Genomic DNA, 144,179 nt, shown 5'->3' with positions numbered 1-144,179 from the left:
GTTGCTTTAGTGTCTCAAAAGCATTTTGCTGCTGTTCATTCCCAGTCTTTGTGTGTGAGTTGTCACAGTGGAGCCGTCAGCTGACTGTATTATGGAATGAATTTTCCAAGGTAATTAACTATCCCCAGAAATCTTTGCAGAGCTGGGACATCTGCTGGCACTGGCATTTCATTGATTGCTTTTGTTTTGGAAGGGTCGGCTTTGAGTCCTTCACTTGTGAATACGTGTCCAACATAGCTGACCTGGTTCAGCTGGAACCTGCACTTGAGAGTACCTCTCTGGCATGGTTGAGCACTTTTCTCATGTTGGCGTTGCGTTCTTCCACGTTTTTACCTCCAAGGGTTATGTCTTCGACTATGAACGCATAGGGATATCCAGCGAAAATCTGTTCCATGGAGCGCTGGAACACTTCACTGGCAGAGGTGAGTCCGAGTGGCATCCTTAAAAACCTGTAGTGATCAAAAGAAGTGTTAAAGGTGGTTAGCATTGAAGATGTGTGGTCAAGTGCAATCTGCCAAAAGGAGTTCTTAGCATGTAAGGCAGAAAACACAGTTGCATTTGACATTTGTGCAGCCACTTCTTCCACAGTACGCATAGGGTGATGTAGCCTTTTTAAAGCAGTGTTCAGGTCTTTTGGATTAATGCATATTCTGATTTCCTGTTTGTCCTTTTTTGTTGGTGGCAACCACAGATGACACCCAATCAGTTGGCTCAGACACAAGAGAGATGACACCCAATTCCTGCATCCTGTCTAGCTCAGCTTTGGCCCTATCCTCCATAGCCACAGGAATGCGATGTGCAGGACGAACAACGGGTCTCACATCTGGGTCAAGTGTCATGCGATAGGTTACAGGCAGCTTTCCAAGCTAATCAGTGAAGAGATCGCTGTATTCTGTTTGAATTTGATGTAACAGATCATCTTCAGTGGGGCTCAGCTGGTGAACACCTTTACGGAATGAGACCAGCCCCATTTTTCTGCATGCACGTAGCCCTAGCAGTAGCAGAACATCCTCTTGGACAATGTAAAATGGCAATGTGTATGGCGGTCCCTCTAGGTGGCACTGCAACTTAACCATGCCAACAGTTTTGATCTTACTGCCCCCATATGCAACAAGGTGTATAGCTTTAATGCATGCTCTTATTTGATCTTCATCCTTTTTTTCTATCTGTGCAACAGTTGAATCAACAGTCATTTGCAGTGTTATTCCACCAATATAGAATGTTTCATCAGCACTGTTGTCGGTGTGGTCAGGTTTTAGCTGGTGAACAGTCATCCTAGGTCTTTGCCTGTAGTAGGTTTGTTGTGTGGACTTGCAGCACCTTTTAAAATGATTCAATTTTTTACCGGCATGGCATTGTTGACCAAAACCTGGACATTTGTCTCTTTTAGCTACATGACCACCTCCATAGTTGTTGCAGTTGGCTATACACTGTGTCCCAGATTTTTCAGACTGGTTTTTCATTTTTATCTCAGGCTTTTGTTTTCTCATGAACCTAGCCTGGACTGCATCAACATTTGTGACAAAGTGCTGTGGGGAAGCCAGCGTTTTGTTGTGCTCTTCAGTCATCTCATGAATTTGACAGATGGAGACAGCCTTAACTAATGCCAAATTACTATCACACAGTAGCACCTTTCTCAAATTGTCATTATTGATAACACAGACCAGTCTGTCTCCAATAAGCTCCTCATAGAGATCTCCAAATTTGCAGCTTTTTGCTTTCATCCTTAAATCACTGACATATGATTCAATTGTCTCACCAGCCTTTTGATTCCGTGTGTTGAACGTGCCTTTCCATAGTAACATTGGTTTGAGTGATGTATATCTCCCGAAATTTCCTCTTCAGGCATTCAGGATCCTCTTTGGATTCCGTGGGAACAAGGATGTCTCCTCCGTCGCCGGGCTCCCTCACTTCCCCAGCGTACACAAAGGACTGTTCACGTTCAATGGCCTCTGGTCCCGCTAGATTGAGGAGAACGTATGCTTGAGTGCGGGCTGGCTTATTAGAGTGTGCCGCCGCAGTGAAAATGTCATATTCTTGTTCAAAAATCCGCCAGTTTTCGCCGATGTTACCGTCAAAGACGAGTGGGTCCAGCCTGCAGAACCCATCCGCCATGTTGACCGTTAAGCTGCTAGCTGTGTCGTCTAGCAGGCCTCGCTTGCAAAACACAAATCCTGGTCGAAAAAACACAGTCCTTGAAAGTTCCAGAATAAAACTTCTGGCACCATGTTTGTGGTTTCATAAATAATGTCAAGTTATTTAGTTTCAAACCTGGTTTAATAACTATCGAGGATGCAACATTACAGATAAAGCCGCCGTCACCAAAAACACCTGTTAACGCTCCCACACCATGGGTAACCCCCGCATGCGCAGGTTAACCTCCTCCAGGTACGGCGTCTGCAATAACTCAACACAGACTGTGAACACGGTGACTGATTTACATCTGCACTTCTGGATCTCCTGCTCTACAAACACACCCTAGAGCCCTGTCATTCACTATGTAGGTCCTGCCCTGATTAAACTTCCCAAAATGCAATACCGAACACTTCTCTGCATCGAACTCCATCAACCATTCCTCAGCCCACCAGCCCAACTGATCAAGATCCAGCAATTTTGACAACCATCTTTTCTATCTACTATACCGCCCACTGAAAGGGCCAGTTAAAGGGTTGTCCCTGTGTAAAAGTGCTGAGATACAACTAACAAAGGATGCAAGCATACAAAGATATTAGAATCTTGAGCAAAACAAAGTCATGTAATAACTCAGCGGGTCAAGTAGCATCTATGGCTAGGCCTGAGTTCAGACCCGAAACGTCGCTTATCCATTCCCTCCAGATATGTTGCTTGGCCCGCTGAGCAAAATACAGATGAATTTTCATACCAGTTTTTATGGGCAATTAGGACGTGCTCCATTAGCTTGAAACTCTTAACTTTATTTTAATCCCGATCTATATCTCACTATAATACTGGAACAAGCTCCTAGAGAAAGCGCATGTTCTGCACTTTCAAGTGGATCAATTCAGACTTTGGCATTTGATGAACAGGAAACATCGGCTCCCAACAATTCACCAGAAAATTAAAACTATGGAGTAAAGGTTACTCCATCAGACAATTCGAGTCCCCAAACCAACTGCTTCGGCAGCAGCTAAACTGTATCGTACGACAATTAAAGTATTTAAGCCTTGGAAACTTTCATCAAAATTACTGTTTAAAAGTACGATTATAGGACCAGAATACAAGTGAAGCATGCAACGTAATAAATACAATCGATGCAGTGGGATGTAATATCAGAGTTCATTTTGGACATTAACTGTCTATTTCCTGACAAATCGCCACCACTTTGCCACCTCCCATTAGATTTCTACCTTGGGTTTGGAGAACAGTGTTAGTTTTTCCAGACATCCTCAGAGCATGAAAGTTATGGGCAAGCAGACAATTCTGCTGACACCTAGCAGTTCCTAACACGCCTCTTCCTTCACAAATGTTCAAAATATCACTGTTTTTTCCAAGGGCCAATAAGCCTAACATGTAACACAGTCACTTTTTAAATAATTGGTCACTCTCCCAGTCGCCGATATTGTGCCCTTAAAACGACAGCTTCTAGCTGCCGGTAATTGGGGTTTTTTTGCTGCCAAATAAATAAAACACAAGTAAAAGATACCATCGTTGGACGTGTTATCATACTGCACAGGCAATTTTTCTAAACCTTTTATAAATGTTTGATATATTGTAGGAATCATCGGCTCCCCGACCTCTGTTTGGTATGCGAACGCATTTAGGAGCCACCTTCTTATGCCACAGTAGCCCTTATAATGAAGGCGATCATACAATGCTGGTGGGTCAGGTGTTAGCATATCACAAGCGTCGAATTTCCAAGAGAGGAATGGTGTTTGAATCGGGGGATTAACTGCGTGTCACGGATAGCAGGTCATACACCTACTATCCAGATCCATGCCATTGCAACTGTTTCACATTAAGTAGTCAATCTGAAAGAGCAACTGCGGTGCTTTTTGTAGAGTACACACTACAGCCACTGTGCATTAAATCTCATGAAATAGACAATGGCAGAGCATGCAAAGGAAATACTTTTCAAGGGGTTAAGTGGAATGAGGAGAAAGGTTAAAGGATAGAAGAGTCATAAAATCATAGTGATACAATGCCCTTTATAATGTTTGGGACAAAGACCCATCATTTATTTATTTGCCTCTGTACTCCACAATTTGAGATTTGTAATAGAAAATAAATCACATATGCTTAAAGTGCATATTGTCAGATTTTAATAAAGGCAATTTTTATACATTTTGGTTTCACCATGTAGAAATTACAGCAGTGTTTATACATAGTCCCCCCATTTCAGGGCACCATAATGTTTGGGACACAGCAATGTAATGTAAATGAAAGTAGTCATGTTTAGCATATCCTTTGCATGCAATGACTGCTTGAAGTCTGCGATTCATGGGCATCACCAGTTGCTGGGTTTCTTCTCTGGTGATGCTCTGCCAGGCCTGTATTGTAGCCAACTTTAGTTTATGCTTGTTTTGGGGGCAAGTCCCCTTCAGATTTCTCTTCAGTATATCAATGCGAGGCTGGCCGACTTCGGGGCTGTGGTTGCGGTGCGACCCAACTTCCGACCCGAATTTGGAGCCTCGGAGGCTCTGCCGCAGGCCAGTGGATGACATCGTTGGGAGCTCGCAGGTCACAGGTGGTGACCTGTTTTTCCGGAGCTCCCGCAACTACAGCTTCGACCGCCCCGGGCCGCGGAGTTTGAACCGGCCCGTTTGCGGAGCACGGATTCAGCCGCGGGACTTACTTACCATCACCCGGCGGGGTCACAACATCGGAGGCTTGGATTGCCTCAGCGCAGAGGGAGAGCAAAGAGGGAAGACTTTGGGACTTTAAACTGTGTTGAGTGTTTGTTATTTATTCTATGTTATGACTGCAGGCTAAACCATTTCGTTGCACTGAAAAGTGCAATGACAATAAATTGAATCCAATCCAATCCAATCCAATCCAAAGGCATGCTCAATTGTGTTCAGATTGGGTGATTGACTTGGCCACTCAATTTTTTGGCTTTGAAAAACTCCTTTGTTGCTTTAGCAGTATGTCTGGGATCATTGTCTTGCTGTAGAATGAACCGCCGGCAAATGAGTTGAGGCATTCGTTTGAACTTGAGCAGATTGGATGTGTCTATACACTTCAGAATTCATTATGCTACAGGTGCACAACCTTTTATCCGAAGATCCAAATAACGAAAACCTCCGAATAGCGGACATTTTTTCGGTCCTTGAAGAAAGGTCCTTGAAAACGTTCACCGAGGGCGGCCCGCAGAGGTGACAGCAGAACCTCCGGTCGGTCCTCGAAGAAAGGGGAACTAAATCCCCATCCATAAAAGAGAAGGTGAGGGTATATTGCGCGGGAGGGTTAATAATTGACAATATGCTGCTGCCTGCCCGCTGAGTTAAAAGGTTCCCACGGTAGACTCACGATACACAGTGTATCATGAGTCTTGCGTGGGAACTTTTTAACTCAGCGGGCAGGCAGCATCAGATTGTCGCTCCCTTCAGTTTCACCCCACCTACACCCCTCTGCTTCCCGGCCATGTGTGTGACCCCTTCCCTCCCCTCTCCAGCTCCCCGCTCATTGCACTGGCGCGGGGGATTTGCACTGTCTTCACGTCGGCGATACCAGCAGGTCAGTGCCAGTCACCAGAGACGTCAGGACCAACGGGTCACCGACCCCCAGGCCCACTGCAAGCACGGAGATCCCAGAGACCCACAGCCAGCAGCAGCCCAGCCCCGTTCCAACTCCAGAGGAAAACTGCAAACTGGCCGGAGACGTCAGGACCACCAGAAGCCGTTTCCCGAGCTGCGCCCCCTCATCGGGACACCGGCCCCCAGGCCCACTGCAAGCACGGAGATCCCAGAGACCCACAGCCAACAGCAGCCCAGCCCAGCCCCGCTCCAACTACAGAGGAACCTGGGTTGCGGATGACGGGGCGCAGCTCGGGGCGTCGTAGGGGCCCATCGGCGAGCGGGTTCCTGTTGGTCCTGACGTCTCCGGCCACCTGCCATCCTCCGGGAACTGTACCGCCCTTGCAGGAGAGTGGGGTTGTTTGCAGTTGCAGAGGGAGGGGGCAAGGGCGGTACAGTTCCCAGTCTCAGCTCCAGTCCAGGGGGGTGGCCTGGAGACGTCAGGACCAACGGGACACCGACCCCCAGGCCCACTGCAAGCACGGAGATCCCAGAGACACACAGCCAGCAGCAACTCCAGCCCAGCCCCGCTCCAACTCCAGAGGAACACGTAGGGGCAGAAGCTGATGGTGTGCAAGGTACGTATTGTTCTTGGGGTGGCGGATGAGGGGGCGCAGCTCGGGCTGTGGGCAAACTGCCACTTGTCGCCGTAGCGGCCCATCGGGGAGCGGATTCCTCTGGAGTTGGAGGGGGAGGGGGATATTGTGCTGTTTGATCGCCCCCTGCTATCCCAGGGATAGGGAGACACAGCGGCTTTTTAGACTGGTGGGCAATCACTTCCAAATTTCTGCCCACACAGTCAGTACACCTCTCCTACACTGCATTTCATACAAACATTTATTCTGCAAGAAAAAACTACATTGAAGACTCAAACTCGCGACCGAGTAACTGCCGGGATCAAGGCGCAAACTCGCGACCTTGCGGATATGAGCCGAGCACTCTACCACTGAGCCAGCCATTAAAATCTACGCTAAAAATTTTCCATTCCGAAGGCCGACAAATTCTGAATTACGAAAAGTGTCTGGTCCCAAGGCTTTCGGATAAAAGGTTGTGCACCTGTACTACCAACAGCAGTTGTACCATCAATGAAGTTAGTGAGCCTGTTCCTTCAGCAGCCATACATGCCCAGGCCATAACACCCCACCACCATGTTTCAGAGATGAGGTGGTATGCTTTGGATCTTGGGCAGTTCCTTCTCTCATCCATACTTTGATCTTGCCATCACTCTGTTATAAGTTAATCTTTGTCTCATCTGTCCACAAGACCTTTTTCCAGAACTATGATTTTTGATTTGATTTGATTTAATTTATTGTCATTGTCTTCAATGAAGAGACAACAAAATTATTTTTCCCTTACAGTCATACAAAAAAAATCAAATCAAAAAAACACAAAACACAGAACACAGTAGTCCACAAAACAAACATTCCCACAGCAGCACCAAAGTTCCCCCCTTGTGAGGGAAGGAACCAAAATCCAGTCAACCACCTCGCCGATGTTCTCCAATGTTCACCCATGGTCGGTGCCTCCCGAGCACCCCGTAGTCGCCGCTACGGGCGGCGCGATGTTCAGGCCCTCTCGCTGGGAACATCTCGTCAGCCACCTTCCACCGAAGTCCGCGACTCCTGATGTCCACAAGCCGCGCTGGGCGGTGATTCGCGCTGGCGACCCCCGACAAAGGGTCCCAGGACTCTGCGATATTAAAGTCATCGCCGCCCGCGTTGGAAGCTCCGCACCCACAGCTGCGCGATGTTGGAGCAGCGGCCCAGCACTCCGGAGCTCCAAGCGGCGATCCCAGAAAGGCCTCGCCTGCTCCGCTATGTTGCCAGCGCCTCGTGGCCGCTGCTGAACCGCTGGTCCGGTCCCGGCAAGAAAGGCCGTGACAATCCAGTTCATAGGCAAGCGAGGGGGGTGAGGACGCGACTCGGATAATAATAATAATATATTTTATTGTCATTGCACATAGGTGCAATGGGATTTGGTATGCAGCTTCCATCCGATGTCATAACTTAAACAACTAATAAAATTTAGATGGTACACAAAAAAGCTGGAGAAACTCAGCGGGTGCAGCAGCATCTATGGAGCGAAGGAAATAGGCAACGTTTTGGGCTGAAACCCTTCTTCAGACCTTCGTATACCTTTGTATACTATATAGTGTACCTTCGATTTTCCAGCATCTGCAGTTCCTTCTTAAACAATCAAATTTAGATACCCAGAGAAACATGACATAAAAAAGAACAGTAAAACAGAAAAATAGTCTAAAGTGCAAATATGTCTGTGCCGGGTCGAGGTGCGACGTGACCATCCGAGGGAGACAGTTCTTGGGGGTGGGGGCACTCAGCAGGGTCGGTTCAGAGCAGCTATAGCTCTGGGGATGAAGCTGTTCTTGAGTCTGGTGGTGCAGGCGTAGAAGGCCTTGAAACGTCTGCCGGAAGGTAGGAGTTTGAACAGACTATTACAAGGGTGTGAGGAGTCTTTGTGGATGCTGACGGCCTTCCTGCAGCACCGTGTATAGTAGATACTCTCCAAGGCTGGCAGCTGTGTCCCAATTATCTTCTGCGCTATGTGGACGACGCGCTGAAGAGCTCTTCTCTCCGCCTCCTTGTAGCTGAGATACCACACAGAGATGCTATATGTTAGTATGATCTCTGTGGTGCAGTGGTAGAAGGTTGTCAGCAGCTGTTGGGGCAGACCAGTCTTTTTCAATGTTCTCAGGAAGAACAGTCGTTGCTGTGTCTTCTTGACCAGCACAGCGGTGAGGTCCTCTGAAATGTGTGTGCCCAGAAACCTAAAGCTGGCCACTCTCTCCACACTGTCCCTGTTGATAGAGATTGGAGCGTATTCCCCATTATGTGTCCTCCTGAAGTTAATAATCAGCTCCTCGGTCTTGGAGGTGTTTAGGGACAAGTTGTTACATGAGCACCATTCCGCCAGGTTCTGCACCTCCGCCAAGAAGCGAGTGAAGGACGGTTTCCCCCTTACCCTACCCGCTTCCCCCCATATAAAATACCGAAGAAAACCGAAAAAAACTATAAAAACACATTCTAAACATAACAAAATAAAAAAAAGACAGCCAGACCGTAGGCGGAGGCAGCTAGCAACAGTGCCACCGGATGTCCAAGTGGTTGCTCCTTTAAGTACTTCTTGGAAAATTGTAACCCAGCCATCCTATTTTTGCGACTAATCAGTGGTTTACATCTTGCAGTGTATTTCTGTTCATGAAGTCTTCTGCGGACAGTGGTCATTGACAAATCCACACGTGACTCCTGAAGAGTGTTTCTGATCTGTCTGACAGGTGTTTGGGGATTTTTCTTTATTATACAGAGAATTCTTCTTTCATCAACTGTGGAGGTCTTCCTTGGCCTTCAAATCCCTTTGCAATTAGTAAACTCACCAGTGCTCTCTTTCTTATTAATGATGTTCCAAGCAGTTGATTTTGGTAAGCCTAAGGTTTGGCAGATGTCTCTAACATTTTTATTCTTGTTTCTCAGTCCCCTAATGGCTTCTTTGACTTTCATTGGCACAACTTTGGTCCTCATGTTGATAAACAGCAATAACAGTTTCCAAAGGCGATGGAAAGACTGGGGGAAAGACTAGGTGCTGCGAGCTCTCTTATACCTACATTAAGGAGGCATTTAAACACATCTGAACAATTACAAACACCTGTTAAGCCATGTGTCCCAAACATTATGGTGCCCTGAAATGTGGGGACTACGTACAAACACAGCTGTAATTTCTACATGGTGAAAGCAAAATGTATAAAAATACCCTTTAATAAAATCTGACATTGTGCACTTTAACCACATGTGATTTTTTTAATTACAAATCTCAAATTGTGGTACAGAGGCAAATAAATAAATAATGGGTCTTTATCCCAAACATTATGGAGGGCACTGTACATCATAGAAGCGGGCCCTTTCACCAAACTCGTCTATGTTGACCAAGATGCCCATTTAAGATAGTCCCATTTGCTCTAAACCTTTCCTATTAATGTACCTGTCCAAAAGTGTTTTAAGTCATTATTGTACCTGCCTCAACCACTTTCCCTGGCAGTTCGTTCAATATACGTATTATGTTCTGAGTGAAAAGGTTACCCCTCAGGTAAATCTTTCCCCTCTTACCATTCTTGATTTCCCAGCCATGGGAAAAAGACTGTGTCCCTATCTATTCTCCTCATGATTTTATGTCTCAGAGGGTTTGCATTTTAGTGGGGCAGGAGTTCTGTATCTTGAGGTCAGGTTAGGCAGTTGAAGAGGATCTCTTGTAGGTTCATGATTAGATAACCAAACTGCCCTCCTATAGCTGTGGGGTGGGAAAATCACAGCTATAGGAGGACAGTTGGGTTATCTAGAGGATCAAGCATGGGTCCTGGGAGACACACATGCATGATTAAGAAATATACTGTTCAAATGTTCATTCTGCACTGCTGCACACAACTATACATGAATGGGGAACCTATGTGCATGAGTGCTTCCACCTTACCCCCACCCCACCTCCCAGGAACAGCACCTGACATTCCACCCAAAGAAACTGGTAAATGTCTCTGACAAGGTTAGGGTCCAGGATGTCTCAAGCAAGGACCCATGATCGCTCATCAGGACCGTACTCTTCCCAGTCCACCGGTACTGGAGGCGACTCCACAAATGGAGCCGATCAGTATATGGCTTGACCACTGTAATGCTTCAGTGAAGGTAGCTGAGGCACAGTGCAGGAATGGGGAACAGAAACACTGGAGTCGAGTGTTGTTATGGAAGTGGCAACTGATGTTGAATTCACCCGTGACTCATTCTGCTTGAAAGCTTCAATCAAAGAATGCAGAATGTCATGAAGAACCTGTTTATGCCTCCCAATCATGGATTCTAGATAGGTCAGAGCACAATAGAAGTAGTTCATCTTTACTGAGTCCATGTTATGCTCAGCCTTGCTGTAACAATATCAAGGGAGGAGTAGACCCATGTGCAGAGAAGACACAGGAGCAAGGAGTGGGTTAAACTCAAAAAAGGCTTTTACTTAGGATCCCGATAAACTGGAGGCTCAACATGGGAAAATCCGGAACAACATGTTTACAAGGCTCAGCATGGGGGGGGGGGGGGGGGGGGACCAAGACTGAGCAAAGACAGAAACAGCACTTAAATAAGGAACTCAATAGGTGACACAAATCATAATGGCACACAGGAAAGCTAAGACTGAACCATAATTAGGATGGAGTGCAGATCAAATTGGCATCTAACTTGGGCACATAGCCATGGGGATACAGGGAGTAGAACAAGGGACTGTTGATGTGAAAGGTTGAAGATGTCAACGAAGACAGTGGCCAGTTGATTCGCACACAATTTCAGAATTCATCCAGGCATTCCATCCAACTGGCTACTTTCGGAGAGTTTACCCTTGTAAAAGTGGTTCTGATTTGTGCCACTGTGATGTTTTGAAAAGAGCCAGTGGGGACCTGGGTTGGTGTGGGGTGCACCTTGATGGAGCTTTGTTTGCTTATTGACGGATGATGAAAGGGTAAAAGGCAATGACAAAAGATGTTATTAGAGTACACATAGAAAATAGCAAGACTAAACGAGAACTTACCAGTTTGAAGTTTGATCTTTATTTTATGAGTTACGATGAGGGATTACGTGAAGACGCATGTGCGTCAATCTTCAAAGCAGCGGTGTGAAATCACAGATAATAATAGTGACTGAAGTATGATAGTAAGATGAAAGAAGACAAGAACTACCAGATGACCTTAATGAGGGCTGGGAGCAGAGGGCACGTAATCCCTCATTGTAACTCCTCATAAAATAAAGATCAAACTTCAAACTGGTAAGTTCTCGTTTAATCTTACTATTTTACTTCGGAGTCACGTGAGTGACTACGTGAAGATTTCAAAGCTCTGTGATTTCATGCCGTGAGAAAACAAGTCTACACAACCACAACTGCCTCATTGACAAATGAGGGAAAACATTCATAATGCATACAGTCATGACATAGATTTAAACATGCTGATGCTGTTAAATAAGCAATAACAATAATCACATCGCTCATACGGATGAAACACATAACAGAACATAAAATAAATTGAGAAATACCCCTGATCTGGCAACGGGTTATTATAACATGTTTGAAAAAAAATTGTTCATTTGACTACGCTACAGCCGTTAGGATGTGGTCCAGCGGAACGTAATTAACCCTTGCTGCTGCTGTTATAGCAGCCCTGGTGGAGTGAGATCCGGTTCAGTATCTACTCCTGCATAACTCAACTCAGTTTTAACACCTGGCAATATCTGAGCAGATAGGTCCTTATAACGTCTTTTGTAACTAACAATCGTAGTTAGCTCAGTCTCAAATGCTCTTGGTGACCTTGACGTATTGTTGTAAATGTGTGTCCCCACATAACGAAAGGTCCCTGTGTATGTCTTGAACTATCTTGAGACCTGACACCCCTACTGCTCTGCTTAAATTAATTATAGCATAAAATCTTATGCATATATTCTCAGATATACCATCCTCTCCTGTCACAATAATGTAACGAGTGACCTGTTGCGCTAACCAGCGCCAGGAGGATAACCACCTAATGAGGTCCGATCAAAGCTAAGAATGTAGCTAAGAACCCCCTAGTGAAATAGTGTTAACACAATGTCAAGCTCCCATACTGCATTGTACTTGTCCTGGGAACCTTGTGTAACAGATATCCTTTACTAACTCGATATCCGAGGTGAACCCAACAACTTGGACCTTGTTAGCTGCAGTAAGTCTGATGGAAAGCACCTTGGCACTGTTAATGATTCTATAACTCAATATTGTCAAAGACCATTTAAATGATCTGCAATAGCTCAGGATCTGTACCATTCTAAATGTAACATGAGCATTAAACAAACGCTTCCCATCTGAAACAGCAAAGTACCGCTTTTTTGGCACCATTCCAGCACTGTGAATACATACAAAAATAGGCGTGACAACCCAAGCCGTAAGCAGTCTATTGAGAAGCTGTAGAACATATATTAATTTTATCATGCAACAGCTGATCTCTCAAGCCACAGGCTGAACCAGCAAGTTACGTTTAAAATAACCATATAATGTTGCATTATTATTATTCCCGACAAATCAGGGATCAAACTGCATAGGCCAATTCCACAGTTGGAACCTAAAGCGACTCTTGATGACTATTTCAAGACCCGACTCATAAAGCAAATTGGAGGAAGACATAAAAGACCATTCCTCATGCATGTAGGGAGACTGTATCTTTCGCCACTATTATGCCACACATTTTGCAACCTTTAATTAGCATGAAAACAATATATCTATATTCGGTGTTGCATTAAATCAGAATTTCATAAATACTGCGTGGTCCAACACCCATTCTGTGTTGTCATTGATCTGTACTTAATGATACTCCAGTGGCAAATTAGATTATGTACCTTTTACAGGATCTTTTCCCTGATTGTAGGTATGTTGCAAAGCCTACCTGAAGCGTCTTTGAAAATCTGCCGCTGCGGGTGTGCGCGATTTTGGCGCCGTTTAGAGGGGGCGGGTTTAAAACGCGATTTTCTCTAGGCTGTTCAAATCGAAGACGTTCAGCCTAGTTAATTATTAACGAAAAATCGCTGGAAGACCCCGTCGCAAAAGCTATTATTAGGTTTAAAGGCCTTGAATAATAGTTATAGTAGTTTAAAAATCAATCTCTAAACCCGCGACCGCCAGCAACCGCAGGGTCTCATAAAGCAGACAGCTGAAGGTAGGTTGTATATTTTTACATTAAAAAGGGCTTCTAAAGAACCCTTTATACAAAGTTTAATATTGCGAGTAGCTCAATTTGGGCCCATTATATCGCGCAGTATTTTTCTGGGCATTTGGGGCACAAATCTACCGCAATGTGAACGTTCTAAACCAGCGCGTTCCACAGGGACCCACTGGAAAGCAGATTTAAATGGGCATTTATTTACAGCAATTGAACACTGAATTCCTTCCATTTGGCCTATAAATTAATGTAAATGAGATTTAAAAATCATGTTTTATTGTGAATTATTTGTGAATATTATTTGGACATTTAGGCTATTTAAAAATGTTAATCATTTATTAAGAAATGGATAGATGTTTAGATCTAGTAATTGAAGTCTGAAATTAGCTACAATTAGGTAACTAACTAATTATATGCTTTAATTTCAGGTCATACAAGTAAGATTATTTTATATTTGTTTCAGAATGCTTCAATCTATGATAACTGAAAATTTCATTCAGTTCTCTTAATTTTTAAGAAAGTTATGGGCTTTTCACTGTTCACGATCACAACTTTTTTGTTATGTCCATAGAAAATCAATAGGGAACAAGATGCTCATTTCCGAGTATGAAAATGGCCATAACTTTTTAAATACTTGAGATATGAAAGTGAATTAGGTGTCAAATTAAACTTATTTTTATGCTTTATCTGATGGGATAAATTACAGACTTGATTTTTAAAATCTCAAAATTTTGTAACATTGCTACTGATTGCACCCTCATGCTTATCATATGCCAAATCTTAGTGTATCAACATGAAGTTGAGCATGCACCTATGCATATTCACTCAATCACTCTTTAACCCATAAATGCACTTAGGGTCTATAGATAGTTGATACCAATACTGAAGAGTTAATAACTCATTGCAAATCTCCTGCACCTCCAACTAGAGATGACATTCGCATGTTCCCACCTTAAGCCATAGCATCCTTTTTGCAATATAATGACATATTTATTGATCAACTACTGGAGCAATGCTGAATACTGTTTGTCCATCATAGTGGCTTTATTAGCTTCAGCTGTCAATAGCAAGTTGTATTATCAATGACCTTCATAACCCTTAATGTTTGTCATTAAGCATGCTGTCAGTTCTCCCACTTGCACAGCTGCATCACATCTATTACATTGCCAGTTAGTCTAATGAATAGAAACTCCTTTATAACCACAAGGCTGTTCCAGGTTTCTATTGATTCCAATCTGTTGCCCAGGCGGAGTCACAGACCAACTATCCATTTGATAACAACCTAATTTACTGGATAGGAGAGAACAATTCCTCAATTAGCTTGAGACTGAGTGGATTTTAGCCAAATACAGCACCAAAATATAATCTCAGCTCCTCCATGAGGGATACATCATGCAGCCTACAGGTGCTGTTGCCGTACATTTAAGCAGCCCTATACAAGGCACTGCTGACACGGCCTTGAATGCATTCCTAGAAACATTTTGTTTCATGATTTTCCATAAGATAATGCTGTGACATCTATGTATGCAACAAGAGCAATAGGCCGGCACTGCCATAGATTCGGCATCCCCATTATGCAGCCCTGTTACAAGGCGCTACTGGCAAGGGCTCTCCCATCTGCCCAACACTGCCATATCTCTTGATGTTAGGGTGTATCTATCTTGAGCCTCCTCTCACTAAGGCTCCATCCTGGCAATCCACATTATTAATTTTTTACCCCCGGAAGGAACCCTCCCGGCACCAGGACTGACCACTTGGGTGGATTTACCCCATATCTTGGGGACCTCTGCGGTCTGAGCACCGCATAGCTGGTGGATTTCCCCTCCCCCGGGAATCCCAGCACCCTTATATATTACCGGAGGGAAAACCCCTACCGGCACCAGGGCTGACCGTTTCGGTCCGTTTAACCCGTTTCCTGGGGACCCCTGCGGTCTGAAAACCGCATAATTACTGGATTCCCCTACCCGGGAACCCCAGCCTCTATATCTATATATCGGGGAAAAACCTCCCGACACCCGGCATATATATTTATATCCCGACTCCCGGTCTACTGGAGGTCCCGTCCACGGGAACCCCAGGATTAACATTCATATCGGAGGGAAAAGCCCTCCATATTGTCGGAGGGAAAACCCCTCCCGACTCCTGGTCTACTGGAGGTCCCCTCCCCGGGAAACCACAGTATTCATATTTATCTCGGGGGGAAGCCCTCCCGGCCTACTGGAAGTCCCCTTCCTCGGGACACCCATGCATAAATTTTATTGTCGGAGGGAAAACCCCCTCCCGGCACCCGGCCTACTCGAGGTCCCCTCCCTGGGAACCCCAGCGTCTCTGTGCCTATGGCACCCGGAGCACCTAGAAGCCACTGACCACCCGTCAGCGACCGTCTTCTACGACACCCGACAACCCAGCCACCCGCTCGTGGCGGCAAGAACCGGGGTTTCCCCACAGCCCATAGCTGGTTCCCTCGTCGGGCCTCGCGAATCCTCCGGCAGAAAGCCTCTGGAACAAGAGGTTCCTGCAGGGAATAAAACAGGTAAGAAACAAGCTTACCTTGAGTTTAAACTTACCGCGTTGGAGGAGCTCCTGCTCCCCAACGGTCACCTGCACCAATGCGTCTGACGTAATGACGCACGTGCGGCTGAACGGCCTTCTTCACGTCGTCACTCACGTGACTCCGAAGTAAAATTACTGCATCTTGCAGGTGAATTTACAAAGGTGATGCAACCAGGAGAGGTGAAGCGGCGGACTGGGGTTAGAACCTTTGCAAATTCCTGTGATGATGCAGAGACAGGACAGAAACCTGTGACAGTGGCATGAAGTGATAGAGAGACTATGAAGGAGGTTGGACTGTATAGAATACTCTCACGGAAGGTAAAGATAAATAATACACCTTCACCATTATGTCATTCAAAACCTGTTAGTACCATTTCAAAGGTGTAAGGGGGCTTGAAGATGGATAAGAGATTAAACACAATGAGCGAGGCTAGAAAGCAGAGCTGGGTGGCAGTGTGAACTGTGAGGAGAATTCTATGAGAATGCAGGGTGACTTGGACAGGTTGGGGGAGTGGGCAGATGCATGGCAGATGAAGTTTAATGTGGATAAATGTGAGGTTATCCACTTTGGTAGCAAAAGCAGGAAGGCAGATTACTTGTTTGCTAAATGGCGTCAAGTTGGGAAAAGGGGAAGTACAACGGGATCTGGGGGTCCTTGTACATCAGTCAATGAAAGTAAGCATGCAGGTACAGCAGGCAGTGAAGAAAGCGAATGGCATGTTGGACTTTATAACAAGAGGAATCGAATATAGGAGCAAAGAGGTACTTCTGCAGTTGTACAGAGCACTAGTGAGACCACACCTGGAGTATTGTGTGCAGTTTTGGTCCCCTAAACAGTTTGGGGTACAGAATATAATTCTCAGCATTAAAGGAAGATATTCTGCCATAAGTACAACTTTATTGCAATTTGTCTCCCTGAAAATCCATGAACATATTGTAATGCAGCCTCTGACAATAGACAATAGGTGCAGGAGTAGGCCATTTGGCCCTCCTGCACCTATTGTCTATTGTCAGAGGCTGCATTACAATATGTTCATGGATTTTCAGGGAGACAAATTGCAATAAAGTTGTACTTATGGCAGAATATCTTCCTTTAATGCTGAGAATTATATTCTGCACTCTTTATCTTTCCCTTTGCTCTATCTATTATACTTGAGTTTGGCTTCATTGTATGTATATTATGTAATTTGATTGGATAGCATGCAAACCAGTGCTTCAGATTCAGATTCAGATTCAATTTTAATTGTCATTGTCAGTGTACAGTACAGAGACAACGAAACTGTACCCTATTACACGTGACAATAAAACTAAACCTAAACCTTTTATTTTCAACAGGGAAGCAATACGTCTTCATGTCTTCATATCCAATTTAATGAAATCAAATAATTGGGTTCAATGTAAATGGACTTCATGAAAGATGTTGACAAAGATTAATTATATTGGAAATATGTTTTCTGCTACAATTCGTGGAGCAGAATGTTATTAATTATGATTATTTCTGTAACTTATGGAGATATGGGGTGAGGAAGAACATGCAATCTTATTGCAACCAAAGTTAAGAATGTTCATTTACCTTTGTACAGGTAAACTTGTCAGCTGTCCAAACTGTCCACCAAAGGTAAATCCAGGCCAGGGAAATGCTGTGGGCTCATGAAGAGTATAAAAAATTATGTAGAAACAAGGAACTGCAAAGAAAGACTCAAGGAAAGACCAAAATACTGGAGTAACTAAGCGGGTCACGTAGCATCGCTGGAAATATGGATAAGTTGCATTGGACTCTTGCAATCGGTCTGTAGAAGGGTCTCGAACCAAAACGTCATCTATTCGTGTTTTCCAGGGATGCTGCCTTACCTGCTGAATTACTCCAGCATTATGTGTCTTCACAAGAAATGATAAGTTGGTCTGTGAGTTGAGGGGTGAGGAGGAAATGAATCCCTGATGCTGATTCTGTTGCTATCCACACAGGCTACACAACCTACTTCGATTCCAGCAAAATTAGTAATCTCAGAAGATTAGAACATGTGATTCAATACATTTAGCAGATCTGACCAAAGATTAATTTCTGGGTGGTGGTGTAATTGTGGATGTGATTTTTTCAACTACCATTAGATGGCAGATAAGCACCACCATTTCTGGCTGTATGCGGCTAGTTGATAGCGTGTAAGTGAAATACTGCCGCCCTGGCAGTACCTACAAGCAACCCGAAGTTACAGCCGCTTGAGTAATGGAAATTCACCCTGATAGAATTCATAAATCACTATTCACAAGTTTGATATATGGAATAAAATACTCTCATGAAATTTATGTAGAAAAAGTATACACTTTTATTTCAGTTTGCAGTTCTTGTTGCATACATAGATGTCACAGCATTATCTTATGGAAAATCATGAAACAAAATGTTTTCTAGGAATGCATTCAAGGAATGCAACCCCCCCACCCCCACCAATATGCAGAGGATGCCTGCATATCCATTTCATGTATTATCATGTCATTCAATTTGTATGAAAGATAAAACACAATTGAACATCGGGCAGTTCATGGAACATTAAGACTGTGACGTGTTCCAGATTTCTTCTCGATGTAACATAGAACAGGACAGCAGAGGAATAGGCTCTTTGGGCAATAATGTCTATTCCAAACATGATTCAAGTAAAACTCAACTCCTTGGTCAGCATTTGATCCATATGTCTCCATACCCTGCATATCACCCGCCTTCCTAAAACCCTCTTTTATACCACTATTGTATCTGCCTCCATCACTATCTCTGGCAGTGCGATCCAGGCACCCACCATTCTCTATTTAAAAAACATGCCCCGCACATCTCCTTTAAACTTTGCCTCTATCACCTTCAAGCTATGGCCTCCAGTCTTTGACATTTCCGCTCGGGGAAGAAGATTCTAACTGTCTACCCTATCTATGCCTCTCATAATTTTGTATACTTCTATCAGATCTCCCATTAACCTCTGATGTTGCTGAGAAACCAATCCAAGTTTATTCAAACTCTCCTTATGGATAATACCCTCTAATCCAGGCAGCATGCTGGTAAACACAAAACGAGATCCAGACAGGCATTGTGGCCAGTTTCACAATTTATTTTGCATTAGAGATTCACCCCAGCCAAAGGCTATTCCCAAAGTGTTTGTGAAACTGTTTTTGGAATAGTAGAATTGAGACTCGACTAAGTAGCGTTTATTTACCTATTCGGTAGCAATGTTACAAAATTTTGAGATTTTAAAAATCAAGTCTTTAATTTATCCCATCAGATAAAGCATAAAAATAAGTTTAATTTGACACCTAATTCACTTTCATATCTTCAGTATTAAAAAAAGTTGTGGCCATTTTCATACTCGGAAATTGGCATCTTGTTCCCTATTGCTTTTTCATTGACTTAACGCAAAAGCTGTGATCGAGAACATTTAAAGGCCGATAACTTTCTCAAAAATTTAAGAGAACTGAAAGAAATTTTCAGTTATTATTGATTGAAGCATTCTGAAACAAATATGAAACAATCTTACTTAGATGACTTGAAATTAAAGCATATAATTAGTTAGTTACCTAATTGTAGCTAATTACAAAATTCAATTACTAGATCTAAATATCTATCCATTTCTTAAGAATAGATTAATATTTTTATATAGCCTAAGTGTCCAAATAACATTCACACAAGAATTCAGAATATAACATAATTTTTAAATCTCATTGTCATGGGTTTATAGGCCAAATGGAAGGAATTTAATGTTTAATACCTGTAGATTAATGGCCATTTAAATCAGCTTGCGAGTGGGGTTTTCTGGAACGGGACCATTTGGAACATTCAGGATGCGGTGTTTTTAGTCCCCCATATCTGCAGCAAATACACTGCCGGTTCGTTCGGGGACTAAATCACCGTTTCGCAACTTAAAATGTGAATTAAATACATCTTAAGCAACACTTTTATATATTAAAATAAACTACTTTCTTTTACCTGGTCCTCAGTAAAATCCGTCCCCATTGTCGGCATTGACGGCTTCAGAAGCTGATTTCAAAATCATTCCAGCGATTAACTTGTCGGGTGAATTTTTTTTAAAAACACACAGAACGGCCGTAGGAACAATTCTTTAGCAATATCTTGCACTCCAACAAATATAATCCAGGACCAGGTCGGAAAATAACTCCGTTTTAACCCCGCCCCCTCAAACGCGCCAAAATCACGCACACGGCCAGTGGCAGAATTGCAGCGCTGCTGAAGGTAAGTTTTGTAGCATACCTATATTCGGTTTTCCTTCTTCCCAACCCCGCAGACCAGCTGCTCTCAACCTCACTACCTTTGCCTAACCAATCTCCATATCTCGTGATCTCTCCTCACATTTCAGTAGTACATCTGCTGAACATTTGTTAGGAATTGTAGGTAGGTAAGACCAGACCTATACACAAAAGTCTAGATGCCATCTCATCAGAGCCTTCGATGATTGCAGTGAAACATCTTTATTCTTGTACTCACTCAAATCCTCATATAATAAAAACCAGTATACCCTTTGCTTTCCTAATTGTTTGCCATATCTGCACATTAGTTTTCAGTGATTTTGTGCAGACATCCTGGTCCCACTCAAACCAAAACCTTTTAGTAATCCTCCATTTTTCTAAAGAGAATTAGAGCATATTATATTCCATCAGCCATGTCTTTGCCCATTCACTTATACCAACTGAAACAACTCTATAAACTCCTAATAATCACAATGACTAGTTAGCTTTGTAGAACCAACAAACTTGGATATATTACACAATTCCCTCAATGAATCATTTAGCTTGTGAGCAGCTGGGATCCCAACCCTGCTAGTCTCTACCTCCAAAAGTGAAAGAGGCCCATTTATTCTCTCCTTTAATTAATCCTCAACCCACTTCAGAATATAACATGTGCTCCAAATTTGTTTCATAACCTTTTATGTGCAAAGTCTTTTGAAGGTTCAAAGTTAAGAAATCCACTGGTCCTCGTAATTTATCATGCTTTTACAATCTCAAAAAAAACAATCAGATTTATCCAACATGATTTCTCTTTGATAAATCCATATTGATTCTATCCTAATCTGTTTTGTTTTGCAGGTGACCTATTTCCATTTCTGTTTTTTCCTTTCTCCTGATGTCAGGCTAACTGGTCTACTGTTCCCTGTTTTTCTCTGCCTCCTTGCTGATGTAGTGAAGTTAAATTTCATATCTTTCAACCTCCTGGAATCATTCAAAAACCAATGGAATTTTGGATTGATTGATTAATTGGAGCTGTACATAAATCTTTGAATTAAATAGTAGAGGTTGGCAGGAGGGGTTTGGTGAAGGGGATGTTAGAAATAAAAAGAGAATGGACAAGGTCCCAGCCTAATTCAAGTCAAGGTAGTCCCAAAGGAAAAGCTTGCTCTTTCCCTGGTATTGTCTCCAGTCCACATGAAGACATCTATTTTTTTCAAACTTATCACTGAATTATGTTTTCAATGTTCTAATCTTCTTACCCAATGACATTTTGATGTTCTTTAGATATTAACAAACATCTTTTTAAATTAGACATTATATGCTCATGCACCTTCCTTGGACTGTTAGTAACGTTGATCTCTAACTGGATAACAAAAACTGAACCTTCCTCTCCCAATCTAAAGTCCTACCCCCTGACACCCCCTGACACCCCCCACCCAGTAAACAGTTGAAGAATCTCAACCCAAAATGTCAACTGTCCATTTTCCTTCACAAATGCTACCTGACCTGTTGAGTTCCTCATGTTGACAGCTGGTACATTGAAATCCTGAACTAGATCCACCTAAATGTTTAGACTTCCATTTGGGGGGGGGGGGGGAAGCAGCATTTCCTCTATTTGCTTGAGATCTCAGCATCTGCAGCCTCTTGTGTCTCTGGTGAATGACCATTGCTCTCAATGGATACTGTCTGACTTGCTGAGAATTTCATGCACCTTTGTTTTTATTTCAGATTTCCAGTATTTGATTTTCAATCGAATGGGAGGGGGCTGCACTAATGTGACCTTTTTGATCTATTGGTTTTACCTCATGGAACTGGGCCCTTCGGCTCACCGAGTCTACACAGACGTTGATCAACCGTTCAGACTAGTTCTATGTTATCCCACTTTCACATCCACTCTACACATAAGGGGCATTTACAAAGGACAATTAGTTGGGAGACCTGGAGGAAAACTACTAGATTACAAAGAAACCATGCAAGCCCCACACAGCACCCAAAGTCAGGATTGAACCAAGGACCAGAGCCATTTCATGATAGACACAAAAACCTGGAATAACTCAGCAGGTCAGACTCCATCTTTGGAGAAAAGGAATAGGTGATGGTTCAGGTTGAGACCCTTCTTCAGACTGAGATTCGGGGGAGAGGGAAACAAGAGATATAGACTGTGATATAGAGAGAAATATAACAATTGAATGAAAGATATGCATAGAAGTAACAATGATAAAGGAAACGGTCCATTTTAGCTATGGGCTAGGTTTAGCTATGGGCTAGGTGATAATGAGTTAAAATGAAACTCACCAGGACGACAATGAAACTAGTACAATGACTAAGGTGGTGGAGGAACTAAGAGAGAGGGGTTGCAAGGGTTACTTGAAGTTAGAGAAGTCAATGTTCATACCGCTGGGGTGTAAGCTGTCCAGGCGAAATATGAGGTGCTGTTCCTCCAATTTGCGCTGGGACTCACTCTGTCAATGTTGGAGGCCCAGGCCAGAAAGGTCAGTGTGGGAATGGGAAGGGTGGTAAAGTGTTTAGTAGATAGGACACAAAATGTAGGTATGTTACAAAATTTACCTTCATCGGCGATGTAATTCTGCCTCTGGCCATGTGTGCGATTTTGGCGGGGGGGCGGGGTTAAAACGGTATTTTTTCCCGACCTGGTCCTGAATTATATTTGTTGGAGTGCAAGATTTTGCTAAAGAATCGTTCCAACGGCCATTCTGTGTGTTTTTTTTTTTTAATTCACCCGACAAGTTAATTGCTGGAATGATTTTAAAAGCAGCTTCTGAAGCCCTCAATGCCGACAACTGGGACGAATTTTATACAGGACCAGGTAAAAGAAAGTTTATTTTTAATGTATAAAAGTGTTTCTTAAGATGTATTTAATTTATATTTTAAGTTGCGAAAAGGTGCTTTTTTCCCCCGAACAACCGGCAGTGTTTTTGCTGCAGATATGGGGGACTAAAATCACCGCATCTGAACGTTCCTAAATGGTCCCGTTCCAGTAAATCCCACTCGCAAGCTGATTTAAATGGCCATTAATCTACAGGTATTAAACATTAAATTCCTTCCATTTGGCCTATAAACCCATGACAATGAGATTTAAAAATTATGTTATGTTCTGAATTCTTGTGTGAATGTTATTTGGACACTTAGGCTATATAAAAATATTAATCTATTCTTAAGAAATGGATAGATGTTTAGATCTAGTAATTGAATTTTGTAATTAGCTACAATTAGGTAACTAACTAATTATATGCTTTAATTTCAAGTCATCTAAGTAAGATTATTTCATATTTGTTTCAGAATGCTTCAATCTATAATAACTGAACATTTCTTTCAGCTCTTAAATTTTTGAGAAAGTTATCGGCCTTTAAATGTTCTCGATCACAGCTTTTGCGTTAAGTCAATGAAAAAGCAATAGGGAACAAGATGCCAATTTCCGAGTATGAAAATGGCCATAACATTTTTTAATACTGAAAGTATGAAAGTGAATTGGGTGTCAAATTAAACTTATTTTTATGCTTTATCTGATGGGATAAATTAAAGACTTGATTTTTAAAATCTCTAAATTTTGTAACATTGCTACAAAATGCTGGAGTAACTCAGTGGGGCAGGCAGCAGCATCTCTGGAGAGAAGGAATGGGCGACGTTTCGGGTCGAGACCCTTCTTCAGACTGGCTGGGGATAAGGGAAACGAGGGATAATAGACGATGATGAAGAGAGATAAAGAACAAGTGTTTAGCAAGCGGGAGATCACACAGGCCTGGGCGGAGGTGTTCAGCGACGATGTCCAAATGTTTTTGGAGATGACCGTTTAAATTTAAATGATAAAAGGTCCAGTGGTGCGTAGACCCGAGTGGGCGGATTCGGGACGTCGGCCAATGGCGCGGCTCGGTGTTGCCGGGTGCGGACGCACTTTGTGTTGCTATTGACGCGAAGATGGAGGGTGATGGTGGCGAGGGAGGTGAGTGAATAACGACATTGAGTAGAGGATGGGCAGCTCAGCTCAGGACTAGACTAGACTGGGCTGGACTTGACTGGGCCGGGTGCGGACGCACTTCGTGTTGCCGTTGACGTGAAGATGGAGGGTGTTCTTGGTGAGGATGGTGAATGAGTGAGCAACATGGAGAGGGCTGGGCTGGGCTCACACTTTTTACCGGGTGGCGTCCAGTCAGTCAGGAGCCAAGAGGTTTCGCACTGTTTGTGCCTGGGCTCCTGGCCGATACTCCCTCTCTCTCCCCTGCTGCTTGTCCATGGCTCTCTGGAAGAGCTTTCAATCACTGTTCCAGGTTATTTTCCACCCACTTAAAAAAAGAAAGACACCTTATTGAAAAGCGTGAGTTCCGTGTTTGAAAGTATTTACACTTAACCGATAGCCGGGCTGATGTCGCATCCTCTCTGTCCATTCTTGCTGTATCGATCCATTTGGCGAGATTCACATAAAGCCTCTTTTGATCTGGTGCCAGACCCACAGATACAAAATAAACATTGTTATATATGAAAGAGCAAACTTGAACCATCTGCAATTTACCAAATTACCCTGAGAAACAAATACCATTAGTTTAGCTTAGTTACCCGAGCACTACAGTTATAAAACCTCCATATGCATTTATCACGTCGGCGATCAATTAAGTAGTGTAAATGAAAAGTAATATTTGAAAAATATTGTCATTGTACATAGCGTTTACGTTGATGGGCGAGATGCATGAAAGTTTTTTAAAAAAAACAAAAATTCGCAAATCTCGTTTTGCGAACGTTGATAAAAATGGAAGCCCTTTGTTGACGAAATTCTCCTGTCTGACTGGCGGTTGCCCTGATGAATACAGTCTATTGCATCCTATATTTATAGAAAGCTAACCTGAGAAGCCCATGGTGACCTTTCAATTTATCTATTGATGTATGTTGACAGATATTGTCTTGCATATCTACAATACTTGCTGCATTTTAGCTCTGTTAACTGTGACATTATCTGTCACTGAGAGTTTTAAATAATCCATTGCTACAAACCTTGATGCCAATTAATATCCATTTGCTGCAACTTATATTGTTCTCCAGTCCAGCTTTTCGACTGTCGTCATTCAGTTACTTGTAGTTAACCCCAACTTGTTACCTAATTGTGAGTCTCATAAAGGATTGTTCTTTCAAGAAATCAAATAAATTGATCTGAGGATATGATATTTAAAAAAGAACGGCAGATGCTTGAAAAATCGAAGGTAGACAAAATGCTGGAGTAACTCAGCGGATAAGGAACGAAGGAATAGGTGACGTTTCGGATAGAGATCCTTCTTCAGACTGATGTGGGGGTGGGTGGGGCGGGAAGAAGAAAGTCTCACCTGCTGAGTTTCTCCAGTGTTTACTTCAGGCTGTGATATGTAAGTAGAGCTCTAGGTGCACCCTACATTAGATTTATAAACGATTCTCTAATTAGTGGCAAACTATGATTATTACTCCATTACAATTAACATTGTCACATGAATACTAGTTTTATTCGTATTATCTTCTATTTGACACGGATCAATCAGCATTCAGTTCTAACAGATAAGCCCTACTATGCCAGCCCTGGTGAAATGCATGTTGCATTATTTAAAATTAGATTGCAGTAGTAAATACATCACAGAACTATAATAAACATAAATCATGGTCCTTGTGCTATACTATTCACTTTATTGACTCACAAGATAGAGGGAGTTAAAATCAAGGTCATTGTGTCTCCAAGCACATTGTTTTTCTTTTACCCAATTCATCTCCACCATTTCAGATTATACCATAGATTGCTTTACTCTGCCCGATTAAGCACTTTCTTAATGAATCCTATTCTAATTTTTAGTCAAATAACAAACGCTACAACCACATTGTTACAGTTGATTTAGAAACAAAAACAAACTAAATATGTCCATGTTGTATTTAATGGACTGGATTATCCTGGACCTGTTCATGTTCATAATTAGCAGCATGTCACCACCACAATCACATTAACTTTATGCAGACCTGGAGGTCTAATTAAATTCAAACCAATGTGGCTGTCCCACAAGCAGTGACTGGACCTGAGATTTTGCATTTGGTAGCCTGATAGTTCTCAATAATCATGAAACTCTAAAGACAGTTCAAGTATTATAAAATGAAAAGAAAAATATTTAAAAGATTTTATATTAGTTAAACCAATGGCCCAAATCAAATCACTTACTTCATTTACTTTTTTCATCTTGGGCCAAGACCTTGTTCAACTCTGAGAGATCCGTAATAAATGGACCAACTCCCTGCAAGCCCTTAAATCAGTACTATCTGGTGCCTCGTTGGATTAGTTGTTGTGCCCAATGCATGAGCATCCAGAATGTTTTGTCCTTGCTCATTACAGAGTGCAACAGCAGTAGCTGAACACACACTGAATAGTGGAGAGTAGATTAACAATAATTCCAAGCACAATGAAGTATGAACTGGTCTAGTTTCACTTAGATGGTCACTGTGCTCTGTCCAAGATAAAACTACTTTTTATTTAAGACAATATTATACATATGTTATTTCACCTAGATAATCTGCTGATTGTAAAGCTACTGTTAATTTTGGATTTATTACAAAAGCTATATGAGCTGATAGTATCTAATTATGCTGCCTCCTTTGTGCAGCTCTCATGCAATGCAACACTCTTGCACATGCATGTTCAATTTATTCTGCCAAATATATTTCATATTTATTCTGATGCTCTTCGCAAATTAAAAGAGAGAGAGTAATGTTAAAACCCCTGTCTCACGGTGTGAGTCCACCCACGAATCATCCCGAGTTTAAAACAAATCAAACTCATGGTAATCACGTAGAATGAACGTTGCGGAAACGTCGGAACTCGTAACGCTAACGGCAGGTACTCGGGGAAACTTGTTAACTCGTGAAAATCTTTCAACATGATGAAAGATTTCCACGAGTAAAATTTACTTTTGAAGTAAAAATTTTAAACTTTTAAACTCGTAAGAACGTAGTAGCCCGTGTGTTTACCGTAGTGACTCGTGAGTCTACCGTGGGAAATTAGTGGAACAGGCAGCTTCTCTGGAGAGAAGGAATGGGTGACGGGATGATGTTTCCAAAATTCTGCTGTGTCTTTGTGTTACTCCAGCACTGTGTGTTCACTTTTTGTCAACCAGCATCTGCCCTTTCTTGTGTATGACATTATTTGTATCCGTGGCAGTTGATTGTCGCTCCCTTCAGTTTCCCAGAGGGTCGGGACTGGGGGGGGGGGAGATGCTGCCTAGTGACAATCTCATTTATCCAACGAGTTACGCTCTCTTTAAGGATTAATTTCTAAATAACTCGCCAATTTCTCTTCATTCGCTGTTATATCCGAGAACTGCTCCAGATGAATTGGATTTTACTTTTTTTCCTCCCGGAGGTAAAAGAAAAAACAAATGCACTTAAAGCACCAGAGGTGGGGTAGAGGTGTACGACCAACGAACGCGGCGATATTATCCAGAATTAGTAAAATAAAACTAAAATTGGAGTACTGAATAATGGCACAGATTTGAGAGGTGCAGGAAGGAACTGCATTTGCTGGTTTAAACCGAAGATAGGCTCAAAAAGCTGGGGTAGCTCAGCGGGACAGGCAGCATCTCTGGAGAAAAGGAATGGGCGAGATTTCGGGTTGAGACCCTTCTTCAGACTGCAGTCTGCAGTTGCCTAGTCCATTTCTCCAGAGATGCTGTCTGACCCGCTGAGTTACTCCAGCTTTTCGTGTCTCTACGGATTTGAGAGAGTGAGATTCACTGCCAGACATTGTCGGTATATTAAATGTACAAGAGTCGTTTCACATGACCGTAGTCAAGGAAACAGCAGCGCACCAATAGTCCGATTATTGTAGCGGTATAGCAAATACATCACTGCTGTCCGTTTTTGGTGTTTCAGATATTTGTTCATCCCCCCCCCCCCCCCCACCTTTCGCTCCCAACTCCAGTCCCGTCCCGACCCCCTGGGAAACTGAAATGAGCGACAATCAACTGCCACGGATACAAATAATGTCATACACAAGAAAGGGCAGATGCTGGTTGACAAAAAGTGAACACGCAGTGCTGGAGTAACACAAAAACGCAGCAGAATTTTGGAAACGTCATCCCGTCACCCATTCCTTCTCTCCAGAGATGCTGCCTGTCCCGCTGAGTTAAAGAGTGCCCACGGTAGACTCACGAGTCACTATGGTAAACTACTACGGGCTACTACGTTCTTACAACAAGTTTAACAGGTTAAAAAATATTAATTCAAGAGTAAATTTGACTTGTGGAAATCTTTCATCATGTTGAAAGATTTTCACGAGTTAACAAGTTTCCCGAGTACCTGCCGTTAGCGTTACGAGTTCCGACTTTCTCGCTATGTTAATCTAAACTCGGGATCACTCGTGGGTGGACTCGCACCGTGAGGCAGGGCCATAAGATGGGGCTAATCTTTAGTTGCTATTTTCAAATTCCATCCAGTAGACTTCCTGGTTCTTTTATTTCAGTAGCAACTATGTATCCCTCTCCCTGGCAACCACCTGAAAGTGAGTCTGTCTCTTTACAATCTATAAGGTTTTTGTGATCTCAAATTTATGTTTTGCATTCATATAATTATTCAGCACCTAGCTCCCTGCCAACACTCTGCTTTAGCTTGTGTTGATGAAAGCTCCATCTATATCTTTGTAACCATTTTCATTGGTTTATTCACGAAGGCATGAGAGGATGGGCCTGATACTAAACATTTGCAAGATCAAGATTCTATACTACAATGCAGAAATTAAAGTTTTTAATGGGACTCTGGAAAATCTAGACCATTTCTCATATCTCGAACCTCCTTTGATGAAGGCAGACACCGGTGATGAAACTCACTGCCTTTCATGAGGGAGTTTTGATCGATTGAGAGAAACATGGTATTTAAAGATCAAGACACATGACAGTAAACTCATAATGTGGCAGAAGCTGCGATTCCTCACTTCCTATATACTTCCAAGGTCCTGGGCTACCTACAGCAAGCACCCGTGACACTGCAAAAATGTAATCATTGCTGCCTCCACAAAATCATCAAACTTTACTGAAAGGATGTGAACTAATATTCCCATCACTGAAGCCTCAGTAACTCTGTCAGCTCCATTGGGCAGGCCATGTGGTTCACATGCCTGAATCAGACTCGAGAAGTAGATACTCTATTCCGCACTCTGCCTTGGAAGGTGTATCAGATGATCAGAGAGAAAGGTTCAAAATTGTGCCAAAAGGTTCTTGAAATGTGGATGAGTGGCATTAATGGCATTTATTTGAGAGCTGGCATTGACTCAATGGGCTTAAAGACCTCTAATATTGAAACATTGCAAGGAAATAAGAAAAGCAGTACCTCAACATGAGAGTGGTAACAATCACCTTGATTCTGAGAGACTGCCTTAAAAAATAGTTTGGCTAGTATCCCAATTTTAACAGCCCTGTCTTTTCACATGGTGCACTGACATTTTGGGGATACCCATTTCAGTTTAGCATCAGGCCCATAAAAAAAACAGCATAGCCAATTGTTAGTTAGTTGGTAGTCGGCACGGACTTGTAGGGCCGAGATGGCCTGTTTCCGTGCTGTAATTGTTATATTATATTCTTATATTCTATTTCCTTTGGTGCTCTGGTGGAAGCCCAGACTTGCATGCTGAAATCTTTGGAGCAGGAGTTGAACCTGGAACTAGCAAACTCGGTACTACTAAATAACACACAGCTGGCAAGAGCTACAAACATCTTCCTTTGTGCTCTAACTCATTTCAGGCTGTGGTGAGTTTTCCTTCTCATTTTTATTAACATCATATTAGGGGTTTTTAATGACGAGGGCAATCACGTGTGTCAGCTGGTGTGAGACTGAAAGCCCAGCATTATTAGTGGTATTTGATTGCAGCGCAAATAACATCAGCCATCACATTGCTGGTAGATTTAGTTAATTGGATTTGTTTTGTTCTCTAGTAATTGAGAAAAGTGTCGTAATCTGTTACTAAGGAAGGACACTTGGAAAATTAGAGTGGGTGGAGTCAACGTTGATTTATTGAAAGGAAATTATGTTTAACGAGCCTTCGTTTTGATTTGAGGTAGTAACCAACAGAACAAATGAGAGAAAAAGCAGAGAATGCAGTGTATTTGAACTTTCAGCATGTTTTTGATAAGGTCCAACACACAAGAATATGAAACAAGTTCTGTTGAAATCTGTGGCCGTAGATTGACATTTGGCTAAAGGACAGTAAACAGAGGATAGGAATAAATGGGTCATATTTGGACAGCCTAAGTGCTTGTGGTAGAGCTGTAACTGTTTGCAAACGCTACCAGTAATTTGGTAATTTGGATGACCTCTGTAGTCATGAAGACACTCGAAAGGCTTGTGCTGGCCAAGCTGAAAAATATCACAAACTCCCTGCTGGATCCTCTGCAGTTTGCAAATCGGGCCAATAGATCTGTGGATGATGCAGTCAACCTGGGCCTGCACTTCATCCTACAGTACCTAGACTGCCAGGGGACCTATGCGAATATCCTGTTTGTTGATTTTAGCTCTGCATTCAACACCATTGTGCCAGAGCTACTACACTCCAAACTTTCCGAGTTGACTGTGCCTGAACCCCTCTCAGTGGATCACCAACTTCCTGACAGTAGCAGCATGTGAGGCTGGGAAAGCACATCTTGGACCCGCAAGCGCTCAGCATAGGAGCACCGCAAAGCTGCGTACTCTCTCCTCTACTCCAACGACTGCACCTCCACAGACACCTCTGTCAAGCTTCTCAAGTTTGCGGACGACACAACCCTGATTGGACTGATCCAGGATGGGGAGGAATCTGCCTACAGACAGGAAGTGTCGCAGCTGGCGTCCTGGTGCCGTAGCAACAACCTAGAGCTCAATGCTCTTAAGACAGTGGAATTGATTGTAAACTTTAGGGGAGCTCCCCCTCCCCTCACCCCACTCACCATCAACAACACCACAGTCACATCTGTGGAGTCTTTTAAGTTCCTGGGAACCATCATCTCCAAGGACATTAAGTGGGGGGCGACCATCGACTCCACAGTCAAAAAGGCACAACAGAGGATGTACTTCCTACGACAGCTGAGGAAGCACAATCTGCCACAGGCAATGATGGTCCAATTCTACACGGCCATCGTAGAGTCTGTTCTCACCTTCTCCATCATGGTCTGGTTTGGCTCAGCCACCAAGCACGACACCTGGAGGCTGCAGCGAATCGTCCGATCAGCAGAGAAGGTTATTGGCTGCAACCTTCCCTCCATTGATGAACTGTACGCTGCAAGGGCCAGGAAGCGAGCGGGCAAGATCATCTCTGACCCCTCTCACCCTGGCCACAAACTCTTTGAATCACTTCCCTCTGGATGGCGACTCCGGATTGTCAAAGCTGCCACAGCCAGACATAAAAACAGTTTTTATCCACGAGTAGTTGCTCTACTCAACAACCAAAAATCTGTAGCCTCCCTTTGATCTGGTATTTTGTTGGTTCACATACTTGATCAATGGTGTTTTATCATTAATGTTTTATTATTATTAATGTTTAGTGTTTTCTGAGTCATTCGTAACTGTCACTGTATGTCATGTTGTTACTTGGGTGCGGAGCACCAAGGCAAACTCCTTGTATGTGAATAATTGGCCAATAAACTTACTTACTTAAAAAGGAGCACACAATATATCCAAGCTTGCTGGTGACTGGCTTTTGAAGAAGATACAGAGGCTTCAGGAGACTACAAAGCAGCTGGGTTAATGACAAAGGACATGGAAAACATAATGTTACAAATATTACGTCATCTCAAGAGTGGGTCAAGAGTGTTTAATTGTCATATGTGCGGACAACAGAACAATGTTACTTCTTGTAACTTAACAGACTTGTAAAAACAATAATACACATAATATGCAGTATTAAAAGATAAATTAATAATCAATAAACTAACTAACACTAAGTATTTATTAAATTGTAGTTTAATGCTGGGTTTTTTCTGCATCTGAAGGTGGATCAGCTGACATTAATTTGTCACCTTGCCGAATTTGTGGGAGAACTTTTTTGACAGCAACACGGGTAAGTCATAATATCTCCCATATTCTTTCCTAACCTCTTTATTTTTTTGTGAGACGATTCAACTATTTTAGGACTCGGAATATGATGCAGAAATTATGTATGTTTTGGGGAAATATTTGACATTTGTTTTAGTTTTAAGTAAAAATTTAAGATGGTTCACTTATCTGTTATTGGGTTGTGGGCCGTGCATCGAAAATGTATCTAGAATTTGACTTTCGTGACCCATCTCTGGGATCTACTTGAAATTTGGAACAGCATTAGATAAAATATAATTGAAAGGAAGTCATTACTTTCACCCCCCCTCTCTCCACCCCTCACCCCCCCCCCCCCCCTCTCCCTCCAACTCTCTCTGTCTCTGCCCCTCTCTCTGTCTTTGCCCCTCTCTCTCTCTCTCTCAATTGTCTTTGCCCCTCTCTCATGTGTGAGTGGATAAGGCGGGGATGGAGTAAAAGATGCGAATGAATAATATTAATATAATATCGAGGGGGGTGGTTAGTGTGTGTGTGACGGATGTGAATTTGTGTGTTTATTTGTTTGTGTGTGATCGCATCTTCTAAAAAAAACGACACACTAACGGTAAAAATGTTCCATATTCTGGTAGAGATTTTTCCCATCGAGTCCAAAATCACCTTATCTGAAAATTTCATGCTTTATTTCTCGAGTTATTAATCGAAATGTTCAAAAATCTGAAAAAACTTTTCATTGAAACGAGATGGTCTCGCTGATGATGTCACAACGGGCCTGCTTCGCGCAGCCTGCACTGTGTTCCACACGCTGCAAGTGACGTCACTCGTTCACCTCGGCCAGCTGCCCTTCTGGATCCTCATGGTGATGATGGTGGGGAGCGGGCCCCTTCAGCACCCCCATAGCGCCGGCTCCGTCAGGCCGCCTGCTCGCTCGCTGCAACACCGGCCGGCTGACAACCCGACCGATCCTTCAAAGCACTCACCGGCCAACCGACAGCTCGAACGATCCTTCACAGCACTCACTGGCCGGCCGACAGTCCGACCGATCCTTCACAGTATCCACTGGCGGGCTGACAGCACGACCGATCCTTCACAGCACTCACCGGCTGTCCAACAGCCCGACCGATCCTTCTCAGTACTAACCGGCGGGCCGACAGCCCGACCGATCCTTCACAGAACTCACCGCCGGCTGACAGCCCGACCGACCCTAATCGTAATCCTGACCCTAGTTCTACATTTTTATTTATCATTTTTATTTAACAGTTCACTTCATAACTTTACAAAGATAAATCAATTGTAAAACATAATTATCAGCAAGGTTAGCATTACCTTTATTCCTTTGAAACCTTACTATTGTTTTGATGTAATTAGGAGGCAGCCATGATCCCAGTGCTCGCTGCCTAGCTACCATGAAACAAAGTGCTTAATTGGTCAATTGGCATCTGACGCAATGTTAAACGTGCATTGATTACACAATTACTACTTGATAAATTGGAGGTATTTCTCATATTTTAAAAATATGTGACGTTTTCTTCTTGACAGGTTTCAGGTATGATTAATAATATTTTTACACAATTTGTTAAAAATTCGGGTAGTTACGTGATTTGGGTCACTAACAAACGAAAAAGCACCTCGGCCCACAGCCTATATAAAGCATTTGGGTGAATTTTATGCAATCAATTGATGCTCAATTAGTATGAAATGAGTGGATTTTATTGTGTGTGTCTTTTCGAGCTAATTCAGGCCACTGTTTCTTTATTTAATGTGTGGGAGTGTAAAAAAAGAGGAGACTTTGATACTGATTTTTATGTAAAATACTTCAATCCCTTTTTAACTTGGCCATTCTGGTTTCCGGATACCGATACAGATCAACAACATTTGAATGCCCAGCCTAGAATGCTAAAATGGAGAGTCAGAGCAAGGGTGTGCTGGTGAAACAGCTTTATATTAATTAACTGTTCAATTGCTGGTATATTGTGACACAGAATATAAAAAAGATTGCACTTGATTTTTTTTTCAAATCGGACCTCCCAAAAGGTTTTACTCAATGGGCTGCTATAAGTAATCTGGATATGAGATTGTGATTTTGCAAATATATACCATTTGGATATTTTGTAGTAACATCACCTCCTGATTCTGGATTAGAATCCTGCTCCTGTTCATGTGAGAAATTCTGCTGGTTGTCCCTCAAGAATTGTGTTTAAGTTACCATTATCTAAACCCACCCTTTTATCAAAATGGTGACATAGCCAATTTTTATTGGGTCCAGTTTAGTACCGTACTCTCATTTTTGTAAAGCTAGAAGTCGATGCGGGCAAGTTAAATGTTCGCACTGATACAGGTTTGAAAATGGGGTTGAGCCATTTTATTCAGAAGGAGAACGTTAAGGGGCTGTCCCACTTGGGCGACCTAATCCGCGAGTTCTGGCGAGTTTGCCCTAGACTCGTACTCGCAGCATGGTCGACACAAGGTCCTAGGAGGTTTTTGTAACTCTCCTTTATGCTCGAGAGCAGTCCCCGTGTACTCGAGGCCTCAGCTAGGTCGCGGCGTATTTTTCAACATGTTGAAAAATGCCTGCGAGTAAAAAAAGGTAGCCATGGAAAAAATCTATACTTTTTTTACTCGTAGGTTCAGTCGTAGTAGGTCGGCATGTTAGTCGTAGGTAATCGAGGGTAGTCGTAGGTAATCGAAGTCAAAGGTAGTCGTAGATAGTCTTCATCATAGTCGAAGGGAGGTCGAAGGAGATTGAAGGAGGTCGTCTTCACTCCACTATTCGGTGTCCAATTTTCCCGAAGTTAGTCGAAGCTAGTCTTCAACGTAGTCGAGGAGGTCGTCTACATAGTCGAAGGAGGTCTTTAACATGACATTTTTTCAAACTCTCTTTAAACTCTTCTAAACTCGCTAATTAGGTCGCCCAAGTGGGACAGCCCCTAGATTTAAAAAAACTTGCACTGGATGGCAAGACACTTGCATAATTTTACCATCATTTGTTATGAACGCATGTGTCTACTAAAGAAGTTTGTAAATAGCCATTTTCAGATTGTGTAATTAATGAATTTGAATAGTTAAAATGTATTACTTTTTTGAAGTGAATTGAATCCAAACTAATTCTCAAATTCATTCCCAGTATTTAAAAGAAAGCAAAACTGAAAAATAAGATAATCTCATTTCACAGCACATCTTTCAAATTGTGAAAATGAGTATGTTGTTTGTTAGTCCTCATTTATGTATTTCGAGAACTTAATGTTTCCATTCAGATTTACAATTTTAATAGGTAATTAATTCCCGTCTTGCTTGTAAATGGAAAGATATTTGACTTTTTTGTATTACAGGTGCACAACCTTTTATCCGAAAGCCTTGGGACCAGACACTTTTCGTAATTCAGAATTTGTCGGTCTTCGGAATGGAAATTTTTTAGCGTAGATTTTAATGGCTGGCTCAGTGGTAGAGTGCTCGGCTCATATCCGCAAGGTCGCGAGTTTGCGCCTTGATCCTGGCAGTTACTCGATCGCGAGTTTGAGTCTTCAATGTCGTTTTTTCTTGCAGAATAAATGTTTGTATGAAATACAGTGTAGGAGAAGTGTACTGACTGTGTGGGCAGAACTTTGGAAGTGATTGCCCACCAGTCTAAAAAGCCGCTGTGTCTCCCTGTCCCTGGGATAGCAGGGGGCGATCAAACAGCACAATACCCCCCTCCCCCTCCAACTCCAGAGGAATCCGCTCCCCGATGGACCGCTACCAAAGATCATAGAGTAGCTCCTCTATGATCTTTGGCCGCTACAGCGACAAGTGGCAGTTCGCCCACAGCCCGAGCTGCGCCCCCTCATCCGCCACCCCAAGAACAAGACGTACCTTGCACACCATCAGCTTCTGCCCCTACGTGTTCCTCTGTAGTTGGAGCGGGGCTGGGCTGGAGTTGCTGCTGGCTGTGGGTCTCTGGGATCTCCGTGCTTGCGGTGGGCCTGGTGGTCGGTGTCCAATTGGTCCTGACACGGTCCTGCTGCAATCGCCGACGTGAAGACAGTGCAAAGCCCCCGCGCCGGTGCAATGGGCGGGGAGCTGGAGAGGGGAGGGAAGGGGTCACACACATGGCCGGGAAGCAGAGGGGTGTAGGTGGGGTGATACTGAAGCGAGCGACAATCTGCTGCTGCCTGCCCCGCTGAGTTAAAAAGTTCCCACGCAAGACTCACGAAACACTGTATATCATGAGTCTACCGTGGGAACTTTTTAATTCAGCGGGCAGGCAGCAGCATATTGTCAATTATTAACCCTCCCGCGCAATATACCCTCATCTTCTCTTTTATGAATGGGGATTTAGTTCCCCTTTCTTCGAGGACCGACCGGAGGTTCCGCTGTCACCTCTGCGGGCCGCCCTCGGTGAACGTTTTCAAGGACCTTTCTTCAAGGACCGAAAAAATGGCCGCTATTCGGAGGTTTTCGTTATTTGGATCTTCGGATAAAAGGTTGTGCACCTGTACATGAATTTAAGATCAACATTGCAGATATCCAGAAGGGAGCTGCTATTTTTAGATACACTTGTACACAACAGAAAAATCATGAGAATAAGTCAGTCAATAGGGAAATCTGATTGCAGTTAGAAATACGGACCATGGAAGCCAGCTAGGATTTCCCCCATTCCCAATATTTCCCGTTTTCCGATTTACCGCCAGGTAGAAATTTACTTGGACTTTGTTAATACTGTGAAGTTCAATGATCTGCGATGAGTTTTTACCAATAATACTTACAAGATTGTATTAATTGTTTTAAAATTTTGTTTGCAGTTAAAGCATGAACCCGTCTGTCAAAAAAATGCAAACAAGAAAAGGAAGACCTTTAACTCCAGTAGACAGAGAGCCGAAGGAACTGATATTCCCAATTTAAAGCCTCTAAAGCCCAGGGTAGGTAAACTTAAAGCTTACAAAACTTTATAAAGTGTTGTTTATTTCTGCCAAAAAAGTAAATATGTTTTAAAACTCGAATTGAGTTAACAATTTTGCATGCTCATGAAGTGAAACGTTCAGACTGGATTTAATTCATTTCACTTGCACTTTATGTGCAATGTGACGAATAAACCCGTATTGTATTGTATTTGCATAATATATAATGGGATGCATATTCATTAAATGTATAGTTGAATTGGGGGAATATATAGGCAATATGTATATTATAGAAGGCTTAGTATACATGTTGTATCATGAACCAATGGTTAATATCATGGATATTAACGGGATGAATTGAAGTGAGAGTTGGCAAGTGAGAGTTATATAAATGTTCTGTTTAAATTGGTCATTGTATCTACATTAAATCAAATGAGTCCAATATCCTGTGACTGGCTATGTTTTGCGTAGAAAAAAGTTTACTTCCCTCATTTATTTCTGGAGCTTGATGATCAGGATGTGATTTCCGTTCTGACCCTGACCCTCACCACTGACGCGCCACAGGATTCTGCACTCAGTACTCTGCTCTACTCCCTGTACACCCTTGACTGTGTGGCTAAATACAATGCCAACCCAGTCTTTAATTTTACTGATGATACCACTGTAGTCAGCCAGATCAACAACAATGATGAACCGGAGTACTGGAAAGAAATAGGGAACCCAATGTCATGCAATCAGAACATCAAGCTCATAAGGTAGACAAAAATGCTGGAGAAACTCAGCGGGTGAAGCAGCATCTGTGGAGTGAAGTTATGGGTGACATTTCGGGTCGAGACCCTTCATCAGACTGATGAGGGGATGGGGGGGGGGGGGGGGGGGGAAAGAAGAAAGGAAGAAGCGGAGACAGTGGGCTGTGGCAGAGCTGGGAAGGGGAGGGGAAAGAGGGAGAAAGCAAGGACTACCTGAAATTGGAGAAGTCAATGTTCATACCGCTGGGGTGTAAACTACCCAAGTGAAATATGAGGTGCTGCTCTTCCAATTTACGGTGGGACTCACTCTGGCCATGGAGGGTGCCCAGGACAGAAAGGTCGGATTCAGATTGGGAGGTGGAGTTGAAGTGCTGAGCCACCGGGAGATCAGGTTGGTTATTGCGAACTGAGCGGAGGTGTTGGGCGAATCGATCGCCAAGCCTACGCTTGGTCTCACCGATGTAGAACAGCTGACACCTAGAGCAGCGGATGCAATAGATGAGGTTGGAGGAGGTGCAGGTGAACCTCTGCTGCACCTGGAAAGACTGCTTAGGTTCTTGGATGGAGTCAAGGGGAGGGGGATAAAGCGACAAGTGTAGCATTTCCTGCGGTTGCAAGGGACAGTACAGGGGAGGGTGTAGTTTGGGTGGGAAGGGAAGAATTGACCAGGGAGCTACGGAGTTATAGAGGGACCGGTCTCCGTGGAAAGTCGACCGTGGAAGAGATGGGAAGATGTGGCCAGTGGTGGGATCCCATTGGAGGTGGCGAAAATATCGGAGGATTATCTGTTGTATGTGGCGGCTGGTAGGGTGGAAGATGAGGACAAGGGGAACTCTGCCATGTCACGAGTGGGGGAAGGTGAGGACAAGGGGGACTCGAAGGTGAGGATAATCAAACTCATAATGTCAGCATCACTAAAGAGTTGGTTGGTGACCTAAGGAAGCGAGGAGATGAATGCAAGTATGTCTTCATCCATAAAGCTGCTGTTAACAGCCTCAAAATTCTAGGCATCCATATGGCCTACAATCAAATTTTTGTCCCTTCACACTGAAATCTTTGTCCATTCACACTGACGCAGTGATCTAGAACTTGCATTGGCAAATTTACTTTAGGCATCTGAGAAGATTTGGCATTTCCATGAAGATTCTCTTAAGACTTCTATGGATGCAGTGTGGAGAGTATTCTAACAGTATGCATCTCAGCGTGGTATAGCATGTGCTCTTGACTGTCTGAACCTGTAAAGAGCGGTGAATGCAACCCAGTCCATCACAGGCTAATCAATTCCTTCCATCCAGTCCATCATCGCATTGGGAAGGCTGGAATTATCGTCAAGAATGTCTTCTATCCTGGTCATTCCCGCTTCTCTTTTTTACCTTCTGGGAGAAGATACAGGAGTTTGGCAGCCCTGAATTTAGGCCTAAAAAGCAGCTTCTGCTATCCAACCCCTGAACCAAATGCCCCTTCCACGCCCCCATCCCAGAGGTACAGCCATGTACCTCTACTGTTATCTCCACCTAATTCGATTGTTTCATGGCTGCACTTTAGCAGTGTTTTCATTACTTATGATTTTACTTCGGAGTCACGTGAGTGACTACGTGAAGAAGGGCCGTCTGTCTGCGTGCGCGTCATTACGTCTGAACGCAACGCGCGACGGACTGGCAGAGGCACTGTGTCCTCCCAGTCCGTCCGGATGGGCAGGTAAGGGAAGTTGAATTACTTACCTGCGTTCTTTCGGGCTTGAAGCTTTTTGTAGTTTCAGGGCCCAGATGTCGAGGAGACGGTCCGCGGGGAAGTCGGCTGCCGAAGACCGCAGCATTCCCAGTAGCGGGCGACGGTGTTTCCCGACATAGCGCCGGCAGAACCTGTCCAAAAGGAGACTTGTTGCAGGAGGAGCTCCGTTGGTGGTCCTGCAGTACGGGAAAAACCACCCGCAAGTCAAACAAACCCATTGACTCAGATTAGTCCGGGGGGAAAAAGGGATACCCTCCCTCAACGGAGAGCATCTGAGGACGACTCTCCCACATGGAGCAACTTTTTGGAGAAGTTGCTCTAACAATGACCTGCTCTAAAGGAGGGAGCTGTGTCAGCCCGGGGCCTACAGCAGGCAGTACCGGGAGCCTGGGGCACACATGGGGCAGCCCAATGTCTTCCCCATTGGAGGGGGAAGTACATATGGAAGAAACCACTCTGATTCAGAGTACAAAAGCAGGGGGGGGGGAAACCTTCCCAGGGACAAGCAGAAGAAAGGAAGTAAGTAAGTAACTTTTACTTATATAGCACTGTTTAAGTTAACTTGCATTGACACCAAAGTGCTTTACAAAAAATAAATAATAAGCACAAAAGACAAGAAATACTTCTGCAATCATCCAGGTTCCACTGGGTGCTTCCCTGGATAGAGATCTAGCAAATGTCTCCTGCTATGAGGAGAGGAGCATTCACGGTCAGTTTCAGTCTGACCCAAAGCAAGAATCACATTTAGGCCCGCTGGAGGGGCCATGTCAGCGCAGGTATCCTCAGGGGCCTGTGGCAGCTGCCTACAAATCTCACTCTCAGTGCAGGGGAGTGTGAGTGATCAGTAGGTAACTGATCTCGAATTAAAGTGTGAACATACTGAAGCACATACATATGGCCTCAAGAGACAGCAGTTGGCAGAATATTCGCACAAATGCCGACAAGGGAACAGCGCTATCGGGGTGACTTTGGAGAAACCAGCCGCCGAATCCTCTCTTCAGGTAAGACCAGAAGAAGGAAGCAAAAGCTGTCGGACCAATCAAGGTACCAACAACAAGCAAAACTTCATCAGTAGGCGGCAACACACCCCACACCTCCATAGGGGGTAAGCAGTTCACTGAAGCCGGTGGTAGCTTGAAAGCTGGGCACGGAAATATGATCAGAGTCGTCTTTCAAGGCAGACTCAGAATTATGGCCAGAATTGTCCTACAGGGCAGGCTCAGTATGATGAGATTTTCAGACCATGACCCAAGCAGAGGTCAGGAGAAACATGGAATCCACACTCCCTACCAGTCCTACTCCCAATCAAGGAGAGAAAAGGAACCCGCATCAGGGGCCTTTGGGCTTACCACAAGACCACTGGTAGCCATGGAGGTAGGTGGGTCTGGGTTTACTGAAACAAGGGATTGTGGACCAGTTACATGTTGGTAATTTTACTCTTGTGTTTTTGTTCAAAATGACAATAACATGAATTTCAGATCTGGTTTTAAAAAACAGATAACATGTGATTATTTTTTACTGCACAACATACATAGGTTCCAAGCAGACTTGGAACTCGGACCGGAGTTGTCTTCAAGGCAGGCCCAGTATTTTGGGCAGGATTGCCTTCCAGGACAGGTGACGGATGGAGGATGTCACTTCATCCAGGTTTAACTCATTTGTGCAGTACAGATTTTCAGAAACAGCAATTTTTTGTTACGGTCTAACTACTGTTTTATAGGAGCTTCCTATAAAATGGTCACATGGCATGCATCGACCTTAAAGATGCATACTATTCGGTGTCTATTCACTAAGAACAGGAGATATTTGAAGTTTAACTGAATGGCATGGCTCTGCCAAATGGGTTGACATCAGCTCCTAGACTATTGACTAAGCTACGGAAACAAATTCTGGGACTACAAAGGTCTCCAATCCACATAGTAATGGCATATTTGGAGGACATTTTCATTTTTGGAGTCACCGAGAATTGGCAGAAGCATCAGTCAAAGCAAACCAAAACCCTGTTTGAAAGAATTGGTTACCTCATCCATCCAGTTAAATCAAAATTGACACCTACAAGGGTAATTGATTACCTAGAATTTACTATCAAAATCAGTAAATATGTTGGTGACTTTGCCTAGGGGCAAACGACAATATTAATTAAGCCTGCTATGACCTGATAGTCAAATGCTAGCCATCTATCAGGCAAACAGCGAGTGTAATTGGCAAATAGTAGCTGCATTCCCAGCAGTACGTCACGGGCCCTTGCATTACCAGAATTTACAGCAAGCAAAGGAACGAACACTCAGATTCCATGCAGGCCAAATTGGCAAACTATGGATTGCCAGCAGAGGCCATTGTTGAATAACTATGGTGGATAACGAATGGGAGACGGCTCAAGGGAAATTTTGCTCGAAAGCCATCGGGGGTTCTTCAGACCTATGCAAGCGGCTAAGGATGGGGAGCCATCAACACAGTCTAGAGCTGTGGGGGCAGATGGAATGAGCAGGAGTCTGTAATTCCCCAACACATGGAATCAATTACCCAGAATTGTTGGGGGCACAATATGGACTCAAGGTTCTCTGTAACGATATGCAACCGGTGCTTGTTCAAATTCAGATTGATAACACCACTGCGGTGGCATATATCCATTAACAAGGGTGGTGTAAAATCTGTATCTTACGACAGATTGTCGAACCTCATTTGGCACTGGTGTATCGAGAGGAATATTTGGGAAATCTACGAGGTAGATATAACACGGTGACAGATGCTGGATCACGAATGTTTAATAACAACACAGAATGGATGTTGAATCCGACAGTATTTAACGAAATAACTACACGATTTGGCATACCAGATGTTGATCCGTTTGCATCTAGACTAAACCATTAGTTACCCAGATATGTGTCCTGCGAGCTGGATCCAGGAGAAAGGCAGTGGATGCTTTCTCCCTCAATTGGGGAGGAATGTTTATGTATGCTTTCTGCCAATTTGTCTCACAAACTGATGCTTGACAAAAATCAAGCAAGACTAAGCCACAGGCATATTGGTAATGCCAGATTGGCCTACTCAAGCCTGGTCCTCAAAAATTTTGGAAATTATAGTCCAGCCAGTTATGGCTGTACCCAAGAGCAGGGACCTCCTAGTGAACCCAGTTACAGGGAGCAATCATCCACTACATGAACGTATTAACTTGTTGGTCTGCAGATTCTGAGGAGGCCATTTCAAGGCATAGGACTGTCCGAACAAATACAACACAGTTCGGATAACGGATGTCTTGGAGTTCCTATCAACTCTGTACTATAACTATAAACAAAATTATAGTGCAATCTATAGTGCCAGAGGCGCACTCTCCTCCTATCTGATGCCAGAAGCAGGGCACGGTTCGATAGGAACGCACCCCTTTACAACAAAATTCATGAAGGGAATTTACAATTTAAGACCTCCAAGGCCAAGGTACACGGGCACATGGGATGTGAGCGTGGTACTAACCCTACTTTGACAGTGGGGACCGCCCATAACTAACCCTGAAGGTGGTATGCTGACAAAGAGTCCAGACACTGCAAAAGCTACGGTTGGACTACATGACCACCAATATGAACAACATAACTTTCCTAATCAGTAACCTGATAATAACAGAGCAGGCCAGAAATGCCAGGGATGGAGAACCGGTTCTTGGCATATCCAGAGGACCAACGGTTCTGTGTGTGGTAACATACTAACACCACTATCTGAGAGTTACGGAGAACCTCAGAGGCTCAGAACAATCGGTCCTCATCAGCCATAAAAAACCACACCAAAAGGTGTCAACTCAAACCATCTCCAGATGGTCAAAAGAGGTAATGACGGTAACAGGAGTAAACATTTATATGGTTAAATCTTACTCCACCAGGGCTGCATCTACGTCGGCAGCAAGAGCTATGGACGTGCCCCTTGACGACATCCTAGTGGCTGCAGGATGGACGAATGAAATAACGGTCCACTGGTTTTATAACAAACCCATAACCGGACTGGGGATGATTGCACGTACCATTTTAAGTTCTGTCCCTTAGTTTCCCCCCAAGGTTGGGAGAGGTAACTTTTTTTTTAACTTTTCTTTCATTTAAAGCATCAGTGTCTTTACTTAACTACGTAATGTCTGAATGCTTTAATGATTACACGCATCCATGGTCAATCCATTCAGTGTGTGACGCCTGGATTCGTAACCGGCGTAAAATCACAGAGCTTTGAAATCTTCACGTAGTCACTCACGTGACTCCGAAGTTAAATAGTAAGATTAAACGAGAACTTACCAGTTTGAAGTTTGATCTTGATTTTATGAGGAGCTACGATGAGCGATTACGTGCCCACCGCTCCCACCCTCATACTATCAAGGTCATATGGAAGTTCTAGTTTCTTCACAATCTTACTATTCTCAGGTCTTCTTTTTATCTGTGATTTAACACAGCTGCTTTGAAGATTGACGCGCACGCAGACAGACGGCCCTTCTTCACGTAATCGCTCATCGTAACTCCTCATAAAATCAAGATCAAACTTCAAACTGGTAAGTTCTCATTTAATCTTACTATTATACCACAATCTTTGCACCATTCTGCTGTTTTGCATTTGTCTTTGTATTTATTTTTGTATTTCTCATTATTGTTATAAACTTTGTACTCATATGCGCATAAGTAGAGCCAGCATGTTTAGGCGCTAAAAAACTCTGAAATAGGCAGGCAAAAAGGCACAATAAAATTACAAAAAAGGCACGGAAAAGGCATTTATTGACAAAGGCATAAAAAGGCATGTATTTCCACTACCAAAATATGGTTACAAATTATAATATAAAAATATACTGCATTATATGACCAAAGTTGCCTGGTTGGACATAATTACTAGCATTTTTTTCCAAATTATCTGGTGTTAAACTATGCCGTCTGTCAGACAGAATATGCTCAGTTGTGAAAAACTTCTTTCTACCTCAGCTGGTGCATACCCGAAACAAGCTACAGACTCTATATTCATGTCGATATCTTGTGCATTACAACTACCTTTGAGAACTTTAGCTATGTTTTGCATTTTTTCAAGATCTTTGTTAGCTAAAATCACTCTCTCGCATTTTCCTGGTATGTCTTTACCTACATCGCCAGGAACTTTACGAATATCGTCAGTTACTTTGTCGAAAACCTGCAAGTTAGTCACTAATGTTTTGCCACATTTCTCAAGGGAAGTGATAGCTTCTCCCCTCACTACCCACCTCCTCTCCCTCTACCCCCCTCCTCCCCCACACTCTCTCCTCACCTCCCCCAGTTTCTCCTCCCTCTCCCTCAATCCCTCTCTCTCCTCACCTCCCCAGGATCTCAATGTAAACCATCACCAGCAGGGTGGCGATGAAGTTGTACTTGAGGCGTGGGCTGTCAGGGGCTGTCGGGGGAGGGTGGGGCAAGCATCCTGGAGCCGGGGAGGGGGGAGGGCTTGAGACTGGGGGTGGGGGGGGCAAGCGTTCGGGAGCCGTGGGAGGGGGAGGGATTGAGGCGGGGGGGGGGGGGGCAAATGTCCTGCAGCCGGGGATGACTTGAGGCGGGGGCTGTTGGGGAGAGGGTGGAGCATCCTGGAGCCGGGGAAAGGGGAGGGAGAGGCCGAGGGTACCCAGCACTCTCCCGGGCCTCTCCCCGCACCCAGACCTGTGGGGTGTCCTTTGTGATGCCTGTAAAGGCATGCTGAGGACCCATGAGGTGTCCTTTGTGACGTCTATCAAGTAAAGTCGGCAGGTGGGGGCAGGGCAAGTGGGGGCGCTGTTTTATTTTTAAAGTATTAAACGTCACTAACTTGTAAAATATACCATCAATCTGAATTAAACTTGTTTCATTTACATCACAGGACAATGGTGAGTAAGGTGGATCAAAAATTGTAGCGCTATCGTGTACCGTTTTCGTGCAAATACAAACCGGGCAAACAAACGGACAAACAAACGAGATGAGAGTTCTAATAATATAGAGATAGTTAAAAGAAAATGTGATAAAAAGAAAAAGATTAAGATATATCTTTTGAAACATAAACCTAAGAGGATAAAAAATTAGAAATAGCAGTAGGCTCTTTGTGCCTACTTTATTATTCAGGTTCAGTTTAGTTTATTGTCTTGTTCACTAGGGTGCACTGATATTCTTTGTTCACATAAAGCTGCATTTGGAGTATTATGAGCAGTTTTGGGCCCATATCTGAGGAAGGATGTGCTGACGTTGGATAGGGTCCAGAGGAGGTTTATGTGAATGAACCTGGAGATGACATATGGAAGAATAGTACTTTAATCTCGTGACATGATAGAATATAATGAGTTTTCAGAGGAAATTTTGCTGAATGCAAAATTATTTTAGCCATATGCTCAGTTCAAAATTTCTAGCTTCTGGCCAAAGACAGTCAATGTGTACACAGTTGAGAATTTTGGATTGAGTGAAAAGCCACTAACAGGAAGTCAGTAACAAGCTAGGAAAGGTATTAGTTACAGAAAAAACAGAGGAATTGGGGCAGTAAAAGCAAGTATTTACCTAACTGGAATGTATTGCCTGACGTGCAGCGGAAGCAATTTCAATATGAACTTAAAGGGAATTGGATAATGATTGGTGGGAAGATTAGTATACTTATGGAAATGTAAAGTAAAAGATTAATGGGGTAGTCTATTCAGTTAAAGTTGAGCTAATTTGTTTTCTTTTGTGCTGTATTCCACGATTTGTATTCATTGCTGTTTCTGCACTTTTGTTTTTGGATACATTGTGAACAATTACAATTGGAGGAATTGATTTCGGATATTAAAATAACATTGTCTTACAATCTTTTATTGACTTGACAAATGAAAACCTTAGTGCTTTAAAGAAAATCATGAAAAGAAAGTGGATTATAAATGTCCGTCATGTTGCGAACAACAAGAGAATTTAAAATTCCTTCTCAGATTGATTAGTTCATTGGAAATTGTGGTCACTTTGTTTATCCATATTGAAATTTGACTTTTCATTTTGACATGTTGATAATTATATTCTACTGAAGTATGAACAGGAAATAGAATAATGTATGGATTGCATGCAATATATAACATCTAATTCATTTTGATATCCTTTAGCCTGAACCTCCCAAAAAGCCCTCAAACTGGAGACAGAAACATGAAAACTTTATTGCTACCATCAGAACAGCCAAAAAGATTACACAAATAATTAATGAAGGGGGTACTCCTCCACCTCCACCTGCACCGTTATATGATCCAGGTATGGCATTTACAGGAAGTGTTATGAGTGTAAAGACGGCTTTATTTTTTAAATCTTTATATCTTTATTTGATGACAGTGCTAACAGTTTTTTTTACTTGTTCTAATTTTAATGAGGAGGGGGGAGAGGTGGAGGGGGATAGAGGGGAGGGGGGGGCAGAGAGGGGGGTAATGGTGGGGTTGGGGTGGTGGAGGGGAGAGAGTAGGGGGGAGAGAGGGGAGGGGGCAGAACCAGAATGGGGAGAGGTGGAGGGGAGCCGGGCAAGTGAGTGGGCTGCGAAAAGCGGAGAGAGCCCAGAGAGAGAGAGTACAGGGCCTGACTCTCTGCATCTCTCGGGAAACCCGCGGGAGGGGGTGGCGGAAGGGCGTGACTTCACTCGCTGCGCAGGCGTAGAGGGGAAATTTCTTCAAAAGCAAGCCGGAAAGCTCGTAAGTGCTCGTGAACGCCGGTGACCTCCGGGGCACTACGGCCGGCCGCACTCTGGTGCTCGTCGGCACCTCTCGGGTTGGCCGTTGGAGTGCGAGTTTTTTTGGGGGGGGGGGGGGCGGTAGCTCGTGGAATAGAGTGGCCAGCAGGCTGCGCCTTGAAAAATCTGCGCAGCTAGCCGCGAGGAGTCGAGGCATTGTGACGTCTCAGCCGGTTAGCTTCAGCTTAAGTTAGCTTTAGCTTCAGATTGGTGAAGAATTTGAAGAAATAACGAAATAAATAATTAATCAAATTTTCAGATGAGGGTGTTTTTGAAATCGTGAGGTAAATCTCTACTTGAATTTGTAAAAATATAACACCGCGTAGTGTCTCTGAAAAGATGTAAAGACACACACACACACACACACACCACAATTGATATTATATTAATATTATTAATTCACTCCTTTTACCCCATGCCCCACCCTATCCACTCACGCCTAGCTCTCAACTCGCAGGCGCGGCTGAAGAGGTAGGGGAATAGAGAGAGAGGGACACGGGGGCACGGAGAGGGACACGGGGGCATGGAGGCGTAGAGAGGGGCACAGAGAGGGACACAGGCAGGGGAGCTTGCTGCCTTTTGGAGCTGGAGTTTCCGATTTGCGGCATCTTTTGAGTGGGTGGCCCTACTGCTGCGAGCGGGCGGACAGTCAAAAGCAGTGGAGGGCCGGCCGATTGTGGCTTCCGCGACGGGAAAGCCCACCCACCTGCGTGACAGACGATCGGGTGGGGAGACGGAGAGGAGGTCGTCCCCTGTGACAGCCAGGTGGGATCGGGACCACCAGCAAGGAAAAGGCATCATGATTCTCCGTGTCACTGCGATCGCAGGTCTCCATAGACGGCCTCTCCCAGAGGGAGTAATGGCCGCCAGGGTCACCTTTCCATCGCGCTGCTCCGCGCGACGATAAGACAGCCGCCATGTTCTAGAACCCAAGCTGAAGCACGAGTGTACTTCGTGTTCAGCAGCTGGGCTGTGGGCGGGGCTGCAGACGGCCGGGCGAGTGCGAGTCGGGAGGCGACAAAATGACTGTCGGGGGGGGGGGGGGGGGGGTTAACGTAACTTGTCAGTTGCTTTTATCGAGAGCCGGGGGGGGGGGGGGGGGGGTACCATTGTAACGTCATCCAGCTCGTTAGATTTTAAAGAGGTCAGATTGTAAAGTTGAGGGGGGGGGGTTTAAAGTAACTTGTCAGCTGCTTTAATCCAGAGCAGGGGGGGGGGTCTGGACCACGAGCAAAGGCATTGTGACTTCATCAGCTCGCTTCAGCAGTTAGATTTGAAAAATATGTCAGATTGGTGACATATGAATCAAATTTACAGATGAGGGGATTTTTGAAATCATGAGCTAAATCTCTACCGGAATATGTAAGCATTTCACCGTTACCGTGTCGGGTTTTCGAGGAGATGTGAATCGCACACGAAATGACACACAAACACCCACACAGAGTTTTATATTATACTAGACCAAGGGGGACCCGTTGGATCCCGTCTCCTCAAAATAGCGCCGTTGTTTCATGACCATTTCATAGATTTATTTTTTTTCAGTGCAACTCAAGTTTTAGGATATACTAGACTAAGTGGGACCCGTTGGGTCCCATGTTCACACAGGAGGGCTGGTCCCACTACGCAATATTCCACCTCTCCACCAATTCCAATATTAGTGGCCAGTGGAGGGGCTTTCTGGAGTGCTGGTATGGGTTCTCGGGGTGACAGCTCAGTCCCTCAAGCCTGATCTGCTGGCAGCTCACTCACGGCTGGTGGGCTGGCAATTGACTCGTGGCTATTCCTTGAAATTCCATTTCAAGCAGGGTGCAAGGCCACCAAATTCAAGTGCAGTTTCTTACCACATTGAGCAGGGTGTAAGGCCACCAAATTCAAGTGCAGTTTCCTACCACTTCAAGCAGGGTGCAAGGCCACCAAATTCAAGTGCAGTTTCCTACCACTTCAAGCAGGGTGCAAGGCCACCGAATTCAAGTGCAGTTTCATACCACTTCAAGCACTTGATTGACAGGAGAGAGATTCTCAACATTTTTTAAACACTAATAACACTTTTATTTTTCATTGATGGGAAGAATTCTCTGCACCTGCTGAGCAAAGGGGGACTGAGTAAGATGGCCAAAAATCACAGCCGTAAGTGGTAGCGTTTTATCTAAAATCAATATGCAGTGCAAACAGGAAGTAAGTGCATTTGCAGTAATGCCTTTTAACTTCAAGCCAAAGCACCCAAGCCACCATTTGCAGTAAGTAGTGCCGTTCAACTTCAAGCCAAAGCACCCAAGCCGCCATTTGCAGTAAGTAGTGCCTTTCAACTTCAAGCCAAAGCACCCAAGCCGCCATTTGCAGTAAGTAGCAAAGATCTTATAGCGGAGCAAGATAGGCTACTCCTGCGAAATGCAATGGACTGACGTGTAGTACGCTAGGGAGGGGATCATGGGCATTTTTCCACGCCCATTTTAGTAACCTGAGCCTACCTGACCCGACCCGACTCGCAGTGTAATCAATGTTGTGGGGCAACAGTTTGTGTGGGTTAGATTCATAAATCTGTCAGTTCATACTTCTTGTCAACAATAACATTTGATTCTGGTAATTGTCTTTTTTAATGTTTTTTAAATCATTTCTTTTTAAATGGTTCACAAGCAGTGTTTGAGTTGATTTTGTAGTAACCGGAACCGACCCGACTCGCAGGGTGATTGACATTGCGGAACTTTTTGTGCGTGATATAGGGTTAGATTCATAATTCTGTTAGTTCATAATTCTGTTAATTCTTGTTAAAGAATAAAATGTTTATAAACACACATACATGAAAATTATATAAATGTATATAATCATATAACACACACAATTATATTTCTTCTGATCCAATAATGAACTTTATTTCAGACTAGACAAGGGACATTAAATAAGAAACATTGTAAATAAGAAACATTGTAAACCTCCCCGCAACTTCACACACACTAGGCCTTATCCCCCCCCGGCACTCCCTCGCCTGCCCCCTCACTACAATGTCTCCCCCCCCCTCCTATGCCCCTCTCCCTCTCCCGTTGCCCCGGGCCCCACACTCCCTCTCCCCGCTGCCCCGGGCCCCGCACTCTCTCTCCCCGCTGCCCCGGGCCCCGCACTCTCTCTCCCCGCTGCCCCGGGCCCCGCACTCTCTCTCCCCGCTGCCCCGGGCCCCGCACTCTCTCTCCCCGCTGCCCCGGGCCCCGCACTCTCTCTCCCCGCTGCCCCGGGCCCCGCACTCCTTCTCCCCGCTGCCCCGGGCCCCGCACTCCTTCTCCCCGCTGCCCCGCACTCCTTCTCCCCGCTGCCCCGCACTCTCTCTCCCCGCTGCCCTGGGCCCCGCACTCCTTCTCCCTGCTGCCTCGCACTCCTTCTCCCCGCTGCCCCGGGCCCCGCACTCCTTCTCCCCGCTGCCCCGCACTCCTTCTCCCCGCTGCCCCGGGCCCCACACTCCCTCTCCCCGCTGCCCCGGGCCCCGCACTCCTCCCCGCTGCCCCGGGCCCCGCACTCCTTCTCCCCGCACTCTCTCTCCCCGCTGCCCCGGGCCCCGCACTCCTTCTCCCCGCTGCCCCGGGTCCCACACTCCCTCTCCCCGCTGCCCCGGGCCCCGCACTCTCTCTCCCCGCTGCCCCGGGCCGCGCACTCCTTCTCCCCGCTGCCCCGGGCCGCGCACTCCTTCTCCCGCTGCCCCGGGCCGCGCACTCCTTCTCCCCGCTGCCCTGCACTTCTTCTCCCCGCTGCCCCGCACTCCTTCTCCCCGCTGCGGATCCAATCTTTGGCCGGAAGCAAGAGGGCGGAGCAAAATGGCGGAACAAGATGGCGGGGGCAGGTTGCTAAAATGAGTCATAAAATCGCCCATGAATCCGCCCATGAGCGTACTACACGTTTGTGTGAGAGTAATCCATCTTGCTCCGCTATAGGATCTTTGGTAAGTAGTGCCTTTCAACTTCAAGCCAAAGCACCCAAGCCGCCATTTGCAGTAAATAGTGCCTTTCAACTTCAAGCCAAAGCACCCAAGCCACCATTTGCAGTAAGTAGTGCCTTTCAACTTCAAGCCAAAGCACCCAAGCCACCATTTGCAGTAAGCAGTGACTTTCAACTTCAAGCCAAAGCACCCAAGCCACCATTTGCAGTAAGCAGTGCCTTTCAACTTCAAGCCAAAGCACCCAAGCCACCATTTGCAGTAAGTAGTGCCTTTCAACTTCAAGCCAAAGCACCCAAGCCACCATTTGCAGTAAGTAGTGCCTTTCAACTTCAAGCCAAAGCACCCAAGCCACCATTTGCAGGCAGTGCCTTTTTACTTCAAACAAACCATATTTTCATTTTCAAACCACACTAAGGGGACTCACAGTTGAGTAGACATGTGTTCAGTGTTATTCAGAGCTCAGAGATGTGACCCTTTGGCTTCATCCATCTTGTAGAGACTGAGTGAGGCACACCACTTCCTGGTTTTATAGTCCCTCCCCCTCCCTCCAGCAGGGAGAATGGTGATTTTTTTAAAACATTAATATCTCTCTGATTTGTCATCGATGGGAAATATCCTCCGGTCCAGGAAGGCGGAGGGGGGCTCTGAGCGAGGTGGCCTAAAATGACGGCCGTAGGTGGTGGCGTTCTCTCGGAAATCTCAGCACAGTGGGCCAAAAGCGGTCAAGATCAGACTTTTAGTAATATAGATATTTATTTCATCATGTATGTACAGATAAAATTTTAATTTTATTAGGTACTAAATAAAAATGGCTCAACATTGTACATAACTATGGCAAATGATCATATTTTGTGGACTATGTAGGTAGAGTGTTGAAGGTGTAGCGGCAGATTTTCATACCTTTTGAGAAATTAACTCCCTAGCCGCCTTTATGAGCATGGTAAGTGATATCTTCGATACGCATGCGAGCTGGCTCACAGAGACCCTCAGAGCTTCTTCACAGATATGGTTTAAAAACACTCTTTTGATGAATAAATTCTTTATTGTTGATAGAAAACAGTAAGATACATCCAAACTTCTTCTGACGTTACTGCACTCTTCATCGAACTCCAGCTTATTACTTTAAACATTAGAAAACTCCTCGTGTCTCCGTAACACTGGCATGATCTCCTTTATGTCTTGCCTGGTTGAAGGGTTAACCTTCTCCCTACTCGCTCCAAACTAATCTAAAAACTAAACTTCTGCGCAAGCATCTTAGCTCCAAACACGCCCAAAAACATGTCATAAATCCCACCCACTATATAACGGGCAGTCTAAAATTGAAAGGCACGTGCCATCATCAATGACATGCAAAACAGGCCAAATGGCCACTACATACCGGCCCCCAATTGTTCCGAGTATATTACGAGACAATTACTAATAAACATTATAAAAATGTGGTCATAAAGGCTTAACATATATCAAATGCAAAAATAAGGGAATAAAACCCTGTGGTTCCTCGTCGGGAAATTGAACCCCGGTCAGGCGGGAATACTAAACACTATACGAACGAGGAAAAAATAGCATGCACTATATCCGCAATCAGAATTCTTCATCGACTCTTCCATCTTCACTTTCGCCTTCTTGGTTATTAATCTTATTAAAACACTGGTTTTAATTCAAAGTTGTACCGTGCATACCAAACCCTTAAAATCAGGCATGATACCCAATATATAGTCTAAAACATAATAGTCCAAAACTTTGACAGCATGAAACGTCTTCCTCCATGTCCGATCAATTCATGGATGTGTTGTAACAGCAATGTTAAAGTGTGAAAATCCTTCAAAAGAATAACAGGATCTTTAGCAATAAAGTTCACCATTAGATTTGATTTAATGTCCGGATCATTAGCAGAGATTTCAAATCCCCGTTCAAGCTATGGCCCTTCTCTGTCTGGCTTGCAGAGAGATTTTAGTTCATTGATCCATCTCATCTCGCTTAAGAAACGGTTCACTGTCAGTTCTCTGGATGCTTCATTCGCAGAATTTTCTTCTGTGTTAACATATTTCAGTTGTACAACATTAGTAACTCCCAATGCTCTTTCCATTGGCAGATCGTCTTTGTCCAAATCCAACTCTCTGGTTTCTTTGGCTCTGTCATCTAGTGGAATGCTTTCACCATTGTCACTGTTCCACTTAGAATATATGAATCCTCCCTTATTGTAAAGAGAAGTCAGATGTTCTACTGGTAGAATCGCTTCCTGCTCAGTAGACATGGATTTTAAGCAATCATCCTTGTAGAAATTATTCTTCAAATAGATTCTTACTTCATGAAATTTACTATTCTCGCCAAACTTGCGTTTCAAATTCTGGGTACGTTGCTCAGCCATACGACGATTATTCGGCAGATTAACACTTTCCTGTTTGAAAGGTAATTCCACACAATAGTGTCCGTCAGTTTTCACTGAGTAGTTCATAATATCCATGAACTTCAACACTTCATTCGACATCTCTTCAGATGGCTTGCTGGTACTTTCATTCAAGTCATGATTGTATGGCTTCATCACTGACTTTTCTAATTTATCAGTAGATTTTTGATTAACAGCAATGGCAGGACAGTTCCTCTGATTTTTGTTTTCATGGTTCCTTCTGAAGGAGCCATAGATAACCCATCCAAGTCAGGTTTTTGTAGCATACGGTCCATCGCCTTGGCTCCTAACAATCTGTATAGGTTCCAAAGCCTTCAAAACATTCATTTCGATAAGTAGATCAACACTAGAATTGATTTCAGATATCTTGACATCCTTCCGGTAAGGCCATTGCTTCGTCTTCATGTCTTGGTATATTTTGACGACCTACAGGCATAGTTCCATGTGTAAACACTTCAGATATCAGTACTTCATCCAAACTGAATAGCTCCATACTCATAATGTAATGACTCCTGCTCTCTTTATCTTTAGTCATGGTACATAATCGAATTTTAGTCTCTTCTTCTGTGATATTCAGTCTTCTCGTCAGGCTTTCTGTGCAAAATGTTGTCGAACTTCCGTGATCCAGAAAAGCATATGTTTGCAACACTGTATTCGTCTTACTATTCCTTACCTGTACTGGTAAGATAGAAAAATTACAAACTTCTACCCCGGCCCCAATATGAGCAGTTACTTCAGTCGAGGTGATAGCATTTCTAGTAGTTGGCTTCTCGGCCTGTTCTGTTTGCTTCGGTTCATCTTCTTCTATTTGCTCTGGTAGCTCATCATCCGTTTGTTCCAGCTCTTCCTCTTCCCGGTGCTCTGGTAGCTCTTCTTCAGTGTGAAGTGCTTCAGGATGATATTGCTTGCACTTAGAACAAATCATAGGACTCTTAGTCTCTCACCATATATCCTTTTTTTCAAACATCCAAAACAGATTCCCTTCTGGCTCAAGAAATTAATCTTTTCTTCATATTCTTTCATTTTGAATCTTCGACACCATCTTATGGTGTGACCAACCATCACATAACAAACAAAATACTATTTGCTTGCTAGTATATACATTTCCTTTCATTCTATCAGTCTTTTCCACAGGTATGGTTGTGATAGCAAAACTACTTCTCTTAGGTTCTGATATTTCTTCAGTTTTGGTAAAAGTAGAACCTTTGTTAGTTGGAATCGGTTGGTAATCTTCAATAGTCCCTTAGTGTGGCTCTAACATGTTCCATACTTCTCTTTCTAAGAATTTCACCAAGTCTGGTAGCCTGGCTACATGCTTCCTCTCATCTCTTATTTTGCCTGCTTCGTCTCTCCACTTTTCTCTCAGTCTTCTGGGCAACTTGCTCAAGATGATTCTCGTATTACTCACAAGATTTCCTCCATGTGGCCGAGATTTCTCATCGAGCTGTAACAATCTCTCAGAAATATTGCATAATGCTTCCTTCCCCATCTAACGGCTTGATTCCTTTCCAAGCATGGGCCTTCTCCATGTATGCGTTAGCAATTCTCTGTTCATCACCAAAACATTCTTCAAGTAATCTTGCCTTTATATAACCATGGCTGCCTTGCTCTTTCTGACAACTTTCTACAAGTACTTTCACACTTCCACTTGCGTACTTCACCAGAAATCATAAACGCTCCTTTTCATCCGTAACTTTTGTTTCTAATATTTCTTCTAATGCCCTTACGAAAGCTTCATACTGCAAAGGATCTCCACCATACGTAGGAATTTCTGCTGGTGGTAGAAATGAGAGAGGTATGTTGTCGAGCTATGATCTCGTTGCATTCAGTTTGCCTATTCAACAGTGCCAATAATCCATCCTGATAACTCTGGCTTGGCTCCACCTGTTGATAAACAGGCCTTTGTGATTCAAATTGGCTTGCTCGAGCCTGTGCACCAGGCCTCGAAAAAGTGTGGTCCGCTGTTGGTTTGTCTCGAGCATCTACAGACGCTCCAATAGTAGTTTGTTTCAATCTAGCACACATTTGCTGAGATGAAATTTCAGCCATCTTCCTCTGTTCCAATGGATTTTCAAAGCCATGAAATCCGGTGGACCTCGATTGTGGAATTGATCCAACTGCTAATTCACTTCGAGCAATCATTCTTCTTGGCCCAGAGCTCATCGTCTTCGATGATCTAGAGCTGTATCTTGACCCCTCACTTTTCAGTCGCTCCTCCTTTGCTTTGGCCACCGCCATCTTTGTGTCTAATTCCAGTTGGTCCTTTCGTCGCCTCAGCTTCTCTTGCTGTCGCGTCATCTGTTGCGTCATCTCCTTATGTTGTCTCATCTCTTCTTGCTGTAGCGTCATCTGTCGCGTCATCTCTTCTTGTTCTTCCTCAATCTCATGTTTCTTCTTCATGGCATCCACCTCTGTTGAGAGAACAGCTAGCTCAGCTTTAGCTCCCAATCGAGCAGAAGCCCTCGAAACCGAACTGGCTGAAGAACCAGATTTATGTCTTGATCCCCGCCTATTTATTTATTTATTTATCTGTCTATTTATTTGTTTATTTATTTATTTATTCCGAACAAGTAAAGACATTAAAGACATTAATAGTAACAAACTCGAAATTATCAAACAATTGGACATTACAATCAATATTTACAAAGCAATGAAAAGAACAAAAGCAAAGTTCCAATGTCCAACTCTGTGTCTGTACAAGCTCGAAAAGGAGTGAGAAGAAGAATAACTTATTAAATCTCACCCCTTTTCCCCAACACTTCTACCATATTTAAAAATCAATTAATTACTAATAATAATACTACCCTAGGCAATTTCCCATAATACCTACAGACATATATATACATACAACTATTATGCACATACAAACTTCATATCTGAAGTACCCAAACATAAGTAAACAATAGTAAAGCAATAAATAAACATTAACCCCCACTTGTCAACCATCCCCTCCGTCCCTGTACCCCTTGAAAATTATTTTTTTATATATCATTTTAAAATGATTCATGTTTGTGCATTGCTTTAATTCCCAGTTCAATTTATTCCACACTCCTACTCCACAAACCGAAATACAAAAGGTTTTTCTAGTCGTACGGACTTTTTGTTTCTTAAAGTTAAATATTCCTCTTAAATTGTAACCCCCCACACGCTCGTTAAATAATTTTTGAATGTTTCCAGGTAAATTTTTATTTTTGGCCCTAAACATTATCTGAGCTGTTTTGAATGTAACCAAATCTTCTAATTTTAATAATTTTGACTCTAAAAATAATGGATTCGTATGACCCAGATACTTAGCATTATGGATAATACGAATTGCTCTTTTTTGCATCATGGTTAATGAGTGTATCGAATTTTTATAGTTATTACCCCAGACTTCTGCACAATAATTTAAGTAGGGTAAAATTAATGAACAATAAAGAATACGGAGTGATTTGTAATCCAGAGCTTGCTTGGCTTTGTATAATACAGAGATACTTTTTGACAATTTTAATTTTACATGTTTAATATGTGATTTCCAGCTTATTTTATCGTCAATTATAACCCCAATAAATTTATTTTCATGCACTCTTTCAACTTTCACCCCATTTATCTTTATACTTACTAGTGTATTTATTCTACAATTACCAAATAACATTATTTTAGTTTTACTCAGATTTAATGAAATTTTATTCCTATCAAACCATATTTTCAATTTACCAATTTCTTTTATTATTTTATCCAATAGCTGTTTTAAATTTTCCCCAGAACAAAAAATATTTGTATCATCTGCAAACAAAACCAGCCTCAAGACATTGGACACATTACAAATATCATTTATGTACATGATAAATAATTTTGGGCCCAGCACTGACCCCTGTGGTACATCACACACAATGTCCAAACATGTAGAATTATGACTACCCAGATTTACAAACTGTTGCCTGTTAATTAAGTAGCTTTTAATTCAGTCCAGTACTATTCCTCTAATTCCATACCTCTCCAATTTTTTTAATAAAATATAATGATTAATTGTATCAAATGCTTTTTTTATGTCAATGAATATCCCAGCTGCATATAATGCATCATGAAGATATATTGGAGATATTATCTCGTAATTTCATCTTCCATTCTGGCATCTTGTTGCTTCACACTTCCAGCTACTAAGCTCGTAAATTGTGACATAATTTCAGATAACCACTTCTCTGACTTTTTCATGAAACCATTGAATATCTTCTTGTCTTCATCCCACTGGGTATGACTTCTGCGTTCTTCCCAAGACGGCTCTGAACACAGCAGTACATCTTGCTTATTGCCAACCTCCTGGGTAAGGTCCCATAGTTGGCTCATATTAGATTTCACCTTAATCACGTTCTGTTCTGATTCCATTTGTTTCTTCTGTTTCTCAATTAATCTGTTAACGTATCCATAATTCGTTTCTTTCTCTCTCGGTTTCTCTCAAGCAGGCAGCGTGTGAAATATCTGTGCACTAGTGCCTGCAGTTTCTCTCAAGCAGGCACTAGTGAAAACATCCTCTGCACATCCACTCTATCCAGAAAGTAACATTACCAAGCATGGGGCTTGATGGAGAAATTCTAAATTATAACCCCCTATAAACAAGGTAGCATTTTGTTAACCCACCTCTACACCCTCCCCTGAGCTTATACAACTTTCCTGCAATGGGGCGATTATGGATTACTGGATGAGCAAATCCAATCAAAATTACTGAACACACCAGCGATTTGTCATGCAAAATTGCTTTGGCCATAGATTTGGCATCTCAAAGTGAACGGGAGTTTCAACCAGCACATGCTGGCACAGTCAAAAGGCAGTTCCAAAACACAAGCATGACAAGAAAGGGAAAAGGCCTTCACAACGGGGTTCTGGTAAAAGCGTAAACACATGCTATCGATGCAATGGCCTCAGAAAGCAAATACTTAAAATGCTACAATTGTCAAAAAACAAGGCCAAATTGCATCAGCATGTAGAACACCAAAGCAGGTCAAAGCAAAACAAACGGCTTGGCAAAACTGAACACGTGGGGTTCATAACCTCGAAGAACTGTCAGAGAGTGATGAACTTGGAGTGTGCTGCATCTACGCTACAAACGGTGGGTCTGGAAAGGAAGACTTTCCGACAAAGGTCAAAGTAAACAATCAATACATGACTACGCATAAAGACTTTTAGAGTAGTTTGGTGGTGGGAAAAGTATAGTCGATGGGACAACCGCTCCAGACTTAGAGCTTGTGAATTTATAAAAACTGACAAAGGGTCTAGGACTTGAAACGTTAATCCTGTTTCTCTTTTCACAGGTGCTTGTGTGACTCGCCATTTCCAATCTGCTATAATTTAAAATTTCAGCATTTGCATTTCTTTACTTTCATGTATTTTGTCATTCATTTTGCATCAGGAATGCCAAGTGTAGTATTTTAGAATGTTGCAATTGCCCATGGTCCAATCCCATTATTTGTAAGATATGTTAATTGGCATGTCAGTGGTGAGAAAGACCAAAAGCATAAAAGTGTGTGGAAATGTGGTAATAAATAAATAGTTTTAACAATTACATGAAAGAAAAATTTGTTGAAGAAGTAGAGGAAACTTTGAGCGAGTCAGTAATTGTTGGCACCAGGTTCAGTTTGAGAGAGTGAAAATTGTTCGGTAACTGATGATAACCAATTACAATGAACATTTTGCTCAACCAAGCAAAAATATAACCTGGGCTTTATTTATTCAGCTTGTAATTTTGTTTGATATACAATTGAAGGCTGGTACCTTTTTGCTGGAAATTTCTGTACAGGTTATCCATTATATTTTGCTGTTATGGTCAGGTTTTTTTTAGAGAAACTATGAAATAAACTGGTGCTTTAGTTAGTGTTAGACACCAGGAACTGCAGGTGTTGGTTTACAAAAAAAGACAGTGCTGGAGAACGTGGATAGGTGATGTTTTGGGTCGGGTCCCTTCAAACTGATAATATTGGGGGGGGGGAGAAAGCTGGAAGAGACGTGGAAGCGGTACAAAACCTGGGAGGTGATAGGTGGGTATAAGTAAGGAGAGTTTTGATTGGCAGAAGGGCGGACAAGGCCAGAGATTAGTGGGGGGGGAGGGGAAGAGAAAAGGCTTGAGATATGAAGATAAGGAAAAAAGAGGTGAAAATGTGGTCAGAGAAAGGGATGTAGGTGGAAGGGGAAAGGGGCAAGTGATGGGTGAATACAGGTGAGGGGAAGGCTTGAAAGACAGATGGTTGGACTAAGGCCAGAGATAAAAAGACATAAACTGTGAGATAAAGATAATGATAGAAGAGGCATGAATTATGACGCCAGAGAAAGGAATATAGGGGGAAGGAGAAAGGGAGAAATGGTTTGTATTCTAGGTTGGACACAGGAAAGTGAGGTGGAAATTAAAGGAGGAAGGGGTGTTTGTGGGTTGGTTACCTAAAATTGGAGGTACTTTGTGGTTTGTAAAAATTAGGTTGTAAAAGCTACCCAAGCGGAAAATGAGGTGCAGATCCTCCAGTTTACGTGTGGCTGGGGGGGGGGGGGGGGGGGGGCAGCAGAGGAACAACTCCAGGACTGTTTGGAGTCTGTAGACTGGGCAATGTTCAAGGACTCGGCAACGGACTTGAACGAATACGCCACAGTCGTTACAGACTTTGTAAAGAAATGTGTGGAGGACTGTGCGGACCAACTGGCTGGAGTTTTTACGGACATTTTCAACCTCTCACTTCTGAGGTCTGAGGTCCCCACCTGCTTTAAAAGGGTATCAATTATACCAGTGCCCAAGAAGAGTAAGGTGACGTACCTCAATGACTATCGACCAGTGGCACTAACGCCGGTGGTGATGAACTGCTTTGAGAGGTTGATCGTGGAGCAAATCAACTCCTACCTCGACAAAAACCTGGACCCACTGCAGTTCGCATACCGCAACAACAGATCAATGGTGGATGCAATCTCGCTGGCCCCCCACTCCGCTCTGGACCACTTGGACAACAAAAACTCATATGTCAGGCTGTTATTCATCGATTGCAGCTCGGCATTTAACACAATCATCCCCTCCAAGCTGGTTACCAAACTCGCAGAACTGGGTCTCTGCGCATCCCTCTGCAATTGGATCCTCGACTTCCTCATTCACAGACCACAGTCTGTTCGTATTGGTGGAAATGTGTCAGCCTCGATAACAATCAGCACGGGAGCACCTCAAGGCTGCGTGCTCAGCCCCTTGCTATACTCACTCTATACTCATGACTGCGTAGCCAGTCACAGTGTGAACTCCAAGTTCGCTGACGACACCACTGTTGTGGGACGTATCACTGATGGGGATGAGTCAGAGTATAGAAGAGAGATCGAGCAACTGTCCATATGGTGCCAGCGCAATAACCTAGCCCTCAACACCAGCAAAACCAAGGAACTGATTGTGGACTTTGGAAGGAGTAGGAGGGGGACCCACAGCCCCATTTATATCAACGGGTCGATGGTTGAAAGGGTCAAGAGCTTCAAATTCATGGGCGTGCACATCTCTGAAGATCTTTCCTGGTCCGAGAACACTAATGCAATTATCAAGAAAGCTCATCAGCGCCTCTGCTTCCTGAGAAGATTACGGAGAGTCGGTTTGTTAAGGAGGACTCTCTCTAACTTCTACAGGTGCACAGTAGAGAGCATGCTGACCGGTTGCATCGTGGTTTGGTTCGGCAATTTGAGCGCCCTGGAGAGGAAAAGACTACAAAAAGTAGTAAACACTGCCCAGTCCATCATCGGCTCTGACCTTCCTTCCATCGAGGGGATTTATCGCAGTCGCTGCCTCAAAAAGGCTGGTGTATCATCAAAGACCCACACCATCCTGGCCACACACTCATCTCCCTGCTACCTTCAGGTAGAAGGTACAGGAGCCTGAAGACTGTAACAACCAGGTTCAGGAATAGCTACTTCCCCACAGCCATCAGGCTATTAAACCTGGCTCGGACAAAACTAATTATTAATAACCCATTATCTGTTACTTGCACTTTATCAGTTTATTTATTCATGTGTGTATATATTTATATTATGGTATATGGACACACTTATCCGTTTTGTAGTAAATGCCTACTATGTTCTGTGTGCTGAAGCAAAGCAAGAATTTAATTGTCCTATACAGGGACACATGACAATAAACTCACTTGAACTTGAACTAGCCTCACTAGCAATGGGGGAGGCCCAGAACAGAAAGGTCGGTATGAGAATAGGAGGAAGAGTTAAAATGGTTAGCAACCAGAAAATTGGGCAAACCTTGGTGGACCGAGTGCAAATGTTTGGTGAAATAGTTGCTTTAGTTAGCTAGACAGATTTGTTTTGTATGGTATATATTTGGGCATTTATAGCTTTGACTTCATATCTGAAAGGTCTGGAGGGATATGATCTGCATTGACAAATATAAATCTCAATTCTCCTAATGCAGTTATTAATTTTAATTTTAAAGATTATGTCCAGTGCCCTTATTGCTAGAGAAGATTTAACGAGAATGCTGCTGACAGGCACATTTCTTTCTGCAAAGAACAGTCTGCTCGTCTGACCAAGTCTAAACTTGGAATTGTCAAAGGGAAACAAAGCTCTCAGGTAACACAGGTAAAGCACACACATTTTGTGTAATAAGTTGATTTAATTCCATTTGATAGGTTTGGGAGCTAAGGAAATCTTTAGCTGACATCGGTTTGTTGCTAATAGTGAGGATTTTGTGGTCAGCAGCCAACAGCACATTCCTCACAGATTTATGTGTGCTTTTATGCTGCTATTTCCAAATATGATGTAACTGTGCAAAAGGGGGAAAGTTGTGCATCCAAATACTTTTTAAGAAAAATATCTCACATTGGAAATGTAAATTAAAATATTAATTCAATGGAAAAGTGTATTCATGATTTGATCCAAATCTTGTGATGTATCGATTTTTAAAGATGCTGGGAACCTTCCCATATCCATGGGGTATTGGGAGAGGACAGTGAAGAGCAACCGGGTGATTGTTCTTGCTTACATTTAGCATGGGTAAAAATGGGGAAAAAATAGCAAATTATCTATTGGATTGTTGCGATCTGGAATACATTGCCTGATGGAAATTGATTCAGCGGTAGTTTTCAAAAGAATTGTGACACGTCTGAAAAAGGCAAACAATTGTTATATTATGGGGACATCAAGGGTGAGAGGTAAATTGAATGAGGCCCAATGAATTCCCTATTTAAACCCGTCTCACGGTGCGAGTCCACCCACGAGTGATCCCGAGTTTAAAACAAATCAAACTCGTAGTAATCACGTAGAATTAACGTAGCGGGAACGTCGGAAATCGTAACGCTAACGGCAGGTACTCGGGAAACTTGTTAACTCGTGAAAATCTTTCAACATGATGAAAGATTTCCATGAGTCAAATTTACTCTTGAAGTAAAAATTTTAAACTTTTAAACTCGTTGTAAGAACGTAGTAGCCCGTGAGTTTACCGTAGTGACTCGTGAGCCTACCGTGGGCACTCTTTAACTCAGCGGGACAGGCAGCATCACTGGAGAGAAGGAATGAGTGACGGGATGACATTTCCAAAATTCTGCAGCGTCTTTGAGTTACTCCAGCACTGTGTTCACTTTTTGTCAACCAGCATCTGCCCTTTCTTGTGTATGACATTATTTGTACTTCAAGAGTAAATTTGACTCGTGGAAATCTTTCATCATGTTGAAAGCTTTTCACAAGTTAGCAAGTTTCCCGAGTACCTGCCGTTAGCGTTACGAGTTCTGACGTTCCCGCTACGTTAATTCTACGTGATTACCACGAGTTTGATTTGTTGTAAACTCGGGATCACTCATAGGTGGACTCGCACCGTGAGACAGGGCCATTATGTGGGACTGTTCTTTGATTTGTGAATAACTAGTCCTTTGACTTTATCCCTGTGCAGCACAAGTCTCCAGTGCTTAAGAAGACTAACTCTCCAGTGTCATCACCTAATGCATTGACACGGATTCCCCAACCTTCTCATGGAAAAACTGTAACTGGTATGTGATATGCAGATGCTTTCTCCATTACTTTATGTCAGGGAAAAGAAATTCAAATCTGTGAATGATGCCCAAGGATTTTTTTGTGTGGAGTGGTGGTGGTGGTGGCACCAGTTTGATTGTGGCCCACTGGGGTATTTGTGACAAAGAACAAAGTAATTGCCAATTTATACCGAAGGAGTGTTTTAAAATATATTAGACCAAGTGCAGACCCGCTGGGTCTGTTCCCCCAACGTGCGGTTGTGGGGGGGGGGGGGGGGGGGGGGCGGCATGCAGCGTCACACACACTAACTATCCCGCACTCACGCTAATTCCCCCCCTTGATATTATAGTAATATTATTAATTTGCTCCTTTTAACCCATAACCACCCTATCTACTGACGCATAGCCCCCAACTTGCAGTCACATCTAGAGAGGGAGGGGGGTGGGGTTAGAGAGTGAGGGCACAGAGAGAAGGGGCAGAGACAGAGAGAGAGAGAGAGACAGAGACACAGAGAGGGGCAAGACGGATGGGGTTGTGGAGAGGAGGAGAAGAGGGAGGGTGGGTGAGGGGGAAAAGGTGGGGGAGGAGAGAGGGTGAGAGTGAGGGGGTGCTGAGAGGGGTAGAGCTGGGGAGGGTGGAGGGAAGAGGGTAGGGGGTGTGGAGGGGAGGGGGTTTAGGGGAGGGAGGGTGGGGGAGGTGATGGAGGGGGGGGGAGGGGGGGAGGAGAGAGGGGGGAGAGGGTGTGCTGAGAGGGGGGGAGGGAGAGGGAGGATGGAGGGAAGGGGGTAGGGGTGTGTGGAGGGGAGGGGGTTTGGGGAGGGGAGGAGAGGGAGAAAGAGGGGGGAAAGAGAGGGGGGGGAGGAAAGAGAGGGGGGGGAGGAAAGAGAGGGGGGGGAGGAAAGAGAGGGGGGGAAGGAAAGAGAGGGGGGGAGGAAAGAGAGGGGGGGAGGAAAGAGGGGGGGGGAGGAAAGAGAGGGGGGGAGGAAAGAGAGGGGGGAGGAAAGAGAGGGATAGGGAGAAAGAGAGGTAGGGAGAGAGAGAGAGAGAGGGTGTATTTTTACTTCAACCCAAACAACCATTTGCAGGCAGTGCTTTTTTCCTCAAACTAACCATATTTTCATTTTCAAACCACATTATGGGTACTCACAGCTGTGGAGACATTTGTTCAGTGTTATTCAGAGCTCTGATTGAGGCACACCACTTGCAAAGACTGATTGAGGCACACCACTTGCAGAGACTGATTGAGGCACACCACTTCCTGGTTTTATAGTCCCTCCCCCTCCCTCCAGCAGGGGCAGCAGAGAGAATGGAGAATTTTGTAAAAACATTAATATCTCTGTCATTTTTCATCAATGGGAAAAATCCTCGGCACACATGAGGCGGAGGGGGGCTCTGAGCGAGGTGGCCAAAAATGACGGCCGTAGGTGGCGGCGTTCTCTCGGAAATCGCAGCACAGAAGGCCAAAAGCGGTCAGGAACAGAGATTTAGTAATATAGAAGATATCAGCTACCTAGACTAGGATTGGAACCCACATGAGAGCTTGTAGCCTGAATCAGCTAAACTAATTGTGAAAGGGAAAAAAAAAAATACTAAGGATTTCAATGTTCTTTATATTATTTTTCAAAATCATGCTTGTGCATAGTGAAATTTTTAACTTGTTTGCTACCCATATATTTGTTTCATTTGAGTTTTCTCTGCAGTTTGTCTTTTGTGAGCAGCTTATGTTTGAGGTATAAATTATAACAATTTTTATTTGTAATTATCAATTTTACTTTGGAAACCCATTTGCCATCAAGTTGCTACTATGTCTAGCAAATGAGAATCCAATTTTAAATTTATTTTCATATTTATATTAATTTGCAAATGTTTGAATGTGTTGTATATAACATCGGTTTTCATTTTTAACCATTTACATCATGTCATTGGACCCGAAAAGGACCATTTGACCTATTAAGTCTATACCATTCAATCATGGTTATCTTCCTCAACCCTGTCACCTTCAATAATTTCTAATATTTATCAAAAGCATTTAAAAATAAAACTCCCAACTTTCATAGGAAATGAAACTACCCTAACTTCTGGGAAAGTCTTCATTTCCTATCCAAGTGGGGAGTTTTATTTTTAAATGCTTTTAATTAACATGTTGTCTGGGGAAGGGCAGTCGGAAACCTAGTTATGCTGCCTGTGGCTTCACTGATGAATATATAAGATCTTTCAATTTGGTCCAGTTAAATCAGGTAACAGGCAGTGTTCAGCATGATCTAGCTGGTAATGTTTAATTGCCATCCTAAATAATGTGCACAGTTGGTTGTAATCTTCAAAAATCTCCTTGGACAATCCCATCCCTACACTGATAATGTGCGGAGGGGTACTTCCACATTGAGACTGTAGATACCATGTCTTCAGTCAATAAACAATACTTAAACCTAAATATTAATCAAAAATACTTGTGGTTGGGTTAATGTGGTAAATTATATTCAAACATACTTGTTACTTATTAATCACAAATGACTTTGCTGTGGGTTACCTGTTACTTAATTCTACAAATATCCAGGCTTCCTCTCTCGTACATGTTCTGAAACACAATCTTACTTATAACCATATAACAATTACAGCACGGAAACAGGCCATCTCGGCCCTACAAGTCCGTGCCGAACAACTTTTTCCCCTTAGTCCCACCTGCCTGCACTCATACCATAACCCTCCATTCCCTTCTCATCCATATGCCTATCCAATTTATTTTTAAATTATACCAACGAACCTGCCGCCACCACTTCCACTGGAAGCTCATTCCACACTCTGAGTAAAGAAGTTCCCCCTCATGTTACCCCTAAACTTCTGTCCCTTAATTCTGAAGTCATTTCCTCTTGTTTGAATCTTCCCTATTCTCAAAGGGAAAAGCATGATCACATCAACTCTGTCTATCCCTCTCATCATTTTAAAGACCTCTATCAAGTCCCCCCTTAACCTTCTGCGCTCCAGAGAATAAAGACCTAACTTATTCAACCTATCTCTGTAACTTAGTTGTTGAAACCCAGGCAACATTCTAGTAAGTCTCCTCTGTACTCTCTCTATTTTGTTGACATCCTTCCTATAATTGGGCGACCAAAATTGTACACCATACTCCAGATTTGGTCTCACCAATGCCTTGTACAATTTTAACATTACATCCCAGCTTCTATAGGCAATGCTCTGATTTATAAAGGCTAGCATACCAAAAGCTTTCTTTACCACCCTATCTATATGAGATTCCACCTTCAAGGAACTATGCACGGTTATTCCCAGATCCCTCTGTTCAACTGTATTCTTCAATTCCCTACCGTTTATCATGTACGTCCTATTTGGATTTGTCCTGCCAAGGTGTAACACCACACAAATACTTGTGTGATCTGCTTCTATTAATGGTACTGTAGTTCCAGGAATGGTTAGTCCTTTTGTCGACTAAATATTGTTTTTATTATCAAAGATTGAAAGTAGTGTTGTTATTCCAAAAGATGTCTTAAAATTTTTTTGACATAACTAATGAAAACCACGTCTTCAGTTTGCATCTTGTATATGTAGAGGAAGTGCAATCCATTTTTCAAAATAACTTGACTATTACAACTGCAGTAAATTAAGTTATAATCAAATATTTTGTTGGCAGCGTTTCCTACCGCCAAAGGTACTTTGTCATCAACCAATGAAAATAAACTTCGAGATGGATCACCAATAAAACGGAGTCCCTCTGGTGCTGGTAATGTTTCTGGAGCAGGAAGTCATGCAACTGGGTGAGGATGAACCAACTCATGTAGAAGAACCTCTCTTCATTTTATGATTCATTTTAAATCATTACCAGCTCTGAGCATTTGATTATTTGAGAAATTTAAATCAAATGGGTAGAACATTGATTTTCCCCTTTTTTTCTGGAATCTAAATTTGATTTGGGGTGGGATTAGTGAGGTGAAATCTATTTCTCAAGTATGGCACATGCTTCCACTTCACCTTGACCCTTAGTGAAGCATTGTTAATAATTGAGTATTAAATTAGTACTTTTACTTGAGTATCACAATTAGGGCACTTCTATTTTAAATTCTGGTGGACCAAATTAAATGGGGATCTATTAAAATTATTTAATAATCTCTCTCCAAATCCTTTCAGTTTCCAGATTCTTTAATGTCTCTTCACCTAATCATAAGTTTCCTCACACAAGGCGCCACATTGAAGGCACTCTGCTTACAGCCTGTCTGTTTTTCAACCTTTTTTTAACTTTTAGTCATTTTTAAAGTTTGGGTTGGAGGCTTATTTAGTTTTTCTATGTGGGGGAGGGGGATAGGGTAAGAGGAAAACCGTTTCCCAGTCACTTCCTGGCAGGGACGCGATTATTCTCCGTGAAGAGTCCTCGCCCCCCTCCTCGCGGCCTACCACCTGGATTGGAGCGGCCTTTCCTGCCGAGGACGAAACCAGAGCTTCAGCAGCGGAAGCTCTGGTCTCGTGGATTCACCGCGGAGCGGGCGATGCCTTACCTGGGATCGCCGTTTGGAGCTCCAGAGTGCTGGGCCGCTGCTCCAACATCGCGGAGCCATGGTTTGGAGAGCTCCCATCGCGGGCAGCGCTGACCAACATCGCGGAGACCTGGGGCCCTTTGCCGAGCCCCGCCAGCATTGAATCTCCACCCAGCGCCGCCTGTGAACTTCTGGGAGCTGCGGACTCCGGTAGGAGGTGGCCGATTCGGATGTCCAGGCCGCTGAGGACGTCCTCCCGTCCCGACGTTGGACTTCCATCACCCCGGCGAGCGGGCCTGATCATCGGGCCGTCCGTAGCGGCGACAGCTGGAGGTTCGGGAGCCCCCCGACCACGGGAGGACAGCAGAGGAGGATGACTGAATTTTGGAGCCTTCCCACACAGTGGGAAATTTTGATCCCGCTGTGGGGATGTTTGTGTTAAGACTTTGTGTTCTGTGCTCTTTATTATTTGTATGGTTGTATGGCGACCACACATTTCACTGTACCAATTGGTACATGTGACAAATAAATGTGGCTTGTATCTTGTACATATATTTAAATTCTGCTTCAGCGATAGTCATGGCAGAAAAGTTCACAACCTGTGACGAAGTTTATATTTCATATTCTTTGTTAATTGTTTACATAATCTTCCCTTTAATATTATTTTGTAATGGTGAATTAAATCATTTTCTCATTGGGCAAATGCCACATTTCCATTGGTAAACATGTTGATGTGTAGGTTTACTTGGTGCTTTTTATGTGGTTGCATGGTTTTTATTTTGTGTGTTTCTCAGTACCCAGATTCTGCAAAAGGTCTCCATAATGAGAATGAAATTATCCTGATGACTTAATATTCACACAATTTGCAGCCTTAAATTTCAAAGTAATAAGCAATAAGTGCAGTGGAGGCATCTTCCCAACTCTGGGCTATATTTTCAATCTTGAAGGAAGTTTCAGTTACTTACTTGGCTATTTAGATGGAGAATTAGTGGATTGAGATACTGAACACTAGTCACTTAAGGTAAGTCACTTGAAGTCCATAGGACCACAAAGTGGAAAACGTAGTTGCAGGACCTCCTGATTTGGGAAAAAAAACAAAAAAACATTTTGTCTTGTCTGACTTGGGTGTGTGTACATACACGCATTAGGTCACTTGATTTCTTCTTTCTGAGATGTCATTACTTTTTAATGTTCTTTGCTTTTGTCCTCTAATTTCAGAGTCTTTGCTTATTACATAGCTTTTTTTAGCGTTAAATGTTTTATACAGTTGAATTTAGTATTAAATGGGGGTTTTTTTCTGTCTTGTCTGCCTACAAACAAAGCTAAACTGGAGTTTCCGATTGCTTACCAATTGTGAAAGCTGGACAGCTCTTATTCCACAAAGAAAATTTGTATCCTGAGTGTAACTTGCAGAATTGAAGGTTGAATTCTGCAATACTTTCCAGGTCATAATATTCCACTGCATTTTTCTTCCGTTAAAGACCATTACTCCCAATCATCGGATATTTCTGGGGAATCTCAGATCGGATATTTATTAGCATATGCATATGGATGCCACGGAGTATTAACTTTTAAGTATAGGCCATTTGTGTGCATTTTCAACAACAAATTATTGTACAGTTCACAGAATCTAAATCGTATTGAATGAAATACACTGCATATTTATATCTGCCCCAACACAAGTAATAAATTAGTTTTTACTCCCTATTTTTCTTTGGAAGAAGCTTTGTGAGGAAGAGCAAATTTTAAAGAGGAATTACAATTTTATTTAACTAATTCTGACATTGTTCCTGTGTTTCAGAGAAGGGGAAACCTTTTGAAAGAAATCGGAGGGACAGTATTAACCATTTATAAAGGTGGAATTTCAGTAAGAATAGTAAGCATACATTTGTTTAGAGAAGATTATGGCAAACTAACAATTTTTGCAGGCAGATTGATGAGGCTTTTAATAATTTAGTAATGTGAATTTTAGTAAAATTATTAATATTCATTAAAAGAAAAATATTTGTGATACAAGAGAAAGTGACAAGTTAAATTCAAAGTTAGTCTGGCAAAGTAAAGCAAAGAGTTGGCTCGTTATTTTTGATTTGAAAGACGCTTCTAATGGAAGTCTGCAGGGCTAAATGTTATCAGTATTTTGCTGTATACTACCTGACCTGTAACTCAAATTAACTAATTGCTGTCTCCCAAATTATTGCACTTGGACAAATTAAAATTGTCTGGATTTTGGGACTGCCAATCATGTCAATGACAGTGTAACAATAAGAGCAGTAGTTGAGAATACAACGTGCTCTGCAACCAAGAGTAATAGATTTTGGGTGATGCAGTAGTGCAGCTGCTCGAGCTGCTACCTCTCAACTCCATGGACCTCAGTTCAATTTAGATCTTGCGTGTTTGCACAATCTCTGTGCCCAATTGGCTTTCCTTGGGGCACCCCAGTTTCTTTCACAAAAGTGCAGGTTGGTAGGATAATTGACCATCGTTAATTCCCCCTCTCATGCAGGTGAGTGGAATAATGTTGGGAGAGCAAATGGAACAGGGAGAGTTAAACGGCTCAAAGTAGGATTAGTGTAATAATCGGTGCTTGATTATCAGCACCAATTCAGTGGCGCATTGCCCATTGTTTTTGTGCTGTATCTTTCTATGACTGAAATCTAGTGTAGAATATTCAAACTAATTTCTCAATATGGCATCTAAAAGCAGCTTATTGTTTGTTTATCTGACAAATCTCCGTGTTTAGTTATTTAATTAGTCTCTAAGGAATTGCTGGACTTCAGCAGTTAATGCAGTAATGTTTTGTGGTGAATCTGTGGAATTCTCTGCCACAGAAGGTAGTTGAGGCCAGTTCATTGGCTATATTTAAGAGGGAGTTAGATGTGGCCCTTGTGGCTAAAGGGATCAGGGGGTATGGAGTGAAGGCAGGGATGGGATACTGAGTTGGATGATCAGCCATGATCATATCGAATGGCTGTGCAGGCTCGAAGGGCCGAATGGCCTACTCCTGCACCTATTTTTTATGTTTGTATTCAATAAAGTATGACAGACTGAGATTAGAAACCTTGGGTTACATTAATTAAAGTAGAGGTTAAAACTTTTAATTAGAACATTCCAAAAGTGAAGCATTTTAATCAAGTGGTAAAGAGAGAATTTCAGGAATAAGAAAAGTGCAATGACTACGATAGGGTTATACGATTATTCAGATTCAGATTCAGATTCAGAAAACTGTATTGTCTGTCGTAACAGAAAATCTTCTTTGACGTGGCTCAACATACAACCAGGACAATGTACTGATAAGCAGTCATACAACACAGATTTCTGTGAGCACACACCGTGGTAATAGATCTTAAAAGCAAGTATAAAGATTAGAAACTATAAAAAATAGTCAAGATAAAAGTTGTGGATACGTGTAAAGTGACAGTGCGTCAGGGTTAATTTGTCCCTTGTTCATTTTTTATTTAAGCTGTTTATGACAATGGGTATGGATGAGTTTTTGTGGATGTTTTTCTTGGATAGGGGGACTTTATATCGGCGGCCTGATGGCAGAAGTTGGAAGGACTTGTGCAGGGGGTGGGTGGGATCCTGTGTAATGAGGTTGGCTTTCCTTTTAACTGCCTGGGTGTGGAGTACTGATAATTGATTTTGAGTTTTGCCAGTTATTTTGCTTGCTTGATTGATGATCCGGGAAAGCTTTGATTTGTCTTTGACAGAGGTGAGGGTGAACCAGGATGTGATGTTAAAGGTGAGTATAGATTCTGTAAGTGATTTATAGACAGCTGTTAAAATGTCCTGTCTGACATCAAAGCTCCTGAGTTTCCTCAGCAGGAACAGGCGTTGCTGTGCCTTCTTGTACACAGAGTCTGTGTGCTGGGAGAAGGACAGGCGGGTGTCAATCTCTGTGCCCAGGTATCTAAAGGCCTCTACCTGCTCAACTGTATGCCCATTCAGCCTCAGAGGTTCAAAGAGAGGTTGGGGGGGAAGATGTTCGCATCCCCCCCACAACACAGCTCCTTGGTCTTGGAAATGTTAAGCTCCAGAGAGCTCTCTTTGATCCACAGCATCAGGGTGTTGACCTGCTGATAGTAGGCAGCCAGAGAAGTGTGATCCTTGATGTGGGCCACCAGGGCCATATCGTCTGCATACTTAAAAAGGAAAATGTCACTGTTATTGTTTATTATGTTGTTTGTGTAGATGGAAAATAAAATCGGTGATAAAACACAACCCTGGGGGACACCAGTGTTTAAAATCATGTTCTTGGATTTAAAACCATTTACCACCACATGCTGAGGCCGGTCCTGCAGGAAGTCTTTTATCCACAGGATAAGTGATGGGTTGACTTGTAGATCCAGAAGGCGGTTGCAGAGGGTGACCGTGTTGACTGTGTTAAAAGCGGAAGAAAAGTCCATCAATAAAATCCGTGTGTGGGGGTGTGGGGAGTCCAGCTGTCTGCTAACTGTGTCCAGGAGAGTCAAACAGTCATCCTCCACCCCACAAAGGCAAACTGGAGTGGGTCAAGCCTGTCCACCACCATAGCAGTGAGGTGATCACTTACCACCCTCTCCATACACTTGGAAAAAATGGATGTGAGTGCCACCGGTCTGAAGTCCTTCATCTCCCTGGCGTTAGATTTCTTCGGCACCGGTATAAGTGTGGACTCCTTCCACATCCGTGGGACACAGCTGGAGTCAAGGAGATGCTGGAATAGCTGAGTGATGACATCACCCAGCTGAACTGAGCATTCCCTCAGCACCTTGCCCCTGAGCCTGTCCGGGCCAGAAGCTTTGTGAGGGTTGATGCGACCCAGTATAGATGTAACCTTCCTTTTATCCACTGTGATTGATGAACTGCTGGTGAGGGTCCAGTCATTCTGGGGGTGTGTCCTGTCAAACCTGCTGTAATAGATGTTGAGTTGCTCAGCAAAGGTGGCGGGGTCAGAGCATTGGATTAGGGCCGGTTTCTGGGCTCTGCCCATCATGATGTTAAGTCCCTGCCATGCCTCCCTTGCATTGCCAGTGGTGGATTTTTCCTCCACTTTGTTTTTGTAGTGGAGTTTGGCCAGCCTGGTCTTCCTTCTCAACTCACTATTATACTGTTTTACTCTGTGTTTGTCTCCCTGTTGGAATGCCACTTTTTTGTTGTTAAGACACTGCTTCAGGTCCTTGGTAACCCAAGGCTTGTTATTAGGGTACAGCTTGACCTGTTTTGTTGGTATAACAGCGTCCACACAGAATGACAAATAGGAGGAGATAGAGTCTGTCAGCAGATTTAGGTCTCCCTCACAACTTTGGAAAAATATTTCCCAGTCAGTGATTTCCATGCAGCCCCTTAATGCATCGACAGAGTCATCGTTCCAGACTTGAATAGTTTTTGTTTGTATATCTTCTGTTTTTAGTTTTTGTCTGTATTTTGGAAGCAGCAGAATGACATTGTGGTCAGAGCGACCGAGTGGTGGGCGGGGCTTTGAGACATAGGCTCCCGGTATATTACCGAAACACAGATCCAGCGTTCTGTCAAGTCTGGTAGGTGTGGTGACATACTGCTCCAAGTTTGGAAGCAGTGTGGTGACATCGCATCTGTTAAAATCCCCGAGCAGGAAGACAGGCTGATCGCTGCTCTGATTGACAGCTCTGTTGAACCAGTCAGCAATGCGCTCCGCTGCAAATGCGTTATCAGGTCCAGGGACATACGCTAGGATAACTGTGATCTGTGTGAATTCACGGGGAGGGTAGTGAGGCCTGAACGACACCGTCATGATTTCGTGGTGTTTGCTGCATTCAGTCTCTCTGACAGTGAAGTTGACAGCCCACTCTGTGTTGACAGCCATGCAGAGCCCACCCCCAATCGACTTCCGCGTCATCCTAGTGTCTATCAAAACGGATGATCTTAAATCCATCAATATCGACATTGGTTATCTCTTCTGACAACCATGTCTCCGTGAAGCAAAAGAGACTTGTTTGACGGTAGTCTGAGTCAAGTTTGATGAGTGCGGAAAGTTCAGTTATTTTGTTGCGTAGTGACCGCACATTGGAGAGAGTTATTGCAGGTAGTGGCAGCCTCCTACCTCGTCTCCTCATTCTGTTCCGTATTCCTCCACTGGATCCCCTTTTCATAGATACATAGATACATAGAAAATAGGTGCAGGAGTAGGCCATTCGGCCCTTCGAGCCTGCACCGCCATTCAATATGATCATGGCTGATCATCCAACTCAGTATCCCGTACCTGCCTTCTCTCCATACCCCCTGATCCCTTTAGCCACAAGGGCCACATCTAACTCCCTCTTAAATATAGCCAATGAACTGGCCTCAACTACCCTCTGTGGCAGAGAGTTCCAGAGATTCACCACTCTCTGTGTGAAAAAGTTTCTTCTCATCTCGGTCCTAAAGGATTTCCCCCTTATCCTTAAGCTGTGACCCCTTGTCCTGGACTTCCCCAACATCGGGAACAATCTTCCTGCATCTAGCCTGTCCAAGCCCATAAGAATTTTGTACGTTTCTATAAGATCCCCTCTCAATCTCCTAAATTCTAGCGAGTATAAGCCAAGTCTATCCAGTCTTTCTTCATATGAAAGTCCTGACATCCCAGGAATCAGTCTGGTGAACCTTCTCTGCACTCCCTCTATGGCTATAATGTCCTTCCTCAGATTTGGAGACCAAAACTGTACGCAATACTCCAGGTGTGGTCTCACCAAGACCCTGTACAACTGCAGTAGAACCTCCCTGCTCCTATACTCAAATCCTTTTGCTATGAAAGCTAACATACCATTCGCTTTCTTCACTGCCTGCTGCACCTGCATGCCTACTTTCAATGACTGGTGTACCATGACACCCAGGTCTCGCTGCATCTCCCCTTTTCCTAATCGGCCACCGTTTAGATAATAGTCTGCTTTCCTGTTTTTGCCACCAAAGTGGATAACCTCACATTTATCCACATTATACTGCATCTGCCAAACATTTGCCCACTCACGCAGCCTATCCAAGTCACCTTGCAGTCTCCTAGCATCCTCCTCACAGCTAACACTGCCCCCCAGCTCAGTGTCATCCGCAAACTTGGAGATGTTGCCTTCAATTCCCTCATCCAGATCATTAAAATAAATTGTAAATAGCTGGGGTCCCAGCACTGAGCCTTGCGGTACCCCACTAGTCACTGCCTGCCATTGTGAAAAGGACCCGTTTACTCCTACTCTTTGCTTCCTGTTTGCCAGCCAGTTCTCTATCCACATCAATACTGAACTCCCAATACCGTGTGCTTTAAGTTTGTATACTAATCTCTTATGTGGGACCTTGTCGAAAGCCTTCTGAAAGTCCAGATACAACACATCCACTGGTTCTCCCCTATCCACTCTACTAGTTACATCCTCGAAAAATTCTATAAGATTCGTCAGACATGATTTACCTTTCGTAAATCCATGCTGACTTTGTCCAATGATTTCACCACTTTCCAAATGTGCTGCTATCCCATCTTTAATAACTGACTCTAGCAGTTTCCCCACTACCGATGTTAGACTAACTGGTCTGTAATTCCCCGTTTTCTCTCTCCCTCCCTTCTTAAAAAGTGGGGTTACGTTTGCTACCCTCCAATCCTCAGGAACTACTCCAGAATCTAAAGAGTTTTGAAAAATTATCACTAATGCATCCACTATTTCTGGAGCTACTTCCTTAAGTACTCTGGGATGCAGCCTATCTGGCCCTGGTGATTTATCGGCCTTTAATCCATTCAATTTACCCAACACCACTTCCCGACTAACCTGGATTTCACTCAGTTTCTCTATCTCCTTTGACCCGCGGTCCCCTGCTATTTCCGGCAGATTATTTATGTCTTCCTTAGTGAAGACGGAACCAAAGTAGTTATTCAATTGGTCCGCCATATCCTTGTTCCCCATGATCAACTCACCTGTTTCTGACTGCAAGGGACCTACATTTGTTTTAACTAATCTCTTTCTCTTCACATATCTATAAAAACTTTTGCAGTCAGTTTTTATGTTCCCTGCCAGTTTTCTTTCATAATCTATTTTCCCTTTCCTAATTAAGCCCTTTGTCCTCCTCTGCTGGTCTCTGAATTTCTCCCAGTCCTCTAGTATGCTGCTTTTTCTGGCTAATTTGTACGCATCATCTTTTGCTTTGATACCATCCCTGATTTCCCTTGTTATCCACGGATGCACTACCTTCCCTGATTTATTCTTTTGCCAAACTGGGATGAACAATTTTTGTAGTTCATCCATGCAGTCTTTAAATACCTTCCATTGCATATCCACCGTCAACCCTTTTAGAACTAATTGCCAGTCAATCTTGGCCAATTCACGTCTCATACCCTCAAAGTTACCTTTCTTTAAGTTCAGAACCGTTGTTTCTGAATTAACAATGTCACTCTCCATCCTAATGAAGAACTCAACCATATTATGGTCACTCTTGCCCAAGGGGGCACGCACAACAAGACTGCTAACTAACCCTTCCTCATTACTCAATACCCAGTCTAGAATAGCCTGCTCTCTCGTTGGTTCCTCTACATGTACGAATGCGCTAGATGTAATGATTCCTCTGTAGCTGAGGAATCCCATTCAGGGAAGAAGGTGTCGCTTGTAGAACCAGGGAAGCAGGCCGCAGGTCCAGCAAAGTGTCCCGTGAGTAGATGAGCCTCCCTCCATGGCGTGTCATGGGATTTGCCGGTGTAATACATATCGCAAATACTGGTTCCAGAAAGGCGGTAGGACACACAACCTCGCTAAATACTTGACCGTGGTAGTCATACTTGCTGTCGTTAAATACCGCACTTAATGACTCTCAGAAGAACACTAAACAACTCAGAAAACATGCAAACATACGTGAGCAGCGCGCCGCGAGTCGCTCACAGAGTAGCACCCCGCCCAGGTAATTGATTGGAGGCGATTATCGTTTGATTCATTCTTTGACAGCTGCTATAGGGTCGCCTCCAATCAATACTACAACCTACAACCTCTGCAAACGTGCTGTCCATCTCCTCCAGCAGCTGCCCCTCTTCTTCCATGCACAGAGGCCTCCATGTCCCACCTCCCAAGATGATCACGGAACTTTAGGGCGCTTTCCGAGAGTGCAGGGGGCAAATTCGTAGACCATTCACTGCTGCTGTCTTTCCCCATCTTCTACTACTGCCATCTTGGGATGCATTTGACAAGGTCCCTCATAGTCAGCTGGTCCAGAAAAGTTACATGGGATCTCAGAGAGTTAAGCGGCCTTTTCACGGGGCGAGTTGATGCAAGATGTCACCAGAGTGAAGTGGTCGTGGTCCAGCACGAGTCTCGCACGATATAACGGCAGTAGATAAAGAGTTCCCACGGTACTCGGCATTTCTGCTATTTGTGCGAGTGACTTGTCCGTTTCCCGAGCTTTCCCGTTAAATCTTGAATGAACATCGTGAACTACACGTGACACAAATGATGTAACTTTTTTTTTCACACACTATATATATCCTCCCTTGGTTGAATTGGCTCATTTGGAGACATATTTTACTGTGTATGTGGGAGACACAGATGGACTGAGCACAGTACCTCGGTCTTACTGTGTGTGGGAGAGGGGGAGAAAGAGACGTACACTCACAGAGGCAGAGTCTCTCAGCCTGTGTAAGAGGGAGGGAGAGAGAGAGAGAGGCACACACAAGGTGGATGTGAAATCTCACCTGCCTGTTTCAGTGACAGACACCCGCCGTCAGTAAATGAAGACACCCCCATCTGTCTCCCCCTCCTCTCCCTCGACTCCCCCACCTTTCTCTCCCAACTCCAGTCCCGTCCCGACCCCCTGGGAAACTGAATAGAGCAACAGTCAACTGCTGCCTGTGCGCTGATATGACAATAAAGGCTACTTTACTTTACTGAGTTAAAGAGTTCCCACGGTAGACTGTAAAACTGGGACCCTGGTTCTGGACTCCCCCAACACCGGAACCCTTCTTCAGACAGCCTAATCGGAATTGAGTCTGAAGATGTGTCTCGTCCCGAAACATCAGCTTTTTTTCTCCAGAGATGCTGCTTGACTCGCTGAGTTACTCCAGCTTTTTGTGTCTGTCTTCGGTTTAAACCAGCATGTGCAGTTCACTCCTTACACGGGTCTCTGTACAACATTGATTGGTAGCGTTCCGGACCCCTGGACCCGAGGACTCCGACCTGTATCTCTCAAAGAAGTACATGTGAAAAATTTCTCACGGACCATAAAAATGCGTAACCTTTCAGTAAAGTCCCTTTTAAAGTCCCTTTTAAAGATTATAGTTATTTTCTTGAATCTCATTAACATAACTCATGAATAAGTTGATGTCCATATGCGGATGCAAATCTTTATTTTTATTTATTTTTTAAATTCAATCCCACATAAGATAATTTTTACTCACCTTCTGTCCCCTCTGTCCAGCTTCCGGGTTCACCGTTCGCAGGAGTTCCCACGGTACCCGCAAGAGTTATTACGGATATCGCACTGGCCACTACGTTCATATAATGTTGCAATACTCAACCACAAGTGTACAAGTCAATCTTGGAGAAATTCAAACTTTCTTGAATTTTCTCCCGAGTGACCAAGTTACACGATGACCTGCCGTTAGCGCTACGGTGGTCCACGGTGGTCCACGAATGCCGCACTGTTATCGCACGAGGTTCCCACGATGTTAAACTCCGGTTAACTCTTGCGTCAAGTCGCCCCGTGAAAAGGCCGCTTTAGTTAATTGGATCCAAAATTGACTTGTCATGAAATACTAGTTAGAAAGACTAGAAAGGTAGAAGGGTGCTTTTCTGACCAGAGGTCTGTGATCAGTGGTCCACAAGGATTAGTGCTGGAACCTCTCTTGTTTGAAATATATATAAGTAAATTGGATGAAAATGTAGGTGGTTTGTTTTTTAAGTTTGCAGGTGACATGAAAATTGGTGGAGTTGTAAAAAGTGGGGAATGTTATTAAGGCATACCATATATCAGATGGAAATTTGGGCAGAGAAATGGCAGATGAATAAAGGAATATGAACAATGTGTATGCAGATGGGTCAGTTAGATTTGACGTCATGATCAGCGCAGACAAGGTGGGCTGAAGGGCCTGCTCCTGTGCTGTATTCTATGTTCAGCGATGGGCGGAAGAAGGATGACTGGAAGGAACAGATTGAAGACAATAGGCAAAAATAAACGGAAATAAAAAGCAATTTCCATGTAACCCAGAAAATTATGATTTAGAATGCATTGTGTCAAAGGTTGCCAACAATGGGGCCTGTGTACTTATCCACAAAGGAATTGGCAAACTAAAAGAAAATTGAAGCAAACCTTAAAAATGTCTCTGATTTTTCAAATCGGGAATTCTCTACCTCAGAAGGCAGTGGAGGCCAATTCTCTGGATGTTTTCAAGAGAGAGTTGGATAAAGCTCTTAAAGATAGCGGTCAAGGTATATGGGGAGAAGGCAGGAACGGGATACTGATTGTGGGTGATCACAGTGAATGGCGATGCTGGCTCGAAGGGCCGAATGGCCTACTCCTGCATCTATTGTCTAACACATCAAAGGAGCATATTGATTTTTTTTTTAATACCAATTAATATTTCTCCTTTTCTAAATACATTGAAATACTTGTTAGAATACTGTTCAAGTGGTCTGCCCTCTGCAACTAGTCCAAAAGACTATTCTTCGCTCTTGGCCAAATATTTCAATATTAGTAACATCACAGCTAAATTCAAATGTGATATTGGCCAGAGTCAACATTTTAATCTTTCTGTAGAGGTCAGAGAATTGTGTTTCTTTTAACCCTTCTTTCTATCCTATTCCCATTAGCCCACACCAATCTTATTGGCTCAGTTGATCATTTTTATCTGATTATTATGTGATGAGCTACGTTTATTTATTAGTGAGTAAATGGAGCAGGAATTGAAAGTGGGCTTAAATTTTGAACAAACCTTAAAATTATCTGCATCAATACTCAGATATCTGTGGATAATGGTATTGGTTTATTATTGTCATCTGTACCAAAATACAGTGAAAAGCTTTGTTTGCATGCTGTCCAGTCAAATCATGCTATAATTAAGTACAATCAAGCCATACACAACTACAACCGGTAACGCATAGAGAAAAATATCAGAATGCAGAATATTATGTTGTAGCATTACAGTTCCAGAGAAAAAGTCCAAGATCCATAGGTTGGAAGATCGCGACTACACCCTAGTTTATGGGAGGACTGTGCAATAGTCTGATAACAGTGGGAAGAATCTGCTCCTGAATCGGGTGGTATATACTTTCAAGCTTTTGTATCTTTTGCCTGACAGTAGAAGGGAAAAGACTGAATGGGTAGAGTATGATGCTATTAATTGTTTATGATAGTTTATTTGTATATGGTTGAAAATATTGGAAACATTTGTTTAGATGAGGTGGCCAAGTTTATGAGAAAGGATGGCTTCCAAATGTTTTCTTTAAATCAGTGCAAAAGTGAGGTTCATTTTTCCTGATCCCCTTGGATTTCTTAATTTTTACATTAGTTTGAATAAAAAATACAACCATGTGGAAAATCAACCTCTTAATATTAGTTTAGTTTATTATTGTCACGTACAAAAGTACAGTGGAAAGCTTTTGTTGCATGCTATCCAGTCAATTAAAAGACTACATAATTAGTTAAATATAGATAATGTGGATTGTAGACTAATGGAAAAAAAATAATGAAATGAATTTCACTGTACACTTAACTCCCTGTTGCATTTGTATCTGTTGGTATCATTTTAATACATACTTTATATTATGACATAGAAACATAGAAACATAGAAATTAGGTGCAGGAGTAGGCCATTCGGCCCTTCGAGCTTGCACCGCCATTCAATATGATCATGGCTGATCATCCAACTCAGTATCCCGTACCTGCCTTCTCTCCATACCCTCTGATCCCCTTAGCCACAAGGGCCACATCTAACTCCCTCTTAAATATAGCCAATGAACTGGCCTCGACTACCCTCTGTGGCAGGGAGTTCCAGAGATTCACCACTCTCTGTGTGAAAAAGTTTCTTCTCATCTCGGTTTTAAAGGATTTCCCCCTTATCCTTAAGCTGTGACCCCTTGTCCTGGACTTCCCCAACATCGGGAGCAATCTTCCTGCATCTAGCCTGTCCAACCCCTTAAGAATTTTGTAAGTTTCTATAAGATCCCCTCTCAATCTCCTAAATTCTAGAGAGTATAAACCAAGTCTATCCAGTCTTTCTTCATAAGACAGTCCTGACATCCCAGGAATCAGTCTGGTGAATCTTTTCTGCACTCCCTCTATGGCAATAATGTCCTTCCTCAGATTTGGAGACCAAAACTGTACGCAATACTCCAGGTGTGGTCTCACCAAGACCCTGTACAACTGCAGTAGAACCTCCCTGCTCCTATACTCAAATCCTTTTGCTATGAAAGCTAACATACCATTCGCTTTCTTCACTGCCTGCTGAACCTGCATGCCCACTTTCAATGACTGGTGTACCATGACACCCAGGTCTCGCTGCATCTCCCCTTTTCCTAGTCGGCCACCATTTAGACATAAAAATTAAATTTTGCTATTAATCTACCTTTTATTTAAGAGATATGAAATGTAATTATGTGGCATCGGAAAATGATATTATTGAATTAGAATGATCACTAATTTAGAGGGTTCACATTTGCAACATGCCCGTCATCCATTGATTTAAAAAAAATGTATTTTCGGATCACACTCAAACAATTGTCAGAAATTCTCTATTGTCTTTTTGTGCTCTTTCAGATAATGAATGTTAATAGTGGCGAATGAAACACTTTTCCATTCCAGAGACCCAATGTAAGCATGAACCACTCCAAAAACAGTGCCTCTTACTTAGCCCACCCTAATACCCCTCCTATAGTATCTCTTATAAATGTGTTTTTAGCAATGACTCCGTCATTTTTAAACCTAATTCTCTACTCTTCACAATGTTCCTTTCATGTCCCAACTAATTACACTCCTGCCTTTTAAGATCTCCGCTAATTCTATGTGCCAAATCAAATCTACCTTTTTTTCTTAAGAAAGAACTGCAGATGCTGGGGAAAAAAATCGAAGGTAGACATAAATGCTGGAGAGACTCAAGGAGACCCGAAACGTCACCTATTCCTTCGCTCCATAGATGCTGCCTCACCCGCTGAGTTTCTCCAGCATTTTTGTCTACCTTCACCTTTTTTTCTTGCACTTTTTCCTTTTAACCGAATTAATTCTGATATTTACATTATCACAATGCAATGGATTCAACTTCTTGAAAGAAATATCACTTCCCTTTTCCCTGTTTTAAATACCAACATTCTTAACTATCCTCTTTGGGCATGTTACAAGAATGTATCCAGGCAGGCACTTAATTGGAATTAAGGGATAGGTTTAATATCCTTAAAACAACTAGACTTCATAAAATATTCCTGTAATTAACCACCTGAACCAATGGTTTAAATTATTGTTTAACCTGTGTTCTCCATAGATTTCAATTGTGTAATAAATTAACACAAGTCTATAGCACATGCTTAAAAACATGGCCGATTCACCACATAGGATCATTGTAATTTATGCAAACATTATAAACTTGGAAAAGGCTGATGGATCAGGAAAATAAAATCTGCAGGTGGAAAATTGGAGATTCTTTGAGGTGTATCTGTAAGAACACAGTGATCTTTGCAATATTATTTTGTGATGTACGAATGAGATGCTGGTTGTTCATACCATCTTTAACACTCACCAATCCAAAATGTCTTTATTTCATTCAAACAGAAATGGTAGCTTACTGGCTTTCTGTAGTAGGATTTATTCTATTCTAATGACTATTGAATGCTTGACATTGATGGTTGGTAAAAGACAAAAGACATAATACTCCAAAGGATTGGCTACTTTGTGTATTAGATCCATCCATTGAATTGTTTTATTTTCTTAGCTCTCTGGCACTATTTAATATTTTTGATGTATACATTAATGTTTTGTTTTTTATGACTTTGTCCAGTAACATCAAGTCTCGAACACTAACACCGCCCAGTGGAACAAGGAATACTGCTGGAACAGGCTCAGTTAACAGAAAAACCCACACTACTGAGAATTATGAAAGGTAGTGTCATGTTTGATAGGAGTTAAATTGTGGTCAGTCAAAGCCAATGAGAGCAGTGCTACTGGCATTTCGAGCAGATGAAAATGCATAGGAAATAAAACTTTGTCTTAATAATAATACCAGAATATTTATGTCTGAAGAGATTGGGAATGATTAAGAAGATGTGTTTTGTTATGGATTCTTGAAAATATATTTAAATTGCTATTTGAAGTTCTGTGTTACTCTTGAAACGTTGTTACATGGTGAAACTGGATATGCTGTAATTTCATTCACAATAAATTACAGTTTTTCCTTTCAGGAACAATATGAAATCTGGTTTAGACACCAAGGATAGTTCAATGTCTTTCAATGATGGAAACATAAAGAGCAACATCAGAAATTCACCTGGTCAACAACTGCCAAGATGTTGTCGTCAATGTGGAACCAAGTATCCTGTGGAAGGTGCAAAGTTCTGTTGTGAATGCGGAATGAGAAGGATGATGCTTTGATCTAATGGTACGAATATTTTCCAAGGCAAAGATGTTAAAACAATTTCGTACATAAAAATTGAACTGTTCAATGCTGCAAAAGTTTACCCAATATCAATATGCATCATGTAAAGAGACATTATAACTATAAATCATCTTTGCATTATATGTGGTGCATTATAAACACATCTGAAATTGTTATATTGATAATACAAGATTGCTGAGTTCATTATATTGGGTTTTCTCAGTTGACTGCAATGCATTAAAATTGCAGAGTCAAGCTGGTACCTTCATCTTCAATGTAATTTATAAAGTAGGAGAGGGTGCACATTTAGTTCTCTGCATAACAGAGAAATTTGCTCTGCTTAGCAGGTAAAAGTAAAATTCAACATCCTTTGGAAAATGTATTCCCTGGTAATTATGTTGCAGCTCGGCAGGGATCAATTGCCTACATATAACAGCAAGTCCAGCATTTTTTGACTATACGTTGGTCAGCAAGTTAAAATGGAATGTATCAAATGTAACAAAGTAAATTCATTCTGCAAAAAATATGAATAAGATGACTGTTTCAAAATCAAAGCATTCACTTGACCTCATACCTTCATTTCTATCAATTTAGTTTACACACCACTTAGTCACAAATGATGCTGAATATTTGTATGGCTGCTGAAAATTATAAAAATACAAATTGACTGAGTTATGAAATGTAGAAGGTGCCAGTAATAGAGCCATTACATTGGTAAATGTCCACAGCTGGTCTTTTGGGTTGGTAAACTGGTTGCAATTTGGTAAATTATATTTTAACTACCGATACTGAAATTGTAATTGTGCATGGCATTATGGTGTGAAAATAAATATATGCAAATTATTGTATCAACACAGAATGAAGGGTCATGGCTTCATAAGACAAACTTTATATAGGTATAAGTTCTATACAGGTTAAAACTTGAATATATTTGGATATTGTATTGAATCTCATTTCCCGTGTAATCATCACATCTGAAGTATTGAAAGTTGCAGTTTGCGTTCTGTTAATGCCAGTGCAATGATTATCCTTGTGACAAACAAATGTTTAATGTGAATCATCTGATGTTTCTAAATACCAAATGGTAAACCCAGTGATATTCATATGTTCGGGCATTCAGCCCTGTGAATTTTCTTGAACAAAATAAAAGCTGAAAAAGATGCTGCAACTTTTAAACGCAAAAGGAAGGCAATGTAGACATTTCTTGTTCAGGATTTAGGTGCTTGGATTTATCTCAGTGTCATGAAAATTCATCTTTTGCAAAGAAAGATGTTTAGATATTTTAAAACAGAGGTTTAAAAACAGATGGGATGTCTTTCACATGAAACATTAAGTTATGTACCTGCCAGATGGCACAGTCTCAGGTGAAGTTAAAGGATCCCATGCCACTATTTGAAAGTTGGTAGAGTTTACCTTGCATCCTGGTCAATGGTTATCCCACAGTTGATTAACATGATTTTTTAAAACTGATTATCTGGTCAATGCAAACCATGTTTACATCAATACCGTGACTCCATTTAAAACTGTTTTTGAATGTGAGCGGTTTTCAAATTTGTTGAAAGTTTGGGGGGAAAAACGTCTTTAATGTAAACGTATGTGAATGATTGGGAAAGTAACTGGATAATGAATTACATCACAGTAATGTCAACACATTAAATAGGCTGGAAGTTATTCAATGGACTAATTCCGTATGGAAACCTTTTGTTTATTTTAATGAAATTCCTTGTTTTAATTTAAGTTTATTTATTTAAAGAGCGGAAAGTATTTTCCTTGTTGTATACTGGTATCACGTCTGAGGTGGCAGGGTTTTAGATATGGAAAAATAAGCTTCTTGCATAAGTTAAACTGGTAGTTTATTAAAAATGGAAAATAAAATCTCAACAGTACAGGCACAATTGTGATTCTTGCTGGTTACTCATCAGCAATTCATGTGTGTAGGAAGGATCTGCAGATGCTGGTTTAAACCGAAGATAGATACACAATGTTGAAGTAACTCAGCAGGTCAGGCAGCATCTCTAAAGAAAAGGAATATGTGACGTTTCAGGTCAACCCGTCTGAAGTAGGGTCTCGACCCCAAAAGTCACCTATTCCTTTTCTCCAGAGATGCTGCCTGACCCGCTGAGCTACTCCAGCTTTTTGTATCCAATTCTTGTGTGCTTACTCAGCCTTAAACCTTGTAAGACGTACGAGACTAAGAAGAGGCCTCGTTTAAGATGTTCCGGGATCTTCGAATGAATCCCTGGAGATGTTCATGAATCTGTATAAGGCTTTGGAATAACCAACTTATGCAGTCCTGGATATTTAGTAATTAGAGACGGTGTGTAACAAAAAGGTTTACCAAACTGCCTACCTTGTAGTGTTGGGAAGAACTGCAGATGCTGGTTTAAATGCTGTGGGGCAGGCAGCATCTCTGGAGAGAATGAATGGGTGACGTGTCGGGTCGAGACCCTTCTTCAGACCTTGTAGGTCCTGCGAAGAGCTGAAGCACGGGGATATTTGCTCTGAAGATGCTCTGTAGTATTGAGAGGCATGTTGCACAATAACCGGTATAGGAAAAGTCATTTAACTGTGTTCATACTCCATGCATGTATCTTCCATTAAATCCGTCTTGCTTCTATCGCTCGTGGTATCTTTTTATTCCCACTTCTCTTGTGTATTCACTTGTTTTTTTGGTTTTTTTTTAAAGTGCCTCAACCATTTGCTGATATAGAGAGTCCCAAATTATTTGCATTCTCTGAGTAAAGAAATGTTCCTCTTTGATTAATCATCCGTATGTATTGCTCCACTTGCTGGAGAATCTAAACTTGAAAAAAACAATCTCCATTTCTCCCAATATAACCCCCTCATAATGTTAAAATAACCTTTACAATACCTTGATGTCATTTGTGGAATGACCAAAGAAAGCCATAAGTTAACTGTCAGCAATTTCAATTGCTTGTAAGCCTGGGACTCTTTTTATTGATCACTTGTATTTCTTTACTCCTCCATTTCATTCAGTTTAATACACATGTAACTCATCAGTCTGCCAGTTTTTGTAATATATATTATTTTGCGTTCTTTCTCAATCTTGCCCATAACCCTTAATTTAGTATGTTCCTCAAATGTTGATATCAGTTACTTATTCTTACGTATAACTTGAGGTTATAGCATTAATGAAAATTGTGAGTAACTTTGTTAGTAACACTAATCCCTGTAGAATACTACTCACAGCCTTTCTATTCTAAAAAGGCCTGCTTTACCTCTGCCCACAGTTTGTTGATGATTCGGCCATTTGCCACCTTAATATGTATGCCTTCACCCGCATCATTTGCTTATTAAAAACTTTTTGAAAATTCAAGCGCATGACATTTTCCATTCTACTTTGCAATCTACACTGATTTATAATTGTATTTTCTGTTTCTAAATGTTCTACCTTCGCTTTGCTATAAATTTGATATTCTTTCTTTTAACTGATGTTACACTGCGGCACATGGCTCCAAGAATTTATTCCAAATCGATTTTTATAGTTTGCCGTTACATAAAACCTGTTACTGTTACATATCAGCTGTCCTCTAGTCCTGACACTTTTTAATAGATTTTTTTGTATTATGCATTGTATGCCCATTACACCTTTTTGAAATCTCTATTTGATTATAGACTTGTAAAAATAAATACATGTTGAAGATGTTTAAATAAATTAATAAATGTAACCCCTCATACATGCTTGAGTTTGCCACAAGGTTTAAAGGAATGCACATGTAATTGTATTTAATTGTAAATATTTTCCATACATTAATGACTTGTGGAATGAGATGTTATAAGGGGAGATTGAATTTAAGTTGGGTCTACCAATGCATAATCTTTGCTGTAAATCAAATTGTCTCCTTAAGCATGCCTGTTGCTTTAGTTGCTCATGGTGTAGCATTTGCTGTTGCTGTTGTATCCCTGGTTCTAAGTGCTCCGTCACACATGACTGAGTGTGTAACCAGGTCATAAATGATAGGAGTAAAAATAGGCCATTCAGCCCATGAAGTCTACTTCACCTTTCAATCATGGCTGATCTATCTCTCCCTCCGAACCGCATGCTGGAATTGTGAACATAAACAAACTGCTGGAGAAACTCAGTGGTTCAGGGAGCATCGGGGGGGGGGGGGGGGGGGGTGAAGAGTGAAACAGTGAGGGTGAGAAAGGACTAGGACCCATCGTGGCTGGCTCTGATTGCTCCTGGTCTTTTCTCACCTTCAGTGGACCCACCAGGCACTGCCCTGTCTGAGGTAATTTGTGGCTGGCCCTGATTGGTTCTGGTCTGTTCTCGCCTCCAGCTCGTCTCCTCCCCCTGCACCCCCCACCTCATATTTTCAGTCTGAAGAAGGGTCCTGACCCAAAAGGTCACCCATCCTTTATCTCCAGAAATGCTGCCTGACCCAAAATTCTTCCTCGTCTCCTTTCTAAAGGCACATCTTTTTATTCTGAGGTTGTGCCCTCTTTGTACTATTCTCTCATTTATAGAAGCATCTTCTCCACATCCACTCTATCCAGGCCTTTCACTATTCAGTAGGTTTCAATGAGGTCCTCCCTCATCCTTCTAAACTCACATGAGAACATGCCCAATGCCATCAAACAATCATCATATGTCAACCCAGTCATGCCTGGGATAATTCTCATAAATATCTCGTAAATATTTAAGTGTGTAGATCTAGCAACTGAGTTTAAATAGAGTTGAAGGGAAGTTGAATAGGAAAATACAATGTTTAAAAAAAACTAGGGTTTTGGAGAAGAAAGAGACTGCTGGAATAAATCAGAGACCCAACATAAAAGCTAATATTAATTGTTCAGAGCTAGTGACTGATGGAAGCTTCAAGCCTAATCAGTGAAACAAAGACACGTTATATGATTAAAAGATCCTATTCCGTCCGCAGTGGTAATAAAATTTAACTTGAGTTATAGTCAAGAAATGTAACCTCAGAGAGTGGTAGCTGTGTGGAATGAGCTTCCAGTGGAAGTGATGGAGGCAGGTTCGATTTTATAATTTAAAAATAAATTGGATAGGTATATGGACGGGAAAGGAATGGAGGGTTATGGTCTGAGTGCAGGTAGATGGGACTAGGGGAAAATAAGTGTTCGGCACAGACTTGAAGGGCCGAGATGGCCTGTTTTCCGTGCTGTAATTGTTATATGATTATCTCTGGTTGGAGCCACCTGCAATTAACTGAGTATAGCAGCTAACTATTGATTTTTTCATATTCAAAATGTCTATGCTAAAAAGTTAAGTATTGATATATGTGTTGTATTTTAACTCCGTTAGATGACAATTGTCCCAAGTCCGTTCTGGGTGAGAGTAATATGAACATTGAACTTGGCCTTATTTTGTTTGTGCCATGTTTGTACTCCATGCCAACTTCCATCCCCCACTTTATGATGCAGAGAAATGTACTTGAAAGCGCCACAATATTTGCATTTAGTAAGAGCTTGTCTTTAGACCACTGGCACCACATGTTGCATCCATTGCTCATTTTCAGCCTGTGTTTTGGCACTTACCATTTTCATTCAAAAGGAACAAGATTTATTCTATCATGCGTTTGGGAATTATTGATTTATAGTGATTTACATTTGATCTCAAATATCACTGGAAATTTCAAAGGGTTAATCTTTTGAATAATTATCCCATATATATTAATTAATTATTTCCAGTAAACTAGAGGTAATGTATGCACATGTGATCAAGTTTTTTAATGCAATACATTTTGTTGTAAAGTTGTAATACGATTTAATCAAAAATGGGAGCTTGATCCAGTGTAATGTAAAAATTAGAAGACAGGAATCAGAAACATTGTAATGAATTAGTGTTTAACAGCAAACCTGATGTTTGTGGAAAAGGTATGTTGGAAATGTGTTTATGCGCTTCAGTCTTCATTATAGGTAAGCACGTTGTTTTATTTTTGCAAGAGCTCTGCTGAACTGATGTACAATTTGTTTCATAAGCATTACACGAATTATGTTTTATAAATCAGCTCCACATACTTTTCATTGAAATTGCATTAAATTGGGGTATTTCAAATGAATCACACATTATAATTTATGTCAGTTTCTATCCATTTCAATTTTATTCTAGTATCATGTGCATTTTTTCATATTTTAAACTGTAAATAAAGTGCATGCATCAATGAAAATTTGCATTCTTTGTATCGGAGAAAAACTGGAAGCTCTCCTGCTTAGTTTGATAGAGAGTAACACATACTTAAGCAAGTTCATATTTAAAACTTCTATACACCTTTAATGCATCCACCTTTTAATGCATTAAAAGATCCTGCATCTTCCTAATTATTCCCAGAAATTCCTGCCATTCCAGCTTCACCGTCATTCCTGCTCGGGAATAAAGAGGGATCTTAAAAATGGTTCCACCCGAAACATCATCTGTTTCTTTTCTCCAGAGATGCTGCCTGACCCGCTGAGTTCCTCCATCACTTTGTGTCTGACTTTGGCATCTGCAGTTCCTTCCTACACTGTGTTGCTAGGGTCCCTTTCCAATTAACTTTAGCCTGTTCCTCCCTCAATCTCTAGTCACCTTTACTCAACAGTAATACAGACATATCCGATTTAATCAAGGATTGTTCTATTCTCTGAAAAAATCCATTAAAGTCAGAATTTTTCCAAAAGAGGAATATAAAATATTTACTTTAAATACAGTCATCAATGTAAAAACATGAATTATGTACATTTAAACATATTTTAATGGCAAGCATAGGACAAAGTGAATCAACTTATTCATATTGCAAACAGTAAAATTTTAGTATATTTTCAGTAATCAAATGTTTACTGCATTCAAACAAATGCTAACATTTGAGTATAAATACAATATCATATCCGTTCAATATAGAATTTACACACAAGGTAAAATATAGTATTTGTAATACTGTTCACGTATTCAACATAGCAAATCTCTAATCCACAATTCAAGTTAAATGTAATTAATTTAATTACATTTAACCAGACCTATGTAAAATAATCTGGATCATTTGAACGCTGTTAGGGGATGTGCACTAATGTGCTTTTATTAATAAAAGCAATTTTGCAAATACATACAAAATGGGCCCAGAGATCATTTTTTACAACAAATCAGATTTGAACAAATGTGGTTCTCATTAGTGTATCTTTGACTGAACATCCATAAAAATCACATAAATGGCTAAAGTGGTGTTTAGATTATTGTGAAAAAGTATTGGTTCAAATTAATAACAAATTATATGTAATACAGACTGTCAATACTCCATGGCCACTTTAGTTATTACCTGTCATCATTTATATTATTTTACAAGTAGAAAATACAAAGTTAAATTCAATCCTATTCCAAAGGGGAAAAAAAAATTAATGGATACATTTCTGGAAGTTGCCCGAGGTAGAGAGCCTCAGTTATGGACATCACAGCCACCTAGAACATCCTCCCTGTGTCTGCTCTGTCTAGTCCTGTTATCATTATATTCGTTTCCAAGAGATCCCATCTCATTCTTCTGTTACCCAACCTAATCTGTCATCAAACACCAATGCTGCCATCCAGAAATCAGCGTACCAAATCTTTATTGCACTTTTCCCCTGGCAAGAACAATTCTTCAGAAAAAGAGATCTGAACCATGCACAATATTTCATATGGGATCTTACCAAGATCGCATACAGTTACAGAAAGACATCCTTGCTGCACTGTTGTATAATTATTACTCCGTTTAGTTTTAGTTTAGAGATATAGCATGGAAACAGGCCCTTCGGCCCACTCTGTCCTTGCCGACCCTGGAACAGAGTACATATTCTGCCTGTCAGCTTGTCTCCTCGTTGAATCTTCCAGCCAAAGAATCCCACATTAATGCAGGTCAAAGTTTTACGATTCCACTTAAAAAGCTACGGTGGAGAGATATTTTTTTTTGATATACATATTATATATATTGCATACTTGGTTTTGCCAGGCAGGGAATTTATATTATATTTACAGAATGTAATAAAAAGGAACTACAGATACTTGGACCAAAGACAGTCACACACGGTGACGTAATTCAGCAGGTCAGGCAGCATCTCTTGAGAAAATGAATAGGTGACGTTTCAGGCCAGGACACTTTTTTCAGACATTGTTTTTATATATCTATATAGATCCTTTAACAATCTCAGGTTGTCTTACTCTACCAGTCAGTTAATGTAACATTTAATCACTGGAGGAATTTAGACAAAAGTGGCAGCCAATTTGTGAATGCTTAGCTTGCAGAAGCTGCAATAAGGCAATGAAAGAACTGTCCTAATTGTCCTTGGATAGAGGCAGAGAAGAGTAGATGGCCAACATTAAGGGCAGATGAAGCCTCAAATGAATGTCTCTCCAGAAAACCTGATACCTGGTGAACTGTGGTATCGCAACACCTAAATGTCACAGCAAAGAGATTATACAAATACATTTGATTCAAACCTTCAATGCCATCATGCGACATGAACCCAAAGTTAACAAAATCACCAGAACTGATGTTTTTGTCGCAAAAGTATTCCCTCAATTAATACAAGTATTGGGGTTATAATAGATTAATCATAGTTTTGTTAACTTATACATTTTTGTCCAACATAAATATAAATCTAAAAGTTTTTCTTTTATTCTTACGAATTGCTTTTGTGGTGCTTTTGTCTTGCTCCTGGTTGAAGTCTTTGATTTCCTGTTATTTGTTCTGTGACGCTGCCAAAATGTGAACAGAGTTGAGACAGGAGATTTTAAAAAAATCTTATTTTGATTATTATTAATCTTAGTTCAAAACATACATTTATAAGCATATACCATGTTAATGCATTCTTAAATGTACCTGTACTTATATTCAGAACAAATTGTATATTCCCAGTTCAAATTCAACTTGGCCTCCCTGCCAGAGGGCACTGGATGGATTTAAGAGAGAGTTAGATAGAGCTCTAGGGGCTAGTGGAGTCGAGGGATATGGGGCGAAGGCAGGCACGGGTTATTGATAGGGGATGATCACCCATGATCACAATGAATGGTGGTGCTGGCTCGAAGGGCCGAATGGCCTCCTGCACCTATTTTCTATGTTTCTATGTAACTGAGATAATTAAACAGAGATTACAACATGCTTATAAATAACATTTATTCATCTTTTTTTCCCGGGTGTGTTAAACTAATTTAGGGAATTAATGTATCTGTAAAAGCAAGTGGTATGGTTTAAGAAGACAATTATTTTCCAGACCAGTAAATAATACGCATTAATAAAATTAGTGAAAACAAAATTTAAACAAAGAAGTGATGCTACAAACTAAGACTGCCAAAGTTATTATTTTAGCTATATAACTTCTCCAAAACAGTGGGCAGCACAATGGTGCAGCTAGGAGAGCCGCTCCAGCCTCATTGCATCAGAGACCCTAGTTCAATCCTAGCACATGTGCTGTCTGTATGGAGTTTCTTCCTGTGACCACATGAGTTGCCTCCAGGTGCACCATTTTCCTTCCACATCCCAAAGATGTGCGGGTTGTTGGTTAATTGTGTGGGAGAGTGGTAGAATCTGAGGAAAGTTGATGAAAATGTGAGGAGAATTTAAAAAAAAAAATCCTATTTGTAGATATTGGTGGTTGGCCTGGATTCATTGGGCTGAATGACCTCTTTCTGTGCTGTAACTTATTAACTTATACATTTTGGTCCAACATAAATATAAATCTAAAAGTTTTTGTTTTATTCTTACGAATTGCTTTTGTGGTGCTTTTGTCTTGCTCCTGGTTGAAGTCTTTGATTTCCTGTTATTTGTTCTGTGACGCTGCCAAAATGTGAACAGAGATGAGACAGGAGATTAAAAAAATTCTTAAACACAGCACTTTAGGCAACGACCATTCAGAAATGTGTGAAAATAGGCTGCAAGGTCCGGAAAGGAATGAAACCCTGAAATTATTATTTTCTTCTGCACATTGGTCCTCTTCAAAAAGGAAGCAATGTTTTCCTATTGTCCGAGGTCATTGGACCAAGTCTCCATTGAAAGTTTAACTGAAAGGTCAGGATCTGATGGTATCTCCATTATCTGGGCTATGCTCCTAGCATTTCCAATGCATATTCACAGGTCATGTGATGTGGATGTATGTTGCATGGCATTTAATACATAGGATAATAGGAAAGGGTTTTGGAAGTAAATAGACCTGAACAGACAATTTTCTGAGTAATACCGCAAATGGCTTGATTTCTGCAATTATACTTGAACATAAGCAATGCTGAAAAGAATTCTGAAGTACAAGCTTAAACATGACACAGTTGTCATAACTTGATTATATGCCATGGTGTGATAACAATTTTGCAATAATCAGCTGCCATATGTACAATTCATGATCTAGAACATGGTTTCAGTCAGCAACCCAGAAGAAAGTGAGTGGTGATCATGTGCATATTTTGATTGGTTCTATCCCTCGACATCGAGGCTCCAAATTAAGGGATCGAACAATTCATTGCAGGGGTATAAATAGGCAAACACTTCTTTCTTCAAAAATAGGGTTTTACAAGCCAACTTGTATGGTATGACAAACTACACATGGGCTAGAGGTGGCAGACTAAAGTACTCTTATGAAACAAGCGTGTTGACCAGCAATTTCACGCTCTCCTCTTCAAATTATCCGAATTCTCCCTTTACTGCTTTGCAATTTGAACTTGGTGTGAGGATGCAAAACTAATGATCAGCACAGAATGAACCAAAAGGAGGTTATACTTTTTAAGTGAGTAACACAATGTACTGATATGGAGATAAATCTTATACTGTAGTTATCATCATTATAATCAGATGCAATACATGGCTTCAATATCAAATAGAAATAAGTAGTTTCAGTACTGAAGTACAAAACACAACATTATGTATTAATAGTGCAGAGAGCACTGGGCATTCATTGTCATGTAATTATTCAATTCAATTCAATTCAAAGCACTTTATTCATCCCCAAGGGGCAATTTAAAAGGGCGCATTACAGTAGCTTTTTAAAAAAAAGAAAGGGACACAAACAACGTAACGAAGAGACAAACATTCAAAGCTACTCTCTGCACCGACCGGTCGACCGCACGAGCAGTGACCCGGCAAGGATTGGGTTGTCAGCAGCGATACAATAATAAAGAACACACAAAATGTAACACAAACATCCACCACAGCATTCATCACTGTGGTGGAAGGCACAAAAATTTGGCCAGTCCTCCTCCATTTCCCCCCGTGGACAGGACCAGAGTCCAGAGTCAGTCCAGGATCGGCTCTTCCTCACCGGAGATTGTTGTAGGCCGCAGGCCGGCGGTCAAGATTTAAAGTCCCCGCTGCAGACAGAAGCACCGTAGACTGCAGGGCCGGCGGTCGAAGCTCCCCTCCAGGGGTGATGGTAAGTCCATGCTGGCCCCGCGGTAGAAGTTGGCCGCGGGCCGGCAGTGATGGCTTCTTCTTCCCCCGGGTCCCCCACGAGGGATCCCGGGCTGTAGACGCCGCACCAGCTGGAGCTCTGCAGACCGCGACTTCAGGCTGCCCCGGGCCAGCGAAACGGAGCGCTCCCCTCCAGCGTGCCCCAGCGAGGGTTCACCCGCTCTACGCCGAGAGTCCACGCTGTGCCTGCCGCTGAAGCCCCGGGCACGTCTCCGGGAAAGGCCGCGCCGATCCTTGATGTTAGGCCACGGGAGAGGCGACCTGGAAAAAGTCGCCTCTCCATGGAGGAGGCGACCGAAGCGGTTTCCCCCTTACCCCCCCCCACACAAGACACACAAAGAAACATTAAATACACACTTTAAAACATAATAAAAAATTTAAAAAAGTTGAAAAAACTGACGTACTGCGTATTAACGTAGCGGGAACGTCGGAACTTGTAAAGCTAACGGCAGGTACCCGGGAAACTTGTTAACTCGTGAAAATCTTTCAACATGAAAGATTTCCACGAGTCAATTTTACTCTTGAAGTAAAAATTTTAAACTTTTAAACTCATTGTAAGAACGTAGTAGCCTGTGAGTTTACCGTAGTGACTCATGAGTCTACCGTGGGCACTCTTTAACTCAGCGGGACAGGCAGTATCTATGGAGAGAAGGAATGGGTGACGGGATGACGTTTCCAAAATTCTGCTGCGTCTTTGTTTTACTCCTGTTCACTTTTTATCAACCAGCATCTGCACTTTGTGTATGACATTATTTGTATCCGTGGCAGTTGATTGTCGCTCCCTTCAGTTTCCCAGGGGGTCGGGTCAGGACTGGAGTTGGGAGGGAAAGATGGGGGGGGGGGGGGGGGGGGGGAAAGAGTTTGTCCACATGGGTTTTGAGAACATAAATTCGTAGTTCATAAGTTCTAAGAGCAGAATTAGGCCATTCAGCACATCAAGTCTACACCGCCATACCCCAAGAACAAGACGTCCCTTGCACACCATCAGCTTCTGCCCATACGGGGAGCATGTTCCTCTGGAGCTGGAGCGGGGCTGGGCTGGAGTTGCTGATCTGGGATCTCCGTGCTTGCAGTGGGCCTGGGGGTCGGTGTCCCGATGAGGGGGCACAGCTCGAGCTGTGGGCGAACTGCCACTTGTCGCCGTAGCGGCCCATCGGGGAGCGGCTTCTGGTGGTCCTGACGTCTCCGGCCAGTTTGCAGTTTTCCTCTGGAGTTGGAACGGGGCTGGGTTGCTGCTAGCTGTGGGTCTCTGGGATCTCCGTGCTTGCAGTGGGCCTGGGGGTCGGTGTCCCGTTGGTCCCGACGTCTCCGGTGACTGGCACTGACCTGCTGGCATCGCTGACGTGAAGACAGTGCAAAGCCCCCGCGCCGGTGCAATGGGCGGGGAGCTGGAGAGGGGAGGGAAGGGGTCACACACACATGGCCGGGAAGCAGAGGGGTGTAGGTGGGGTGAAACTGAAGGGAGCGACAATCTGCTGCTGCCTGCCCGCTGAGTTAAAAAGTTCCCACGCAAGACTCACGATAATGTATCGTGAGTCTACCGTGGGAACTTTTTAACTCAGCGGGCAGGCAGCAGCAGATTGTCAATTATTAACCCTCCCGCGCAATATACCCTCACCTTGTCTTTTATGAATGGGGATTTAGTTCCCCTTTCTTCGAGGACCGACCGGAGGTTCCGCTGTCACCTCTGCGGGCCGCCCTCGGTGAACGTTTTCAAGGACCTTTCTTCAAGGACCGAAAAAATGTCCGCTATTCGGAGGTTTTCGTTATTTGGATCTTTGGATAAAAGGTTGTGCACCTGTACTATCAGCAGTAGAAATACTTGCTGTTTCTCTTCAAATAATGTAATTACGCTTTAAAACAACTGAACATTTAAATGGAAGCTTGGTTGAGATACATTCCTCAGTTCTGCATTAGGTTGACATCCAAGGATATCTAGTTTCACAAACTTAGGAACATTAATCACACGGATTTTTCAGAAAATTGGGTAAGGAGGGCATTAGATTATCTAGCAGCTATTTGTCAGGAGAACAAAGAGATCCTAAAGTTAGCGTGTTATGTAATCTGGTCCTCCACTAGGATTTGAGCTCTCAGATTTCCAATTCATAAATCATAGTAATTGGTCATACAATTGGATATACTTTCTTAGAGACCTAGCTGGTAGATGTATTACAAAGAAGATTGATTGCATTAAATAGTTACTAAAAAACAACCAAGAAAAAACACAAACTGCTGGAGTAACTCAGTCAGGCAGCACATGGAGAGGGGATGTTTTGGGTCAGGACTCTTCAGACATTGGGGGGTGGGGGGGCGGGCAGGGAAGGGAAGGAAAACAAAGCTGATAGAGAAACAAGACAAAGCCCAGCAGATAATAGGTGGATGGGGGGGGGGGGGGGGGGGGGGGGGTTGATAAGCAGATGGTTGGACATCTAATATCATAAATACATATAAAATCATGGTATATCACTTATAAAAACAACATAATTTATATATTTAAAAAAAACCACAATACTTAAGTTAAAAATCCAGATTAAAAGATGATCAATGTCCTACAACGAGACAACGATACCAGTGTCTCCACAGCTGGGATTCGTAGCGTGTAGTGCTAACCCTTATGTTTGTCAAGGCCACAATAAGCACATTTTTAGAGTCATTTATCCTGCAAATGAATTTATACATGTGGTGTCTTAGGATAGCTTCTAAAGTACTGACTCCTACAGCCACAAACATATTACTGGCACTACACCATCTAGGTTGCCTTAGCAGTGTTCTCATGGCATCGTTATATGCCACCTTTAGTCTCTGCATACTTGTCTTTAAATAGTTCGACCACAGGTGCGCAGTGTAGAGTGGTGTGCAGTATGCTCTAAATAGCGACAGCTTCACCACATCTGCACACGCACCAAATTAACGGAAGAGGATATTCGCCTGTACATACAGCATGCGTCGTTGCCTATAAATATCCTCATCATCTGTCATTTGTTCTGTAATAATATGCCCTAGATATTTTATCTTATTACAGACACTAAGATTGTTGTCAGACAATTTAAAATCAGGATATTTTAGGCATTTATCCTCTTTGGTTCTACAGACCATAACAGCACTCTTACTAGCATTATATTTAATGTCATGTTCCACACCATACGCAGAACATATAGTAAGGAGCTGCTGGAGACCAGCGGTAGATGGACTAAAGACCACAAGATCATCTGCATACATAATATGGTTCACTAAAATATTACCAATCACACACCCAGTGTTACAGGCTGTCAATTGTTTAGACAGATCACCAATATATAGATTAAAAAGGACTGGGGACAAAATTCCCCCTTGTCGAACACCATTGCTAACCCCAAATGGGGCTGAGACCCTATTGCCCCATTTTATTTGCATAGTCTGGTGGGCATACCAGTAGGCCAGAATTCTAACAATGTATTCAGGCACTCCTCTTTGACTCATTTTACCAAACAGCTTTCTGTGATTAACATGGTCAAAGGCTTTGGAAGCATCAATAAAGCACATTAGGATTGAAGAGTTTTTGCCTCTATATTTGTTTACAATCTCCTTTAGGGCATATATGCATAAGTCAGTGCCATGTTTAGCTTTAAAGCCAAACTGGTTATCTGTGGATTTAACAAACTCATTTATTCTATCCAGCAGAACTCTTTCTAAAACTTTTGACAATATGCTGGCTAAAGCTATGGGCCTGTAATTATTTAGGCTGCCTACTTTACCAGCTTTGTCCTTAATGACCGGCACTAACAGGACAGACAACATTGAGTTTGGTAACAAAGTGTGAGACAAAAGGATTGTGAAGCAGGAGAAAAGGAAAATAATGTTGGTGGAAATGAAGTTGTGAAATCAATGAGAGCCCAGATTTGGCACACAGTGTGGGGGTGGGAGAGGGAGAGAAAAAAAAGTGGCGGTTGTTACCAAAAACTGGAGAATTCAAAATTTATATGATCGGATTGTAATCTGCCCAAACAGTTTGTGTGTAGCCCCTCTCTGGCAATGGAGGCAGCCCAGGAAAGAAAGGTCTGTACAGGAATGGGATGAAGAGTTAAAATGGTTGCAAAATATCTATATTCAAATCTTAAATGTAGATATTTACAAAATATCTATATTAAAAAGTAAAGTTTTATCATTTATAATGATGCTAGAGTACAAACAATAATATTTTCACACAACCAAATCTTACCAACATACCTTTTGATTTCTGCAACGACATTTTAATGCACTTTCAGTTTTCCTGGATAATGCCATTATTTCCTGAGCAAACTCAAAATTAACTTGCTTCGTAATATAAACAATAGAGCACGTCAAATGATGAACTGAATTAACTTCCTGGAATGAAAAACAATATTTTTAGAATACTGATTACTTATTCATACTATTTACATAGGTTACATAATTGTTGAGTGCTGTAAAAATCAGTGTTTGTCAGGGATTATTATATAGCTGAGAGTACTGGGATTACAGGGTATTACGAATACAATGGTTCCTTGGTCCATTATGAACTCAATCTTCCAAGAAATTGACTAGATTGTATCCCATGAATGCATCTAACCATTTCTGAAGTAAACTCAGGTCTATTCTCAATTCCTATGAACTGCAGTAGGAGTCTACAGAAATTGGATCCTGGCACTTGCCTTTCAAAAAAAGTGTTACATTATCATGTTATTTATTTTGATTCTACAATGTTCACTTGGATAGATATTGATTCTGCAATATCTATCCAGAAAAAGTCCAGTTCCAAAACAGAGCGCCAAAAGTTAGTTATTCTTGGATCTCCCATTTCTCTCATGATTTAGAAAACTGGCCATTTGACTCTTTGAGCCTCCTTTGTCATTCATCAAAATCATGGCAGATCATCCAGCTCAGTTGCATTTTGCTGCACTGTCCCCATTTCCTACAATTTTCTTATTAGCCAGAAATTTTCATTTTGAATGACCTCAATAACCACTCTTTCACAGCCCTTGAGGGTGGAGAATTCGATACGATAGAACTTTATTCATCCCCAGAGGGGTATTCCAAAGATACATCACCATTTGAGTGAAGAAATGTCAGTTACCTCATTCCCAATTTCAGTTCATTTTAACCCCAAAGCATCAACTCCTTTTCTCTGGTTCAGAATTCAACAAGCATCGAAATCTTCTTCCCTGCATTTGGCATTTACTACAGGCATTGATAATACCCAAATAATCAATAAATATGCCACCCATTTTAAATCCAATGTGCAATATACTGAACTGTGTTTTGTTTTAACTTAACTATGATCAACATGTCCTGAAAAATGTCCTTAATAAGGCGTTGGCAGTCTGCTTCTTTATACCCGAATGCTATTTTCTAGAAACCTTGTACCAAGTTTCAAGTCCAAATCCCAAGCAAGTTGTGTTTAATTAATGATGAGAACATGAGCATGTGCATGTAAATGAAAGCAGTCATGTTTAGCATTTTGTTGCATATCCTTTGCATGCAATGATTGTTTGAAGTCTGCGATTCATGGACATCACTAGTTGCTGGGTGTCTTCTCTGATGCTCTGCCAGGCGTGTATTGCAGCCATCTTTAGCTTATGCTTGTTTTGGGGGCTAGTCCTCTTCAGTTTTCTCTTCAGCATTTAAAAAGCATGCTCAATTCGATTCAGATCGGGTGATTGACAGCCACTGAAGAATTGACCATTTTTTAGCTTTGAAAAAACATTGCTTTAGCAGTATGTTTAGGATCATTGTCTTGCTGTAGAATGAACCGCTGGCCAATGAGTTTTGAGGCATTTGTTTGAACTTGAGCAGATAGGATGTGTTTATATACTTCAGAATTCATTATGCTACTACCATCAGCAGTTGTATCATCAATGAAGATAAGTGAGCCAGTTCCATCAGCAGCAATACATGCCCAGGCCATAACACCCCCACCACCATATTGCACAGATGAATTGGTATGCTTTCTTGGGCAGTTCCTTCTCTCCTCCATACTTTGCTCTTGCCGTAACTGATATGTTAATCTTCGTCTCATCTGTCTACAAGACCTTTTTCCAGAACTGTGGTTGCACTTTTAAGTACTTCTTGGCAAACTGTAACCCGGCCATCCTATTTTTGCGGCTAACCAGTGGTTTGCATCTTGCAGTGTAGCCTCTGTATTTCTGTTCATGAAGTCTTCTGCGGACAGTGGTCATTGACAAATCTACACCTGACTCCCGAAGAGTGTTTCTGATCTGTCGGACTGGTGTTTGGGGATTTTTCTTTATTATAGAGAGAATTCTTCTGTCATCAGCTGTGGAGGTCTTCCTTGGCCTGCCAGTCCCTTTGCGATTAGTAAGCTCACCAGTGCTCTCTTTCTTCTTAATGATGTTCCAAACAGTTGATTTTGGTAAACCTAAAATTTTGCTGATGTCTCTAACAGTTTTATTCTTGTTTCTCAGTCTCATAATGGCTTCTTTGACTTTCATTGGCAAAACTTTGGTACTCATGTTGATAAGGAGCAATAAAGGTTTCCAAAGGTAATGGAAAGACTGAGGGTGCCGAGAGCTCTCTTTGCCTGCATTAAGGAGACAATTAAACACACCTGAGCAATTACAAACGCTTGTGAAGCCATGTGTCCCAAACATAATGGTGCCTCGAAATGGGGGGACTATGTATAAACACAGCTGTAATTTCTACATGGTGAAACCAAAATGTATAAAAATGGCTTTTATTAACCACATGTGATTTTTTTTTTTCTATTACAAATCTCAAATTGTGGAGTACAGAGGAAAATAAATAAATGATGGGTCTTTGTCCTAAACATTGAGGGCACTGTATGCAAACATTTTAAAAACAGAGACTCAAATAATCAGATTCTCAATCATTGTTACAGTATTTCCAACCAGTATCTCATGACATTATTTTAATAGAGCACCTGCAATACAGGCTGGAAGAAGGGAGTGTGGAAACAGAGTATTCCATGATGTAATATCCACAATATATGGGCCCCAGTATTTACAAGGCAGTTGAAAGTGGTGAAGCACTGATGCCACCTGAAGAGTAATTCAGGATGGGGAATAAATGTTGGCCTTGCCAGCAAAGTCAAAACCCGAAAAATAAAATAGATGGGATGCAATATTTTGTGACTTCTTCAAAGGGTATCAGAAGACAATTAATTAGTAATATATTCTGTTTGTGTCATCACACCCAGTTGCAGAAGATTGAGGAGATTTGATATGTCGACAAATACATGATTGAACTTCTACAGGTGTATGGTAGACAACACACAACTGGTTGCATCACAGCCGGGCTTGGCAACCTGAGCACCCTGGAATGAAGGAGACGACAGAGAGTGCAACATGTTGACCTCCCCACCATTAAAGTGATCGATACGAGGTGCTGCCTCATTTTTCTACTATCATCAGGAAGGCGGTGCAGGAGCCTGTAAACAGTAACCACCAGGTTCAAGAACAGTTTCTTTTCAGCAAGCAGCAGGTTCTTGAATACTACACAAACACTAACCTCAGCAATTATGATCTTATTTGTGCTGTGTCTTTGGTTGCACTATGGATTCCAGTTGTTGCACCATTATGGTTACCTTGTAATATGGTAATGTATTTATTTATTGGATTTAGATTATTGTATATTATTTGCATACAATTAAAGTGCAGCAAGAAATAGTTTCATTGCTCTGTCATTAGTACACATTTCATTTAAACACTTGCCTCCTATTAATCTACCTCCACAACATCCAATTGTTTCTATCAAAACCCATCACATCTTTCCATTCCTGCTTGATACTACAAATGCTGATCATTTTCATGGATAACTGGCCTTGTATTATTACCTAAACATTATTAACAAAGGTCACTAATCCCCCTTCACACTGCTTCTTCCCAGTATTTCATTGCAATTCCTGTCAATGTTTTTCTTTAGTTCAAAGCAACATTAAACAACTAACCAACAGCTGGTGAAGGCACCCCACCCCAAAGCTTCCCTGCAGGAAGTGCCACAGAAATAAAAGCACACCAAAATGTTTTCACGGGGTGTGGACATCACAGTGAATGTTATTCATTGTCTCTCCCCCATTTTGTGTTGCATTCCGAGGCATTTACTGGGTCTGGAGTTAAACAAAAGCAAGACCAGTTAAGGCAGGCATATTTTTATCCCTGAAGGCACAGTGAGCCACAGAGTTTTTTTAAAAAATAATGCCAATCATTAGTTTCCATTACCATTTACCACTGAGAAGACTGGAATTAATTATTTGAATTTATTTAGCAGGATTCAAACCCATGCCTCCTTATTGGTGCCGCAAACTCTAGTTGCTGATACCAGATCTTTGCTATACTACTGTACCCTGATACAGGATATTGGTGAGACAGTGCAGATTACTAAACATTTCCATGGAGCATGAAGTCAACTCATTTAAATATTTAATGTTTAATGATCGATTAAATATTTAATTAATTTGTGATATCAAATATCCAGGGATATTTAGAAACATTAGAAAATGTGGAGAAAATTAAAAGGGCCCAAATGCCATCAATGCCTTTTCATGCCTTTTTCGATGATTTCGCCAGGATAAAGCATGATTGCCTAAATCAGCCTTTTTTTGCCGTTTTGCAAAAAGGTTGTGCTATTTTCTCTAGTTGTACTGTGATTACAATTATGTTTTTTATGTTAACACGTTAATATTAATGTTATTATTAACATGTTAACATAGTATAACTTACAAGAAAACTTCCACCACCGGGGCAAAACCAGGGGAAGCACCATCGGTCATTCATTCATTCGTGCCACTGCCCGCTGGTTCAGTCTTCTCCAAGATCTATTTAAGAAAGAACTGCAGATGCTTAAAAAATCGAAGGTAAACAAAAAATGCTTGAGAAACTCAGTGAGTGAGGCAGCATCTATGGAGAGAAGGTATAGGCGTCGTTTCAGGTCGACACCCTTCTTCAGACTGATGTGGGGGGGGGGGGTGGGGGGGGGGTATGCGGGGAAAAAGAAAGGAACAGGCGGAGACAGTAGGACTAGGAGAGCTGAGGAGGGGGAGGGGGAGGAGGGAGAAGACAAGGGCTATCTAAAATTAGAGAAGTCAATGTTGGTACCACTGGGGTGTAGACTATCCAAGCGATATACCCAAGCTTGTCTCCTCACTACATTTACTGCTGGCTCCAGTCGCAAATCTGAGTTTGAGTGATCTGTGCAAGGCATTAATTGATGCTGGAATTCCACTGTGGAAATTAGAAAATAAACCTTTATGAGAAATGTACAGAGGAACATAGACCAAGCGAATCATCATTACATAAAAATTATGTTGACAGCAACTTCAACATTGTTGTGCAGGAAATTAGAGATGGAGTTGCATGCAACAAAATATGGATCTCAATGGACGAGACAGCCGATGCTCAAGATTCACGAGAGTTTATTGTCATGTGTCCCAGATAGCACAATGAAATTCTTGCTTTGCTTCAGCACAACATAATATAGTAGGCATGAATACAAAACAGATCAGTGTGTCCATATACCATTATGTTATGTTGCCAATGTGGTCATTGGTACACTGGAGGCAGGTTAACCATCAAAGGAGTATTTGTTGACATCGGAAGTTTGGAGAAGTCAAACAGCTCAACTATTGCTCAGTTGTTTACATCTTCACTTGCTGTACTTTGTCCAGAAGGTATAAAACACGAGAATGTTCTTCTGTTTGTGACTTAAGTTTTAATCCCCAAAATGTTGCATTTGACATGCTTAGCTCAAGGACTTCATAGAATTGCCGAGCACATACATAGCTTGTTTCCAAATGTCGATCGCCTAGTTTCCAATGTCAAGAAAATCTTCCTCAAAGCACCGTCACATGGGCAGTTGTTCAAGAAAATGGCACCGAGATCCCGCTACTTCCTCAGCCCGTTTTGACTAGGTGGGGTACATGGCTCTCTGCTGTACTCTACTATGCTGCAAATTTTGAAAAGATAAAATAAATCGTCAACTGTTTTGAAGAATAAGAATCTGCTGCAGTCAGGATCGTCAGTGAAATCATGCAGAAAAAGCCCCTCCACCACGAACTTGTGTTTATTGCTTCCAATTTTGCAAACTTCCCACAAGCTATCACTTCCCTTGAGAAATGTGGTGAAACACTAGTGAATAACTTGCAGGTTTTCAACAAAGTAACTGACAATATACGTAAAGTTCCTGGCGATGTAGGTACATGCACACAAGGAAAATGTGAGAGAGTGATTTTAGCTAACAAAGATCTTGATGAAATGCAAAACATAGCTAAAGTTCTCAAAGGTAATTGTAATGCACAAAATATAGACATAAATATAGAATATGTAGCTTTTTTCTGGTATGCACCAGTGACGTCAGCTGAGGTAGAAATAAGTTTTTCACAACTGAAGCATATTCTGACTGACAGACAGCATAGTTTAACACCAGATAATTTGAAAAAAATGTTAGTAATTATGTGCAATCAGGCAACTTTGGTCATTTAATGTAGTATACCATATTATCATTTTTAACCATAATTTGGTGGTGGAAATAAATGCCTTGTTATGCCTTTTTTTGTCAATAAATGCCTTGTCATGCCTTTTTTGTAATTTTATTATGCCTGTTTGCCTGCCTATTTCAAAGTTTTTTAGTGCCTAAACATCCTGGCTCTAATGATCATGTTGAATGCAGGGCATTCTTGAGAGGTAGCAGCTCCTATTTTCTCATGGATCGAACGGGGCCTTAATCGTAGAAGTGAATAAATGGTATCTTGCAGGACATGTATTCAGAAAAACATCTGCTCGTGAATGATCTTGGATTGGCAGTGATGACGTGCTAATGAGAAAAATAGTCTAGAATAAAATTTGAATACATTCCTGTTCTACAAGCCACTTGTGTCCTTTCATTTGTGGATACAATGGTTCGTTATTTTATTAATCACAAATATTGAAAAGTAAGTCAGGAAAGAAAATTCCATTCACTTTGCCCATTTCTATGGCAGGCAAACCGCAGCATTAATATTGCGATGTTAATGGGCATTAGCTAAATGAACATAGGGTGGAAATTGAACCTGGGGCTCTCGTAGCCTTGTGACACCTTTTTTTTTTTAAACATAAACTCAAGGCAAGATAATAACAAGAAGTTTAGTAACATCAACAAATAGAAAAAAACTTTAATATAATGACATAATCATTAATTTTTGATTAGTACAGGTGTGAGAGGTTATGGGGAGAAGGCAGGAGATTGGGGTTAGGAGCGAGGGATAGATCAGACATAATTGAATGGCGGAGTAGACTTGATGGCCGAATGGCCTAATTCTACGACAATCTAATTGCACATGACGATGACCATATAGCAGCAGCCACCATTTTTTTTTTAAATTGTATGTAGATTTATTATTGAACATTTTTGAAAATATTCATAATATGAAGGATTCTGCCAGCATTGGGCCATATTGTATCCAACTCATACCAGTTAGACTATCTTTCTTACTATTTCAAATTGTAGAGACCAAGGGCACAAACAAAAGCCATGGAGGTGTTTATTTCTGCGAAGAACCATTATGAAACAGATTTAACAATCACACAGCAGAAACAGGACTTGAAATCGTCTTACCATCCCATTAGGGCAGAGAGAATGTTTCGACTTCTGTGGATTTCTGCCACTGCTATTATAACCCTTGGAATCCAAACATGTAAACTAAAGACAAGACAAACATTCAGTGCACAATGTTCTAACATTTTCAACATCTTTAATATATTAATTGCATTTCTTTATTCCTTACCAAATGCTCAAAATCGTAAAATATGATGTTCTGGAAATCTCTCATTACTTCTGCCATATTTAAGTTTTTGTCCTTACAAGAGAGTGCAATATTTGGAAACAGAAGAATCATCAGGGAAGTTCGACCAAGGACACACCTAAAGAAAACTGAATTACAGTAAACAGAACTCAAAATGTGAACTGAATTATTACCCCTATAAAAGATCAGGACCTTAATGATTGAAAACATTTCACTGTGCTGATGCTAGTTATTACACTAAAGAAAAATGACACCATAACAATGACAACAATATTATGAAGATTAAAGAAATTGTCTTTCCAGATCTAGCATATCCAGTTTATAATAACTTTTGTGGAGAAGTAGAACAGTTAGTCTGTAAATAATCCTTAATCTGTGAAGATTACGGCTTGACGACATTTCCTTTTCATTCTGTCTGATTATGCCCTACACTTATGCGATGATAGTGTCATCTGCCTCATAGATTAATGATTATTAATTAACTTGCAAAAAAAACCTACAACTTACATGCAAAACAAGAGTTAGGTTGATAACTCGATAATCCCAAGAGAACAGAATAACAGCCTACTTCCATCACTAGAATAGCATACATCTTCAGAGGAACCATATTCCTATGGAATGTCAGATATATCAATGAATTAATTTTATTACCCACGGAGATCAAATATGTCCATCACGTGATGCAGATTTTGCAGGTAAATGACAGTGGTTACCATTAATGTATCAATTTAAATGACAGCGTCTAAGACTGTGTGCATGTCATCAAAAGCCATAGTCTTGAAATTCCCCAAATGAAACTGGGTACTGTTATTGATCAAGAGGCAGCGCAATTTAATCGGGTTCAAAAGCAGAGATTAATTTTGCCGAGACCACCTGGGATTTATTCAAAGGAAGAGAAAAATAATTGACATATCTTGTGTTGTCTAGTTTCAGTGGGGATCCAAGACTGTGAAGGACAATTTTATTTTTTAATTACATTCAAAACAAAATATTTCAAAGGTAGACACAAAAAACTGGAGTAACCCAATGGAATGTGATGGCTTGGGTTGAGACCTCTTTTCAGACTCTGAAGAAGCGTCTCAACCCAAAACATCACCTATTCATTTTCTCCAGAGACGCTGCCTGACCCGTTGAGTTACTATAGCATTTTGTGCCCATCTTCAGTGTAAACCAGCATTTGCAGTTCACTCCTACACAAAATATTTTAAAGTGTTTTTACTCGTTCATTGTAAAAATTAACATGTTAATTAATTCATTTTAATAATTTCTAAATGAGTCTACAGATTTGGTGGTGCCCTGGAACGCATTACCAGGGGGTGGTGGTGGAGGCAAATATGATAGTGGTGTTTAAGAGGCTTTTAGATAGGAACATGGAAGTGCAGAAAATAGAGGGATATGGATCATGTGCAGGCAGATGAGATCAGTTCTGCTAAGCATCATGTTCGATACAAACATTGGAGGCCAAAGGGTACGTTCCTGCGCTGTACTGTTCTATGTTCTACCTATTTGGATTTCAGCAAGGCATTTTCAAGGTCCCTCATGGTAGGCCAATTCAGAAGATTAGAATGCATGGTATCCATAGTGACATGGCCATCTTGATTTAGAACTGGTTTACTCACAGGCAGAGGGTTGCGGTGGAAGGGTGTTCTTCTGACTGGCAGTGTGTGACCCGAGATGTGCGGCAGGGATCAATGCTGGGACCTCTTATTTCTTATGTACATGTGGGTTGTTAAGTAAGTTTGCACATGACACAAAAACAGGTGGTATTGTGGATTGTGAAAAAGGCTGTCAAGTAATATAGATCAGCAACTGGCATGTACAGCAAAACACAGATAGAGATTAATCCAGACAAGTGTGAGATGTTGCGCTTTGGAAATGTATACTTTTCACTTACATTTCCCAATGACAAGATCCCCAATAAAAACAATATTGGAAAATAACATCTAAAATGAGCTTGTGCATCAGAAAATGATCAGTATGTAGCAATAACAACTGCGAGAAGAATGAGAGAAGAAGAGAACATAAAGCAACCCATACAGAAAAGGTCATGGTCTACAGGGCATATTCTGGCCCTTTCAATTAATCAACTCCTGTCACCAGGACGTGGATTTTCTTGTCCCAGTAGATTTTCAATTCCACACAGAAAGCTACAACTATAGTCTGCTTCAATCGACTATTTCATGAAATGCTTTCTCGATTGTATAAAAACAAACCATGCCGCCACCTCCCACAAAATACACGTTTCCGGCAAAACAGAAAAACCATACAAACAAAACCTACAACTTACAATTTTGCAGCGACATAATACCTAAACGGAGATGCTAGTTATTTATTTGCAAGTGAAACTTGAAATAATCTATCACTCGTGTCATCCGCACTTCATGGTTTCAGTGTTATTATTTTTTGGTTAAGGAAATCTCAAACAGGCAATTTCTTATTTTTCCTCTTTCACACTCAACACGTGTATTTCAATCTGGAAATTAACGTGGTTTATAAATTAATCCAACTCTACCCTCGCACTGTGTTTTACAGCCAAATTGGAAGTGCTCGCCTCCCTATTTTCACTTAATTGGCTTCAGATCCAGGAACAAGTTGAGTAAATATAATATTTCTTGTAAATAGTCAACTAACAAGTTATTAATGTAGCAGAACTGGTGTGTCGTTCCAATTTAACAGCTCAGTCGCGGAACGGGCTTCATTTCTGCTGCTTCTATCTATTGTGGGCTGGTGTCAGCCAATTAAGAAGATTTGTCCTTCTCTGAATTTCCACAGGGAAAGGACACTCCTTTCCCTGGGGAAATTCAGAGAAGGACGGAGCTTCCTAATTGGATTCCACTTTCCATAAATCCCGGTGCCATCCGAAGACTCAACCTGTGAGGTGTGTATGTGGGTCACTCAGACGAAGCCGGCCTCCCACATGGAGTTAGACAGCGGCTGCCGCGCCCTCCAGCCGAGTAATTTAAGCCAAGTGCCTTTAAACATGGACCCGGAATTCCGTGCGACCAAAGATACTAGAGCAAGATCTTTGCCTGCGACTGCGAGTGACCCGGGGCTGCGCAATCCCACGGTGGCAGCCCTTCTAACCAAAGATCTTATAGCAGCTCCGCTATAGGATCTTTGCTTCTAACTCCTGTAGAAACTGACTGCCCCACATCTGAAGCCAGGTGCTTGCCGCAGCTCCCGCCCCGTCTGCCGATCGCTGCCTTCCTTCCCTGTGGCGAAGTAGTTCTTTATTTGCAATTAAACTTTGGCTGTCGCGCTCGTCTTACAGCACGCGTCCACTTACCATTTGTCATCTTATTCGGGGTAGTCTGCAAAGCGGCGGGAAGCGCTCATGGCGAGCGACTTGGAACCGCTTCCCCGGGAATCCGAGTTGCAGCGCCTTGCCTGCCCGCCCTCTGGGATTTCGCTTTCAGCTCTCGGGCGGCTCGGCGGCGCGCAGCGCACTCGCACAGTGCGCGTACACGTCCACACGCAACATCTCCATAGTACAAGCCCTTCGGCTTACCTTAAAGCTACGCTTTCTAGTACTCGATATTTACATCCTAAGAAAAAGGTTCTGACTATTCTATCCTATCTTTGCCTCTCATCGTTTTATATACTGTTATCATGTCTCCCCTCAACCTCAGGCGCTCCAGAGAAATTAATCCAAGTCGGGACAACCTCTTGTAGCTAATAACCCTAATCTTGACATCAAAAGGCAAACCTTTTGAAAGCTTCCACATCCTTCCTGTATTGTAACGGCCAAAGTTACATGCAATATTCCAAACACAACTGTCTATGTCTTATACTCAGTCCCCTGACCGATGAAGGGATTATATCATATTCCTTCTTCACCACTTGATCTACTTGTGGTGCCACTTCCATGGAGTTATGGACTTGGACACCAAGATGCCTCTGTACATCAATGTTGTTATGGGTCTTGCTGTTAATTGTATATCTGACCCTTACATTTGACCTCCCAAAGTGCAACAACTCACACTTACTTGGATTAAACTTCATCTGTATTTCCCTGCCCATTTCTGTAGCTGATCTTTATCACTCTGTATACTTGACAGCCTTCCTCACAGTCCACAACCCCAGCAATCTTGATGTCATCTGCAAACTAATTTATATCTCCTAAACAACAGAGGTCCCAGCACAGATCCTTGCTGAAGTCGGCTGGTCTTTGTCCTTCCACCACTACCCGTTTCCATCTGTAAGCCATTTAAAATTCATATGCGCAAATCATTGTTAGAGATACGAAGCAGAAACAGGCCCTTTGGCCCACCGAGTCCACGCCGACCAGCAATCACCACACATTAACACCACCCTGCACACACTAGGGACAATTTACACATACACCAAGCCAATTATCCTACAAACCTGTATGTCTTTGGAGTGTGGGAGGAAACCGAAGATCTCGGAGAAAACCCACGTGGGCATGGGGAGAACGTACAAACTCCGTACAGACAAGCACCCAAAATTGGGATCGAACCCTGCTGTAAGGCAGTAACTTTACCGCTGTGCCACCCAATACATCTTTATTCCCATGCACCTTGTGCCTCACCCTACCATAGGGTTGCCAACTTTCTCACTCCCAAATAAGGGACGAATGGTTAAAATATGGGACAAATTCCCGACGGCAATTCGTTGAACGACTCGGCCGTGGCTGGGTGAATGATGAGTTGGCCCGGGTGCTGGACTGCACACAAAGCCCAGTCAGCGGGCCAGCTGAGGAGTTTTGGCCTGCATGGCGTCAGTCTGGTACCCCATCCAACTCATGAACCGATGATCAGCCATGAGAAGGAGGGGTGGTGGTGTCGGCGGTAAACAAAGGTCCCAAGGTCAGACAGCTGGCCGGGCTGCCACGGGCGAGGCGCTGCTGCCGCACTCCATGGGCTAAACTACGTCGGGACGGGTGAGGCGGGCCGGACGCGGCTTTTCGACCCGACAGTCCCCTCGACCCAAATAGTAGCAGTCAAATGCGGGACAAGAGCGGTCACGTATGGGACAAACCAATTTAGCCCAAAAACGGGATGTCCCGGCTAATACGGGACAGTTGGCCACCCTGATTGATACAAATACATCTATTGATGCTCCTGAACACATCATCAGTGATGTAACCTGGGGTCATTGCGTGTTTTGGGTCTTTCAACATCAGACAACCTCGCCCAGGCGTGTTCAGGAGGCATTCGCTCCTCCCCATGGACCTCCTCTCCTGATCCAGAGCCATCTCGAGGCCTTCTCCGCTGCCTCTGTGGTGTTCTTGATGGCTCTTCTCCTCGCCACTCCGTTGATGCCCAGTGCGCTCAAGGCTTTGTAGAGCGATTGCCCTGCAAAACGTCTGCAGCCAACCTCGATGGGCATACACCTTGCCTTCCAGCCCTGCTTACGTAAGTCTATGACCAGCTCTTCATACTTGGCCATCTTCCTCTCGTGGGCCTCCTCCAGATGGTCCTCCCACGGCACTGTCAGTTCCAACAAGACAATGTTTTTGGTCGCCTCTGAGACCAGGAGGATATCTGGCCTCAGGGTGGTCGTGGCAATGTGCTGTGGGAACTTCAGCTGTTTCACCAGGTCTACAGAAAGCTGCCAGTCCTGCGCAGTCACCAGGATTCCTGATGGATTCCTGGCTGCTGTGGTTCTTGGCAGCTGCACTCCAGCCTTCACAAAGGTGATCATCTGGGTGGTGGGGCTCATCTGCAGCTGCTGATTCCCATGCTGATGGCTTCTGCAATGGGTTTAAGAACCTGGTCGTGACGCCAGGTGTACCGGCCCTGCCCAAGAGACTTTGGGCAGCAGCTCAGGATGTGGTCCAGCGTCCCCTTGCCTGAGCATTGCGGGCAATGTGGAGATTCCACTTTGCCCCAGATGAAGAGGTTCGATGGGCAGGACATCATACACTGCCTGGACCAGGAACTTGATGCGCTGTGGTTCAGCCTGCCAGACCTCAGTCCATGTGACTTTTCAGTCCATGGCCTGTTCCCACCTTGTTCAGGCTCCCTGCTGCCTCAATCCAACTGCTTTGGTACACTTCTCCTCCTCCACTACTGCCCTCACTTCCTCCTGGACCAGCCTGCGCCTCTCCTTCCCCTTGGCCTTGTCAAACTGGGGAGTTGGGAAGATTCCCAGGCCAGCTCTTCCCCGAGTCACTGCTCCCACCAGGGCTCTGTGGCATATCCAAGACTCCGCTTGCACAGCTTTGCCGGCTCTCCACTTCCTCCCAGTTTTCACCTCCACCCCTGCCTGAGCCACCTTGGGGTCGCTGGAGTCCCTGTACAGCATCACCTCTCTGGCCCGGGTCACCTTAAACTCCTCCTCCAGGAACTTCAGGGGCAGCTGGAGCTTGGTGTTATTTCCATACAGGGCGATGCTGCTAAGGCTCCTGGGCAGTCCCAGCCACCTCCTGAGAAAGCTCCTGAGGTTTGGCCCACGCGACGTCGGTCTGGCATCCCATGCAACTCATGAACCGATGATCACCCATGAGAAGGAGGGGTGGTGGTGTCGGAGGTAAACGAAGGTCCAAAGGTCGGACAGCTGGCCGGGCTGCCGACCAATGGGGCCACGGGCGAGGTGCTGCTGCCGCACTCCATGGGCTGAACTACGTTGGGACGGGTGAGGCGGGGCCGGACATGGCATTTCGACCTGACAGTCCCCTCGACCCGAGTAGTAGCAGTCAAATGCGGGACAAGGACGGTCACGTACGGGACAAACCAATTTAGCCCAAAAACGGGATGTCCCGGCTAATGCGGGACAGTTGGCAACCCTAACCATACCATACCTTACTTACACACTATTGTTTTATGACCGCTTTTCCTTTCTGATACATATTTATAGAGTTTGCAAAAAATAATTTTGAACTTAAGTAGTGTTGATTACCTTAACCTGTGGCTAAGTTAATGCATAAATCGACTTTTTAAAATTCTGGAATAAATGTAATAAAAAAATACTAACATTGTAATTTCACCAGGATAAATAAAATTATAGTAGATTTTCTATGAAATGTGTAGCGATGACATAGATACTGCTCAGGGACTGACATGTCGCAAGTGGGGATTTCTGAATTTGCAGTGTCTTCTGAGTCCTAGCTGTTTGCTGCCTTACAGTTATGTAATATTGTACAATACAATACAGTTGTATTGCTGCATTGAATACATTGATCATTGGCCTGACTCTTTAATTAATATCTTGTGGCATCTTCAGTAAGAACCTAGTCATTCTCAATTCCATTGGGGGCTTCAAAAGGTTGATTAGGGACAGTTAATGGCCATTGAAAAAGAGCATGTGTATTTGTTTTACTTAACTTACATTAAGCACTTGTTCTTGCTTCATCTCAGTATTGCAGGCTGTTATCTTTCCCCCTGCATTGCAAACATGCACTCATTTTTATTTTCCCTGGAGTTCACTGTACGCTCTAAAATTGTAATACATAATCTACTTTGGAGTTGGTGTTGGAATTTTTTAAGACTAATCAGATGCTATTTTCTGGTATAAAGTTCAAGAGAGCCCAGGCCCTCTGTCCACCTAGGCACTTCACTTTTGAGTAGATATTGAAAGTGTCTTACAACTTCTTGGTCTGGAAGTTACTCATTGTCTAAACATTGGACTTGGCAGGAAAAATTGTTCATCGGTGTAGATTCATAGTTAATAATCAACGTTAGCGTAGATTAGGGTTGCCAACTTCCTCACTCCCAAATAAGGTCAAAATAAAGGACAAATTCCCGACGGCAATTCGTTGACTGACTCGGCCATGGCTGGATGAATGATGAGTTGGCCCGGGTGCTAGACTGCACACAAAGCCCAGCCGGCGGGCCAGCAGAGGAGTTTTGGCCCGCAAGACGTCACACACAAAGTCCGGTATCCCATCCAACTCATGAACCGATGATCGGCCATGGGTGGTGGTGTCGGCAGTAAGCGAAGATCCAAAGGTTGGACAGCTGGCCGGGCTGCCGACCGACCGTGCCACGGGCGAGGCGCTGCTGCTGCACTCCATGGGCTATGTCGGGACGGATGAGGCTGGGCCGGATGCGGCGCTCCGACCCAACGGTCCCCTCGACCCGAGTAGTAGCAGTCAAATACGGGACAAACCAATTAAGCCCAAAATACGGGACAGTTGGCAACCCTACCCTACCATGAAACACAGTATCAAATGCCTTACAGGATGGAATGGACAGATGATGCTTCAGTTCAGAAGCCTTCTTCAGACCAAAACATCATCTGTCTATTCCCTCGGTACACAAAAATGCCGAAGGGTTTTTGGCCCGAAACGTCGCCTATTTCCTTCGCTCCATAGATGCTGCTGCACCCGCTGAGTTTCTCCAGCATTTTTGTGTACCTTCGATCTTCCAGCATCTGCAGTTCCTTCTTGAACACATCTGTCTATTCCCTCCACAGATGCTGTCTGACCTGTTGTGATCCACCAGCCCTTTGTGTTTTTCTTAAGGGAGAAAAGACAAAATGGTGCAAATAGTGTAATTTGATAAGAAAGGAATGTGGGGAGTGAAATGTAGAACCAGAAGGTGGGTGGGTGGAAGTGAATGGTGTGAGAGAGAGAGAAAAAATTGGGGATCTGGAATAGGGAAGGGTTGGGATTGAAGAAGGTGGTGAGGGGAAAAGAACTGGGTGACAAGAGTGAGAAAGAAAGATGTGCACAAGGGTTGCCATGTAGTAGGTTTGCTCCTAGATCTTTATTAGGGGCATCTCCTTTTATGATGATAAGCTTTATCCTGTTGTAATTTAAGAGACTTACCTCAGGGCTTGCCACTCCTTTAAATCTAGTAAAACTTGTATTTGGCATTGTCTTTGATGATTTTTCATATGTTCTAAACACGTGAGGGATGAAAATGTTCATATAATGTAGGTGAGTAGTCACATGTGGGGGAATTTGATTTGAATATAGGGAAGTTTTTTTAAATGTTGCTAACATTTCTTCCAGAATTGGAATTGAATAGTGACCATGCATTAGGTTTCTCTCTTACCAGAGAGGAGTTCACACAATTGGTGGGCTTAGAGACTTTGAACTTTGATTATGATGCCATACTGTCTCTTGGAGTTAAAGTTTTCTTTCTGTTCAAGTTGAGTGGTATTTTAAATTATGTGAGAGGATGGGTGGGCATGGATTACGGATTTCACCTCGTGAGGTGAGGGGGAGGGAGAGGTCAGTAATAATATGGTGTTGAAAAACCTCAAAGCATCCAACCTTATTATCAAAAGGTTCTGAGTACAAATGCAACAGGTCTCCTTTGCTTTTTGGTGTGTGCTTGATTAGCATGTTATTTTTAATTCTTGATATAGTCTGTTCCTATTTCTCAGACTTAGATGGCAATTCCTGTGACATAAAGAATACAGGTAACTTATTTTCCTGAATGATAGTGCAATTCCAATTTGAATGTTCTTCACTTGCTCCCTTTGCCAAGCACCTGCATCACCAAGGCACATTTTAACTGGGTGCACTATGAGCCTCGCCCAAGGGCGTTACACTTGGCGGCATAACCAAGTTCACAGACAGCTGGCATCAATCCTGGAACAGAGGCGAACGATCACAAATGCTTCCCCACAAACATCGACAGGAAATGTCCACTTCACAACATTTGTACTAGCAGGCCAACCTCCAGGGCACCAGATAACATCAAAGGATGCAAGCATTTTGCAGCCTGCTCGGTATTGGAAAATGGAAATGGACATGGAAAAAATGCTAGTGTTTCCCCCAGACATTGTGGCTACAACACTCCGGTCAGACATGGTCCTGTGGTCCACAACAGCCAAGTTGGCATACATTGTGGAATTGACAGTTCCATGGGAAGATGGTGTTGAAGAAGCTTATGAGAGGAAAAAGACCAAGTACTCTGAACTGGCAACTGAAGCTGCCCAGAATGGCTGGAAGACCAAGATTGTCCCTGTAGAAGTGGGATGCAGGGGATTTGTTGCTACACCTATGAGCAGGTTATTAAAGAAAATGGGGTGAGGGGTTGCTCCCTCCAACAAGCAATCAAGTAATTATCAAATTCTGCAGAAAAAAAGCAGCAATTGGCTTTGGATCAAAAGAAAAGACAACAACTGGGCTGCAAGATGAAGACAGGAGGGTATGGGACTGCGGGGGTTGTACCTGGGATCCCAGGTATCACCATTGAGCCCTCTGGAGACGTCAATGAAATGTCAAAGAAGGAGGGTTCCCACCTGATGATCCCGACGATGTAATTACCCTACCTTTCACCACGCCAATCCCACTGCAAATATCAAGAGTGCCGACTTACTACAGGGATTGAAACATCAAGTCCTATTAGCTCTACTGCAAAGCTGATTCCATTGTAGGTGTTTCAATTGAAAAGCTTTGTCATTCATGTAGCCTTTCCGAAAGAACACCAAATGATCATGATACTAAGGGTTCCTATTTTAACAGACATAAAGCCATTTATTTTAAACTAGTTATGCCTCTTGATAAGGTGAAGTTTCATCTGAGCCAGTTACAGAACATTGATTCCCCCCTCCCCTCCCACTTTTGGCTTTGGATCTGTTGTTTAATAACCATAGAGCTATAAGTGCTACTTTATCAAACTTTAAAGCAGTTAATTATCTCTCTTGAATGATCTGAGATTCAATTCTTTAACTGCACTATGATGGCTGATCTCAGCCAGCTGTTTAGCAGAACCTTAAGCAACAGAAAACCATCTTACATTGATACCTCTGATTATTATCTTGTTGATACTAATTGTGGGATCACAGGTGAAGAAAGTCCATCTGGTCATGTCACCAGAACCTGCAGGGCCAGCAGTATTAAGACTTCAATTCAAATTCCAACCTGAAATGAAGTATGTGGTTTAAATTTGTCAGCATCCACTGGAACAAAGTCTACTCTTTCTGCCATGAAGCAGTTCAGAGGGCTTAATCTTTACGTAGACTCTTTTTATTCTTTCAAGTAACTGAAGCTGATATTTTTCATATAATAATGATTGTCAGAAGTCACTTCATTCAAAAATTGGTCAATACTTTTACCTTGATGTAGTGTTCATATTATTGGGAGTTATTTATGTAGGTTGTAAGTCACAATCTTTTGCCCCATTTTTAGTCATTAAATAATTAAAATGAGCCATGCACATTGTTGGTGTCGCTATCAGTACAAAATACCATGGAAAAATGAAACTTGCATTTGGGTGAATGGAAACAGGAAATGCCCAGGCTAATATCCTGATGGGAGTGACTAATCATAAATACTTCTAAACAGCACAAAATGCTTTTTACGTGTGACTTACATATAAAAAAACAGGTGCAAATTTCTTAATAGAGATGTAAATAAACTATAGCGCCCAATAGTTTGATGTTGTGCAATAAGGACATACATTTAAAAAATGCTGGAAAACCTCAACAAGTCAGGCAGTACATGTAGAAAGAGAAGTATTGTTTCACCCACATTCACACTATCGCAACTAATTTTTCTCTTTCTGAAGTCTGATTAAGCGTAACTCATATGAAAAGTATTGCTATAGGTTTATGGTGAAGGGGGAAAGATTTAATAGGAATCTGAGGGGTAACTTTGTCACACAAAGGGTGGTGGGTGTATGGAACAAGCTGCCAGAGGAAGTAGTTTAGGCGGGGACTATCCCAACATTTAAGAAACAGTTAGACAAGAACATGGATAGGACAGGTTTGGAGGGTTTTGGACAAACGCAGGCAGGTGGGACTAGTGTAGCTGGGACATTTTGGCTGGTGTGGGCATGTTGTGCCAAAGGGCCTGTTTCCACACTGTATCACTCAATGACTCTTTGACTAACTGCTTCTCTTTCCACAGCCTCTGTCTGACTTGTTTAGTTTATCTAGATTTTCAATTTTCTTTGTTTTTGTTTATTATTATCCTACTTGCATGGGACTAGCTGACAGACAAGTCCTATCATGAACAGCTCATTGCACAGGCCTATTAGCTTAATGTGCAGTTAATTGGCACCACTGAGCCATTTTGGCTTTTCTTATCAGTGGCACTCCCTTTTTTTTGTTTAGTTTTGAGATACAGCGCGGAAATAGGCCCTTTGGCCCACGGAGTCTGCATGAAACCAGCGATCCCCACACATTAACACTACCCCACGCACACTAGGGACAATTTACACATATACCAAACCAATTTACCTGCAAACCTGTACATCTTTGGAGTGTGGGAGGAAACCGAAGATCTCGGAGAAAACCAACCTGAGAACGGGGAGAAGTACAAACTCCGTACAGAGAGCATCAGTAGTTGGGATCGAACCCGGGTTTCCGGCGCTGCAAGCGCTGTAAAGGGCCTGTCCCACTTTCACGAGGTAATTCACGAATTCTCCTGAGTTTTCCCCTGATTCAAACTCGCAGAATGTTCGTAACGAGTCCGTAGGAGGTCGTAGGAGTTCGTAGATATATCGTAGCTGCTCTTTATGCTAGCCGTACGTACTCGTGGCATCAGGTAAGTCGGGACGTTTTATCCAGCCCGATAAAAAATGTCCACGAGGGAAAGAATGGTCGGGATGAAAGAATTAAGTGGTGAAAGTGGGACAGGCCCTTTAGGCAGCAACTCTACCGCTGCACCACTGTGCTGCCATGTACATTCCACCCCCACGAACCCTCCTACATACCCTCCAAAATCTACTTGCATCTTTCTCTTTCCCAATTCCAACAAGAGGTCACAGATCCAAAGCAGTGAACTTTTCTCTTTCCACAGGCACTGCCTGACCTGCTGAGCTTTCCAGCCTTTTATGTTTATTGGTTTCAGGTTTTCAGTATCTCTTTCGATTTTCACATTTAACCAAAGAGATAGTGGGTCCTCAACGAATATTTCTCATCTGTTTTCAAATGTGGAGAAAGATAGGAGGATGGGGCATCTTGAGAGAGTCACTGGAAGTGTCTTGAGAGCATCAGTATTATGGTCGAAGTGGTGTTGAGCGTCCTGACACATATGAAGGTAGACTAATCTCCCAGGCCTGATCAGATATATCCGCGGACACTGTGCAAAGCTAGAGAAGAAATTGCAGGAGTTCTCGCAGAGATTTTTAAGTCGTCAGTAAATACAGGCGAGCCACCGGAAGACTGGAGGGAGGCAAATGTTGTGCCTCTATTCAAGAAGGCCTACAGGGAAAAGGCTGGGAGCTACAGGCCAATGAGCTTAACATCTGTGGTCAGAAAGTTACTGGAGAGTATTCTGAGGGATAGGAAATACTTGCACTAAGATGGACAAAGGCTGATTAGGGATAGTCATCATGGTTTGTCTCACGAATCGTGTCACACGAATCTGATTGAGTGTTTTGAGGATGTGACTAAAAAGGTCGGTGAAGGCAGAGCTGTAGATATTGTATACATGGATTTTAGTAAGGCATTTGATATGGTTCCGCATGGTAGGCTGCACAGGAAAGTTAGATCCCATGGGATTCAAGAAGAGATAGCTGAATGGTTAGAAAATTGGCTTCATGGAAGGAAGCAGAGGGTGACGGTGGAAGGTTACTTTTCGGACTGTTGGCCTATGGACAATGGTGTGCGTCAGGGTTCAGTGCTGAGGGAGGGTGACGGTGACGGCTGTTCCCACCTCAGCTACCAGCGCTGAGCTTCCAAAGACCGCCAATGCCTGGCCCAAACCTGATATTCACGGGGATTTATTTATTGTTGGGATTTATCTGAGATCAGCGCGCCTCTTCCTCCAGGACTGAGCTACCAGGACAAGCTCAGACTGAGCTCTGCTGTGATTCAATGTGAGGGCTGCCTGACGGTTGACTGGGAAACGGAGAGGTGATCTTTATTTGCGATACATCTCCCCCAGCATTAAAGACACATAGTAAGTTACTCAGTCCTAGCCTTCAGAGAGACCTTGGTGAATCGATTTCTTAAATTGATTAAGTGAAAGATACAGTGTGGAAACGGGCCCATTTGGCCCACTGAGATGGCCGCTGAGATCCCACCAACTGTCAACTGTCAACGCTCCCGCGCTCCCGCTCCACCCGGGCCGCCAGTAGTCAAGTAGTCAAGATTTTACTCCCTACTTCTACTCCCAGAGCAGGGCTGACTTCGACAAGGGGTGAACATCACCCCCAACTCACCATAATTAAACTGTGTCGGTGCAGATTGTGAGCTCCGACATTGAGCTGCACAAGTCCCGTTGACAGCTACTACTGGGGTCGAGGGGACTGTCAGGTCGGAGCGCTACGTCTGGCATCGCCTCTCACCCCGATGTAGTGCAGCCATTGTCACCAGCTCCATCCTCCGGTGTCTGGTCTTCAAGGCAGTGGGAGTCGAGATCACGCATCGTCAAAGTCGCAGGGAGCTTCTGTCGTCTCATTTCCCGCAAACAGCGCATTCACCCACTCTCCCCTCCCTCTCCTCTCCTCTCCTCACCCTCCCTCCCTCTTCCATCGACACACTCACCAAGCTTCTGCCCCCGTTGCCCCTCAACCGTTTCATCTTAGTTCCCTCAAGTCAGGACCATCGGTCTCCTTTTGTGTCGGAGATTAAATGGCTGTGCTTCAGGTTTGGTGAAGGCGGCGGTGGCGAAAATACCAACAACAACAACGACGACAACGATACCAACAACACACTAACACACCAACAACACCAACAACAACACACCAACACCAAAAAAAACACACCAACAACACCAACAACAACACACCAACACCAAACAACAACTAACAACAACACACCAACAACAACACACCAACAACAATACACCAGCAACACACCCACCAAAACCAAAACAACAACACCAACAACACACCAACACCAAAACAAGAACAACAACACCAACAACACACCAACAACATCAACAACAACAACACCAACAGCAACACAACAACACACCAACAACACACCAACAACAACACACCAACACCAACAACAACAACACACCAACAACAACACACCCACCAACACCAAAACAAGAACAACAACACCAACAACACACCAACAACATCAACAACACCAACACACCAACACCAAAACACCAACAACAACACACCAACAACAACACACCCACCAAAACCATAACAACAACATCAACAACACACCAACAACAGCACACCAGAAACAACACACCAACAACAACAACAACAACGTACCAACAACAACAACACATCCACATCAAAACACCAACACCAACACACTAACACTCCCAGAGCGGGGCCAGGAGAGGAGCGCTTCTGCTGGCGGGGAGGTTTTGATGAACTTTCGGAAGGATTTGTTTGGCAGGGAGAAACAACAGCAGTCAGACTTTGCAGTTCAGAGCTTTGTCGATCTGCAAAGACTTTCTTTGTTTCAAAGATTCCTCTAATTAGGGTGGGTTTGTCCGTCTATCTGTAAAGTCGTAGGAGAGCCTGTGGTTGGCGGAAGGCCAGGTTACACTTGTACAAGTCGGAGCTGAGTCTGAACAGTGTTTGTGGACAGTAACATCGGAAAGCTCCCTCCTACACCGACTTGCCCGGCCTAGGTGTGCTGGGTAAGAACGGCAACAGTGCCTTGGATCTCCTTGAAGCCGGGGAGGCGACGGAGACCTGGGAAAGAAGCCTCTGGAAGCTCCATTTTTAACGACGGGAAGGGTTGGCACGGACACTTCCTATCTTATCAGGAGACTGCTTCTGTTGCTTGCCAAGAAAGACTTCACAAGACTACTTAACTGCTGGAAAGGAGTGGAGGTGCAGCAACAGCAGAAAGACTGCTTGGATTATAAAGTACTGATACTTTGTGTGTTGTGCCACGCCCTAAAGATGACAGCTCCTCAGAGTTATGCAGCTGTCGCACGGTCGGCAGTCTCGGAGACTGAGGGTCACGAGTTGATGGGGCGCACATATGGTATAAAAATGTACATGCAGAGCAACCTGCCCTTCAAGGCCTTTCTAGATGCGCTGTGTGAGACTGTTTGCAAGAAAGCCATAGTCTCGGGCGCGGTGGTCAGTGGGAAGGTTGTTGTTCTATTAAAGACAGAACAGGCAGTGGCTCTGGCTCTGGAAAGGGGGGTAACAGCAGGCGGGAATTTCACGGCCGTGGACCCATGGGGGGGTCCTGTTTTGCCGGTCATTCTGTCCAACATTTCCACTTTTGTTCCGGATGCGCTCCTGATCCCACATGTAAGGAAGCTGGGGGAGGTGCGGTCAGGGCTCACCAAACTGTTGTACAGGTTTGACGATCCTGAGATGCAACATATATATACGTTCAAGCGTCGCGTGTATATACAGTTGGCACAGGGGACGGACACGGAGGGGAGTTTTGAGGTGGAGGTGGATGATTTCTCCTATCGCGTGTTCTGGAACGCGGGTCAAGTGCGTTGTCACGCTTGCAAAAAGGTGGGGCATTTTCGCAGGAATTGTCCCAGGACCCGGGCTGTCAGTTCCACCACGATGGCCCGGGAAAGCACTACTGGCCCGCCTGGGGCTGCTGGTTTTACCAAGGTGGCCTGTGAAGGCATTACTCCCCTACCCCTAACCCCTATCTCCCCACCACCCCCATGTCCAGTACCTGTGGCGGTGGATGCCGGAGAAGCGCGTGGGGTGGATGGGAAGGTTTGGGAGCAACAGCGGGGGAAGAAAGTCAAGAAAAAGAAGAAACATCTCCAGGCGGGTCCCCTAGGAGATGACCACCTCCAAGCGGGACTCCTGGCAGCAGAGAATTTTGTGCACGCCTCTGAGATAGATGGTAGCGCGGAGATAGAGGCTTCTGCAAAGGAGCTCACCGTACCACCGCACGCCAGTGGTTGGAAGAGGAGGAGGCATGGATCCTCCGATACACAGAAGGGCCCTGTAGGTCAGGGGCAACCTGAAGGGGGACCTTCCCCTCCTGTTGAGGTAGAGAACCCAGGGCACGCTTCCCATGAGGGGGAGGATGCCTCTGTAGGTCAGGGACCACCTGAGAGTGGCGATATATTACTCATGGGGGCTGTTCCCTCAGAGAACGCATCTGCTAGCTTAGTGGATGACCAGGGAAAGCCTGAAGGGGAGAATTTGGGTGAGGAGGTAGGTCCCCAACAGGAGCTCCCTGTTGAGGCTACAAGCCCAGTTGAGGGGTGTGATGCCCCACTGGTTGAGGGAGTAGGGGAGACTCCAGTAACATCGGCCCCTGAGGGCCATAGTGAGGTGATTCACCTGTTGGAGGGGGACGGGGACTCTCTGGGTGATGGTGCAGGGGCGGGTACCCTGGATGAGAAGGAGGGTAAGATCGTTTCAGATCGTGTCCTTCGGTCGGACTCCAGGCAGGCCCGCTTACAGCAAGGCCCGGAGACTTGGTCCGACTTCACTGTTCCCAATCCGGTTACAGAGGGCGGTGGGAGCGTGCAGGAGAATGGCCAATTGTCAGTTAGCTTGCCGCAGTCAGAAGCAATGGTACCTGCCCAGGTCACTGATCCTGGAAGTGGGATGATGACAGAGGAGGGACTGTGTGATGTGGCTGAAATGCTCACCTCACAGGGAGGGGTGAGTGAGGCGGCTGAGAGTAATAATCTTCCAACTTCGGGCTCGGACATTGAGTGCGAGGAAGTGGGGTACGCGGAGTCCATCGACAGTGAGTTATCGGACTGCTCCACCCGCGGCCCCGTGTCTCGACTTGTCGAAGTCTGGGAACTTCGGAAGTTTTTAAAGGACACTAGAGGGAGTAGGAACAAGGTGGATTTGGCTGTCGACCGCTGGTCGGATCTGAGGGCGCCCATGCAGTCCATTCATGCCATCCTTCAGAAGAAGGGGAATGAGGCGGGGCTAATAAGAAATGAGAGGCGCCAGTTCCAAGAGCTTTTTCAGACCCTAAAGAGAGGGCAGAAGGTTAGGGGCGGCTCCAATCCTTCACCGGGGGCGGGTAAAAGATCTAGTGTACTTTCAAAATGAAGCTCACTATAGCCAGCCTGAATATCAATGGGGGCAGGGGGTCTCTCCGTAGGTTTCACCATCTCTCAGTGCTCAGGGATGGGAGGTATGCGGTGAGCTTCCTGCAGGAAACACACACTGTGGCTAGTGATGAACCCACCTGGCTCCTGGAGTGGGAGGGGGAGGTCTACATGAGTCATCTCAGCTCCAATTCGAGTGGAGTGGCCTTCCTGTTGGCCCCGTCTTTCCAGCCAGAGATCCTCAAAGTGCAGAGCATTGTACCAGGCCGTTTGCTGTATCTGGCCGTGCGCTTGGATGGCGTGCCATTACACTTCATTAATGTGTACGCCCCCAAGATCGGCGTAATGCAGACGCGCTTAACAAGGGAAGTGACCACGTTGTTGAATACTATCGACCGTGGGGAGTGTGTTTTCCTTGGGGGAGATTTTAATTGTGCCCTCGAGGCAAGAGATCGCTCTGGCGTTCAGCGTGACCCGGGTGCAGTAAAGACTTTAAGGGAGATGGTGGACTCTTTTGAGCTGGTAGACGCTTGGCGGAATTTCCACCCCGACTCTAACGCCTTCTCGTACAGGTTTGAGGGTGGTGGTTCCCGTATTGATAATTTATACGTGTCCAAGGCCTATGTCTCCTGTGTTTTGGCAGCCTCCATGCAGCCGGCACCGTGCTCGGACCATTGCCTGGTGCGAGTGGATTTTATCCCGATGCGCACACGGGCTGGGTCCGCGTACTGGCATTTTAATAGCCAGCTGTTGGAGGATCGCCGATTCCAGGATTCATTCAGGCAGTTCTGGGCGAGGTGGAGAGAGAGGCAGGGGCGTTTCCTTTCCCTAAGGCAGTGGTGGGACGTGGGGAAGGCCTACGTCCGTCTGTTTTGCCAGGACTACACGAGGGGGTCGACTAAGAGGCGAGACTCTGAGATCGGACGGCTTGAGAGAGAGCTGCACGACTCGGGGGCACATCTGGATCAGACTGGTGGGGCTTCGTGTGAGTGGGAGGAATACCAGGAGAAGAAGGGAGCACTGAGGGACTTGCAGCTTAGGAGATCCCGGGGTGCGTATGTGAGGTCGCGAGTCCAGATGTTACACGATCTGGACCGTGCCTCCCCCTTTTTCTTTTCTCTGGAGAAGGGGCGAGGAGCCCGCAGGCAGCTTGTTGAGCTGCTTGCGGATGATGGCTCCTCTGTCACAGATCCAGAGAGCATTGGTGCCTCGGTTGGGTCTTTCTACAAGACTCTGTTCTCGGCAGGCACATCGAGTGGGGAGGCACAAGAGGTCCTGTGGGAGGGCTTACCTGCTGTGTGCAATGATGTGGCTGAACACCTGGATGATCCCCTAACTCTGGAGGAGATGACTGGTGCCCTGCACCAGCTCAAGGGGGGCAAGTCTCCAGGGCTGGATGGGCTGACTGTGGAGTACCTTAGAGCCTTCTGGGATGTCCTGGGGGATGACTATATGAAGGTCCTGGGAGAGAGCCTGGCGACTGGGGAGATGCCCTTCTCGTGGCGCAGGGCAGTTGTTGTCCTGCTGCCCAAGAAGGGCGATCTCCGCCTTTTGAAGAACTGGCGCCCGGTCTCTCTCCTCAGCACGGACTATAAAGTTTTTGCCCGGGCATTAGCGATTCGCCTGGGTCCCGTGTTGTCCCAGGTGATCCACCCTGACCAGTCGTACACAGTCCCGGGCCGGTCCATCCAGGACAATGTTCATCTAGTCCGGGACCTGATCTATCTGACCCAGGGAGCTGGTCTGTCGGTCGCCTTTCTCTCCCTCGACCAGGAGAAGGCGTTCGACAGGGTGGAGCATGATTACCTTCTGGGGACTCTGCAGGCGTTCGGATTTGGACCACACTTTGTGGCCTGGGTTCGACTTTTATACACTGCTGCAGAATGCCTTGTTAAGGTCAACGGCTCTTTGTTGGCCCCCTTTCCCTTTGAGAGGGGGGTTCGTCAGGGATGTCCCATGTCCGGCCAGCTGTACTCCATCTGTGTTGAGCCTTTCCTGTGCCTTCTCCGGAGACGGTTGACAGGCCTGGCTTTACCAGGGCCGGGGATGGAGGTGGTCCTCTCGGCCTACGCCGACGATGTCATTCTGATGTTCACCGACCCTGTTGACCTGCGGAGGATGCGTGAGTGCCAGCAGGTTTTCTCGGCTGCTTCCTCCGCCAAGATCAACTGGGGGAAGTGTTCTGGTCTCTTGGTGGGTGGGTGGCAGGTGGACTCCCTGCCGGAGGAGATGGCAGGTTTTGCATGGAATACCACGCACCTCCTCTATCTGGGGGTCTACCTGAGTCCCGATGAGAGGGGGTGGCCGGCGAACTGGCAGGAGCTGGAGGCGAAGGTGATTGCCCAGCTGGGACGTTGGTCCGACCTACTTGGTGTGCTCTCTTACCGGGGCAGGGCTGTAGTTATAAACCAGCTGGTGGCCTCTCTGCTGTGGTACCGGATGGCCACTATGGTCCCGTCCTCTTATTTTATAACCATGTTACAGAGGAGATTGGTCAACTTCTTCTGGGGCGAGAGGAACCACTGGGTCTCTGCTGGGGTTCTGAGTCTCCCGTTGGAGGAGGGTGGTCAGGCGCTGGTCTGTATTCGTACCCAGGTGGCGGCTCTCCGACTCAGGACCCTGCGGAGGTACATCTACTCGGACTACCCTCCTAAATGGCACGTGCTGGCGACGTATTTTTTACGCCAGGGGCGCTGCCTTCAGGAGGGCTCACAGCTCCCATTAGCGGGCATGAGTCGACGCGATAGGCGGGAGTTGCCTGGCTTTTACCGTGACCTCTTGAAGGCCAGGAATTTGGTCACCTTCAGCCAGGGCCCTACTCCTCAGGGGGAGGGGGGTGTCGTGGCTGTGATGGTGGGTGTTGAGGAGAGACGTGTGCATGGAACGATTCCGGACGAGCTTGCCCCCGCTCAGTCGGAATTGTTCATAGGGCCCAAGGCCCGGGTCCCTCCCCGAGAGCCGGCCCCATGCAACATGAGCCGCCTTTCCGAGATGCCCAGCGTACCGTTCTGTGACGCGGAGAGGCGCGTACTGTACAGGCTGCTCCTGCACACTCTCCACTTCCTCGCCCTCGTCTTTCGTCCAGACACACCCTGGCGGTCCGTGTTACCACCTGACGAGGGGAGCGGTCCCCAGTGGAGGTCTCTCTACAAGGGAGTCCTCCCCCTTTACATCGGGGACCTGGGGTGGAGAGTATTGCACAAAGCCGTGGCCTGTAATAAGTATTTGAGCCGGTTCACGGACTCTTCCCCTGCTTGTCATTTCTGCGGTGAGGAAGAGACCGTGTTCCATGTGTACATAGAGTGTGAGAGGTTGCAGCCACTGTTCGAATATCTGAAAGGGCTGCTCCTCAAGTTTTGGCTACATTTTAGTCCAACACTATTAATTTATGGGCGCCCGGTGCAGAGGGGGGAAGGATGGGAGGGAGGAGTGGGTCTCCCTGTCGGTCTGCTCCTGGGCCTGGCCAAGATGGCCATTCGTGGGTCCAGGCAGCGGGCAGTCGATGGCCGCACACCGATTGCCTGCCTGCCCCTTTTCCGGGGTTACGTCCGAGCTCGCGTGTCCCTAGAAAAGGAACACGCGGTGTCCATGGGGACTTTGGACACGCGGTGTCCTTCTGTGCACGCTGGTCACCACAGGAGGTTGAATACATTATCGATAAGAATGTTAATATTTTAATTTGATAATTTTGTTTAAGTGTTAAGAGGGAACACGTGGTGTCCATGGGGACTTTGGAGGCTTTCCATGAATACTGGTCGCCGTTGAAGGTCGTGTGTTTTGTTGATAAACGGAACACTCGACCTTCAACGGCCATTTCGTGGATGACGTTGACGTTATTAATTTGACGATCATTTGTTTGTAAACTGTCAGCATAGGCAGTCTTTGATTGTGTTAATACTCTATGTTTATTTTAATTTTTTGAATAAAAGTAGTTTCATAATAAAAATAAATAAATAAATAAAAGGGTTCAGTGCTGGGTCAATTGCTGTTTGTCATCTATATTAATGATTTGGATAAGAACGGATCCAAGTGAGAGGAATAGATCGGGTAGATGCACAGAGTCTCTTGCCCAGAGTAGGGAAATCAAGAACCACAGGACATAGGTTTGGGGTGAGGGGGGAAAGATTTAGTAGGAACCGGAGGGGTAACTTTTCACGCAAATAGTGGTAGGTGTATAAATGAGCTGCCGGAGGAGGTAGTTGATGCAGGTACTATTGCAATGTTTAAGAAACATTTAGGATAGGTTTAGAGGGATATGGGCCAAATGCAGGAAGGTGGGACTAGTGTCAATGGGACATGTTGGCCGGTGTGGGCAAGTTAGGGCAACTTGGGCCGAAGGGCATGTTTCAACGTAAGACTCTATGACTATGACTCCATAACTAATATTCTTGCATCTATAACAATATAGATCCTTATTTATTCTGACAATAATATAACAGTCCATGTAAAAGGTCCATCACACAAACCATCACACATACGAATTGTCTATAGTATAGCAACATATCCAATAAGCAATCACAAATACGCACAGGCACATGCATGCATGTATTTTGACACAGCAGATGCAGGATCTTGGTGGCATAGGGTGGTGGTTCAAATGGAGAAAAACTTTGCAGGGGTCGGCAACCTACGGCCTCTGGGCCGAATGCGGCCCTTAACCCGAAATCATTCGGTCCGCATGCGGATTTTTCCCCCCGTAATTATCCGGCCCGCCAAGCGCCCTGAGCAGCGGCCGGGCGCCCCGAGCAGCGGCCAAGCGCCAAACTCTGGCTGTACCGCATCCTGTGCAAAGCCGCCAGCATGGCCGCGCAACTTCTGTGAACACGTTTAAGAAAGAACTGCAGATGCTGGAAAAATCGAAGGTAAACAAAAATGCTGGAGAAACGCAATGGGTGAGACATGCAAGGATTGCATGAGGCTACATCATCCGCTGAGTTTATCCAGCATTTTTGTCTACCTTCTGTGAATACGTGATTTGATGCCTGCCATCCGGGGCAGAATGGGGGCGGGATCCATGTGTACACGTGATAGATGTGGCCCTCCATTCGCTCACAGACATGCGTCCTGGCCCCTTTGCAGAACAAGGTTGCCGACCCCTGGTTTAAACCATGAAAGAGTGTGGTGGAAGGGAGGGCAAAGGAAATTATGTGAATTTAGATACAGGAGACTATGGAGAATTACCAGCTTATCTGTGTCATTTGACACTGACAGCGCAAGACCTCTGTGACAGGAGCAGATATTGGAAATTTCTGTGTAACATGGTTTTGGGAATGGGTGTGGTGTAATTTTGGGTGGGGTCAGTAGTGTGAAATCAATTAGAAGTGCAGAAGATTAAAAAATAACTTCAGCAAAGAGCAAAAAAAACCCCAAGAAGGCAAATCTTACCATGCAAGATCATCTGTATCAGTGACATTGGTCAGGGGATAAATGTGAGCAAACGGGTGTGGAGAATTTACCTGCCATTTGTTTAGAGCTTTACAGCGGGGAATCAAGCCATTAAGCCCAACTTCAAACACTTCTTATCCATGTCGCTGCCCAAGAGTCTTTTAAATGTTGTAATTGTACCCATGTCTACCACTTCCTCTGAAAGCTCATTCCATTTAGGAAACACCTTTGTGTGATAAAGTTGTCTCAATGGTCTCTTTGAAATCCTTCCCTTCTAGTTTTAGACAGAGAGTCGTGAGTCTGCGGAATTCTCTGCCTCAGAGGGCGGTGGAGGCCGGTTCTCTGGATAGTTTCAAGAAAGAGCTAGATAGGGCTCTTAAAGATAGCGGAGTCAGGGGATAAGGGGAGAAGGCAGGAACGGAGTACTGATTGTGGATGATCAGCCATGATCACATTGAATGACGGTGCTGGCTTGAAGGGACGAATGGCCTACTCCTGCACCTATTGTCTATTGTCTATTGCCCCTACGTTAATGAAAAGATTGTGGCAAGTTATTTCAACTGTCCCTCAAAATTTTTAAAACCTCTATAAGGTTACCGATCTGCCTCCTACACCCCATAGGAAAAAAATCCGAGTCTATCCAGTCTCTCCTTGTACCTCAAGCCCTCTAGACCCAGTAACATCCTTGTAAATATTTTTGCACCCTTTCCAGTTTAATGACATCATCCTAAAGTGGTGTGATGAGAACTGTACTTAGGCAGTGGGCCGAGCCCCAAAAATGTGTCTAGAAATCAACTTTTGTGACCAATGTCTCAGAACTACATGAAATTAGACTATATTATTCAAAAACGAGGTTGAATAAATTTTATCCAAACGTCTCTCCCAGATGCGATAAATGTTTGTTTCAAAACGCTAATTTAACACATTCATTTGTAGGATGTACAAAGTTGAATAAATTTTGGAGTGATATATTTGATATATTTACAAAGCTCTTCAAGTCAAGAATAGAACCCAAAATGGAATGGATTATATTTGGAATAATAGGAGAAGATACCAATTTAAATAAAGACCAAAATGTTTTTTTTAATTATGGGTTAATAATTGGAAAGAAATTGATACTTAAATTTTGGAAAAATACAACCATACCAACTGTTAAAATGTGGATTAGGAATATGATGGACATAGCACGCCTTGAAGAAATGAGACTCCGACTAATAGATAAATATGACCAATTCTTAAGGAGTTGGTCTCCTTTCATTGACTTTTTGGAATCATGTGATGCAGCGGTACCATAAGGATTGCTGATTTCAGTTCATGACGTGGATAGATCTACATCTCCGAATATAGATTTGAAAAATTCTCTTTTAAGGGGCCTTTTCTTCTATTTCTACTTTCCACCTTTTCTTTGTTGTTTTATTTTTTTATTTTTATTTTTTATATCCACACTTCACATTTTTCTACTCTCTACCATCTATTTTTCCACTCTTTCCCCTTTCTATTGTTTTCTTTTTCTTGTCTTGCCTACTCATAACATAAAACTAGAGGTTGTACATAGAATGGATTACGGTATGACATAGTTGGCACCTAAAATTAGGTGCCACTGTATTGTTTTGTATTGTATTAACTTCTAATAAAATAAACAACAAAAAAAAAAAAGAACTACATGAAATTTTGCACAGATTTAGATAAAATATAATTGAGAAGGAAGTCATAACTCGTCAGTGCCAAAAGTTGCACTTGAATTAATTAAACTAATTAGAAAATGAGATCGAAAAAGTAAGAGCCATCTAGTGTTCAATGTCCATATTACACTATGGGGAGCTTATGTCTGTGCGTGTTGCAGTCTATTTAAACCATTTATTATTATATTATATATATATATATATATATAGATGACTTGTGAATATGACTGTAATCATATAAATTATGTATAATTATATTATATAAAAATAATATAATGAATATAGTTGTGAGTGTGTTTTTTGAATGAGACTGCCGCAGAGGTCCGGCTCCTGAACCAGACTAATTAATGGGTGAGGGCAGTTCCTCTGGGTTTCCCCTTTTACTGATCCCCACTGACTGCCAGTGTGCAGAGTGGGGGTCACGGCCATAGTGGGACTGGGGCAGTGCCAGGCTGGGGGAAGGCTAAGGCATCTTCCACTGACAGGAAAATTCCTAGCCCTAATCCTAACTCACCCCCCTTCCAGAGCTGCCCACGGCTGGAACAGGAGCCACTTTGGGTCCGTACGTGTGGCCCCGCAGCGCGTCCACCTCGGCCAGCATGCCCTTCTATTCTGGATCATCATGGTGAGGATGGTGGGGAGCAGCACTGCCCTGCACGCCGCCCGGGCCGCCTTCAGCACCCCCATAGCGGCAGCTCTGTCAGACCGCCTGCATGCTCGTTGCAACACCGGCCTACCAACAGCCCGACTGAGGAGCCGGTCCCACACAATTTGAGCCGCCTTTCCTCGACACCCTTCGTCTCACTCCGAGACGCAGGGAGGTGTGTCCTGTACAGGCTCCTCCTCCACACCCTGCACTTCCTCGCCCTGGTCCACCGTCCGGACACCAAGTGGCGGTCGGTGTTGCCTTCCGGTCGCGAGGGGGGCCCCCGGTGGGGGTCCCTCTATGCAGGGATTCTCCCCCTCTACATTGGGGACCTGGGGTGGAGGGTATTGCACCGAGGTGTTCCCTGCAACCTGTTTCTCTCGCGGTTCACAGACTCGCCAGCCGCCTGCCACTTTTGCGGGCTGGAAGAGTCTGTGTACCACGTGTACATGGAGTGCGTGAGGCTGCAGCCACTGTTTGAATATCTAAAGGGGCTGCTCCTTGCCTTCTGGCTGCATTTTTCACCCACCATCCTCATCTTTGGACACCCTGTGCGTAGGGGAGAGGGTAGGGCTGAAGATGTCCTTGTTGGGTTGCTCCTGGGCCTGGCCAAGCTGGCCATCCGCAAGTCACGGCGCCAGACGGTGGAGGGCTCTACCCGAGCCAGCTGCCTGCCCCTTTTCCGGGGTTACGTCCGTGCCCGGGTGGGATTAGAAAGGGAATACGCCCTGTCTGCGGGCACCCTGAGGGAGTTCCGGGACTGCTGGGCTCTGCAGGGTGTTGAATGTATCCTCAATAAAGATTGTATCATAGTTGTATAGTAGTTTATTATGGATACATGTTTGTATTATATTATGGTGGTGGGTTCTGGCTTGTTTTATTGTAATGTAAATATTATTTTTAATAATTGAATACATTTTTTGATTAAATTAAAAAAAAAAAAAAATTTAAAAAATAAAAAAAAAATAAAAAACAGCCTGACTGACCACTCACAGCACCCACCGGCCGTCCAACCACTCGCAGCACCCACCGGCGGCCCGGCCACACTCACCACCCACCGGAGGCGCGGCCCAACTCTCATCCCCCACCGGCGGCCCGACTGCCCGACAACCCGACCGATCCTTCACAGCATCCATCGGCCTACCGACAAGCCCAACTGACAGACTGACCGATCGACCGACTGACCGACTGACCGACCGACTGAATAACCAACTGAATAACTGACTGAATACCCAACTGACCCTAACCCTAATCCTAACCCTAGCTCTACATTTGTTATTAATCATTTTTATTTAACAGTCCACATCATAACTTTATAAAGATAAATCAATTGAAAAACAAAATGATCAGCAAAGTTAGCATTACCTTTATTCCTTTGAAACCTTGTTATTGTTTTGATGTAATGAGGAGGCAGCCATGATACCAGGGTCCTCGCTGCCTAACGACCATAAAACATAGCGCAGGATTGGCCAATTTGCGTCTGACCTGAATGTGAAACATGCATTGATTGGACAATTACTACTCGGAAAATTGGAAGTTTTTCTCATATTTTTAAAAAATGAGCAGGTTTTGGTCTTGACGAGTTTCAGGTATGATTTATATAATATTTTTACACAATATATTAAAAATTCAGGTATTTCCGTGAGTTGGGTCACGAACTTGAACGAAAAAGTTCCTCGGCCCACAGCCTGTACACAGTACAGACACTCGTATTTTACATGATCGATTTATACGTTTTTGAAATAATGCGCTCGATTCTTTAACACCAAAGCTTGATTTTTGTCTTGGGTTTCTTGGAATAATATGCTCAATTTTGTGTATATGTTTAATTTACGTGTTTTTGAATCACGGAATTGCATGCTGTTTTTCAAGCACATAATCCCCGAATGCTTGTACTCCAAATCTGGTTTTATCAATGTCTTGTACAGCTGTGACATGATATTCCACCTATTGTATTCCATATCGTGATGGATGAAGTAAGTGCGCCAAACAACTTTGGCACCCTGTCTATCTGTGTCACACTGTCAAGGAACGATGTACCTGCACCCCTAGGTCTCTCAGTATTACAACACTCATTAGGATGTTGTGATTTACTGAGTAAGTCCTGCTTTGGCTTGTCTAGCCAAAGTGTAAAACCTTGCAATGATACGAATTAAAATCTATCTGCCATTTCTTGGCCCATTGGCCCAGATGATCGAAATCCCATTGTAATCATCGATAGCTTTCTTCACTATCCACTGTACCACAAATTTTAGTTTCATCTGCAAAGTTACAATTGAGGACCCATCACCGATTCCTGGAGTACACCAGTTTATACAGTCCTCCAGTGAATAAAATAACCGTTTACATTTACCCTCTGTCTCACACATTCCATACAATTTTGTATCCAATTGGCTAGCTCTCCGTAGTTTCTATGTGATCTAATCTCCCAGACCAGCCTACATGCAGTATCTCCTTAAAGGACTTAATAAAGTCCACGTAGGCAATGTCCTCCGCACTGTCCTCAGCAATCTACCTTGTCTTCTTAAAATGAAACAAATTTGTAAATCATGATTTCCCATGCACAAAGCCACACTAACTATCCCTAATCCCTAATCCGTTCTTATCTTTCCAAATGCAGACGGATCATGTACCTTAGATTCACCTCCAATAATTTACCAGCACATTTGTGTGCAGTTGCCAAGATTTTCCTTACAGCCTTTCTTAAATAAAGGCACAACATTTCCCACCCTCCAGTTTTCTTGCACCCCACCAGTGGCTATTGATAACATAAATATTGCTACCAGAGGCTCTGCAAATTCTCCCCAAGCTTTCCACAATGTCCTAGGATACACTGACCAGGTCCTGGAAATGTATCCACCTTCATTTGTCATAAGACTTTGGGAAATGTGATTACAACTCCATAAGTTTTAAGATTGTTTTGAATAAGGATAATTCTGGACATTGCAGGAAGGTACTAAATTGGAGTAAGGGAAATTATGACATTATTAGTCAGTATTTCGGGATGGCACATTGGTAGTTGTTATTAGTTCGGTCCATAGCTAACGTGGAGGAGTCGTTTAAAAGCCAATTGATTCAAATTCATGATCGGCTCATTCCAGTCAGGAGGAAGGATAAAGCTGGCTAAGGAAAGGAACCTTAGGTTGTAAACATAGTCAAAAAGAAAAAGGAAGTGCATGCAGGGTTTAAGAGGCTGAAATCAGACAGGCGCTTTGAGTAATATAAGATAACTCAAATTGCCAATTAGAAGGGACAAAAGTGGTCTCAAGATGTCATTGGCAAGTTGGATTAAAGAAAATCCCAAAGCGTTTTATACCTACATTAAAACAAGATGGTAACCAGGGAGAAGGTAGGATTGCTCAAGGATAAAAGAAAAATTTGTGCTTAGAATTTGGGGATGCTGGCGAGGTACTAATCAAGCACTTTGTGTTGGTTTTCACTAAGGGGAGGGACACGGAGGACAGTGAGATAAGTGTGGAGAAAACTAATTCAAAGGCAGTTTGAGATTAAGAAGGAGTTGTTGGGGATCTTGAAAAGCATTAACGTGGATGAATCCCCAGGACGTGATGGGATCTATCCCAGATTATTGGGAGAGGCAAGAGAGGAGATTGTGGGAGTCTTAATGAAGATCTTTGCATCTTCTGTAGTCACAAACGAGGTCCCGAAGGACTGGGAAGTAGTTAATGGTGTTCCTTTATTTAAGAAGGGAAGTAGAGCGAATCCAGTGAATTTTATGCCAGTAATCTGTATGTAAACGGTACCGAAGCTTTTGGAGAGAATTTCTCAATATAGGATTTACTCTCATTTCAAAGAGAATGGGTTAGTAAGGAACAGTCAGCAGGTCATGTCTTACTAACTTGATCACACTTTTTGAGGAGGCGCAAAAGTGGCTACATGGATGTGAGGCACTTGATAAATACCCCATGGTAGGCTGATCCAGAAGATTAAGGTGCACGGGATTGACAGTGACTTGGTTGTATGGATTCCTAACTGGTTTACTGATGTAGTGATCTTCAGGTTGGAGCTCTGTGACCAGTGGAGATCTTTTGGAGTAAATTTGCAGATGGCACCGACATTGATAGGGTTGTGGACTGTGAGGAAGGCAGTCAAAGTTTTCAGCAGGATATAGATCAGCTGCAGAAATGGCTGGAGAAATGGCATACGGAGTTTGATCTGAGCAAGCATGAGGTGTTGCATTTTGCGAGGTCAAATGTAATTAATGGCAAGACCCTTAACAGCATTGATTTGCAGAGGGATCTTGGGGTCCCAGTCCACAACTCCCTGAAAATTGAAATACAAGTAGATGGTAAAGAAGGCATATGGTATACCTGCCTTCAATGGCAAGGAGTTATTGGAGGAGAATGTGTGAATTTCTATCAGGGCATTGAGCATACGAGTCCAGAAGTCATGGTGCAGTTTTCTAGGACTTTGGTTAGGTTTTATTTGGAGTATTGCGTGCAGTTCTGGACACCCTAATACAGGAAGGATCTGGCGGCTTTGGAAAGGGTGCAGAGCAGATTTACCAGAATGATGCATTGATTAGGAGGTATTTGTTACATGGAGAGTTTGGACAGATTTGGATCGTTTTCTCTGCAATGCCAGAGATTGAGAAGAGACCTGATGGAAGTATATAAAATTATGGGAGGCACAGATGGGGTACATAGTGAGAACGCTTTTCCCAGGATGGAAATATCAAACACTAGAGGGCGTTGCTCTAAGGCAAGAGCGGCTAAGTTTAAAGGTCACTTGCCCCGCAAGGTTTTTTACACAGAGGACGGCGAGTGCCAGGAACACCCTGCTGGTAAGGGTGTGAAGGCAGATATGACAGTGGCATTTAAATGCCAAAATGTTTTTTCACTCCACTACACTCTACTCTTCAGTCACCTGGTCTGCCATATTTCCTAGGATGAGGTCCTTCATTGATAGGGTCACCTAATATTGATTGAGAAACTTTTCCTGAACAGTTAACAAATTCCACCTGATCCAAGCCATAGAACCATGGCAGTCCCAGTCAATGCTTGGAAAGTTAATATTACCCGCTACCACATCCCTATTATTCCTACAGTCATTTATGATCTCCTTACATATTTCCTCCCCTTGTTTCTGTTGACTGTTGGAGGAGGGTGGCCTATGCTACAGTCCCATCAATGTGATCAACCCCTTCTCATTTGTTAGTTCCACCTGTACAGCTTCACTGGACAATTTGTCCCAGCAATATCCTCTCTAATACCATTGTGACATTCTCCCTAAACAGGAACACAACTCCCTCCTCCTCTCCCACTGCGGGCGGCGCTGACAAACATCGTGGGGTCCTGCGACTCTGCCCGGCTCGGCCTGCGGACTTGGGAGCTGCGGACTCCGGTGGGAGGCGGCTGATTGGGAGGTCCAGGCCGCTGAGGAGGATTTTCACCGTCGGGGTTCGGCGTCGGCGATCCATCAGCCCGGCGAGAGGGCCTGAGCATCGGGCCGCCCGGGGTGGCGACTGTGGGTGCTCGGAAGGCCCTGACCACGGGTGAACATCTGGGAAGATCGGAGGGGAGGCTGGCTGGACTATGTTGCCTTCCTCACCTTGGTGCCATTGTGTTATGTTGTGTCGTGGACTTTCTGTGTTTGTGCTTTTTTTTAAATTCTATTTTATTTTTAATATGTTTTATTATTTATTATTTATTTATTTTTATGATACTGACTGTAATGGGAAATTCATTTCGTTGTCTCTAATTGAGAATGACAATAAATTTGAATACAATACAATACAATACACTGCCACCTCTATCCTTCCTGTTATATCTGTACCCTGGAATATTGAGCTGCCAGGCTTCACAGTACTGCATTGAGATCTTTTACATCGTGTGAAAAGGCTGATTGATCCTCCATCATCCAATTATCTAAAGATAGTGCAACATGAAGCAATGCATTGTTGCCTCCATACTGTGCAGGACTAACAACCTGGAATAAAGCACTAAATCCACACTATGGGGCTTGAGCTTTTGAGTCAGAGGTAGGAATGAGTCATCAGTGATCCATGACTGATGCTGTAGTGCCTCCGGGTTTCCATCGTATATACTGCAGATTTGTTGCAAGACAGCCTTTTGATCAATTGCCATGGAGTTTCTTCCAAGTATTCCTTGCACGGTAGATTTTATTGTTACTTGGTGCACGCAACACCCACACCATCCCTGTTCTCAACTTGGTTTCAATCATGCAGTGAACATTCCATTGAACCTGCCAAAGGTTTCCAGAAACTGATGGAATGACAAGGAGTTCAGCCAAAGCCAGACTCTGCACTTGCGCCTCCAGGAATCTGATGCAGACCCAACGTGGACCAGAGAATGCATGATCACAACTGTGCAGGCAGAAAGCTAGGATCAGGGCATTTATAATTTCTCGGTAAGCCGCCCTTCTGCTATTTCTAGGGGGGCTTGTAAAATTATATTTATAGTTCGATTTTCCCTATAGTTGATTGATATACTGTTGTGTGAAACAAATAGAAGATTAATTCCACCAAAATCAAGTGTCAACTAACTGTCTAGTCTCTGTCTAGGCAGATCCTTACTGACTAGGCCTGATTTTTTCTCTCTCTCAATCTGGACACAAAATATGTTGTAACCTGTTTTTAGGCATATATTGAATATTATGTTTCTGTTTTCAAGTTGTGGTCATAGAAACGTCTGATGTTGCCAAAGTTTGCTAAACATTTGCTTGCATTTGAGTAATGAATTTAATAGGAAATCCCCGTTTTCTTAGCCAAAAGTACAAATGAAGGTACAGAATAATCACGTAAATATAAATCACAGCATGAGAGTTCTCTTTGGCTTTTCCTCTCTAAATCCCTTCATTTGGTTTATTTTGGTTTCTCATGTTTTTGTGAAGCCACTTTGAAGTGTTTCTTTTTTTAATTTTTGAAACATTGTTATTGTTTGTAAAGATTAAGAGTTCCTTCATTCTATTTATTTGTAATGCTTCTCCCCTATATGTTTCTATGTTACTGATAGTATAATACAATACAATACAATACAATTTTATTTGAGGTTCAAATTAAATGTTGTTTCTGCAGTCATACACACAAGAAAAAGATCCAAGACACAACACAATTTACACAGACATCCAACACAGCGCATCTCCTCCTCGCTGCGATGGAAGGCAAAAACTTATCCCTCCCCTGTACTCCCCATTCCCCTCCCGATGTCAGAGTCAAAACCCCCGGCGGGCGATGGCAATTGTCCCCGCGGCCATTAACGCCGCGCCGGGTGATGCAAGGCCGCGCTCTGGGTCTTGTTGTTGGAGCCCCCGGCGTGCGCTAGCAAAGTCCCGCAGCCATTCCAAGCCGCGCGGGGCGGTGATGTAAGGCCCCGCTCCAGGTACTCTTCGACCCGGCAACTCGGGCTGGAGAAGTCGCTGTTGCGGAAGCCCCGAAAAACGGTCTCCCAGCAGAGACCCGCGGGCTCCCGGTATTACTGTCCACCAGACCTGCGGTAAGCCTCCGAATCTCCGGGGTCAGGTCGCAGCAGCGCGCCACCACCGCTCCTCCCGCTCCGAACTCGGCCAGCTCTACGATGGTGAGTAGGTCCGCAGCTCCGCGACTGGAGCCCTAGAAAGGTCGGGTTCTCCATGCAGGGGAAAGATTTTAAAAGTTTCCCCACCCCCCCCCCCCCCCCACACACACACACACACATACCCCGTCAAAATAAAATAAAAACTACATTGAAACAAGACAAAAAATAATAAAAAGACAGACGGACTGCAGAGGCCTCTGCGACGTGAGTCGTGCCGCCCACCGGAACTACAAACACCACAGTAACCTATTGAACTTCTTTCCATGTTGAATCTAGGTGATAAAAATGATACCAGTAGCTGCCAACCCCAACCCGGTGGGATTGGACTTGCTTCTGCAACTAATTTCTTCTCAGTCATTCAAAAGGATCCCCAGGTTTGCATTAGGGAAACAGAGGGCAGCTCTTCAATGCCAGATGCTTATTTAGTACCTGAAATGTGCCCCTCAGATTAGAAACATTAACTTCTGCACTGAATTAACAAATCAATTGTAGTCTAGGTTTGATTAAACTGTGCTTGATCAAACTCCTTTCATTGTGAGATTCTTCTGTAATGGCATTTGTTCTTTAAAACCAGAATACTTCAAAGGAGGATCTTACGCTCCTGCTATCAAGCTGATGGGAAAGCTCAGTCATTTATACCATATTTTGAAGGTTTTCCTGTATCTCCCTTCTCCTCCACTAAATTCTGCCCATCCATAAAACATGGTCCATTACAGCATTGGAACAGGCCATGGGCCCAGAACGCCTGTGCCAACTACATTGCTGTTAAACCTCTCTCCCCTGCCTAACATGACCCATGATTCATTGCATATTTATGCACCTATTTAAGTACCTCTTCCAAGTGCCTCTATAATATCTACCTCCACCACCACACTTGGCAGAGCCTGCCAGGCACCCACCATATTGTGTAAAAAGAACATGGCCCTTACATCTTCTTTACATTTTTCCCCTTGATCTTAAAGATATATCCTCTAGTCATTGATATTTCCACCCTGGGGGGAAAGGTTCTGATTGTTTATCCAGTCTATGCTTCTCATAATTTTATATACTTCATCAGGTCTTCCCTCAACCCAGAAAAACAATCCACGTTTATTCAACCTCTCCTTACAGCTAATACCCTCGAATCCTTTCAGCACCTTGATATTCCTCTTTGGCATACTCTCAAAAGCCTCCATATGCCTCCAATAATGGGACGACCAGAACAGCACACAATACTCCACATGTGATATAACCAAAATTTTATAAAGCTGTAAAGTGACTTCCTTATTCTTATACTCAATGCCCCGACCAATGAAGGCAAGCATACCATACACCTTCTTTACCATTCTATTTATGTTGCCATTTTCATACGGAACAATGGACTTGGATGCCAGATCTGCCTGTACATCAATGCCATTAAATGTGTATCTTCCCCTCACATTTAACCTCCTAAAGTGTAACATCACTTTTTATCCACCCATATCTATATCAGATTTATATCCAACGTATTGCATGTCAATTATTATCACTATATCATCTATAGAAACGAAGGTGTAACCACTATCTGCTCTTGAAGTGAAATTAGAAGCAAAGAAGGTGCTGCAGGAAATAGAAGCAAAAGCAAGCTAAGAAGACTTGTTTGTCTTCCTTTGGTGTCCTTTGGCTTTAAGATAGATTTCATTGGAAAAGAACGAATAAGGGTCTCGACCCGAAACGTCACCTATTCCTTCGCTCACCCACTGAGTTTCTCCAGCATTTTTGTCTACCTTCATTGGAAAAGAATGGCATAATCGCACAGTCAAACCTAATCACACTCCCTATTAAAGTGGCAACACCCATTAAAATAATAGTGTGGTTATAAAATATGTTTGAAATTTCCATCATACCAAAATTAGAATGATGCAGAAATATGCCTTTCAAACTGAACAAAAACAATTTCTTTCTCCCCCAAACACCCTCACTCTGTCTGAAGAAGGGTCCCATCCGAAACTTTGTCTTTCCATTCCCTCCACAGATGCTTTGTCTTTCCATTCCCTCCCATTCTTGCCATAGAGGGAGTACAGAGAAGCTTCACCAGACTGATTACTGGGATGGAAGGACTTTCATATGAAGAATGACTGGATAGACTCGGCTTGTACTCGCTAGAATTTAGAAGATAGAGGGGGGATTTTATAGAAACTTAAGGAGTTGGACAGGCTAGATGCAGGAAGATTGTTTCCGATGTTGGGGAAGTCCCGAACAAGGGGGTCACAGTTTAAGGATAAGGGGGAAATCTTTTAGGACCGAGATGAGAAAAACATTTTTCACACAGAGAGTGGTGAATCTCTGGAATTCTCTGCCACAGAAGGTAGTTGAGGCCAGTTCATTGGCTATATTTAAGAGGGAGTTAGATGTGGCCCTTGTGGCTAAAAGTATCAGGGGGTATGGAGAGAAGGCAGGTACAGGATACTGAGTTGGATGATCAGCCATGATCATATTGAATGGCGGTGCAGGCTCGAAGGGCCGAATGGCCCACTCCTGCACCTATTTTCTATGTTTCTATGTTTCGATGAGTCCTGGGACTAGCTGTAGCGCCCAAGTCGCCTGCCCCAGGACTGGCTGTAGCACCCAGGTCACTTGCTTGCCGCGGGACCAGCTGCAGTTCACAGGTGGCCTGCCTGCCCCGGGACTGGCTGCAGTTCCCAGGTCACCTGCGAGCCTCGGGACTGGCTATAGCGCCCAGATCGTCTGCGAGCCCCGGGTCTAACTGCAGTTCCCATGTTGCCTGCGAGTCCCAGGACTGGCTGCAGTTCCCAGGTCGCAAAAACTAATTGGAAAAAAAATGCCTGCGGGCCGGACGATTTTGCGTTATGGGCTGGATTCGGCCTGTGGGCCGTAGGTTGACGACCCCTGTCCTAGAGAGACTTTGGTTCAGGCTCCTGCCAGCCATGGCCAGGTTGCTGCTCGCAGACTATGCTGCCTCGTGAACTTGTTGCAACACTGAGGCAGATTGAAGATTAGTAGCTGCAACGGTTCAAAACGTCGGTGTGATTTTTAGGCATTTTGCAAGATTCGACTGGTTTCTACAGCTATGTTAATAGCAAAAGGATAACGAGGGATAAAATTGGTCCATTAGAGAGTCAGAGTGGACAGCTATCTGCAGAGCCAAAAGAGATGGAGGAGATATTGAACAATTTCTTTTCTTCGGTATTCACCAGGGAGAAGGATATTGAATTATGTGAGGTAAGGGAAACAAGTAGAGTAGCTATGGAAACTATGAGGATCAAAGAAGAGGAAGTACTGACACTTTTGAAAAATATAAAAGTGGATAAGTCTCCAGGTCCTGACAGGATATTCCCTAGGACATTGAGGGAAGCTAGTGTAGAAATAGCAGAGGCTATGACAGAAATATTTCAAATGTCATTAGAAATGGGAATGGTGCCGGAGGATTGGCGTACTGCGCATGTTGTTCCATTGTTTAAAAAGGGTTCTAAAAGTGAACCTAGCAATTATAGACCTGTTAGTTTGACGTCAGTGATGGGCAAATTAATGGAAAGGATACTTAGAGAGAAGATATATAAGCATCTGGATAAACAGGGTCTGATTAGGAACAGTCAACATGGATTTGTGCCTGGAAGGTCATGTTTGACCCAACTTCGTGAATTTTTTGAAGAGGTTACTAGGGAAATTGATGAAGGTAAAGCGGTAGATGTTGTCTATATGGACTTCAGTAAGGCCTTTGACAAGGTTCCACATGGAAGGTTGGTTAAGAAGGTTCAATTGTTGGGTATTAATAGTGGAGTAGCAAGATGGATTCAACAGTTGCTGAATGGGAGATACCAGAGAATAATGGTGGATAACTGTTTGTCAGGTTGGAGGCCAGTGACTAGTGGGGCGCCCAGGGATCTGTGTTGGGTCCACTGTTGTTTGTCATATACATCAATGATCTGGATGATGGTGTGGTAAATTGGATTAGTAAGTATGCAGATGATACTAAGGTAGGTGGTGTTGTGGATAATGAAGTAGATTTTCAAAGTCTACAGAGAGATTTAGGCCATTTGGAAGAGTGGTCTGAAAGATGGCAGATGGAGTTTAATGCTGATAAGTGTGAGGTGCTACATCTTGGCAGGACAAATCAAAATAGGACGCACATGGTAAATGGTAGGGAATTGAAGAATGCAGTTGAACAGAGGGATCTAGGAATAATTGTGCATAGTTCCCTGAAGGTGGAATCTCATGTAGATAGGGTGGTAAAGAAAGCTTTTGGTGTGCTGGGCTTTTTTAATCAGAGCATTGAGTATAGAAGTTGGGATGTAATGTTAAAATTGTACAATGCATTGACGAGGCCAATTCTGGAGTATGGTGTACTCCACAATAGAGAGAGTAGAGAGGAGAGTTACTAGAATGTTGCCTGGGTTTCAGCACCTAAGTTACAGAGAAAGGTTGAACAAGATAGGTCT

General features: G+C 43.3%; 1 protein-coding gene across 1 annotated transcript; it reads left to right on the top strand.

Moving 5' to 3' along the window:
- Nucleotides 1–24,122: 24,122 nt before the first annotated feature.
- Nucleotides 24,123–84,439, top strand: zc2hc1a (zinc finger C2HC-type containing 1A). The gene is given in 9 exon segments (XM_033019249.1): nt 24,123–24,208; nt 32,214–32,281; nt 37,029–37,145; nt 46,677–46,818; nt 62,039–62,184; nt 63,491–63,587; nt 67,214–67,337; nt 82,987–83,088; nt 83,387–84,439. Coding segments are annotated over 9 exon segments (1,011 nt in total). The 5' UTR covers nt 24,123–24,183; the 3' UTR covers nt 83,577–84,439.
- The last annotated feature ends 59,740 nt before the right edge of the window (nt 84,440–144,179 follow it).

The sequence above is a fragment of the Amblyraja radiata genome, chromosome 4 (assembly GCF_010909765.2).
Source record: "Amblyraja radiata isolate CabotCenter1 chromosome 4, sAmbRad1.1.pri, whole genome shotgun sequence".
NCBI lineage: Eukaryota > Metazoa > Chordata > Chondrichthyes > Rajiformes > Rajidae > Amblyraja > Amblyraja radiata.
Note: the sequence above shows the minus strand (reverse complement) of the source record. Positions and strands in the feature narration are given on the sequence as shown.